The following is a 144,179-nucleotide window of genomic DNA, read 5'->3' as shown; positions in this document are numbered from 1 at the left end:
ACTGAGCCATGTGGAATGCCACTGGAAACAGATTTCCATTTGCAAAAGCACCCATTGCCCATTACCCTTTGTTTCTGGCACTGAGCCAATTTTAGATCCAACTCGCCACCTTCTCCTGTATCCCATGAGATCTCACTTTTCTGAACAGTCTGCCATGTGTAACCTTGTCAAATGCCTTACTGAAATTCATGTAGATAACATCCACTACACTACCTTCATCAATCTTCCTTGTTACTTCCTCAAAAAATTCTATTAAGTTAGTAAGACACGATCTTCCCCTAACAAAACCATGCTGACTATCCCTGATCAATCCATGCCTTTCTAAGTGACAGTTCATCCTGTCTCAGAATTGTTTCCAATAATTTTCCCACCACCAGCGTAAGACTGACCAGCCAATAATTTTTTGGCCTATCCCTGGCGCAACATTCACAGACCTTCAAGTCTTTGGTATAGCAGCTGTATCTAGTAAGGATTGAAAAATGGTCCTCAGAGCATCTGTTATTTCCTCCCTGGCTTCCTATAATAGCCTGGCATACAGTCCATCCAGCCCTGGTGATTTATTGACCTTCAAGGATGTCAGTTCCTCCAGTACTTCCTCTCTCATTATGCTTATTTTATCTAATATTTCACACTTTCCTCCTTAACGAGAATCCCTCTCCTTAGTGAAGACTGAGACAATGTACTCATTGAGAACTCTGCCCACATCTCCAGCTTCGACACATGAGTTACCATGTACATCTCTGATAGGCTCCCCTTTTCCTTAGTTATTCTCTTGCACTTACTGTACTGGTAAAATATCTTTAGGTTTTCTTTGATTTTGATTTTACCTGCCAATATTTTTTCATAACCTCCCTTTGCTTTTCTAATTTCCTTTTTTACTCCATCCCTGTCCTTTCTATTATTCCTCTAGTCTTTCTACAGTATTAAGCTTTTTTTGACTGTTAAAGGCTTTCTTTTTCTGCTTTATCTTACCCATGCTTCTGGATAATCACCCTTTTTCTTTGTGGGGATGTGTCACCATTTTCCCTTCTAGCAGCTGTATCCAATCCACTTTCACCAGCTCACGTCTCAGCTTTGTAAAATTTGTTTTGCTCCGATTTAGAACATTTACTCCTGTCCTTTTCTTTGTCCTTTTCCATAAGTCTATATTATGGTCACTATCTCCAAAGTTTCCCCCACTGTTACTTCATCCACTTGCCCAGCTTCATTTCCTAAGACTAAATCTAGAATTGCATCCCCACGCATTGGGCTTGTTACATGTTGGATGAAAACGTTCTCTTGAATGCAGTTCAAGAATTTTGTGCCCTCTGTGCCCTTCACACTGTTTGTATCCCAATTGATATCAGGGTAGTTGAAGTCTCCATCTGTGACAGCCCTATTGTTTTTGAACTCAGAAATTTGCCTACATATTTGATCTCCTAACTCCCTTCCACTATTTGGGGGCCTATAGTACAATCCTAGTAATGTGGCTGTCCCTTTTTTATTTCTGAGCTCAACCCATATGGCCTCATTTGATGCTTCATTTAGTTTATCATCCCTCCACACAGCTGTATTTTTTTCTTTAACCAATAATGCTACACACCCACCTTTTTTGTCCCCCTCTCTATCCTACTTGAAAACTCTATATCCAGGAATGTTGAGCTGCCATTTTCACCACTCTTTAAGCTAAGCTTCCATTATAGCGATGATATCATGCTACCATGTATCTATTTGTGCCCTCAGGTCATTGGCTTTATTTTCTATACTCCTTGCATTTACATATACACCTTTTAACCCTGCCAAATTTCTGTGCTGTACACTTTGTATATTTACATGTCCACTATGTACATTTATACAGTAAAAGGTCGCCTAGGAGCTGTCTCCATGTTTGCTTGTGCACAAAGGTCTGTCCAACACTAGACCGATCCCCAGGTGGGGGTCATGTGTTTCCTTACATCACTGCTTGGGTGATACTGGTCTCAGTTCCACATAACCCTATATGTGCTAAACCCATATATTACACCTCCCCTCAGGTGGAGGTGTAAAATTCTTTATCCAATGTATTTCAAGTTATTCTAGTTTACCCCATGTATTTCCAGACCCTTATATTACAGAGAGCAGAGCCCCAAATGATGTTGATTCAGCAACCTTTTTCTTGCCGTGAACTCCAATATAAGTTATTTAGAAATACTAAAAATCCCTGTGTATACGGGAAAACTGGGTTACATCTCCACAAAGCAACATCAACAATTGCTTACTAATTGGTGGATGTACACACCAATCCATGTTCCAGGTGCAATCAATAAAGTAACAGAAGCTTTTAAAAGACACCTTCGTCACTAAGTGACAAACATTGATTACAAAGTGGAATCCCTTACCATATTAAATCTACCTGTAAGTCAAGTGCAGAATTAGTGTCGATTTCTATTGGGCAAGTAAGAATAATTTATGCTCATTTGCACCAGTATAATAACTAAAGCTACAGCCATTATACCAGGTTGAAAAAAAATATTTACTGTACATGGAATTCCAGAGCTTACAACTCAGAAAGCAGATCTCTGCTGACAAAACACCTGGAATTTCCTCACCATGCTATTATATCATAGTGGCCAGGTGCAACTCAAAGTCTTAAACCATCAAGAGCCACATCCACGGTTTATCATGGCAGCCACAACTTTTCGTATTCCTGCTTAAGCATCACGCTATGTCTCACTCCAGTATAGATGTGGCACCTGCAATAACTTTGTTCCATCATAAGTATGAGAATAGCAGTGCCACACCCTGTCATTTTCAAGTGAAATCTGAAAAGAAGTATTGCAATGTTAAGCCAAAAATGAAATGGTGATGGCAAACGCCACACCCACCATCATTAAATGTTGTTGACTGTTTCCTAGTGAGTGAGAAAAACTAATAACCCCATGCAAACCACAATTACATTCACAGATTTGATTCGGTTTCAGCCAGTAAACGAGGTTCCCATCAAATGACAAGAAATGCATCTTTTTCAAATAATAGTATTGCTGGAATCTCAGCACATTTTACTGCCCCCCCACCCCCACGCCATCCATCACTCACCACACACACATCCCTTATTATTCAAACTCTGATCTATGTCTTTGTCACTACGGGCCTTGCTTTCTTCAATGTTTACTTGCTGGCCTCTTGATTCCTGCTTTACTAGAACTCTATCTTGTTCAAAACTCTCCCATTGCTATATTAAGTCTTATATTCCTAAAACCCTTGTCCTCACCAATCTCCATTGCTTCTCTGTTCCCCAGCATATCCACTTTAAAATCCCCATTTTCAAAACTTTCTCCTTAGCTTTGCTTCTTTCTGCTTTAGCAATGTTCTCCAAAGCTACATCTCAACATACATTCTCTGGTCAACTAACTCTGATCCATTATGTGCTTTACCACTTTATTGGTAGTCGTCAGACCACAATGAAATTCTCTTCCTAAATATCTCCACTTTGCTATCTCAATTTCTACCACCAAAATACTCCTCAGTATCCATTTGTTTCATCATCCCTTTACCCACCTTCCCCTGTAAAATGTCTTTGTATGTTTCATTGGGTGATAGGTATATTGAAAATGCAAATTCAGTGTTATTTCAGTAAAAAATGCTAAGAATTCTAATAAAAGTGTAGATTTTAATTCACTACAGCACAATTTTAACAAATAAAAAGAGTACTATAACACCATCTTTGGAGACAAGCACATGAAGAAATCAGATTATAAATAGGGACAGGCTAAAGAAACAGTGTTCCTGTGCTTTCTCTATCAGAGGGAACCATTAACAGAATGTTATGTCAAAGACTGGGGAATAGTGTCAATCCAATGTGCTTGGCCTAAATTAATTTTTAAACCATCATGTTACATGATATAACTCAATCAAACCAAAGATTCAACACCATGGGCACCATATCCAATATTGATTATGTTAATAATTTAGTGGCTTTTTCCTGAAAATTAAAACTTTCTACTGAAAAATACATCGTTTAGATTTGAATCAAATAATTGTCCTGTGGCACACAAATTATTATTTTCTTAGTCCTTGTTGGGGACATGTTGGAGTGAATTAAAATCCACAGAATACTTGGTATTTTTACCAAAATAACAGTGACAATTTGCATTTTTAAAATACCTATCATCTAATGAAATGTACAAAGACACTTTGCAGGGTTGGGAGGGAAGGCAGGTAAAGGGATAATGAGACAAGTGCCTTCTAATTTTTAAAAATCTGTCTGCTGCCAGACCAAGTAAAATGATAATGCATTGGGACTGGAGTCAGAATAAATTTAGGTGTATATTCAGCATATTAAGCTTTAAATACCGCTTGAAATCGGCAGCATACATGAAATCATCAGCCAGAAATCAGCAAGTTAACTCTTCTAATGTAAAATTCAAGGCAAAATGTTGTCAGACTATCTTCATTATACACTTGGCAACACACACTTTGGTATGCTAATAAGCAACAAGGCCTGCAGTCTAGATATTTAATCAGGATGTGAAATGTGTCAAGAGCTCAGAGTCACGTATTCCAAAATTTATCACTTGAGCTTCTCAGATACAAAATTGTTTATGAAAATACTGTTTTTAAAAAGCTGCCCTTTAAAGGAATAAATCTACAGAGAGTTTAAGTGACTAGCAGAGCTAGCCCACGGGCAAATCCTAGTGAAGTCACTGCATTCCTGTAGGTACTTAAAGATAACCAATGTTCTCTTGCACTAATGTTAAGCTTTCATCCCAAAGACCACGTACACCCTTGAAGGGTCAACATAAAGTCACAATCCAGCAATATAATTAGTGCTGATGTGACCTGAGCAAATTTTTAATGTGTGGGTCAGCCTTAACTGGCATTATTATTTTAAAGGTAATAATGATCAATAACTGTGCTAAGCTGTGTTAATCTTTGCAAAGGTACACCAACCAATAAAGTAATTTCAACCGCCTTAATTATCAGACACTTGTTTAAAACTATTAGAATTGTTCACTGTTCAAATGACCAATTCCTGTGGTGTGCTATGCGGATGGAAATTTACAAGCTACCTACAGGAACTTAACAGGAAATTTTAAGAATCACCTGTGACCATTATATGTATCATTGACTTCCAGTAGACATTAATAAAAAAGACTTTGGAATTCTCTGCCTCCAAAGACGTTGGAGGCGGGGTCATTGAATATTTTTAAGGCTGAGGTAGATAGATTCTTGTTAGGCAACGGAATAAAGGTAATCGGAGGTAAATGGAAATGTAGAATTCAAAATGCAAACAGATCATCCATGATCTTATTGAATGGCAGAGCAGGCCCAAGAGGTCGAATAGCCTACTTCTGTTCCTATTCCATATGTTTGTATGTAATACATTTGTGATGTATAAGTTTGCATAGAAAAGGGTTGATTTGTAATCAGAGTGGCTAGTAGAAGCTAATACAAGTTTAAAACATAGGTCACATGTGAATCAGAATAGAAACCTCAGTATTTTAACAGGGTAGTTTGTGTGGCTAGTAGAAGCTAATACATGTTTAAAATATAGGTCAGATGTGTGAACCAGGATAGCAACCTCACTATTTTAATAATGTAAATACAGCCATCAAGGTCAGGATTATAAAGAAACATTCACGAGATGGAAATCAAACTTTGTTACAAACCTTCTTATGCTTTCATTGTAAGAAGTGACATAAGAAGGAAAATGTTACCTGTGCTTATAGCATGCCTTTCACAACCTCAAAACATCCTAAAGCTCTTTACAGACAATGGAGTACGTTGTAGAAAATGCAGCAGCCAATATCACCACAGCAAAGTCCCACAAACAACAATAAGATAATGAGCAGATCATACGTTTTAGTAATGTTGGTTGAGAGATAAATATATGGGATAAATACACTTGAAAGCCTTTGTCCAGTGATTCTCTGATCCTGAACTGCTTCAGCTATTTGCCTTTAATTGCTTAATGTTTCCATTAATCTTGTTAGCATATCTTCACTGCAATTATGACTTCCTTGGCTCCAGAATGCTATTCCTTTCGTGCATTCAAAGATAGACATATAATAGAATCAATATACCTTTATCAGTTTTTTTTTTACTTACTGATATTGCTTCTAAAATCTTTTAGCCCCTGCTCCAGAATAATTTGATCCTGAATGAAAGTTTAATTTTGCCTATACGCATGCCAACATTCTTTTAGTGTGCAGCTCCTTTGAGTTGTTATAATTCAACCACCAACTGTTCTCGAGGAGCCGTTAATACAATTTTAATCATTTTTGACAAAGGCGACTCTTCATTATTTTTAAGAAGAAACTAAGCATGCTAGACCATCATGGAATGGAAACTAGCATGCAATGGGTACAAAATTTGTGCAGAGTGCACCAACCTGCACTCGGTCTGCATCCCAAGCTTAAACAGGTATCATGCCCCTTAAAGATGTAAATTAGGGACTGATTGCCAACTGAAGAAACAATTTAACAAATTGTTATGAAGGGGGCAAGTATTGGACCTGCCCTACTCAGGATTCCAAAATGACTTCCACAGCTGTTAATCAATATAAGTTTTTGAATAAAAGCAAAATACTGCAGATGCTGGAAATCTGAAACAAAAACAGAAAATGCTGGAAAAACCCAGCAGGTCTAACAGCATCTGTGGAGAGAGAGGAAAAAAAAGAGTTAATATTTCTCATCCTTAGGACTCAGAACATTTTCTCTCCACAGGTGCTGTTCAACCTGCTGAGTTTTTCTAGCATTTTCTGTTTAAGTTTTTGAATATTTTGTTTTTCAAGTCTACATCCTATGGAAACTGGAGTGCTCACCCAACTCTCAGAAATCACGATCATAGCACCCTCCAACCCCACCCACTGCTGCTCCAAACCACCCCCCGCCCCTCACTCCGTGGATTTACTTGGGGGCCACTGCATCAATCTTTGGGTGCCTTGTTTCAGGCCCAGACTAATTTCTGCCCTCCATTTTCTCAAATACATTTTACAAAAGATCCCTGGCATAAAAACCACGAGACTATATTTTCCACTTCAGTTGGAAATAGAATTCAGTGCCCTTTTTTCAATGTTACCGATGAGTTACTAACAAACTGATGGGAACTGTTAGTTTTGAAACGTGCTTTTGTTAAATGCAATTTCAGTATTGGGAAGAAAATACACAATTAATCAAGATGCAATGATGAATCTTTAGTACTTTATAAGCAGATAAATGATATAAAGTTCAATACTCTAGTTCCATAAGAAAATTGATAAATTCAGATATACCCACGAAGCTTTGACTGTCATGGCCAACTGTGTTATGGAGAAATGTTGGGACCTTTATGGTGTGAGATAAATCACATGATCAAGAAAGCAAGCATTGGTAGTGAAGGTGAATTCAATGTCAACTATTGAGAGAACCAGGCAGAAGTTACAGAAGACTTGGCATAGCATTAATAAAATGTACAAGAAGCTAATACAAGACTTAGGGCAGAGCTTTTAGGTGAGCAGGCCGGCGCAATCAGCGGGCCCGGGAGCAGCCGGGGAACAGGCCGCTGACCGAGATCGGCCCCTGGCCACAATCTCACACTGGCTGGCCAAAACGCGCGCTGAGAAGCTCAGCACTGCCAGGGTGGGGACGGGAAGAGGGCGAGTGCTGACATCAACGCTAGCACAGGTCAGCACTGACAGGAAGCTTCCTGAAGGCAGGGAGCTGCCTCAGGGAGCTGAAGACTTGAAAAATTGAAAATAAAATTTTGAAAAGCAGAAAAAAAACGTTCAAGCATCCCAATCAGGCACCTGAAAATGTACATGATGAAAATGCTGTCCACTGATTTTTATTTTTATTTTATTTCATCATGGAAACCTCATGCTGCCCTTGGATGAGGCTTCATGAAAAATGTAAAGGCCACCTGGCCGATTCGCCCATCTGCCAACCATAAGGTTGGATGGGCAATGTTAAACTAAAGACAATTGTGCCTTTAACTACCTTAATTGGCCTCTTAATAGTCAGAGTGTGCACCTCCAACTTTTGCGCGCACCCTCCGACCAAAATATTGTGCGATTTCACACTGGATTCGATCAGGCACGCACCCGCCCGATCAGCGTAAAATTCTGCCCTTAGCATTAGTACAAACTTGGAAATAAAAGAAAGGCATTGTTGACGACACATGCAAAAATATTCTGCTCCCACAAAGAAATGTTTGTTAGTAATTATAAAATAACAGGGTCATGTAACTTATATGATAGCAGAAAGAATGTACTGGAGAAAGAAATTTCCAGGCAGCGTATCATATTTAATGTCAAAAGACACTCATGGAATAGGAGAAGCATGAGGGTAGAACAATGGAGTGTTAAGGCATAGAGACAGTTTAAGTAAGTTTTATTTGTATTTGTGGGTGTTAGAAATGAGTTTCAGCTTTAATGTTTAAGTTTGATTTGTATTTCTGTATCTTTGTGTTAAGAAAGGTCAAATCAAGTTTTACTTTCACTTTAAAAAGGTGCCTGCATTTGTAATGAGTTTTACGACTCCTAAAGAGAAATTAAGACACAAGAGTAGCAAAAAAACAGTGCTGTTGCCTGGCAACAAGGATCCAGAGAGGCAGGTCCCTTCCACAGACACACACACACACACAACAAAAGCGCAAGGCAACAATTTGTTTTGGAAGCTGTTTGAGTTCAGTTGATTTTGAAAGTAGCTTCCAGGAAAGACTGGAGCAAAGGGGATAGATAGCCAGTCCCAAGCTAAAGAAAATATACCAAAATCCTGGGGAGTGGAACAGGAGAAAGTCCCAAGAAGATCTTTTGTCAAAGGAAGGACAGGAACCTGGAAAAGGCCCTGTTAAGTGAAGTTAAGAGTGAGGGGCAGAGAGAAAGGCTCCAAGGTTCAGATTTGAAGAGGAAAAAGCCACAGAAAGCAGATTTAAAGCAAGGACAATTGCAAGAGGCAAGAAGGTCCAAAGAGGCAATTGAAAGTCTGTAACTCTTTGCTTCTTTGCTATGGGTATGTGAAGCAGTGGTACTGTTGATGGCTGTGCTGGTGAGAGAGAGTGCATGGAAGACAGCTTGGATGCATGTGATGACCCAGGGAAGAGGAGCATTGGAAGGGGAATTGAAAACCCTGGAGGTGAACCCTTGCAGAAGGTATCTGAGAGAAAGCATTGATTTGGGAGGAGATTTCAAGGCAAGGTCTTGGAGAGTGGAGATTGGAAATCCTCGTGTGAAAGACCGAGTGCAGTGAAACTGGTTAGCTCACAGTGTGACAAGCATCCCTGGGGGAGTTGATGAGAGATCCATAGCAACTGGTTGAGGTGGCATCTGTCACTTGGTTTCAGAGTATGGTGTGTCTGACCATAGGATACTTATTTGTTTACCTGGGCTGTGTACTTACTGTGAACATTAAAGTAACTTTGTAACTTGTGTTATCCTTGAAAATCTGTAAAGTTATGGATGTTGGTGAATGAGTATTCTAAGATAGTTCATCTTTCCTTGTTTAATAAATATTTTATTCTTTTGTTAAAAGTTCATCAGCTGGCTCCTGTGCCTCTGTTCAGTAGCTACTCTCCACGTCTCTAAACAAACAAATAAAAGTTAGGATCTATCGAGCTGGGTTCCACTGTAGGATCAAAGTTGTCCTGAGGTAACCTCAGCTGGAGATCAAAACAGATTTACTTGCAGAGGCTCCCCAACCCCCAAGTTCTGGAATGCAAATTTTGGAAAGCTCCTCAGGTCAACTGTTATATACCATGGTAACCATATCTTCTATGATTTCAGTGTTATACTAAATTAACATGTCTGTGCACACAGAACTTGTGTGCATGCACAATAATGTCTGGAAAACTTATTCTTCAGAAGCTTAACAAATGTCAACAGAAAATCTGTACAGGCAACATCCAGTGACACTCCTCATTCTACCATGCTAGCGACGTCCACAAAAATCTCAACTAGCTTAGTCAGGCAGAACCTAAATTCACGCTAACTCTCCCTGATCAGCTTGTTTAAGTGCTCAGTCACTCTGTGATGATACATCATTAATATAACAGAGGCCCAGATTTTGCAGAGGGTTGAGGGCGAACCATCAGTGATTAGTGTCATTACCCCTCTGAAATTGATCACAGCTTCAGAATCTCAGGCATTTGTGGAAATCCTAAAGTTGCTGTGTGTCACTCAGTGCTGCAACACAGGCTACACGTGGACCCATAAAAAAAAGCCAGCATTCACTGAAATCAGTGAGAACTTAAACTTTCCCACTTCCACATCAGCATTCGAAACCCCTAAAAAGTTATGCCTTGTTCAATCAAGTGCAACTGGGTCATTAGTGTAATAGAGCTATAGTCATTTACAGCAACAGAAATCTGATTGATGAAATTTGACGAAGCATTGACTGGCATTTTTAAGCTTTTTTAAAAAAGTAATCTTTGGTAAGAATGTATTTTTGGAATATTTTAGCTTCTACCTTCACCCAATCTAATTTGCTCTATGCAAGCATGTCTAAAAGTGATTTTATTTTACTGCTTTTTGTTTCCTGGCTGGGTGTTTGTAAAAATCCTTTAATGTAATTGGCCACTTGGACAGCCTAATGAAATCACTCCAGCTCCAAGCTGGAAATTCTCCAGTAGTGAATGCTGCAGTCAGTTGCAATACCGATGCACAATGAAAAAAGTGACTTTCTTGCCAAAGAGATCGCTAGATCTTTGTGAGATTTACTTTGAGGTCAGCAGCAAGTGCCCTGGCTTTTGTACTGACCACAAACTCAGTCAGGCCATTTGGCCCAACTGGTCCATGCCGATGTTCATGCTCCCAACGAGCCACCCCTCTTCCCAATTCAACTAATCCCATCAACACATGCTTTAATTCCTTTCGCCCTCATGTGTTTGCCTAGCTTCCCATTAAACGTATCTGTGCTAGTCACCTCAATTACTTCTTGTGGTAGTGAGTCCCACATTCCCACCAATAACTGGGTGAAAATGTTTCTCGGGAGTTCTCTATTGGATGTATTAGTGACTCTCTCATGTTTATGACCCCTTGTTAGGGTTTCTTCGCAAGGGGATAAATTTCATTACCTTCTTCATAATTGATGTTATTTTAATAAATCTGGAGTTAGCTGTTTTTTTCCCTCATTTGCTCCTTGAATAATGAAGTGACATTAACAGTTTTTCAATTCAAAGGCACACTGCCTGAATCGAGGGGGGTTTGGAAAATTATAAATAATGCATCTGCAATTTCCTCAACTATTTTCTTTATGCCCCACGTCAGAAAACCATCGGTTCCTGGAGATTTGTTGATCTTAAATCCCATTATCTCCATGGCCATACCACTTATATTAAATACAGTATGTTCCTCCAATTGACTTATTTTTCAGGTTACCTTGTCCCCTTCAGACACTTTGAAAGCAGATACAAAGAAATTATTGAATAAATCTGGTAGTTTCTCATTCTTGTTGACATCAGTCTTAAGTGGGCTCATATTCCTTCCTTTAGCACAACTTTCTCAAACATATTTATTAAAAAATCTTTTGCTGTTAGCTTTGATACTCCTTGCATGTTTTATTTGTATTTTGTTTTACACCATATTGCTTTCTTTGTTGTTGTCTATAGCTCTCTGTGCCCTGGATTTCCACTTTTCCTTGCCTTTCTATAAGCATTTTCTTTCAGCTTGATAGTGTCTCTTTCCAATTTAGGTGACCATGGTTGCTTAGTCACCTAATGGCAGTTTACAGCATTTACAGAGTTGGTAGTGTACTGATAATGGACTAGTAATCCAGAGCCCAAGCTAATGTTCTGGGAGCATGGGTTCAAATCTCACCAAATTCAATTAATAAATCAGGAATTAAAAGTAAAAGCAATGATGAGCATGAAAACATTGTCAATTGTCATCATAATCCATTTGGTTCACTACTGTCCTTTAGGGAAGGAAGTCTCATGGCATCAGGTCAAACATGGGCAAGGAAACTTCCTGCTGATTACCACTTACTGCACCACCAACTCCGAACCCAACCCCCTGACCTGATGAATCGGTACCCCTCAATGGTGAAAGATTGGAATTGGAAGAAGGACTGAAAGTGGTAAGGGCACAAAATGTTCCCTGGGTGGGGGACTTCAATGTTCATCACCAAGAATGGCTCGGTAGCACAACCACTGATCAAACTGGCCGAGTCCTAATGGACATAGCTGCTAGAATAGGTCTACTGCAAGTGGTGAGGAAATCAACAAGTGGGAAAAACCGACTTAAACCCATTCTCACCAATCTACTTGTCACAGATGCATCTGTCCATGCCAGTATGAGTAGGAGTGATGACAGTAGAGTCCTTGTGGAGGTGAAGTCCTGTCTTCACATTGAGGATGCACCCCATTGTGTTGTGTGGCATTACCATTGTGCTAAATGGGATAGATTCTGAACAGATCAATCAACTCAGAACTGCACATCCATGAGGTGCTGTGGGCCATCAGCAGCAGAATCGTACTCAACCACAATCTGTAACCTCATGGCCCATCATATCCCCCACTCTACCATTACCATCAAGTCAGAAAATCAAACTTGGTTCAATAAAGAATGCAGGAGGACATGCCAAAGGAGCAGCACCAGACATACCTAAAAATGAGGTGTCAACTTGGCGAAGCTACAACACAACACTTGTGTGCCAAACAGCATAAGCAGCAAGTGATACAGCTAAGTAATTCCACAACCAACGGATGAGAGCTAAGCTCTGCAGTCCTGCCACATCCAGTTGTGAATGGAGGTGAACAATTAAACAACTCACTGGAGGAGGAAACTCTACAAATATCCCCATCCTCAATGACAGGAAGACCAGCACAGCAGAGCAAAAGGTAAGGTTGAAGCATTTGCAACAATCTTCAGCCAGAAGTGCTGAGATTATCCATCTTGGCCTCCTCCGGGGTTCCCCTGCATCACAAATGCCAGTCTCCAGCCAATTCAATTCACTCCCCATGATATCAAGAAGTGGCTGAAGGCAATGGATACTGCAAAGGCTATGGGCCCTGACAATATTCCGGCAATAGTACTGAAAACTTTTGCTCTAAAACTTATCGTGTCCCTCACCAAGCTGTTCCAGTTCAGTTACAACACTGGCATCTACCCGCCTATGTGGAAAATTTCCCAGGTATGCCCTGTACACAAAAAGCAGGACAAATGCAACCCAGCCAATTACCACCCCATTGGCCTACTCTTGATCATCATTAAAGTGATGGAAGCGGTCATTAACAGTGCTATCAAGCAGCAATTGCTTAGCAATAACCTGCTTACTGACACTTAGCTTGGGTTTCACCAAGGTACTCAGCTCCTGACTTCATTACAATCTTGGTTCAAACATAGACAAAAGAACTAAACTCCCAAGGTGAGGTGAGAATGACTGCCCTTGACATCAAGGCAGCATTTGACCGAGTGTGGCATCAAGGAGCCCTAGCAAAACTGGAATCAATGGGAATCAGGGGGAAAACTCTCCATTGGCTGGAGTCATACCTAGCCCAAAGGAAGATGATCAGCTCGAGGACATCACTGCAAGAGTTCCTCAGGGTAGTGTCCCAGGCCCAACCATCTACAGCTGTTTCACCAATGACTTTCCTTCCATCATAAGGTCAGAAATATGGATGTTCAGCACCATTCGCGACTCCTCAGATACTGAAGCAGTCCATGTCCAAATGCAGCAAGGCCTGATTAACATCCAGGCTTGGGCTGACAAGTGGCTAGTAATATTCATGCCACACAAGTACCAAGCAATGGCCATCTCCAATAAGAGAGAACCTAACCATCCCGCCTTGACATTCAATGGCATTACCATCACTGAACCCCACCCCCTGTCAACATCCTGGGGGTTACCATTGACCAAAAACTGAACAGGACTAGCCATATAAATACAGTAGCTATAAGAACAGGTCAGAAGCTAGGAATCCTGCAGTAGGTAACTCACCTCCTGACTCCCCAAAGCCTGTCCACCATCTGCAAGGCACAAGTCAGGACTGTGATGCGATACTCTCCACTTGCCTGGATGAGTGCAGTCCCAACAACACTCAAGAAGCTTGACACCATCCAGGACAAAGCAGCACTCTTGATTGGCACCCCATCCACAAACATTCACTCTCTCCACCAGCGTCACAAAGTGGCAGCGGTGTGTACCATCTACAAGATGCAATGCAGGAACTCACTGAGGCTCCTTAGACAGCATCTTCCAAACCCACGATCACCACCATATAGAAGGGCAAGGGCAGAAGACACATGGGAACACCACCACCTGAAAGTTCCCCTCCAAGCCACTCACCATCTTGACTTGGAGCTATATTTCCAATCCTTCACAATCGCTGGGTCAAAATCCTGGGACACTTCCTAACAGCACTGTGGGTGTATCTATATCACATGGACTGCAGCGGTTCAAAAAGGCAGCTCACCACCATCTTCTCACGGGCAATAAATATTGGCCTTCAGTAGCCAACGTTGCCCACATCCCATGTAAGAATAAAGAAAATATTGGAATGTGGAATGAGGGTCGCACTCTTAACTCCTCACATGCCAAGTTTCTAGCTTTCAGCTATGTGGCAGCATTCAGACAGATCCAAGTGGAGTTCAAATACTTTCCCAGTAGGAGAGTGAGAGTCATCCCAGAGCCACAACTAGTTTCAATATGGCAGATTATTTGCTATTCAGCTTTGGATGGTGTATATATACACAAACACACACACACGGATTAAGGGCAGGGAAAGGGAGGAAATGCATCATTTTTCAAAGAATCTCTTGCAATAAAATAACAAGAATGGGCAAATTATATAAACTTTTTTTTATCTAAACTGATGTAAGTAGAGAAAATGAAAAGGATTTTCTCAATTAATTTTTGATTATCAGGGGGAACATGCAATAAGCATAAAACTGAAATAATTTGAAATCAGAAATATTTTCATGTAATGCCAAAGGATCTCAGGCATGTTAGAAGCAGCAAGTGATTTACCTATCATCTTGTTTCTTTAATCAGTAATTGTTTCATTATAACATTGACAAAAATAGAGTTGGAAATGTAAATGTAAATTGAGATGTTAAAGTAATACTGCAGCATAAAGCTTCACTCTGGGATTACGCTCATTAACCTTTTTATAAGCAAGTACCCCCTTCTTTTAATAGCTAGTTAAGATGTTTACAATTTTTTTTAAACTCCCTGTAGTTGTTGGTGTTCCAATTTGGGCTAAAATTTTCATAGTATTTATATGATTGGGTGAAAAAAAACTTAGAAATGCTTCATTCAGCCCAATTTCCTGACTCTTAGTAACTTTTTATCACTTTTAGTGGAGCAATGAGAGTGCACTTTAGGGTTCAAGTTGAACAAAAAGACATCATCTATCTCTGTTAAAATAGTCACAATCAAGAAACTTACTGGGCAGAATTTTACGACAGCAGGATTTTACGTTCCCGCCAAAGCCAATGAGGTTTAGAATGTCTCACCACATTTTACTGCCCCATCCCCGCCAAAACGGGACCGTAAAATTCTGCCCACTATCTTTCAACACTTTTTATTGATGCTGGCTTGACTCGGCTGGCAGCATTATCCTTCTAAGTCAGGCGATTGTGGGTTCAAGATTTGAGGATATAATCTAGGCTCACACTTTAGTACAGTACTGCAGTGTAGTAGTGCTGCATTGTTGGAGGTGTCAGCCTTCGGTTTAAACCAAAGCTCCTGGTACTAGTTGAAGAAAAGCATGGCTCTCCTTTTATCACCATTTCTCCCTCAGTCACCATCAGCAAAAGCCTTAACTCATCTTATTGCTGCTTGATGGGATCTTAGCATGCACAAATTGATTTCTGTTTGTACCCACCAAACAAGAGTACAACAAACATCAAAGTAGTTCAGTGTATGCATGCACTTTTGGAACGTTATTGAAGACATGGTAAGCAGCTATGTAAATGGAAGTCTTTTTTTAAAAAATGGTGTAGTGTAACTTGGAATGCAAATTACCCCAACAATTTTCCCTCCATGTACGGAACTCACGGTCTTAGGTCTGCTGTAATAACTATTACATGGAGGGAAAAATTCAATTAGACCTTATTTTGGTCGTTGGGTTTGTGATGAGTAATTACCCTGCGTTGCGTCCCATTGAGGCAGCTAGCATGCAAACCTTGTGTTGCCTGCTCATCTACATGATTGTAGCATGTGGCCAAGCCTAAAACAAGCTGCTGACTGGCCATATTCTCAGCAAGGGGGCCCAAGTGTGTTTGCGGCTAGCACAGCTACCCTGCATCTGTTAAATGGGAGCTGCATTCGTGCTTCAGTTACATAGATGGATTGGGGAAGCTGGGGCTGTACTCATTGGAGAAGAGAAGGTTAAGAGATTGATTGAGGCAAAATCATGCAGAGTGGGTAGGGAGAAATTATTCCCGTTGGAGGAGAGATTGAGAACCAGAGGACACTGATTTAAGGCGATTGGAGAAAGAAGGAATGGCAACATGAGGAAAAACTTCTTTTCTCACCAAGTGGTTAGGATCTGGAAAGCATTCCCTGGGAGTGTGGTGGAGGCAGATGCAATTGTGGCTCTCAAAAGAGAAATGGATCATTATCTGAAGAGGAAGAATTTGCAAGGCTATGAGGAAAGGATTGGATATGATTCTACAGTGCTTGAACAGTCACAAGAAGGCTTTGGTAGAGTACAACAACTAGAGTAAGAGACCAGACAGAGGGCTGCCAGGTTTTCGAATGCAGTGCTGGAGGCCTTAGTGATAAAGGTCAAAAGGAGGAGAGATGCATGCTTTCACAGGGGCCCAGGAGACCTGCAAAGCCTTTAAGGAGGGGATGGGAGCAGCTAAAAAAGGTCAATATCCAGAGTCTAACCCTGAGGACCTAGTTGCAGTACCAGAAAATGTTCAATGATCTTCCTGGGTAGTCAAGGTCAGAGAATATGGGTTGAATTTAATGTTTCTGATGCAAGTCCCACCCAATGCTTGGAGAGCGGGTGGGAAAGCCACATTGCTTCAGCAGGGGAGGCCTGACAAAATTACACACCTGTCAGGCACTGGTTACTGTTGGATCTTCTCTGGGGTTTAGGATATGAAGTGGAAAACCAACTATTGAGAGTTGCCAGCCAATCAATTAGCAGCTCTACATTACAGGTAGTACCACCGTGAGCAGCGGCTGCTGCCGGTAATACAGTGAGGCCGTCACCAGAGATCATTGTGGGATCCCTGGAAGTAAGTGGGGTGGATTGGGGGTCATGGATGGGGGTTAGGTGGATGGGGGTAAGAGGTCCAATGCAAAAGGTAGGGAGGTGGCTGTCAACAGGCAACCGTCTTCAAAATGCCGGGCCCCCTGTGCCCCCCTCCCCCCCCAACAAGGCCGGTGGTAAACCTGACCAGATTTGCTGGGGGGCCTTCAGGAGACACAAGTAACAAACGAGAGTTTGGGAGAATCCCTGAACCACGACTAAATCCCGGTGGATTCAGGGACACCTTTAACTCACTCAATAATGAACCTAATAAGCCAGCAGGTAGGTTAGTGAGGGTCTGTTTTCCCACCAGCAGGAATAGGCCCCACAGCCTCTCACCATTAAATGGGTCCAACTTCTACCTAGGCCACTCCAGCAGGTTCCATTAAATCACGGCCTACACCTTCAAAAGACATTTCCTATCCACTGCACCTTCATACTGCTCGATGCACCACACCCTCAACACTTACCTGTGAGCAATCAAGACTTATTTCTTGGTGACTGCCCTCTTCCCCACAAGTGAAAACATTCTCTCTCTGTCCACTCTATCAAAACCTTTGATAATTTTAAAGGCCTCTATGTTCGGTCACCCCTCGGCATGCTTTTTTCAAATGAAAGAGACACAGCCTGTCAACCCTTTCCTGATATGTATAGCCACATATTTCTGGTATCATATTTGTAAATCTTCTCTGCACCCTCTCTAGCACCTCTACATACTTCTTATAATGTGGTAACCAGCAGTATTGCAAGTGTGGTCTAATCAAGGTTCAATACAGGTTTAGTGTAACTTGCCTGCTTTTTAATTATGTCCCTCAAGAAATAAAGCCTAGTGCTCATATTTTTTATGCTAACCTGTTGCGCAACTTTCGGTAATTGCTGTATTTGTACTTTGAGGTCACTTTGTTCCTTTACCCCCTGTAGACTCGCACCTTCCAATTAATAAGTGACCTCCCTCCCTATTCTTCCTACCAAAATGTACTACTCACATTTACCTGTGTTGAACTTCATTTGCCAATTATTTGCCCATTCTACAAGAATTCCCATTCGCTTGCACGATAAGATCATATGTAACTGTAGGGAGCAGCAGAGAACCGGTGGAAGATGGTACGCCTGAATCTCCTGGGTCCTTTGGGGGGGACAATGCTGCAAATTATTGGGCCGGCTGTGGCTGAGGACATTGCACTCAGCATCGCCAAGAATATTCATGTTGATTCTATGGGCAGAATTTTAAGTTCCATGGGCAGGTGGGTGTCCAACTCGTTCGGGCGTAAAATCGCACAAGATGACAGTGGGCAATATTTCTCTCAGGGGGAGCGTCCACCAACAATTAAGAGGGCAATTAAACCCATTAATAGTGCAATTATCACTGATTTTTCATGGCCTGTCCAACCTCACGGTCGGCGGATGGGCAAATGGTCCAGGCGGCCTTTACATTTTTCATCAAACCTCATCCAAGGGCGGGATGAAATCTCCGTTATGAAATAAAATAAAAATATCTATGGACAGCATTTTTATGAGGTATATTTTCTGGTGCTTGATTATGATGTATAGAGTTTTTTTTGCAGCTTTTTAAACCTTTATTTCATCATTTGAATGTCTGCAGCTTCCTGAGGCAGCTGCCTGTCTTCAGGGAGCTCTCTCACAGCGCTCACCCGTGCCCACAGTGATGTCATCACCCGCCCTCTTCTTGCCCCCACCCTGGCAGCGCTGAGCTTTTCAGTGCACGTTTCATGCCAGCCAACCGTTAATTGACCAGGTAGTGTGAAATCACAGTCAGGATTGATCACAGTTGGTGGTGCGTTTCCCAGCCACTCCCGGGCCTGCTGATCACACACATCCACGAAAGGCAAAATTCGGGCCCATGTTCCTCAATGCTCTGTCTTAAATCCCACCTCACCCTCATCCTGCTATCTGACCTGAAGGGCAAGCTGCAGATGGTGTGACCATCGACCTCTTGCTTTCCATCAGTTCCCCCCTTCCCTCACCCCAACCCTCCAATTCTGCATTTTTGCATTTGCATTATGAAGGATGAGAACTACATCAGACCTCAGATGAAAAGAAGCACCATCGCTTGATCTGACAATCACAACTACCCAGCTCAGATATTGGCACTGAGCATACCTTACAGCATTGTATAGATTTAGGATAAGCACATGGTGAATCACCAGGCACGAGTGACCTGCAGCCAGGACTGGGCTAAAGGAAGTCTATGTGCCAGCTTGCCAGAGGGTGAGGTCACAGACAAGTTCTGCAGCAGAGGACTCAGATGAGGATTTTGATTAAGTGCTACACAAAAGAACACTGATGGGCATTCACACCAAAATGCTTGGCGCATTAGCAGACCTGCTAGGCAGCCTTTTGTCACTATCCAGGAGCATGAGGAGTCCAACACCAACTTGGCAGGGGGTAAAACGAAGAACTTGGAGCCCATCCTTTTTGACATGCAAGTGGTGGCCAACTCCATGACAGCACTTGTGGATGCAGCCATAATGCAGCAACTGCTGGCCCGTGTCTCCGCTTCCAGCACAGGTAGAAGCTACCCAACGTCTCACTGCTGCATTGGATGCTCAGGCTAATGTTATGAGATCCACGCTTGTTGCCTTACAAGCCCAACTTGGTGCCATCAGATCTTCAAATGCTAGTGCTGAAAGGGGCTTGCTGCCCACTGAGCAGGTCAGCAAGCCATCCCTCAACAGATTACCAGGATTGTTGAGGCATCACCCCAGGGAAGTGCCAATGGTTCCTTGGTGCACAACTTGCTGTCCTCCCTCAGGATAACAGCATTCGTGCTCCCAGCACTGCCATCCCACTTGTATCCTTGCCGTTGCCTGACTGCAGCCAGTTCAGACCACTGCCACACATGCTGACATGCTACTGTCTAAAGATGGGACCCTTAAGGCCCAGAACTACTCAAGGTCCCTGCAAGGTCATCTGTGAAAGTCAGCATCCATACTGCAGCCACTGTGGTAGCACTGCAGCCATATGGACTCGATTTTCACAGCCGAAGCATTTACAGCACAGAGAAAGGTCATTTGTTCTAACTGGCCTATGCCAGTGTTTATGATGCCACAAGCATCCTCCCAACTTACTTCATTTAACCCTATCAGCATATCATTCGATTCCTTTCTCCCCACTGTGTTTATCTGGCATTCCTTTATATAAATCGATTTGATTTGCTTCAACTATTCCACACGGTAGCAGGCTCTACATTTGAACCAGTCTCTAGGTATACAAGTTTCTGCTGAATTCCTTAGTGGATCTATTACTGCCTATCTTACATTTATGGCCTTTAGTTTAGGACTCACATAAGTGGAAACATCTTCCCTACATCAACTCTACTGAACCCCTTCATAATTTTAAACTCCTCCATCAGGTCACATCGCAGTCTTTTTCTAGAGAGAAGAGCCCTAGCCTGTTCAGTCCTTTCTGATAGTTATAACCTCTCAGTCCTTGTAAACTCTTATTTTTAAACACCTCCAGGCTATGGGCAGGTACTTTCACTACATGTAGGAAGACACCCATGGGTGACTCCCAGGATATTGCTGCAGGAGTGCCTCAGGGTATATGTTCAACCCCAACCAACTTCAGCTGTTTCATCAATGACCTTCCTTCCATTAGGTCAGAAGTGGGGATGTTTGCTGACGATTGTACAATGTTCAGCACTATTCACAACTGCTTAGCTACTGAAGCAGTCGGTGAAATTTTAGAATTGGAATTCTAATTCAGGTTTTTGCATTTCTCTTTCTTTTTCAAATTCATATTTTTTCCTCTCTCTCTCTCTTTCCAATTCAAGTTGTTTCATTTATAATTGCAGTCAAGCTGACTCAACTGGAGTGCTTTTGGGGTTGCCAATTTCCTCCTCAAGATTCAAGTGCTGAGCCAATACTTCAATGACCTCTGCCTTCTTAAGTCCCTATTTTCAAGTCAAATATAATTTCTCTGCCACAGCCTTCAAAATAACCTTTGTTAGCTGTTGCAAGTCAATGGGCCCTGACAACATCCCAGCAATAATACTGAAGATTTGCGCACAAGGACTAACTGCGCCCCTAGCCAAGCTGTTCCAGTACAGCTACAACAGCGGCATCTACCCAACAATGTGGAAATTTTCCCAGGTATGTCCTGTCCACAAAAACAGGACAAATCCAACTGGCCAAATGCCACCCTATCAGTCTCCTCTCGATCATCAGCAAAGTGATGTAAGGTGTTATCGGTACTGCTATCAAGCAGAACTTACACAGCAATAACCTGCTCGACGATGCTCAGTTTGGGTTCCACCAAAGGCACTCAGTTCCTGACCTTTGGTCCAAACATAGACAAAACATTTGAATTCCAGATGTGAGGCGAGAGTCACTGCACCTGACATCAAGGTAGTATTTGATCAAATGTGGCATTAAGAAACCCTGGCAAAATTGAAGTCAATGGGAATCAGGGGAAAGTCTCTCCACTGATTGGAGACATACCTAGCACAAAGGAGGATGGTTATGGTTGTTGAAAGCCAATTATCTCAGTCCCTCAGGAGATTTCCTCAGGGTAGTGTCCTAGGTTCAACTTTCTTCAAATGCTTCACTAATGACATTCCTTCCATCATAAGATCAGAAATGGGGGTGTTTGCTGATAATTGAACAATATTCAGTGCCATTCACAACTCCTCAGATAGTGAAGCAATTTGTGTTCACACTCAACAAGACCTGGACAACATTCAGGCTTGGGCTGATAAGTGCAAGTTACATTTGCACCACACAAGTGCCAGGTAATGACCATCTCTAACAAGAGAGAATCTAACCATCTTCCCTTGACATTCAATGGTATTACTATTGCTGGATCCCCCATTATCAACTTCCTGGGGGTTACCATTGACCAGAAACTGAACTAGACCAGACATGTAAATACCTATACAAGCAGGTCAGAGACTGGGAATTCTGAGGCGAGTATCACCTCTTGACTCCCCAAAGCCTGTCCACCATCTTCAAGACACAAGTCAGGACTATGATGAAATATTTTCCATTTGCCTGGATGAGTGCATCTCCAACAACACTCAAGAAGCTGAATACCATCCAGGACAAAGCAGCCCACTTGATCAGCACCCCATCCACCAACCTAAACATTCACTCCCTCTACCACCAAAGCACAATGGCAGCAGTTTGTACCATTCACAAGATGCACTGCAGGAACCTATGAAGGCTCCTTTGATAGCATCTTCTAAAAACTCAGCCTCTACCTCCTAGAAGGATAAGGCCAGCAGCTGCATGGAAACACCACCACCTGCAAACCACCCTAACCCCTCCCACAGCTGTACATCATCTAGATTTGGAACTATATCGCTGTTCCTTCACTGATGCTAGATCAAAATCCTGGAACTCCCTTCCTAACAGCACGGTGGATGTACCTACACCACGTGGACTGCAAGAGCACAAGACGACAACTTACCACCACATTCTCAAAGGTAACTAGGGATGGACAACAAATGTTGGCCTTGCCAGCAATTGCTACATGCCAAGAAAGAATTTAAATATAGACAGGCCTTCCCTTTCCTGAGCAATAGAAGTTGCCACGCTGACTTTTCACTGAATACAACCAAAGTAAATGTGAAATCTCATTTGCCTCAACTCTGGAAAATTCCAGTGTACCCATTTAACAGCCTCTGGGTTTCAGTCCCACAAGAGCCCCCAATTTGTTACAATCCCCGTTAGGACCATTAACTTAAAAAATGATTTTTTTTAGCAACTGATGGAAAAAAACTGAAGGGCAAGATGCCACATGTTATGACTGTTAGTTTAACAAACAAATTGAAATCAAGATAAACATTACTTCAAGGCAAGTAAAACATCAAACTGAAAAAGAGCCATTTTCGCATTAACTATTAATGCAATTGAGATACTTCTTACAACCCCTTTCATTATGCACCACACTTCTGGCAGATACGTGGCATTACATAAATGAGTGCCAAGTTATTCCCAGCTTTCCAGTAGGCTCACTGCTCACAGGTTGCAACTTTCAATGTCCTAGAAAGTTGTTCCACTCATCTGGTGTCTGCCAGATCTGACTTCCACCAGCAAGACCCACCTCAGTGAGTTGGGTCTTGTTGCTTAAGTCGCCAATAGTCCCATTCTGTTCCCTGCTTTCAAAGTGACAAACAGATTCTTACCAACAACCTGCTTCCTCTCTGCCTGTATCTCACAAAGGTAGCTGCCCCGCTGCTGTGTCAAGATGTGAAAAGTGTCACTCAATTTTCGATAGGGAAAATCCAAACCATAACCTATGACAACCAGATCACATGGGCCTGTTTCCAGGCAGAAGTTTCATATGACCACCCCCGCCCCCCCAATCTAGAACATTCTGTCGTACCTTAAGTTAAAAGAGACATTTTAAAACACAACCACATTGTAAGTCCCACATTCTAACACCCAGGCCAAAGCAGCCTGATTGAACAGCACCCCAACTGTAACCTCAAACATTCATTCCCTCCACCACAGATGCAGTGGCAGTAGTGTGCACCATACACAAGATCCAGGGTGGCAACTCATCAATGGTCCTTTGACAGCACTTTCCAAACCCTTGACTTCTACCACAGAGAGGGACAAGGGCAGCAGATACAGGAGAATACCACAATCTGCAAGTTCTCCTCCAAGTCACACACCATCCTGACTGAGCATTATATCGTTGTTACTTCATTGGAACTCCTAAACTACACTGTAGGTTACACCTACACTGGATTAACTGCAGCGGTTGAAGATGGCTCGCAATCACCTTCTCAAGGGTAGTTAGGGATGAGCAATAATTGCTGACATTGCCAGTGACACACATCACATGAAAGAATATTTTTCTTTATATGTCTCCCCATTAACAACATTAATTTTGCCTCTGGAAGCAACCTGAAAAGTTCTAACTAATCTCCCTTTTTATCAGAAGCCTTTATATGAATAATTGTACCATTGTTTGAATTTCCCTTTCCCTGTCAAAGGAAGGAACTGCAGACTTGCATTTCTATGGTGCTTTCTGTGACCTCAGGACATTCCAAAGCATCTTAGTATTTTTGAAGCTTAGTCACAGTTCTAATGTAGGTAATGCAGAAGCCAATTTGAACATAGTAAAATCCCATAAACAGAAATGTGATAATGACAGATAATCTGTTTTAACTGATATCACTAAATATTGATCAGGCACAGTACAGAAATTCCCTCTGCACTTCTGCAAATTAATGCCATTGGGTTTCCTCCCAGACAGTCCTGTGCACCTAGGGGTCCCTCGTCAAGAATCTGCACACAGGTGACAGATGCATGAAGTTTGTTAGACGTCTGTGTTGGGACAGCAAGATCTGCAACTGATCATTCCTCCTTAAGATATCCTCTGCTGACCTCAATTAGTGAGGAGAGATAGAAAAAGCCCCCTTTCTCCTGCCTGGGAAACCACACATCGTGGGATCACCATCTTCGTTGTCAAAGAAAGAAAACTTTAAATTTTGCAACTTGGAATATTAGAACACTCACGGACAATCTCAAGAGTGACTGTTCAGAAAGAAGAGCTGCAATCATATCACTTGAGCTATCAAGACTCCAAATTGGCATCAGTGCCCTCAGTAAGAGCCTTCTCCCTGGGAGGGGCAGCTGAAGGAACAGACAAGAAGGATACACCTTCTAGTGGAATGGAAAGGCTGACAGTGATCTCGTGTCCATGGAGTTGGTTTTACCATCCAGAATAAGATCTTGGATGTACTGCCAGAACTCACCAACTATATAAATGAAAGACTCCTGAAAGTTTTAGAGCACAAATCTTCAGTACTATTGCCAAAATATTGTCAGGGCCCATAGCCTTTGCAGTATCCAGTGCCTTCAGCTGTTTCTTGCTACCAAGTGAATTGAATTGGTTGAAGACTGGCATCTGCGATGCTGTGGGCCTCTGGAGGAAGCCAAGATGGATCATCCACTCTGCATTTCTGGCTGAAGATTGCTACAAATGCTTCAGCCTTATCCTTTGCACTGATGTGCTGGGCTCCTCCATCATTGAGCATGGGATTATTTGTGGAGACTCTTTCTCCAGTGCGTTGTTTAATTGTTCATCACCATTCACAACTAAATGTGGCAGGACTGCAGGTCTTAGATCTGGTCCGTTGGTTGAGGGAGGGACTGACAGTGTCTTATGCTAGTGTCTTTCTTGAAGCCAACTCCACAAGCATTCAGGCAAAACTCCTGCAAAATCAACTTTGATGAACTGCAGACTTGTTTCTTCATGGCTGAAAAATGTTTCCCCCATCAGGTCCTGTTGTCCCAACTCTTAAATGGTCAAAGATCCTGGGGAGGGAAAAGAAAATGCTTCAAAGACACTCTGAAGCTTTCCCTGAAGTGTGGCAGCATTGACATTAATGACTGGGAGGAGTTGGCTACCAATCGGAGAATAGTGACAACTCGTCCACCAAAATGCATCACATTGAGTCACATCATGTTAATGATAAGGCAGAGTGAGGCAGAGGAGGAATGAAAAGGAAGAAAATCCTGCACTTCTCATCCCACTACTTTGCGGGATGTCCTGTTCCACGTGTCCAAAGATCTGAGGGTTAAGAATCAGCCTGTTCAGTCACAAAAATCGATGACAGAAACCCACAATACTGAGTAGACATCATCCTCGACTTGTGGGACAGTCAATTACGGCAGTGTAGGATCATCCACAGTAGGTTCAGAGTTCCAGGATTTTGACCCAGCAACAGTGAAGGAACGGCGATATAGTTCCAAGTCAGGATGGTGCCTGGTTTGGAGGGAATTTGATGGTGGTGATGTTCCCATGTGCCTACTACCTATTTTCTTCTGAGTGCTAGTCGAGGTCACGGGTTTGGAAGATGCTGTTGATTGCAACTGTTGTGTCTAAGATGTGAAGAAATGAGGGTTGCTGAGCTCAAGAACGTGTGGGGAAGAAAAGCATGTTGAGTTGTGTATTTCAGGTGATTAGAGACAAGTGGAGGAGGGAAGTAATAAGAGTGGGGCTGCAGGTGTGAAGAGAGTAGTTGAGCTGAGAGTTGTGATCCTTACCTTGTCAATGCTGAGGTCATTGAACTTCTTCTGGTTTTACAGGCATCTGCTAGGAGCCAAACACACAGCATTGACCTCCTCAGCTACCTCTTCCTACTGGTGTTGAAGATATTGCTGGAGGGCCCTTTCTATTTTGGGACATGGGTGAGGCATGATCTTCCTCCTTCTGTTCATCTCCTACAGCAGGACATTCAAAGCAGCAGAGAATCCAAGGGCCTGATCTAGAGGTCTTGTGGCCATTTTTATGTTCTGAAGTATTCTTCCATTATCTTTAAAAAGTGTTGGTTGCCTTGTGGCATCAGATACTCAATTTCTTCCCCAACCCCAAATAGGCACACAACCAATAAGGAGTAGGCTACACAGAGGCATGAAAATATAAGCCTCCACATGAACAGGTGCACACACCCCATTGTCTACCTCCTGCATCCGTTTTCAGGCCACAGGATGTGGAGGGATATACTCAAATTAAAGTTAATACAAGAAAATACTACAGGTGCTGAAAATCTGAAACATAAACAGAAAACCCTGGAAATACCAGCAGGTGAAGCAGCATCTGTGTAGAGAAATAGAATTAGCATTTCAATCCAAAACCCACAAAGATGCAACCCAAAGATAATGATCAGAAGTGAGGGCAACAGAAAATGTATCCCTTAGGAACAGGAGTAGCTCATTTAACCCCACAACATGTCTGCCATTCAGTGAGAGCTGTGACCCAAATTCATATCCTTTGCCCCAGATCCCTAAATACCTATGCTTAACAGAATTTTCAATCAGCGATTTCTAGATTTAACAAATGAGTTGGCATCAATAGCTGTTTGCAGAAGAGAGTTCCAAACTTCTACCATCCTTTACATATAGATATGTTTACTAGCTTCATTCCTGAAAGATCTGGTTCTATGTTTTATGCTTTGTCTCCTCGTTCTAGACTCCCTAACCAACAGCAATAATTCCTCTCTATCAACCCTGTTTTTTCCCCTGGATCAAATCACCCTTTAACCTTCTGAATTCTAGAGAATATAACCCTGGGCCAAGGACACTGGGGCCAATTTTACCAACATCATTGCTGCACAATTGAAATTAATTATTTGAACCAAGGAGTCATCACAAGTTTTTATCGGAATAAGGAACTAGTATGTTTCTTGAAAGAAAAACACTAGTTTAGAAAACAATAACCACAATGAAAAACTCAAAGTAGTTATTTCTTATGTCCTTCAGGTCCAGGACTAAAAAGTGAAACATATCTGAACCTTAATGCAATTGTGAGGCTATAAACAAGAGAAAATATACAGCAATTAACAAACCCAAGAGCAATCCATCTGGAGTATATGCAGGATATGCATTTTGGCAGCTTAAAGACATGCACCATGCAATGAAACTGATTTGTTTCTGGAGTTGTGTAAACAAAACTTCAAAACTGAATTTTCAGTTTTCAGTGATCCTTCTGATTAGGGTGTAAAGCCCATTATGGTCAGCTAATATTTGATGCAGTGGAATCCAAGCTGTTATGCTAATACAGATCAAAGTTGGTAACCCTATTAAAATCAATATCAGTGTTTACCTATCAACACCGAAACCAGGATGATGTCAATAGTGGCACTGGTGAAATGCAGATTTGAATTTTTTAATTAACCATTCTAAATTTTTGCAGAAGCCTTCAGTCATTAAGCTAAGTATTTTTTGTAACTTTATGCCCCATTTGAAAACAAATTACAAAATGTTCAAAATGCTTTCTGACTAAATAAGTTATGGGATTTCTAAGCGGCTGCTCCTGGGGGATGACTGAAACTAGATCCTATTTTGGATATAACAAAGAATTTCATTTTTAATAATTTTTGTTGACCTTTCGTTAAAATATTCTTATGCCCATGAAGGAGAGAAATTTCAAGGCAGTAAAAGTATTTTTCAAAACTTGCTACCTAAATTAATGCTACTGACAGGTAGAAACCCAAGACTCCTTCTATTCTACCTCAATATTTTTTAACTTATTTCAGAAGATGCACTTCCCACACCTAGCACTCTCATGGCCTTTCATCCCATTACCTTTGCTAGATTTAAATTTACATCCTGAAGGTAAAAGGCAATTGGTTCATTAGGCCGCCGAGCTCTCTTGAAAGTATATATATTTAAAATACAAAATTAGAAGTTTATTTTAGAATAATCAATGATAGCGATTTTATGGTCAGTGGCCTTGTCATTATAAGTGACACAGCACAAATGTCTATGGCTTCCTTGAGGGACACATTAGTGAATGGACTAGCAACGTCATTCAGTTACAGCAGCCCATAGACTCTTCTCATGTGACTTTGCACACCACCTTATGATAATCCATTGCATCATGGCATCCTCCACAGACGATATGGAGTGTGTGACAGGGGCAAACAATAGTGTGAGGCATGCAAGGCTGAATTTTAACTCCCAAACACAGATATTAAAATTTTAAACCACGGAAACCTGACCCCACCCACCCATTTTTGGGTTCTACAGAGGTGGGACAAGGATAGGTTGGTAATTCAAATATTTTAATGAGGCTGGCAGCTGGCATTCAAACTGCTTTGTAAGTTTTACAGTGACCAGCCAGGTTACCCAGGCCAAAGGAAACCTAGCAGCTGAATAGTTCACAGCACCCACATATGTATGGGCTGCCAAGACGCACAAAAATGATGACCCTTTACACCTTATCTTACCTATGACTGGTTCTGCACAACATGAATTAGCCAAATGGTTGAATAAGTTGCCACAGCCAGTTCTAAGTGAATTTTCCACAAACAGTAAAGGATTCCTTCACCTTAACAAAGCCTATACAAGAGCCGCATTTCAATAGCAATGCGGTGTCTATGTGCTCATTCAACATTGCTAGCCTATTCACTGTGTCCAAGGAAGCCATTGATATTTGCACTGTGTCACTTACCATGACAATGCCACTGACATTGACTAAATCTGTATTCAATGAACTTATGAATATAGCAAATCGCACAATTGAGTTCAACTTTAACAATACTATGCATCCCCAAACAAATGGTGCTGTCATGGGATCCACACACGGACCAGCTCGTACTAACATTTTTGTTGGTTTCCACTAGAAATGAGTTTGCAATAGAATGACACCTGACCTCCTACCCCTTCCATATATCTCTGATAGGGGCCACACCTAGCCAAGCTGCTCCAATACAGCTCAACACTGGCATCCACCAGGCAATGTGGAAAATTGCTCAGGTACGCCCTGTACAGAAAAAGCAGGACAAATCCAACCCGATCAATTACCACCCCATCAGTCTACTCTCGATCACCAATATAGTGATGGAAGGGGTCATCAACAGTGCTATCAGTTGGCACTTGCTTAGCAATAACCTGTTCACTGATGTTCAGTTTGGGTTATGCCAGGGCTGCAACTCCTGACCTTATTATAGCCTTGGTTCAAAGATGGACAAAAGAGCTGAACTCCAGAGGTGAGGTGAGAGCGACTGCCCTTGACATCAAGGCAGCATTTGACCGAGTGTGGCATCAAGGAGCCCTAGCAAAACTGGAGTCAATGGGAATCAGGGGGCAAACTCATCCCATTGGTTGGAGCCATGCCTAGCAGAAAGGAAGATGGTTGCGGTTGTTGGAGGTCAATCACTGCAGGAGTTCCTCAGGGTAGTTTCCTAGGCCCAACAATCTCCAGCTTCCTTTTGCCATAGGTTCAGAAGTGGGGATGTTCACTGATGATTGCACAATGCTCAGCACCATTCACGACTCCTCAGATACTGAAGCAGTCCATGTCCATGTGCAGCAAAACCTGGACAATATCCAGGTTTGGGCTGACAAGTGGAAAGTAGCATTCACGCCACACAAGTACTGGGCAATGACCATCTCCAGCAAGGCAGAATCTAACCATCGAACCTTGACACTCAGTGGTATTATCATCACTGAAACCCCCATTGGCAACATCCTGGGTGTTATCATTGACCAGAAAATGAACTGGACTAGCCATAGAAATACTGTGGCTATAAAAGCAGGTCAGAGGCTAGGAATCCTGCTGTAATCCACCTCCTCACTCCCCAAAGCCTGCCCACTATCTACAAGGCACAAGGCAGGAGATTGATGGAAAGCTCTCCACTTGCTTGGATGAGTGTGGCTCCAACAACACAAGTTCAACACCATCCAGGACAAAGCAGCCTGCTTGATTGGGACATCTTCCACAGCATTCATTCCCTCCACCACTGACGCACAGTGGTAGCAGCATACATCATCTACAAGATGCATTGCAGAAACTCACCAAGGCTCCATGGACAGCACCTCCCAAAGCCACGACCACTACCATCGAGGTGGACAAGGGCAGCAGACACATGGGAACACCACGATCTGGAAGTTCCCCTCCAAGCCATTCATCATCCTGACTTGGAAATATTTCACCGTTCCTTCACTGTTACTGGATCAAAATCCCTCCCTAACAGCACTGAGTGTACCTACACCACAGGGACTACAGCAGTTCAAGGCGGCAGCTCACCACCACCTTCTCAAGCGCAATTAAGGGTGAGCAATAAATGTTGGCCTAACCAGTGATGCCCATATCTCATAAATTAATAATTAAAAAAAACTAAGTGATCCCTAGCTCTCGAGGGTTTTCTTCTGTCCTCTCTAATCCAGCCTGAGACATTTAGCTCAAATCTGTCTTTCACGGTGACGGTTTTTATTGGTGATTCTCCCTCCAGCCTCATTTTAAATCCTCACAAATAAGGTCTTTTGAATCCGATCACGAGTTCCCACCTAGTGAACCATTTGCAGCTCCTTCTCTCCCAGATCCTGACAGGCTGTCCACGTCTGAGCACTTCAGGGATATGTTAGAAACCCTTTTCCTTTCAAAGCCCATCTCCATGGCAACGTGAATCACATGGGTTTGTATCCAGGTAGAAATGCTCATTAGCCATCCTTGAGACCCCAACTCTCTCTTATCTTGGAAGCAAATGGACAGTTTAAAGCATAACAAAAACAGAATTACCTGGAAAAACTCAGCAGGTCTGGCAGCATTGGCAGAGAAGAAAAGAGTTGACGTTTCGAGTCCTCATGACCCTTCGACAGAACTGGAGTTCGAGTCCAAGAAAGAGTTGAAATATAAGCTGGTTTAAGGTGTGTGTGTGTGTGTGTGTGTGGGGTTGGGGGGGGGGGGGGGGGGGGGGGGGAAGAGAGAGAGAGAGAGAGAGAAAGAAAAGTGGAGGGGGTTGGGGTGGTTGTAGGGACAAACAAGCAGCGATAGAAGTAGATCATCAAAAGATGTCACAAACAACAGAACAAAAGAAAACATAGGTGTTAAAGTTGGTGATATTATCTAAATGAATGTGCTAATTAAGAATGGATGGTAGGGCACTCAAAGTATAGCTCTAGTGGGGGTGGGGAGAGCATAAAAAATTTAAAAATATTTAAAAATAATGGAAATAGGTGGGAAAAGAAAAATCTATATAATTTATTGGAAAAAAACAAAATGAAGGGGGAAACAGAAAGGGGGTGGGGATGGAGGGGGGAGCTCAAGTCACTTTTTTTTCCAGCAAAACAACTTGGGCTTCCCTTTAATCATTAGGCAGACTTCTGAACAGGACACATGACCCCCCCACCCCCCCCAACCACCACTGTCCCTAAGTTAAAGAAAATCCCAAAATATAACCATCGTATGAATCTTATAATTGCAATAATAATGACTTAGGTAATTTTAAAAGTCCATCTGGTAGTTGTTGAATTCAATATTCAGTCCGGAAGGCTGTAAAGTGCCTAGTCGGAAGATGAGGTGTTGTTCCTCCAGTTTGCGTTGGGCTTCACTGGAACAATGCAGCAAGCCAAGGACAGACATGTGGGCAAGAGAGCAGGGTGGAGTGTTAAAATGGCAAGCGACAGGGAGGTTTGGGTCATTCTTGCAGACAGACCGCAAGTGTTCTGCAAAGCGGTCGCCCAGTTTAAGTTTGGTCTCTCCAATGTAGAGAAGACCACATTGGGAGCAACGAATGCAGTAGACTAAGTTGGGGGAAATGCAAGTGAAATGCTGCTTCTCTTGAAAAGTGTGTTTGGGCCCTTGGACAGTGAGGAGAGAGGAAGTGTAGGGGCAGGTGTTGCATCTTTTGCGTGGGCATGGGGTGGTGCCATAGGAGGGGGTTGAGGAGTAGGGGGTGATGGAGGAGTGGACCAGGGTGTCCCGGAGGGAGCGATCCCTACGCATAACTACTTACAACACAACATTCATAACACCTTCATATGATCTTGGAGACCAGCAGTATAACTGTAAACTGTAAACACAAATGTTGCTAACATTGTGAATACCTTACACTTTTTTTTCCAGCAAAACAACTTGGGCTTCCCTTTAATCATTAGGCAGACTTCTGAACAGGACACATGACCCCACCCCCCACCCCCCTGGCCAACCACCACTGTCCCTAAGTTAAAGAAAATCCCAAAATATAACCATCGTATGAATCTTATAATTGCAATAATAATGACTTAGGTAATTTTAAAAGTCCATCTGGTAGTATCTGGAGTTTTATTAATTAGATAACAGTGCATCAAGGAATTTGCCAAAAATATATGGAATACCTCAAGGCCAAGAAGATGATGTCAGAAAAGTCTGCTTTGAGATCTAGTATTTGATTGTAAAATGATCAAACCTGTTTAGATATTTTTACCACCAGTAATTAAAGTATACAAAGGATATTTAGATGGTAAAGTTTTAGAAAATCCATTTATAATTATGTATGGCAAATTACAGAGTAGCTGTTTAAAATTAAAGTGGAGGGGATAAGCAGGAAATTTGGCAGTATTTTGAAAACACTATGGAATTGTGGAATTGACACCCAGACACCAGAAATCCGATGATATAATATGCATTATGCCACATATTAACAATGAGTCGAGAGAATTAGATGCATCGAAATGACGTACATTTTTCATAACACTCCCTGTACAGAAGGCAATGAAATCTAAATGTATTCATACAATCTAAAATTCCTTTCATTAAACAATTTATTTAAATATTCAGATACATGCACACAATTTTAGAAATGCTCATTAGGTCCTTCGTTAACAATTGTGGTAGCCAAACTTTACATTTCACATTGAAGCTCTAATTACAAGTAGTTTAGACATAACAATCTTCAGAGAATATTCCATTTCACTTCAATTTCTTTTCTACATGCTATACAAAGACTATAGCCAATTCTAGAAGAACTGATAGCAGTCATGGCTAGTTTGGGTTTGAAATTAACAGTTAAAAATTTACATTTTAAATACTCAAAAGCCAGCTACCAAACAACAGTTTTGACAAAATATCAAATCAGTAATGTTAACTCTGTTTGTCCCTCCACAGTTGCTGCCAAGCCTGTTAAGTATTTCCAGAAATTTTTGCTTTTTAAGACAAAACAGCAGCTATTGTAATGCCTGTAAAGAACAACATATTTTGCAACTAATTTGTTTTCAGCATACGAAGTTAATCATATTGTTCACACTATAGATTTTGTACAGGCCACAACTGTCATCGATATGCTATAAAAGATGGAAATGCTTTTAAGCTTATACACCTGCTATAATAGTTAAGAATAAACCACTCAGAATAACAGTAATTTACCCATTGTGGTAATTTTTGGAATAAATGTCAGCAGAGCTTTCAAAGAGAAATTTTAATTAAAAACTTACTTTTTTTGAAAAATGTGCAGAGAAACTGACCGTAGTTATCAAAACATGCCATCTAAAGGTACAATATGAAATTACAGTCCTGGCTGTGGAAGGTGTTTGGAAAACTACGTGAGCATAATCTGATGTATTTAATTCCTTTGTGAGCAACTTTGGGACTCTCCAAGCTGATACATGCATTCATATTAAACATTACTAATATTAATTAATAGCTGATTCATACCTGCAATAATTTTGTGGTTTCAGCTTTTGGCATTAAAATATGTAAATATTTCATAAGTAACTGGTTTGTTTTTTCTATAAAGCACACATTGTTTTGTGCATACAAAAAATGGATTTTATGCAGGTAAGCCACCTTAATTGGTTGAGAATCATTTGTATGAATTATTCCTTTAAGAACTGGAAATGCTGTGTAAATTGATGATCTCCCACCCCACTTGTACCAAAAAAAGGACAGAATGAAAGCAAAAGTGTCTCAATTTTTCAGTGGCTCTAAATCTTCGTTAATATGAGAAGTGGGCAATCCAGATATTTTCAATGTTGAGCTAACTCTAGCCAGAGTCCTAGCAGACATCTGACATAATACTTCAGCCCCCAGTCAAACTAAATGAGACACACTATGCCAAAAGAGAAATTCAATAAAAAGGCATTATTCTGTTCCTTGTGTTCTCTAATTTCTTCTAAACATTAAGAGAAGACATTATCAAATTGCCAAAGATCTGGGCTATCAAGATTTTCCTCAGCAATATGGCAAATCTAATGCAATACTCTTATGGCCACTAGAGGTCTATCAAATTTGATGAATGCGCTACAGTAGGGACAAAGGTTATTTGAAGAATGAGCACTTGACTAACTGGCCAGTAACAAATTCTAATGTCTAGGATTGCACAGCACACCATTTTATTTGAGTTTTTTTTTATGTTAGTGATCTATAAGACAATCAGATGAGAGGCACATGGCTAAAACTGTTAACTGGCTCAGTTAGTCTGATTTGTGGAAATAGCCATGTTTTTGTAGTGCAACATATTGACTAAACAATTGATTAGATTCATATGACATGAAGTGCATGATGTCCATCTTCACTTTCTTTAACTAGGCCTCCCAATATAAAACTAGGTCACTAAGTTCCCTTTCCTTTGGAATCAAAAAGTAGAATGGAATTACCTCTTAACAATACAGTGGACTAAGAATATAGATTTAAAATTTTAAAAGTTAAGAACAAAGGAAGGAGAAAAGATGCATGGTCCCAAAAGTACAATCTGTATACTTTATTCATTCCTTCTAAGAAAGGGACACAAAATAACGTTTAAATGTCAAAACAAAATTAAGCAAAGTTCTGTCAAATCTTCTTTACCAGTAATATCAAAGGGTTACCATTTGTTAAATGTGTGCATTACTCAGGGCAATAAGCCTTACATATTAACTGTTATCGACTGGCCCAAATAAAGCCTAATCCTCCAATAAGCAAGGTTGAGTGAAGGAAAATTTAAGCCTCGGAAAATAAACGTACAGATTGTGTTGGCCAACAAGTTTACTAGGCATTGTTTGAAGTCAGGATGTCCAAAGTTTTAGGAAAAAGACACGATCTTCTCATATGGGTGAGGTGCTGCATTTAAAGAGTGACTGTAATCCCCAAGTCAAATGAAATTCCACCACAACTTGGACAGGAATTTTGGATAAGAGCAGAAGTTTCTTTTTAAATCTTCATTCCTTAGCAGAGAGAGTTGCTCAACCACAAAATCGTGGAATACAGATTTACTTGGCTGAGACAAAACCAGCACACAGCAAATCTTCTAGAGTGCCAGTTTCAGATCAAAAACAAACATGGACTCAAAAAGGATACAAGAGCTTATGGAGTGTCAGGTTTAGGTCTCATGTCAAAAACAGCAGCAGCTCTGAGGTGCTATGTAAACTTAAAAGATCAGACAGGAACTGTCATAGTTATCCTTCATCTGGAGGTAAGTAAAGGGCACAAATAGCCACCACATTGCAATGGAGACCAACTTCTTTCTCCCATCAAACAGGCTTTGCAACATAGAAATTTCTGAATTAACTCATTCTAACTAAGGTATCGGAGGGCAAATCTCTTCCATTCTATTACAGGAGACTTTCAGTGGCAGAATCCATGGTGAATTTTCCAGATTAGGAAGATCCAACTGGACAGAGATGTGTAAGCTTGGCAACTATACTACAATCCAATTCTCTAAAGCATAGATTGGCTAAGGAAGGAATGCACATGTAACCCTTTGATGTGGAGCCACTATAAATATTGAAGAACAAGCACAGTGGACAAGTAAAAATGTTGCACTTTATATTTTGAACGGTTGTTAATTAATTAAAACTGCAGACAGTTTCTGGGAGAACATTAATGAGTCAAATATACATGGAATTTTGCAGCACAAAATAAATTATCCCCCTAGTCCCATTACTCTTCCTTTCCTCCAGATCCTTTTAAACGTTCTGAATTAATTATCCACTTCATTTACAAAAATGATTATGGATTCTGCTTCCAGTACTGCATCTGGCAGCACCTTCTACATCCTAACAACCCTGTGCATAACAAAATAATTAATCTCCACTCTTTTGATAGCAATCTTAAATTTGGGCCATGTTGCAACTGACATCCAAGGTTCACAGCCACAGTTCAACTTTTGGAACTGAATCTCCTTTTTAGGTTTTCTAAATTTTGGAACAAAGAAAACTGAGCAAAGCTCTCTCAGTATTCTGAATAAAATAAAACAAAAACTTGTACTTAATTATTCACCTTAACATAGAAAAACATTCCGAAGTGATTCACAGAGGTGTGAACAAAACATTGGGAGGTTGGTGAAAAAGATGGTATATAAAAACAGAAAAAGTCACTTAGGGACAAATTCCAGAGAGTAGGGTCTAGGAATAGCTTAACACATAGGCATGAATATTGGTGCAATGGAGGGGGAGGCAGTGCATGGGAGTCCAGAATTAAAGCAACAGTGTATTTGGGAAAGGAGCAATTTTAGGGCTGGGTAAAACGATGAGGGAGCCAAGGTAGATCAACGTGGAAGGCAGTGCTGGAAGAGTAGGGCTTCATTTGAGAAAGAATAAGGGTGGCAAAGTTTTGGGTGAGCTAAAGTTTACAAAGAGAAGCTTGGCCAATAAAGTATTAAAATAGCCAAATCTCAGATGACAAAAGTGCTTTTTCAGGGTGGTGGGGGCGGCGGTGGTCATCACAATGGAGAAGGTACCTCAGCTAAGGGGTAAAAGAGGATTTGCCAGTTACAATCTTCTTCAGCTTGCAACAGTTATTGCGGGTATAGGTGATGTGACAGGGGCCAAAGGCTAAGGCTTTGAACTTCCCAATGTTTATCCACAGGAAATTACAGTTAGCTGTCAGAGAAACTGACAGCAGAGAGCTGGTGGGGAAGTAGAGCTAAGTGGTGTCAATGCACATGTGGAAGCTGAGGAGGATGTCACCAAAGGGCTGCAGATGAAAGAAAAGGAGGAAGACAAGAATAGATCCTTGTGAGGCAAGTAAGCCTTACCCCTTTCTCCAAGTCTTCTGGTGCTTTCTTGATAGCAAGAAATGCGCTATAAAAATCCTACATCCTTTTGTGGCATGCAATGGGTAAATAACTCATGGCACAATACACAGGAACATCAGAAGCAGCTCCACTAAAGTTGTCATTATTTGTCACGTTCATCTCAACAATGACAGAATCTCACTGACTAGTAAATGCAAGTGTAAAAAACAGATTATATTCCTATAGCGTATTATTGTACCACCTAAATCCCTAATGCACTCCACATATAAATTATTTTGATTTACAGTGACTGCTAGTCAGTAAGAATTAAGTGAGACAAAAGCCATTTGTTTCAAAATCTGAAAGCAAGCCATTTGTATAACACAATTTACCAGAGCTAATTCACACACTACATCTAAATTAAGAAAACTGTAAAGCTGTCATAGGAGGTTCAGGCCAAAATTTGAAATGACTTGTGGCTCTTGCTGCCCACAGGGAAGGTATGGGGAAGTCGGTTATATAAGGCCAGGTAACTAAGGGGTGGAGGGGTGGTGCTTTGAGAGACAGGGAGGAGAAAGATGCTACAACAAGTCAAGTGCTGCCTATATCATTGTTATTCATTACTAAATTCATACCAGCATGCATCAATGTGTTTACAATTTTGTCTTCACATTGAAGATAATGTCATTAAGGTTTACCTTACGTTGTCATACCTCAGTGCCTAAAGTTCTGACCTTTGGAGCATTAGCTTTAGCTAGGGGTTCTTCTGAGATCAGCTTAGTTCAACTTATATTCAAATCTTGAATGGAAGGCTATAATTCTATAGTATTCCTGCCTTCAATGTTTCTTTGTTTGAAAAAAGCTGAATGAGTCATTCAAATTAAACAATTTTAGTAGAACAAGAGGAAATTTTAATTCAGATTCAACAACTTTGAGTTAAGAGTAGACTGTACTGCTCTAACTACTACATGCCCACTGACTCAAGGATGGTAATGAGGATAAATTTCCAGCTGACCTTGCATTACTCCTACTAGTTGCAAGATTCCTGTTGCTAAATGGCGTGGAAAGGAAGTCTAATATGTGGGAAATCAAACATATCATATTAAATAAAACAATTTCAAAAATGTTTATCTATCAGAAAACTCAAGACAATAATGCACTTCAGGTTTGCCTTTCCTTCTCATTTTGAGTTTTCCTCGCCTTGAATAATATTAGATTTGCAGCTATCAGAAGGTTTATAAGTAATATAATAAAAAGTCCTGTCCATTTACCAAATCATATGACAAGACGTGATTCAGATTTAAAAATCTTTTGTCCTGACCATTCAAGAATAATTCAGTTCTGATAACTTCTCTTTTGCCATATACAGATAACAGTATCAGGGAGTTATTGACAATAATATAGAAATAAAGAGAAATACTTCACTACTTTTGTATGTGGGGGTATTTGCAGTTTAATGATGAGGAAGCAATGTTAACAATTTTACCATCAGTGGAAGAATTCTGTAGTTTTCCACCACTAACCATTTCCAACCTTTTACTCCTTATACACAAGAAATACTGCACAGCATGCACGCACCGAAAATAATTACAGCTAATACAACCTTTTGGGAATAATGTAAAATAACATTCTAGAATGTCAAAAAGGAACAATACAAAATGTAAAAATTCTGACCAATTGTTTATAGTACTTCCAGTCAAACTGATGAGCAAAATTCCTTCAGGGAACATTTAAAAGATCTACAAAATAAACTGAGTTTTGTAGCAATTACTGATGTTTATGGCAAAGATGATTAAAACTCGCTTACTTTGAGAAACAGAAAAGCATTCTCCCATAACCTATAATGGCAATGACTTCCAGAATGCTCAATTCTTCTTCCTCCTTTAGTAATTCTGATATTACCACAGCAGAGAACAATAACATCAACAGCAGAGATAGCAAAGGTAACATGTATTTAATAGAGCACTACCTGCAGTAGCTCATAAATACTAAAGCTGTTAAGTTAACTTACATAGAAATGGCATGACAGTGATAAATTGCAACCTCCTCAACCCTCACCCCATTTCCAGACCAACAAAATAACCCATGAAGCAATAACTATGTTTAATAAGCCGAGGCACCTGCTGTAGCTGTTTAATCAAAGGCCTGTATAAACAAATATACTCCTATTAATATAGTGTTACATCTGCGTACAGCAAGAGGAAGTAAATCCATTATACCTGGATAAAACACTCTACATTTTCTTCAAACAAGTGTTTATAGAACTGAGCTTTAAACTTATTATTCAGTGCTTCAACAACCTCCCTGATTGTATTTAATTATGAACATAAATTTTGTAACATATGCAAAACTTGAGTAACATTAGTAGCTTCTGATAGGTTCAGCTCCAGATAATTTGTTAGAGCGTAAATTGTGCAAAAATATTACTGTGTTTAGCTTGGATTAACTCAGCCTCTGTTTTTCAATGAAACACAGTTCAATAATGGCTGCCTTTTAATGAAGTCACAAATATCCCAAATATATTTGTAAATAACTATTTAACAGGGGTTGGAATGCCCTGTATTTAAAGCTTCCAAAGTTCCAAGCAGCCTAAGCTTGAAAAGTCCAGCACATCAAGCTGAGACACTATATTCTGATTTCAGCTGAAGTGACGACCAAGACGAGCTGATCTATAGTCGGACCGTAACTGCACAAAGGCATGAAGGATGTTCTTGTCAAGATTAGTCAGATGCTCTCCAGAACAGACCTGCTTAAGGTTGTCAGGTGCTACTACCAGGAGATTACAGAGTGCATGTAGCGTGTCAAAAAGTTGCAACACCAAGGGAATCTGTAAGGAAAGGGAGAAAGTGCAATTAAATGAGTTGTACTAAGTCTAGAGAGAGCAAATCATATCGTTGCAGGGAAAAGACAGCTTTTATGATCTGAAGAATACAGAAGGCATGTGCCAAATAGAGGAATAGTAGTTTGGGCAAGAAACTTTCCCTCTCCCTGCCCATAAGATATCACCTGGAATTATTTGCTGGGAAATATAAACTTGTATAGATTTGGTGATGATTAAGCATCACTGAGAAATGCTGGCAAGAGTATAATGGAAAATGTATGACACGCAATATTTAAGTTCAGATGAATATAGTAGTGGATCTCTTGTTGAACTGTCATGATAAGTTACAGGATGTTTTTTCTTAAAAAAAAGGGTAAACTATTATAATATGTAACACAGTGTATAATTCTGCTAATGAACTAATAACTGCATTGCATTCTTCAGATTGTTGCTTGGACAGATACAGGTTCAACTGAGATTTACTTTTATTTTTAAAAGTCTCATTATTATGAAGTTAATAGCATCAAAGTTTGGTTGTTTGATCAGGAAACTTGGTACAGAAAAGCCCTGGCCAGTTTCAGGTTTTCATCTATAACAAGTATGGCGTCAGGTGTGTTGATGTACTCTTTTTGAAAGCTGACTTGTGAAAGGCATTACAAAAAAATTTAAATGTTTCAATAATCAAGTTGTAAATATATATTAAGTTGGCTTAAAATACGAAATAGAAGCTGAATTAAAATAAAATGCTTTTTTCAAAGGTAAAAGCAAAGACTTCTACAAATTGGGTGTGGAGGAACAACATCCAACATCTTAATGCTCAAAGATCTCCACATGGTAACATATTCATCAGGCCAACGACTATGCAATTTATAAAGTTAGGCGTTAGGTCAAGGTGGTTTCATATACTGAAGGTCAGGTTTGTTAAGGCAAGCTTAAATGTTTATGAAATAAAAACCAAATTAATGAAAAACATTAAATAGCTTTGTGTTTTGGATTTCATGGCAAGCAGAATAGATTACAAATGAACACAAATAGTTTTACAATAAATAATGGGAACAAATATCGTTTGAATGAAAGACAAAAAACTGCAGATGTTGGAAATCAAAACAAACAGAAAATGGTGGGTGAGTCAGCATCCATTGGTTTTTTAGCTATACCACCCATCATCCAGTCTGGCAATCCTTCAATTCTAAAAATGTCATCTTTGCTTTTAAATCCCTCCATGGCCTTGTCTCTCTCCATCTCTGTAAACATTTCCAGTCCCCCTACAACTCCCCAAAATCTTTGTGGCTCCAATTCTTGCTTCTTACACATTCCTTGTTTTAACTGCTCCACCAATAGCAGTCGTACTTTCAGCTGTCTCATCTCAAACTCCAGAATTCTCTCTCTAAACCTCTCTCTCCTCCTTTAACATGCTCCATAAAACCCCATCTGTCCCGAAATCTCCTTATATGGCTTGTTGTCAAATTATATTTGATCCTGTCAAGCGCCCTGGGACATTTTACTAAGTTTAAGGCACAATATAATGCAACCTGTTGTTAGAAGTTCCATGAAAAAGTTGTACCTTAAATGTTAACTTATTCCCTCCACACATGTTGACTGATTTAGTGCAAATGACCAAAATTTTCTGCTGCTTTATTTGAACAAGAAAACTCAAGCTTGAAACAGAGAAAAACTCAATATTTTCATTCTTTTTCATGGGACATGGGGGTTACTGACTAGACCAGCATTTTTATTGCCCATCACTAATTGCCTTGCGAAGGTAGTGGTAAGCCACTTTCATGAACCACTGCAGTTCATGTGGTGTAGGTACACCGTTGTCCTTCTAGGTGGTAGAGGTACGGGTTTGAAAGGTGCTGTTGAAGGACCCTTGGGAAGTCGCTGCAATGCATTTTGTAGATGGTACACACGACTGCCAATCTGCACTGGTGGTGGAGGCTGTGAATTCAAGTTGGGAAATGGAATGCCAATCAAGTGGGCTGCTTTGTCCTGGATGGTGGTGAGCTTCTTGAGTGTTGTTGGAGCTGCACTCATCCAGGCAAGTGGAGTGTATTCCATCACACTCCTGACTTGTGCCTTGTAGATGGTGGACAGGTTTTTTTTTGGGGGGGGGGGGAAAGAGATATGGGGGTGGAGCTGGAGGAAGTGGTCAGGAGATGAGTTACTCTGCACAAAATTTCCCAGCCTTTGACCTGCTCTTGTAGCCACAGTACTTATATGGCTAGTCCAGTTCAGTTTCTGGTCAGTGGTAACCCACAGGATGTTGATAGTGGGGCACTTCAGCGATGGCAATGACATTGAATGTCAAGGGGCAGTGGTAGGATATTCTCTCATTGAAGATGGTCATTGCCTGGCACTTGTGTGGCATGAATGTTACTTGCCACTCACCAACCCAAGCGTGAATGTTTTCCAGATCTTGCTGGAAATGGACAGGGACTGCTTCAGTATCTGAGGAGTTACCAATGGTTCTGAACATTGTGCAATCATCTGCGAACATCCCCACTTCTGACTTCATGACAGAAGGAACATAACTGATAAGACAGCTGAAGATGGTTGGGCCCAGGACACTATCCTGAGGAACTCCTGCAGTGATGTCCTGAGACTGAGATAATTGACCTCCAACAACCACAAACATACAAAACATATGAATTAGGAGCAGGAATAGGTCACTCGGCCACTCCAGCCTGCTCCGCCATTCAGTAAGATCATGGCTGACCTGCCTGTAACCTCCACTTCACATTCCTGCCTAACGTTTCATCCCTTTGTTTATCAAAAATCTATCTAACTCTGCCTTAAAAATATTCAAAGACTCTGCCTCAACTGCCTTTTGAGGAAGAGAGTTCCAAAGACTCACAACCCTCAGAAAAAAATTCTCATCTTTTTCTTAACCCTTATTTTTAAAAAGTGGTCCCTAGTTCTAGATTCTCCCACAAGAAGAAACATGGTGAGGCAGTGGCATAGTGGTATTGTCACTGGACTAGTACTCCAGAAACCCAGGGTAATGCTATGGGGAACTGGATTCGAATCCCACCATGGCAGATGGTGAAATTTTAATTCAATAAAAATCTGAACAAGGGTAGTTAGGGATGGGCAATAAACACTGGCCGAGCCAGCAGCGCCCACATCCCACGAACGAATAAAAAAATCCTCTTCACATCCATAAAACCATAAGATTTGGGGGCAGAAATTCGACTCGAGTCTGCTCCACCATTCAATCATGGCTGATAAGTTTCTCAACCCCATTCTCCTGCCTTCTCCCCATAACCTTTGATCCCTTTACCAATCAAGAATCTTTCTCAGTCTTAAATACACTCAATGACCTGGCCTCCACAGCTCTCTGTGGCAATGAATTCCATAGATTCACCACTCTCTGGCTAAAGAAGTTTCTCTTCATCTCTGTTCTAAAAGGTCTTCCCTTTACTCTGAGACTGTGCCCTCAGGTCCTAGTCTCTCCTATTAATGGAAACATCTTCCCCACGTCCACTCTATCCAGGCCTATTCTATAAGTTTCAATCAGATCCCTCCTCATCCTTCTTAACTCCATCGTGTATAGACCCAGAGTTCTCAAACATTCCTCATATGTTAAGCCTTTCATTCCTGGGATCATTCTCGTGAACCTCCTCTGGACCCTTTCCAGGACCAGCACATCTTTCCTGAGATACAGGGCCCAAAATTGCTCACAATATTCTAAATGTGGTCTGACTAGAACCTTATAAAGCCTCAGCAGCACATCCCTGCTTTATATTCTAGTCCTCTCGAAATAAATGCCAACATTGCATTTGCCTTCCTAACTACCGACTCAACCTGCAAGTTAACCTTAAGAGAATCCTGGACTAGGACTCCCAAGTCCCTTTGCACTCCAGATTTCTGAATTCTTTCCCCATTTAGAAAATAGTCTATGCCTCTATTCTTCCTACCAAAGCGCATGACCTCACACTTGCCCACATTGTATTCCATCTGCCACTTCTTTGCCCATCCAATCTTTCACAACTCCTCAGAATCATAAAAGCTTCACTTACTCTTCTAAACTCCAGTGGATATAAGCTTAACCTGTCCAACTTTTCCTCATAAGACAACCCGCCCATTCCTGGCATTAGTCTAGCGAACCTTCTCTGAACTGCTTCTAACACATTTACATATTTCCTTAAAAAAGGAGAGCAATACTGTACACTATACTTCAGATGTGGTCTCACCAGTCCCATGTACAATTGAAGCTTAACCTCACTACTTTTCTAATCAATTCCCCTCACAATAAACAATAACATTCTAATAGCTATTCTAATTACTTGCAGATTAGTCTTTTGTGATTCATGCATTAGGATGCCCAGAATCTTCTGAATCTGAGTTCTGCAATCTCTCACCATTTAGACAATAAGCTTTTTTATTTTTCCTGCCAAAATGGACAATTTTACATTTGCCAGAACTTTGCCCAATCACTTAACCTGTCATTTTGTAGCCTCGTTACATCATCTTCACAACTTACTTTGCTACCTATCTTTGTGTTGTCAGCAAATTTAGCAACCATACCTCTGGTCCCTTTATCTAAGTCATTTATCTACATTGTAAAAAGTCGAGACCCCACCACTGACCCCTGTGACACATCACTCGTTAGACCCTGCCAACTAAGAAAAGACCCATTTTTGGTTACCTTCCATTTCCTGTTGGCCAGCTATTTTTCTATCCATGCCAATATATTACTCCTTGCACCATAAGCTTTATTTTCTACAATAACCTTTGATGTGGCACTGTATCAAATGCCTTCTGGAAATCCAAGTACAGTATATCCACTGGTTCCCCTTTATCCACAGCACATGTGATGCCTTCAAAGAACTTCAATAAATTAGTTAAACATGATTTCCCTCTCTCAAAACTACGTTGGCTCTGTCTGATTGCCTTGAACTTTTAAGTGCCCTGCTATAATGTCTTTAATAATAGCTTCTAACATTTTCCCTATGACAGATGTTAAGCTAACTGCCCTGCCTGTAGTTTCCTGCTTTCTGTCTCCCTCCCTTTTAGAATAGAGGAGTTACATTTGCTATTTTCCAATCTAATGGAACCTTCCCAGAATCCAGGTAATTTTGGAAAATTAAAATCATGCATCAACTATCTCACGAGCCATTTCGTTCAAGACCCTAGGATAAAGTCCATCAGGATCTGGGGATTTGTTGGCCCGCAGTGCCAACAATTTGCTCAATACCACTTCTCTGGTGATTGTAATTTTCCTGAGTTCTTCCCTTATTTCTATTTCCTGATTTACAGCTATTGCTGGGATGTTACTTGTATCCTCTATTGTTAAAACCAATACAAAGTACCTGCCCAATTCATCTACCATCTCCTTTTTTTCCATTATTAATTCTCCAGACTCACTTTCTATAGGACCAATGCTCATTTTTAAAACTCTTTTCTTATTTAAAGATCTATAAAATATCACATTATCAAACTTCATATTTCTAGCTAACTTCCTCTCACACTCTAATTTTTCACTCCTTATTAATCTTGTCATTCTTTGCTGTTCTTTATATTCTGTTAATCTGCTGACCTGCCACCCATCTTTATGCAGTAATATGCTTTTTCTTTAGGTTTGATACTGTCTTTAACATTTTGTTAACTACAGATGGTAGGCCATCCCCTTGGAAGTTTCTTTCTCAATGGAATTTATCTATTCTGAAATATCCCTTTAGAAGTCTTCCTTTGTGCTGGTTATGACTCCAACAAGTGGAGAGTTTTCCCCGATTTCCATTGACTTCAGTTTTACTAGGGATCCTTGATGCCACACTCAGTCAAATGCAGCCTTGATGTCAAGAACAGTCACTCTCACCTCCCCTCAAGTTCAACTCTTCTGTCTATGTTTGGACAAAAGCTGTAATAAAGTCAGGAGCTGAGTGGCCCCAGCTAAACTCAAACCAAGCATCAGTGAGCAGCTTATTGTTGAGTAAGTGCTGCATGATAGCACTGTTGATGACACCTTCCATCACTTTGCTAAGATACTACATTCTATCCACTTTCCTGTATGCCTCAGAAACCTGGACAATAAATAAAGATCTGCGGAAGAAAATAGAGGCCTTTGAAACGTGGATGCTAAGACATATGCTTAAAATTCCATGTATAGACCATTAGACAAATGCTTGAAATTGCAACAGCAAAAAGAACTCTAAAAAGTGACATCCAGAAATAATGTCAGTTTTTCTGCCATTTGATCGGAGCTGAAAAGCTAGTGATCTCTTCTATAGGGCAAAGTGGAGGGCAGAAGAAAGGGTCCACCTAGGCATAGCTCAATGACTGACATCACAGGGCTGTTGCATACGGACATACTGGTGGAATTGAGAGGACGGTGCAAGACAGATGAGCATGACATACCATGACAGCAGATCTCCTGGTAGGAGTAGCTACAAGCAGAACAGGACAGGACAATTTGAATAAGTTATGTATCAGGCAAAAGTTTGTAACCTTAGAAAAAAATTAGCCATTAACTTTTCAGCAAATCTATACTTCTTTAGTTACACAGGGTTGCATTTCCCTCTGCTTTATTTACAATGGTTACAAAAATATACTATAATTAGAACAAAATACAAAAAGCACTTAAATTCTTTTGAGTCAATAATTCAAAATCCATACATAATTATCTCTTGTTCTTAGTAAGTCCCTAGCATCAGTCTGATATCTATGGCCATCTGGCAATACAAGTACAGAGCTGCTTCAATTAATTTACTGAAAATGGGGCAGATCTGTCTGATCCTCAATTTTGAATGTGGATTTGCTGAATGTCTGCATGGTTGCATTTAACTACTTTACATAAATGATTTCTTATGATTTTTAAGATACAAGCAAACAGGTGTTTGGATTAAAGGCTTAAGAGCAACCAAAGTTTTAGGTGCTAATGTATATACTCTTAACTACATTGCATTACTCCTGACAAATTAGAAAGGACCCTTACAATTTAACATTATTCAGTAAAAGACAAGGCTGACGACCAAATTATTCAGCAATGAAAATTCGAATAAAATTAATAGAACACACATCGATATAAGTTAATATGGGAAAATTAAGGTATTCCAAAATGGAACACTTAGTTTAGTAGAGTGATGTTTACTATTAAAAGCAGCTTTTCTAATAAATTTGCATGTTGTCGGGAAGAGGGGAATTCTCCTCAAAAGTAAATTGGAAAGATTTAAAGGAGCCATTTTTGAAAATGAAAAGTTATGGTATTATTTGCAACCTAATTTGCATTCAAAATGATAAGAACATTTTATATAATCAGCAAAAAGGCAGTACAAAGCACCAACAATACAAAGCCATGTTGAGACAATAGGTTAATATTGAGTGTATACAACACCTTAAATTCTTTGGCACACTTCCGGTATTCAGCTACATCACAGATAGCCAGCATGCCACCCATTGAACTGTAAGTATACTGCTGAAGGTGCTCATGAATAAGACGATGGAAGCGAACTCCAAATTCTGTCAGAACAGTATCCACATTCTTCCCATCCATCGAATTTCGATTTTTTTCCACTTGCTTTCCAACATAGCCACAGACTTTGACACAAGCCTACTCAAAAAGGTCAAAGTATAACATTAATACAGATTATTATATTCTATTAAGTAACGAAAACTGGACATAGCATTCTATGCTAAATGTATTTGCTTCAAAATCATATGGCAATAAAATATTCAATGCTTTTTTTAAAAATGGGTTTTAAGGGTACTAAATACCAACAGATTAACTTTTAACTTGTAATGATTCTCTTTTACCTGTAGACCCCTAAAGAATCACTAATGAGCCAAATTAAGGTTTAATTTTTAAACCAAAATTTATGCATATCTATATTTCGTTTTTAAGCATTCAGCCTTCAGGGGATAGGTACACAAACACTGGTATATAAAACATTCATCCCAAATTAACAAAGACTCAGGGAGCTGCCTTACAATCAGACTCCTGCAGGGATTTATGGATTTATCGCTTGATGTGTTTCTAAAGCAAATACTCCTATGTAAGCAACAAAATTATTGAACACCCTGGAAAAACATTGTCACTTCTATCTTGGGATCGCTGCATAAATTAGCCTCTGATGTATACGCTGTTATTATTATTGTATGTAGACCAAAAGTAGACATTGCAATCCATTATCCCCAGCTAGTTGAATCAACCAATAATTTTATTATTTATATAATGCATGTGACCTTCAGGGATTGTAACTGTAAAAAGTGCATTGGGTAATGCGCTTAACTAAGCCAGTACGAAATTGTGCATTTTGCAAATTCTAAATGTCCACAATTTGCAAACGAGAGTTCAGACTGTGAACAAGTAATGATTCAAGATTAAGTAATTTGCCTTCCCGCTAGGTGAAAATGGGAAGTAATGGCTACATCAGTTTCAGGAGAGATAAAGTTCTGCAGCAACATGTGGTAAAAATCAAGTAGCTCAAACTAACCACATTAGGGTATGGCATTTAGAAATCTGGGCTTTCTGTGGTTGGTATCAGTGTGATTCATTCAGGGGAATCATGAACGAAATTAATAATATAGAAATTGCAAATTTTCCCAATTTTTCACCCAGGAGATGTCATGCCACCTACCTAAGGATGCATTCTGACTGCAGTGACAGAAATGAAACTAATGCTGTACCTCTACAAGCCAACTACAGCGTGCCACACAAAGGAAAGATAATTTTTTCTGTCAATATTACTGTGGGATACTGAAGCAGGCCGAGGGGACTGTGTGTGTGGACATTTATGTGTGTGTCTAGTTTAATTAAACCGTAGACAGTCAGACTGCAATGTTTGAATCATCAAAAGGGATTAAGTGTAAAACAGGCATTTGAAATGGGGATGGGGTAAGCTAGGATGAAGTCTCAGCAGATACAGTGCAAATGGAATTTGCATTTTTAGATAAGTCGAGAGGTTGCTTGATTTTCAAAGGGACATGATAAGGTGTTTACAACGGTAGGATAAATAAGGCAAAGTTATTAAGTTTATTTTTCCCGGAAGCGCTGGCCATAATGAGAACATGAAAGATTTTCTTATTCTGGGAAAAGTAACTTCCAAAGAAAGGTGGGAACAACGGGATTTGCAGGTCAAAAGGGAGAAAATATATTTAAAGAAAGATGGAATGTTGTATGAGGTGTGGGCACGTGAGATCTTGAAAGGTGCACTGTGTGAAATAGGCCTGTGGGAAAAAGCCTCTAGGTACCCTGGGGAAGTTTGCTGTTCCAGTAACCAAGGTTGTGTTAAAAGCCTTTAGAATTCCATTGTCAAATGAGAGGGAGAGAAGCTGTGAGATACCTCCTTCAGAGCAACAGTGGATGCTTCTGGTAATATTGCTGGATGTTTTACAGAATAAGAATCTATTTGGACTGTTGCCTGAAAGAGGTGTATAGTTAATTAGAAATCTTGTGGGAATGGTTATAAAACTAAATGTATCTGTGTAACTGTAATCTTGTGTGTTTACATTTTCTTTTAGTAAATGTTTTAATTTAATCTTTAAAATCTCTGAAGGTGGTGGTGAACACACTATTTCTGGCTCCAGTGTACAAGCCTTCTCGTAATAACTACAAATTGCAAATTCGTTGTGATAGCAAGGCCAAGTTTCCCTTTGGGATTTGGTCAGCCTGGCAAATACCACCTGCCATATCATATCACACTCTAAACTCCTCCAACCATCCTATACTACAGTCAGCAGCAGGCTTTTGAAAGCTACACGAGAAAAAGCGAGCTAATTCTGTTATAACCACTGCCTCAAGACATGAACAGCAGATATTGTACAAATTATAGGAAAGCTCCACTCCTTAATTCTTGATATAAATTAGCAATAATCTTTCCAGATAGTGCAATTAATATTGTATCCTTAAATGCAAACTATGCAACAAATTTTCGTTAATCCAACATACTGAGTGGGGAGTGTGATCAACACAGCATGACTTATTTGGTTGAGTTTTACCTTAGTCAGATAATCGGGTTTCAAATTCCATTGCAAGAACTGAGTACATAATACTGAGTACATAACTGAGTACAGTTCAACACCATGGGAAAATTACATCTTCTGGATGAGACACTAAAACAAAGCACATTGACATAACTAAGAGATTCTTTGGCACGTTTCAAGAGCAGATGTTTTTCCAATTATTAAAAAGCAGGTTAACTTATTTGTTCTTTGCAGAATCTTCCTGTGTACAAATTGGCTGCCATGTTTTCTTGCATAATTGATTGCACTTCACATTCAATAAATTACTTTTTTTGAAGTGCTTTGGAATGTCCCAAGTTTATAGGAAGTCACTATTCAATGCCAGTTCTCTCTTTCTCACCGTAAAACTCAGAAAGCAAAATAAAAAAACAAAGAGGCAAAAAAAGAGATTCAGATTGAAAGCAGTAGCCATGGAGATAGCTGATTACAGTAATTCCAGCACAGTCATTTGGGAGAATTAAGTGTAACATACAACACCTATATGTGCAATAAAATTCTGAGATGGTTTTCTGGGATATATGCAACGCACATTGTACAGCAGTTTGAGAATACGTACATTAGTATACTGAATTAGTACGTTGTTTTCATCCTCTGGTTTGAAGTCTGTCTTTTTCTGTTCAACACTCAGGATGTGCTTCATATGTCCAATCATGCAATTCAATGTCCTTCACAGAACAAAAAAGTTATTTTTGTGAGCTACTGCACTTGCTTTATTCTATGTCAGTATAGGTCTAGGCAATTTTAAAAATTGCAAAGAAATAATATGGTAATGTTACTGATATGTTGTAAATTTAAATATAAATTCTGTGTAAAAAGGGGTAACTTTTGAAATGTGTATCAATAATATTTGAAAATCTTTAAACTGGTTACTACAGACTTCTACAATAACAAATCATACAATCTTAGCAGAATTATTCTAGAGATGAGATGAATTCTGTGCTAGGCTAGCAGAGTCTGCTCTTGACTATTTTTATTAGTGATCCAGATATAGAGGATAGATATAGATGCTAGGGAGATTGTCTACAAGTTTGCAGATAAAACTAAGATTATGAATGTCAGAACTATATATGATGCTCAAATGTTCAAGGTGGATATTGAGAGATTGGGCTCCTCAGAGGTTGGCAAAGTGCAATGTTATGCATGTAGACTGGGTGAATGCTGCATTCTTCAAGAACAAGCATTAAAGGTGATGGATACCAATTCGCTTTGGACACTTTTCAAGCAAAAGCTGGAGCATTTCTCACTGAGCAGAGATCACTTTGTACAAAACTATGCAGAACTATCAGGGCTAGAATGATGTCCTGGGCTGGTTTTGATTGTCTGAAAGGGTCACAGTGGAATTTCCTGGGTTTGCTTCCCCTAAATTGACCTGGGTTTTTAAAATCTAGTTTTTCACCTCTCCCAGATCTCATGGTTTGGGGTGAGGCAGCAGTGTATGTATTGTGATTCACAAATTAACACAATTAATTGAGTGGAACTGGTTGGATGGACCAGAGCAGTTACCTTCACTATTTTTCAAGCAAGGGCTACTTTAGCAAAAGTCCTGCAGCGAGCGCACCACAATGACTACTGAATTATAATTGCTTACCACTCCAGTAACTTATATGGGCCAAAAAAAATGACACCAACAGCTCAATATTCTATTTCTATGGTGGTTGCTATAGTAATATAACTGTTACTATATAACACACATACCTCGATATGCTTATTGCCACACATTGTACCATGTGATAAAGTCACAATAGCTGCTTGAAATAAAGGTAAAGACTAAGACTGGCTTCTTCCAACAGAGTTTTATTTTTGGTCCATAAAACTCGACAGAGAGCTTGTCTCATCTGTTTTCTCTTTTATACATTTAAATGGGTACTTAGCTGGTTAACTGATAATTACCAATTGAACTCCTTGTGAGTTAACTCTTTCCTTCCCCAACACCATGTGGCCAATGTAAAATGCAAAGAAGGCTGACTTTTGATCGGCTCATAATGCTTTTTTTTAATGTTAAAAAAAATATAGGAATATAATGCTGGATTGGGCTCCAGCTCACCGTGAACCTCTGAGGATAAAGCGGTTCCTGAAAACGGATGGAGTTGGGGAGCCGCATTTAGTGTCAATGGGAGCCACCACTGGTTCAAGGGCCTTGCAATGAGGAACACTGGACTGGAGGGTCTTTTCCTGTCCTTCATGCAAGAGGGTCTTCACTTATACGGAAAGAGAGAGAAGCTGGGATTGTTCTTGGCACAGGGAAAGTTAAGATTTTAATAGGAATGTTCAATTTCAATGATGGGCATTGATAAAGTAAATGAAGAGAAATTGTTTACTGACCCACCTGCCTGTGTAGAGGACACAGATTTCAAACAAATGGAAAAGGCCCAGTGGGAAGAGAAGGTGATCTTTTTAAAAAGAACACTTAGGATTATAAATCTGGAATGCACTACCCGATAAGGTAGTGAAAGCAAACTCAATATTAACTTTCAAAAGGAAAATGGATATATACTTGACAAAGAGAATTTGCAAGGCTATGGAGAAAAAGCAGGGAAGTGCAACTAATTGGATTTCTATTTCCAGCACAGGCACCATGGGCCGAATGATGTCTGTGCAGTAAAATTTTATGATTCTACAACCCTTAAATTTACAAAACAGAGCTATGCCACTGCATCTAATTTAGGTATTGTTAAGGATTCAAAGGTACTCAACATTAGACCTTAATCCAAAAGTATTTTGCTCATATAAAGGGCATTTTCAAAAACCAGCAAGAAACTGGTGGAAATAAAACAAATGCTGAAATAAATGCTCAGTTAACATAATCTGGTCCCTTAATAGAATCAAAGCACTAGAGCGCACTTACTAGTTTACCATTGTGCTTACCCATACAAACATGTAATACACTGTAATCAACCACATTAGTACCAGAGATTTTTCAGATAGTTAGATACTGTAGAACCTTCAAAACCTTAAATTAAAACACATTTACATTCTAAATGAAAACGTACCCAAAATTTCCAATTACCGAAACTTCAGAATCTCCCATTTGGATTAAAAAGCTTTCTACAGTACAAAAAATGAATTTTTATGTGGAGAAAAATGTTTATTGTGTTTAAGGATTAAGCAGCTTAATGATGACACTACACTGTTTAGTGAAAGGCTCTATCTAACAGATGTCTGATGGATGATTAACCAAACGATAATGAGATGCTGTATAGACAGATGAAAAACTGTGGGGTTTAATGACATCCCTGATATGGCATGTTGCAATGAATTTGTATTTACCTGTCAATCCCTGTATCCAGTTTAACTTCCATCTGTTCAATCACTTCCTTCTTCTTCTGCAGGCACTCAGTCAGTTTAGGAGAAGAGCTGCAGGTACAATTACAAATCAAATACTAACTTATTTTACTGTCCAAATTTTGAATGAGCGTAGCCTCTCAAATAGAAGGAAATGCTGTGAGAAGAGCTGTTTTTGCAATTTACATGAAAAAAGATCTTTTTAGGATTTTTGAAGCCAACCAAAATCGATCATTTTCACAATGGAGAATTTGACAATTTACTCCATAAAGATTAGATTAAGATTCTACCAAAGACATGTTTTCAGGGTGAGGTCAGAATCAAAGTTATTGGTTTACAAATAATTAACATTGTAACTGGAATTTAGAATCAAGCTCCTGTTTCCCAGGATGAGGTGCAGAACAGAATTTGTTGGGAAGTTATGCATCATATTACTGCAGTTCAGGTTGCAAAATCTTTTAACAGTCCTACCACATTTTGCTTTCAAATTACATAATCCAAATAGTTGGTAAAGTGATCTCCACTAGAAGTTGTTCATTATTCCTAGAACTTTGTTGCTTATAAGCCTCGAGGGTGCAGTGTGTTCATGACTGTGTAGATACTTCATATGGGGGAGGTGCCCAGGAGAATCAAGATGTGTTACATTTTAAGTTTCATCGTGTTCCATATGATTATTAGAATAATTCAGTTAAAAGCATTCCAGTTAATTAACAAAATTCTCTCACCTTATCAGTGGCATGAGGTGGTCATTAAACTGTTTGTCAAACAAATGAAAAATGGTATTTGCCTGTTGCACAACATCTAAAAAGTAAAGAGGCGCAGTCTTGGAATCTGTAGATGGGATTGCTGAGGGGAAAAAAAAACTTGTTCTCAGCTTTCAGTCATGGATAAAACACCAATTTATGATCAGAACAGAGTTAATTAAATATTATCTATCTGCTTTATTAATTGTCTGGTTCATAGAAGCAGATTAATATAACCAAATTCATAAAAAATACAGGCAACCACAGGCTTCATTAGTCTAATTTCAAACAACTACAAAATAATGAAAAATCAATATGCAGACATCAACATGGTTTTAGAAATGGAAATTCCTACCTCACACATCTTAATTTCTCAGAGTAAGAGGTAATTCAAGTGGAATGGAAAAGCCCTATATAATATGGTTCACCTCACCTTCCAATACGCTTTGGGAAAGTTCCAATCTAAAGGTACTGGTTACACTCAAAGCTGTGGGGATTCAGGGCAAATCTTGGGAACAGCCAGGACATTGGCTGAAGAGTAGAAAAAGGTGGGTTTTTTTTAAACTGTAAAGAGTTATGTTGAATGGTAGGGGGAGGGAATAGGGTACCAAAAAGCAAAAACAGGCATTCAGGTGATGTAAGAATAGAGGTTAGTTGATTGCATGAAAAGTCTTATGTGGTGATGAATGCATGGATAGGAGAGACCCACAGTTCTCATCTTGAAAAAGTTGTATTTGAGATGTGATTTTATAGGGTATGCAAACTATTCAACAGACACAAGGAGTTAAAACCAGAATACTACCTTCAATTTAAAGTCCTAAGTTCCAATTAGTAAAAAGAAAATTTAGGACTCATCAGGAAGCTCATCTTCTTAAAAAGTAATGAACATACTAAATAGACTTACAGATAGAATGTTGAAGTGCAAACCTGGAAATCATTTTAGAAATTGCACTGCATTTGGTGGATAGGAGAGAATTTCTAGACGGATAAACTAATGATCTTACTAATCCATAATTACCTATGGATCTTGTAAATACAGACTTAAACTCTATTAAATTAGATTTACCTTACAGCAGTGCTACTTCAAAATATATACCATAATTTTTTATTTTATAGCACTTTTAACATAGAGAAATGTCCAAAGCCACTAAGGGAAATGGAGTCTGAATCAAAGATGATTAGGAGGGAGGGACCAAATGCCCGTTCAAGGAGATGAGTTTAAGAAAGGAAAAAGAGCTAGACAGGTTTGTTGCAGATGGGGGGAGTTTGAGTGGAACCTAGGCAACTGAAAGCACTCAGGAGTCCACAAGAGGCCAATGTTTGAGGGATGCAGAGATCATGGGAATAGGCATGGGGGAAAAATGACATCCTATATGACTATGGCAGTCATAAACTATTCCCCTGAGTCTTCTCAACCAGTTTGCAGCCTTTGACAAAGTTCATCACACCATTCTCCTCCAATCCCTTGCAGTCATCCAGATGGGTAGGACTGCACTCCCGTTTCTATTCTTATCTATCCAGCCATCAACAAAGAATCACATGCAATGGCTTTCCTTCCTGCTCTTGCACTGTTAACTCTGCCGTTTCCTATTTCTCGTCAACATGCTGCCCCTCAATGACCTCATTTGAAAGCACAGCACCAGTGTTCACAAGTATGCTGAATCTACCTTATCAGTACTTCACTCCCCACCAGCACTGCTTGTCAAATATCCTGTACTGGATGAACAGAAATTTCCTCAAATAAATATTGGCAAGACTCATGTCATTGTCTTCAGGCCCGAAACAAGCTCTGTTCCCTCTCCACTGGCTCCATCTCTCTCCCTGGCATTTATCGGAGGCTGAGCCTTGATATCATATTTGACACAAGGTGACACCATTAACAAGACACCAATTTACACCTCGGTTACATCACCCAATTCTGCCCCACCTCAGTTAATATACTGCTGAAACCGCCATCCATGCCCATTACCTCTAGACTTGGCTATTCTAATGATGTTGCTGATGGGTAACATATAGGTGAGAAATGGAAACAGTCGCAAGGAGAGGTCCTTGGGGAATATGTTCTCTAAATTGGAGGTCATCCAAAAACTTTACTGCCCATGTCCTAACCCTCATCAACTCTTGTTCATCCCTGTGCTCACAGACCTATATTGGCTTCCAATTAAGCAACACCACCTTTATAAAATTCTCATCTTTGCTTTCATGGCCCCGTTCTCCCTATGGCAGGGAAGCCAAATAGTTACTTTGCACGTCTTCAAAGAAGATAAAGAAAAGCTCCCAGAAATACTAGGCGATGAAAGGGCTTGTGAAACTGAGGAACTAAAAGAAATGAGTATTAGTAAAGAGGTAGCACTTGAAACGTTAACTGGATTGAAGGTTGATAAATCCGCTAGACCAGATGAACTTCATCCCAGATTGTTGAAAGAAATGGCTAGAGAGATAATGGATACATTGGTGGTTATCTTTCAATTCTATAGATTCTGGAAAGGTTGTTGCAGATTGGAAAGTTGTAAATGTAACCCCACTATTTAAGAAGAGAGGGAGAGTGAGAACAGAAGACTACAGACCTGTTGTTTGATGTCAGCAGCAGGGAAAATGTTAAAATCTATTATTAAGGATCTGATAACTGGACATTTAGAAAAGAAGGGTAAAATTGGGCAGTTTCAACATGGATTTATGAACGGGAAATCATACTTGACAAACAGTTTTTTTCAGGATATTACTTGTGGCATTGATAAAGGAGAACCAATGTATGTGGTGTATTTGGATTTTTAGAAGGCTTTTGATAAGGCCCCACACAGATCAATAAATAAAATTAGAGTTTATGGGATTGGGGGAAATATACTAGTATGGATTGAGAATTGAATAGCAGACAAAGCAGAGAGTAGGAATAAATGGATTATTCTCAGGATAGCATGCTGTTCCTCATGGGGTACTGCAAGGACTAGTACACTGTCCGCAGCTGTCCACAATCTATATAAATGTGGGGAACAATTGTAATTCCAAATTTGCTGATGACACCAAACTGGGTGGGAATCTAAGTTGTGGGAAGGTGCAAGGGGGCCTCGAGGGGACTTGGACAGGCTAAGGGAATAGGTGAGAACATGGCAGATGGAACATGGTGTGAATAAATGTGTAATTATTCACTTTAGTAGAAAAAACAAAGACAGAATATTTCTTAAATGGTGAGAGGTTGGGAAGTGTGGGTGTTCAAAGGGACCTGGGTGTCCTTGTTCATGAGTCGCTAAAAGTTAGTATGTAGGTGCAGCAAGCAATTAGGAAGGTAAATGGTATGTTGGCCTTCATCGCAAGGGGGTTTGAGTGCAGGAATAAAGATTTCTTGCTGCAGTTGTATAGAGCCTTGATAAGACCACACCTGCAATATTGTGCACAGTTCTGGTCCCCTATCTAAGGGAGGGATATACTTGCCATAGAGGAAATATAATGGAGGTTCACCAGATTAATCTCTGGGATGGCAGGATTGTCATACGAGGAATCAGAGACACTGAGTCTGTATTCCCTAGGTTTCAACTAATGAGGGGTGACCTCATTGCAACTTACAAAATTCTTATAGGGCATGACAGGGTAAATGTAGATGTTTCCCCTGGCTGGTGAGTCTAAAACCAGCGGGCATAATCTCATGATTTGGGGTAGGACATTTAAGACTGAGATGAGGAGGAATTTCTTCACTCAGAGGGCGGTGAATCTTTGGAATTCTCTACTCCAGAGGGCTGTGGAAGCTCAATCATTGAGCATGTTCAGAACAGGAATCAACAGATTTCTGGAGACAAGTGACATCAAGGGATATGGAGATGGCGCATGAAAGTGTGTTGAGGTAGATGATTAGCCATGATCTAATTGAAGAGTGGAGCAGGCTCAATGGGCTGAATGGCCTACTCCTGTTCCTATGTTTCTATATTTCTGTAACCTCCTACTGGTCACTTGCTCATCCTCTGTTTTCGTCATTGTCTGCTGTGCATTCAGTCACCAAGGCCCTAAGCTCTGAAATTCCTTCCTTAAACCTTCCTTTCCTCCTTTAAGACTCTCCTTTAAACATACCTCTTTGACCAAGTTTTTGGTCATTGGCCTAATATCTCTTGTAATTTGGTATCTAATTTTATGTTAACACTCCTATGGAGCCTCTTGGGATACTTAACTATGTGAAAGATTAGCCTAACATCAGCAGTAGGGAAAATGCTAGAGGCTATTATAAAGGATGTGATAACAGGCCACTTAGAAAATATCAATGAAATTAGACATAGCCAACATGGATTTATGAAAGGAAAATCATGTTTAACAAACCTACTAGAGTTTTTTTGAGGACATAACTAGCAAAATAGATAAGGGAGAACCAGTGGAAGTGGTGTATTTGGATTTTCAGAAAGCTTCTGATAAAGTCCCTCATAAGAGGTTAACGTGTGTAAAATTAAAGGACATAGGATTGGGGGTAATATATTGGCATGGTTTGAGAATTGGTTAACAGACAGGAAACAGTAGGAATAAATGGATCTTTTTTGGAGTGGCAGGCAGTGACTAGTGGGGTACTGCAGGGATCAGTGCTTGGGCCCCAGCTTTTCACTATTTGGATCAATGATTTGGATGTGGAAACCAAACGTAATATTTCCAAGTTTGCTGATGGGAATGTGAGTAGTGAGAATGTTAAGAGGTTTCAGGGCAATTTAGACAGGTTGAGAGAGTGGGCAAATACATGGCAGATGCAGTATAATGTGGATAAGTGTGAAGTTATCCGCTTTGGTAGGAAAAACAGAATGGCAAGAGTATTATTTAAATGGTGATAGATTGGGAAATGTTGATGTACAAAGGGACCTAGCTGTCCTTGTACACCAACCGCTCAAACCAAGCATGCAGGTGCAGCAAGCAGTTAAGCTGCCAAATGGCATGTTGGCCTTCATTGCGAGAGGATTCATGTACAGGAGCAAGGATGTCTTACTGCAGCTGTACAGGGCCTTGGTGAGATCACGCCTGGACAAGCGTATGCAGGTTTGGTCTCCTTACTCAAGAATGGATATACTTGTCATAGAGGGAGTGTAGCGAACGTTCACCAGACTGATTCATGGGATGGCAGGATTGTCGTATGAGAGAGATTAGGTCTGCTAGCCCTGTACTCACTGGAGTTTAGAACAATGAGAGGGGAGCTCATTGAAGCATATAACATTCTGACAGGGCTGGACAGACTGGTTGCAGGGATGATGTTTCCTCTGGTTGGGGGATCTAGAACAAGGATCACAGTCTCTGGGTACAGAGTAGACCATTTAGGACTGAGGTGAGGAGAAACTTCTTCACTCAGAGGGTGGTGAACATGCGGAATTCTCTTACCACAGAAGGCTGTGGGGGCCAAGTTATTGAGTATATTTAAGGAGGAAATAGATGGATTTTTAGACTCCAAAGGCATCAAGGGGTATAGAGAGAGAGCGGGAGTATGATGTTGAGATAGAGGATCAGTTGTGATCATATTGAATGGCGGAGCAGGCCTGAAGGGCCGAATGATCTACTCCTGCTCCTATTTTCTATGTTTAACTGGAAGTTGGTGTGGTTGGTTTTTATAGGTTACAAGATGATTTGGAGGCAAGGGTGAGAATTTTAAATTTAAAACTGTCTTGGAACTCGCACCGGTCAGTGAGGATAGGGGTAGTGTAACTCAGTGCAAGATAACATACAAGACTACAGAATTTTGGAGATGTTGATAATTAAGATGGGATATTGGCCAATAGAACATTAGAGCAATTGAGTCTGGAAGTGACAAAGGCATGGATCAGGGTTTTAGTATGATATTGGCTGAAGGAGGGAAGAGGCAGCTGATGTTATGTAGATTAAATTAGGTAATCCTTGTCAGAGATTAGATATGGGTTCAAACAGAATGCAGAGGGTTGCGAACAGCCTAGTTCGGTTCAAGTATGGTCAGGGAGTTGGATGGAGTCAATGGCAAGGGTGCTGAGGCTAAAGGCAATGACTTTGTTCTTCAGTGTTTAGATGGAGGGAAGTATAGGGCTGCACCTCAGACAAGCAGTTTGACAACACAAAGGTTGAGAGATAGCGAACGTTAAGTAGGGTGTTATTAGCATATACATGGATGTTGGTTTCCATGGCTTCAGATGATATCACCAAGGGAGAACATGCAGATGAGCAGAAGGGAACCATGAATAGTGCCAAGGAAACCAAGAGAGAAGGAAGACAAGCCATTATTAGAGATGCTTTAAACAAGTTTAGATAAGTAAGGCCAAGCTAAGAACAGTCTCACACAGCTCAGAATTCAAGAAAGGGCATTGGAGAAAAACCATATGATCAACAGTGCCAAAGGCTGCAGAGAGGTAAGATGTGAAAAGCTCATCAGAGCATACGCCATTCCATCACTTTGGTAGGGCCACTGTATTGCTGTCTGAAGGATGGAAATTTGATTGGAGTGGTTTAAACAAGGAGGTAGAGAAGAAATGGGAGATGACAACACCTTCAAGATTTTGGAGAAGAAAGGACAATTGGAGACGTTACAGCAGTTAGTGAGGGCAGAAGTATCAAAGCTGTTTATCTGATGAGGCAGCAAAGACAATAAACTTGAAAACGAAGTTAGGCAATGCCCAAGGTGATAAATCACTTACAATATCAGCTAAAGTAGGGGCTAGGAAAGGAAGTTAGTTGTTCGTAAATTTAGAGAAAATAAAGAAATCTAACTCATCCATAGAGAAACTTCCATTAATGGAAGGTCCATTACTAGGAATTACCTGCAAGTCCAATTTCTAGAGCATAGTCAATATGCTCAACACACAAATACTCCACGAGAATAGTAAATATTCGAAAAGCATTCTTTGGTAAATCAGAAGAGTCAGAAAGCTATAAAAAAAAATAAGAATTAGTAAAAGTGGGCACTTCTTAATATAATAGTTATATTGAGCTGCCATAAAGAAAAACTTTTTCAGAATAACCTCTTGCAACAGCTTTCAAAATGGAAGGTTGGAAGCCATGAAAAGTGATATTCTACTATTTTTAACCCAATTGAGGAAAACTACCACATAGATCCAATCCCAAAAATTCAGTACAATGTAGTCATTTTTTATAACATTCTTACCCTGTGACATCTCTCAAAGGCCTGCCTGGTCTCCTGCAAAAGATTGACAACCACCTCCTGTGACAGGAAAGTCTCACCATGTGTGTCAATACTTGGCCCCAGTGGTAAGTTGGTACGTTGGCGAATTCGTTCCTTTAGATCCTGAATCCTACAAAATACACATACATTATTATTCCACAAAATCATCCACAATTTACAAGATTTGCAATTGTACTAAATTATAGAAGACAAACATATATAAAAGTATACCATTAGCCAATAAAGTCAAGATTGCGTAATCTTGAGTCACTTATCATTATGCCGATGCCAGGTCTGCAACATTTTGTAATCATCTGTAGTGCATCATTAAAAAAAAAATAGCTTTTATTACGTCTGTAAAGTGAGTTCAGTGCACAAAATTACTGATTCTTGGCCTGTGCAGATTTCCTGCAGGTTATTTAGCCCTCAGCGTGAGAATTATACACAATCTCTGCCAGGGTGCAGCTCTCATGCTCTGTCAGTGTGTAGGGCTCAAAAGCTTTCATTACTTTTATAAGTTTACATGACCACAAAATGTCCTGCTGAAATAGTTTGCTCATAATTATTCCATCTTACAAGTAGGGCTTCCCATTAGGAGAGGTTGTTTCAGTGCAGTATTTTGTCAACCATAGTGGCTGTCATTTTATAATAATGGTGTCACTCAAGCAACAATTAGAAAATCAACAGTGGGGGGATTCTGCTTTGAAATAAGGCAGATATGGAAACTTCAATACCTGAAACAGCTGTTTCTCTAAATTTGAGAACATTGACAGAATTTCTTGAATGGTTCAAGCCTGTGTGAAATAAAAATCTCCCCAGAATTTCAGAACAAATTTTATTGAAGAAAAAAAGTATCCAAAATTGCACAAGAAATCAGGCTTAGCAATCTTCCTAGTCAACTGGGATGGATCAAGAGATGAAAGTGAGGGTAGTGGGTGCCTGGAATTCACTGCCCAAGTTGGTGGGAAAGGCAGAAACTCTAAACTCTTTTAAAAAGTACCTGGATCTGCACCTTACGTGCTGTAAGCTGCAGGGCTATGGGCCGGGTGCAGGAAGGTGGGATTAGAAAGGGCACCTGGGTGTTCTAGGGCTGGCATGAACAAGATGGGCCAAATGGCCTCATCCTGTGCTGTAACTTTTCTATGGTTCTATGATAAGAGAAGTTAATAACTGAACTGAAATTTCATCAACTCCGCTTGCATTGCTTCAAATCTGCCAGCCTCATGAATGATGAATTCATCGTTGATGAAGCTGGTCTTTTCGAGAAGCTTATACTGGTGGGACTCTACTTTTTGAAACAGAAAGTGTGTAGGTGGTAAACAGAAAAATGAATCTGTGATTCTTCTTCCGGGTGCCAATAACGGATGGATCTGAAAAACTACTCCTGTTGTTAACCTAGATGCTACAACCATGTTTGACACTTCTCTCACTTAACATTTCAATCAGCAATCTTGGGTGAAAGAATTTTTTGAGTAGTACACTTAATTTCTAGATAGAAAATTTCAACCACAGGGTTGAATGGGTAACTACTATGTGGATCCCAAAAATCTTTGCCCAACAATTGTGGAACTAATCAATCTTCCATAGATTAACATTTCTAATCTTCAGCAGACAGACGCTGCAGTTACCAAGATTTTCAAGGGTCACTCTGGGAAGTTTGACTAGAAAAGACTAGCTGCTTTAGAGGCTAAGGCTCAGTTTGCTAGATACAATGAATTTTGATGTTTGATGCTGGAATTTGTGACTCAGCACCATTACAAAGTAGTTTTGCTTTTCGTGTATGGCCAGTTAAGAAGAAGAGGTTGGTGCAGTTTGAAGAAATCAAAGCCAACTCTAAGTTGCAGAGCATTTGGGGGAGTCTTCAGCAAGGAGAATCAATCTCTACTAACATTCCTCAGGTTGACTACAATTGCAGTTAATGACTTTGATCATTCAAACCTCCAAAGCTTTGAGCCAACCTAAGCCAGAATTAAATAAAGAAATTAGTGAGGATCAGGAGCTTTTCGAAAAATGATGATCCTATCTTTCAACTCCAGCAGCCTTTCTCAAGATGCTCGCTGACATTCAATATTATACGCAGCGTTCACCTAGCTTAGACTTAGAAATGTTAAAAAATTGAAATTTAATCATGAGCAATTACTTCAAAGATAAACAAAATGAATCTTAAAAAATGAATTATAGTGAAATTAGAATAAAATACTGGTTTAAAAAAATTATCTTGAAATTGTAAATGCCTTCAAAACAGCCTGGAACTGATTGAAAGTTCTTCTAATTTTGCCCAGTCCAACAGAGCTTAACATTCAACAAATTTAATCATAAAATCTCAAAAAATCATATCCCACAAGAATGGCGGGGTAGGTGTTCAGAAAACAGTTCACTACACGGACTTCAAAAAAATACTTTAATAATGCAAAATATGCTTGCATGCTGTTTTAATTGTGATTCTGACAGTGTTTTAAAAGACAACGTTTATCATTTACAGAAATCTTTGATAATGTGCTCGACAGTTCTGAAGTCTGTCTAAAATTAAGTGAAGTAGTTTGAAACAGAGGTGACAAGTTACAATGTTTGCGGATGAATCAAAGTATATATGGGGTAGGTTTACCAAAGGACACTAACGCCTCAAATGTCCAGCCATTTTTCACTGTGACTTTGCAGCACTGCAATTAGTGGCAATTGCATTAAGGAAAGTTAGTGCTTTGTGTGTGCTGAATCAAAACATTAACTTTTCATCTAAAAGGAAGTAACTCTTCCATTCAACAGAATGTAGAGAGGTTAATATGGGGAAACAAACTTCGATGTATACAGCTAATAGAACACACTTGAGCAAACTAGACAACTTAAAAAAAAAATCAGCTACACTAAATTACAAATTAGTTTTTTCACACTTCACTGTACTGCATTTCCAAATGCTTTTTCAAAGCACTGTCCCTTAAATTTAATTATGTAATTGTACAGACATACCAAGCATTACAAAAGGGGGTATAGTGATGGAGTGCACCTGCTGTGCATTCAGGTCATGGTATTTAATTAGATAAATTCATAAATGCTCTTCATGTATAGACAAGCTAAGCTGGTTTCTAGACTCTTCTGTGAAATCCAAATTGGATGTCAGGCCTGAAGCAAACTCAGTCACCAAAATAATCATTAAATTGGCACTGTAAATGGCTGCCTATGATAGATAAGAAACCTTTATTGTATGAATCTGATAAATTGTTTGATTGCGATATAAATGACTTGCGTAATAAGCATATTAACAAAGTGCGAAGAGAGGGATATGGAGATCTTCATAGATTTGCTCCAGAAAGTGTAATATGTAAAACTGAACAATTTTTCAGGAAATATTTTACTTTGCTGAACTGACAGTTACCAACTCAAGCTATAAGGCCCATCGAAAATCATTTTTTAAAGGAGGAAAATGATCATTGATGTGGTAATAAACAATTTCTAGAATGGGCCATCTGGGGGGGGTGGGGGGGAAATGATATGAGGACAGCGAAATGAAATCACCAAACCATTCTTTTGGATTGACCCACTGCATATTGTTTTCACAAGATGAGTATGACCCAGTTTAATCATCATCTGAAATTGTGTTTCACACATCACTCAGTTTTTTGCTACAGGCTTCATAAACTGATTTACACATGATTTATCATTGAAGCAGCTTTGATGAGATCATGTACTACCATTATTTTGCTTCAAAAAACTAGATTACTTTGAATTCAATTATGTTGATAAGGTTAGAAAGATTATCTATTGCAATCTATAACCTTTAGAGTACAACAATTTAAGAAATTTACAGTCTTGAAGTCCAAACCATGTAATATTTTGAGCAAACTAATCTTTGGTTCCAGAATCAGTGATCAATTATGAATATTGTCAGTAAAGATTAGTCACATCCAATGTTCCCTCTAAAGAACGCATATGCACAGCAACTCAGAACGTAACATGCAACAAAATCACAGCAACTTATATTTATATAGCACCTTTAATGTAATAAAATGCCCTAAGGCATTTCAGAGGAACATTCGGAAAGAAAGTATGACACTGAGCCACATAAGGATATATTAGTTCAGATGACAAAAAGTTTGGTCAAAGAAATAGGTTTTAAGGAGTGCTTTAAAAGGATGAAAGTGAGTTAGAGAGACGGACGGGTGTTGGGGGCCTACTCCAGATCTTAGGGCCTAGGCAACTGAAAGCACAGCCACCAATGGTGGAGCAATTAAAATTGGGGATAGACAACAGGCCAGAATTAGAGTGCAGACATTTCAGCAAGTTGGGGGCTGGAGGAAATTAGAGATATGACGGAGTTGGGGGGGGCCATGGAGGATTTGAAAACAAGGCTGAGAATTTTAAAATCAAAACTTTGCTTCGCAAAGATTCAATGTAGGTCAGTGAGCATAGGGGTGATAGACCACTAGAATTTGGTGCGAGTTATGACATAGGCAGCAGAGTTTTGGATGACCTTAAATTTAAGGAGATTAGAATGGGGGAGACCAGCCAGAATTGCATTCAAATAGTCAAGTCCAGAGAAAAAAAATGTCTGAAGTAAAGTTTCAGCAGATGAGCTGAGGCAGAGCAAGGTTGGGTCATGTTACAGAGGTAGAAATAGGCAGTCTTGGTGACAGCATGAACATGCGACTGGAAGCTCACTTCGCAATCGAACGTGACACCAAGGGTGTGAACAGATGGGTTTAACTGTAGGCTTTTGCAAGGGAGAGGGATGGAGTCAGTAGCTTGGGAACGGAGGTTTGGAATGGGGACTGAAAACAATGGTTTCAATCTTCCCAATAGTTAATTGGAAGAAATTTCTGGTCATCCAGTACTGGATGTCAGACAAGCAGTCCAAAAATTTAACAACATTGGAGGTGTTGAGAAAGGTGGTGCTGAGGTAGAGTTGGGGTCATTAGTGTACATGTGAAAACTAACGGTGTGCTTTCAGATGATGTTGCAGAGGGGCAGCATGTAGGCGAGAAATAGGAGGGGGCCAAGGATAAATCCTTTGGGGACACCAGGGATAACTGCATAGGAGTAGGAGGAGAAACCATTGCAAATGATGCTCTGGATTGATTAGATAAGAATGAAACTAGCTGAGAGCAGTCCTACCCAGCTGGATAACAGTGGGGAAGATGCTGGAGCAGGGTTGTGTGGTCAACCATATCTGCAGACAGATCGAGAAGGACGAGAAGAGAAAGTTTACCTTTGTCATTTGTGACTTTGATAAAGTTGTTTTGGTACAGTGCCAGGGACAGAAACCTGTTTGGAAGGATTCAAACTTGTAGCTCTGGGAAAGATGGGAGTGAACTTGGAAGGCGACAATATGTTCAAGGATTTTGGAGAGGAAAGGAACGTTGAAGATGGGACTGTAGTTTGCAATGATTGCAGGGTCAAGGGTTGGATTTTTGAGAAGACCACTCGTAAGTTGTCCTGTTTAAGGCAATGCACAAGAATGGTCACTAAAAATTTAACAGTACTACACACTGAGATGAACTGGCCATATACAATAAAACATTACAGGGAGCGCTGGTCAGTCTCATCAAGAGTTGGTCAGTTATCAAGACTTAATAAGTATTGCCTGGTTTATTTCATCTTTAAAATACCAGTCAAATTATCACCTCATGCACTCAGATCATAACCTCTGTCCTTTTTTTTAGTATGGTAGCTGTTGGTGGCAATTCTGCCTTCCCATTTGTACCTCCTCTGGACAGCTTTTGTTTCTTTAGCTGTCCCATTGCTACCTCTCATTGCCTTTCACTATCATCCCTTTTGTCATTTAATATCTCCTGCCTTCGCTCCATTTGCCCTGCCTGACCTAAAAACATACATCTCTAAGCACTCCAGTTCTAACCAAAGGTCACCATCCTGAAATGTCAGGCTTCTCTCTCCACAGATCATTGCCAGACTTGCCGAGATTTCCAGTGCTTCCTGTTCTTTTCAGAATTCTAGCATCCACACTTGACTCAATTTATGTCAGTGATTTAATTTCAGAGCTGAAGTCTCAATGCCATCTCAAAACTGTTAATCTGTACCCAATCTAAAAGTTAGGGTACCAATAATCAAGGGTATCTGAGGTAAAAATGATGAGAATGTCAGGAAATACCAAAAACCATGATCAATTTCTTAATCATTTGCTTCATTTAAGTAATCCACTTACCCTCCAGAGCCATAAGACCGTTTTTGATGATTTTTGGAATCGTAATAACGTTGTAACACCATACTACTCCTATTTTTCAAGTACCCAGTCTCAATTTCTATATAATTTTCCAGGTATGAAATGAAAATGCCTTTGATCATCTTAGCCAGAAATGTCTGTTTATCAGTGCCAAGGTCGAATTCTGCTAACTTGCTTGCTAAATTTGTGGTCCTGTAGGGCAGAAACAACACAAAAAAAAATTATATTTATTACCTGCTCTCAAACCCCTACCAATGGCATTCAACGAAATGTTAGATAGCATTTTTATATATATTAAACCAAGCTGATTTGACTTTCATGTTTCCCTTCCATTTGTGACATATTTTACCTCAGCTTGACATGTTCTCCAGAGAGCTCAGTTGAGATTTAAATGCATAATTTTTGAATACTGCCATGATTGTATTCCATAATTGAAGGCACAGTATATTAGTGTAGTGCATTGACATGCTGTGCCACTACGCTTCTCTGGGGTAATCTATTAAAAATAAGTCTTGCAAGAGTCTGGTGTTTGGGTTTTGTTCTCCAATGATACATATATCATATACCAAGGAAAGCAGAAGGAAATTCAGGCAAAATGTGCAAGTACAAAAGCAGTTTACTGGCTTTCAAGTTATGAAACAGCAGCTTTAAGTGCAGCCATCAACCTGAATGAAAGGGATTAGTACTCAAATTTCTTAACTGCAGTACAAGTGCTGATGTTGAAATAATTCCCAAACAAGTAGCAGAGGTCATTGCTACAAGACATCCACAGGCAAGGAAGGCTGTTTACCTTAGGTCAGCCATCCAGAAAGACCTACATGTCCCTCACTGCAACATCCAATTATTTCTTAAATAAGTATAAGATTTTTAATTTCTCCATTCTATCTGGAAGTCCATTCTACATAATGGTCACTATGTATGAAGAAAATCTTTGACATCAATTTTCTTCTCACTATTTTGAACCACTGTCCTTTTTCTTCCATGCTTGCAATTTAATTTGAATTAACTTTTCAGCTGTAGTATTGCTGAAAAAAGAGACACATTGTTAAAACTTTTCAGCTTGCACTCATCAGGACAGACAAGAACGTCAAATTTCAAAGGAGCCAACAATTTATGCTCCATGAGAAAAGGCTGCCGATTGGTTAGCAAGTTGACTCTGACTGGTTGAGGCTTTGCCATGGAGAATGCACCAGGGAACCACTGTCCTCCACCCTTTTGTTTAACTCAACAAAGGCACAATGCCTGAACATGTTCCTTATGCCTGCAAAGAGCAAGTCCGTGTATGAAAATATTTAGCTTCTATCAATTGTAAGTGAGCTGATAAGTGAACTGCAAGCCTGACTGATAATCTTAAATTGGTTGTTGGTGTAATTCTTAGCACACTCAAGATTGTTCAGCAAGTGCTGTCCATTCGAGGAATCACATCTTACATTTGACATTATTTTTTGAGTTTTGCAAGCTGGTTGCGTATGGTCAGTACCCTGCCTATTGAGAACCGCCAAAGGGATGTGCCGTTTGATACAATCCACTCATCATTGGGATGAATAGCCTACATACCTGGCATAGCACCAGTTGTGAAATTCCTTCTACATTATGCAGAACATCCTTTTGGCTTGGCAGCAACATCTTGTTAGTGGAAAATACTACTTAACTTGCTACTGCATAGTAGCAGTGTGAAATGGCTAGCTTCATCAGTTGCTTCATGTTTGAGATACCTTACCCTTCCATGGTAATACAAGCTAGACTGGACCCTTTTCAGATCCAAAAATGGAACATTGGGCTCTTTCATGACTATGTAGGATGCACAGCAAACAATGATCTAATCGGGGTGGCCATAAACCTGGAGGATAGCTTTGATGCGCCCTATTTCAGCATCAAACTTGCACAGTGAGCAAATGCTCAGCATTTAGTTCTTCTGTCGGTGGTTCAGTTGGCAGCATTCTTAAGTTCTTCATGTTCTACTCTAGAACTTGAGCACAAAAAAAAATGAAGGCTGCCTGAATACTGATAGAGTGCTGCACTTTGAGGTACTGCCCATTTTGGATGAAACGTTAAACCGACGCACTGTTGGCCCTCTCTGGTGGATGTCGAAGATCCCATGGCATTATTTCAAAGAAGAGCAGGGGAGTTCTCCCTGGTGTCCTAGACAATCAACATCACCAAAAAAGATTATCAGGTAATTATCACATTGCTATTTGTGAGAGCTTGCTTTGCCCATATTGCCTGTGTTCCCTACATTACAGCAATGACTACATTTTAAAACTACTTCAATGGCTGCAGTTATGAAAGGCTCTACATTCATTCTGAAATTGAGTTACTTCCACAATGTAGCCGAGACAACCCTACAAATACAATGGAATACTGTATCATAGAAAATAACAAGATGAGATAAAAAGTATCACTTCATTTAAGGAAAATGTCACTGATCTCAATACAGTATAGCAATCAAACTACTGGCAAAATTGCATTTTAAGCCAAAATGAGGCTTAAATTTTTTGAAAGTTGTTATTCTATTATCCCAAAACAAAGATCAATGTCCATATGAATTCTAATATGCATCATGTTAAGCAATATCTTAATTTGTTGAAGTCAATGGCTGACACTTAAAAACATCTATTTTTGCTGAGCCAGAAATGTTATTTTAAGCACAATACTTGAAACATAAGTATGAGTTTCTTATACTTAAAAAGCTGGTAACATCTTACCTTGTATACAGATCATACAGGTTCTTTAAGTATTGCTCTGCATCAGATCTTTTACATTCTTCTAATCGATCTCGGATGAAACTCTAAACAGATATGCAAAGCACAATCGTTTCCAACTCAACAGAACTTTTGAATTTATAAGCTACTACCAGTGACAACAAACTGACTGCAGCACACAACTCAATCACATCACCAGTATAAGTGCACAGCAAATAATCACCTTTGCAGTGAAAAATTTAACTGCAATTACAAACAGTGGCAAAATGCTTAATATTTTAATTTACATTTGAGAAACAAATTAATTAAATGCCTTACTAAGCAATAGTACTGATGCACCAGGGACAAGTCAGGATAACTAAAGGCTGGCAGTGTGTCACAGAAGTGAATTGGTTTGAACGTCAACAAGATTCCTCAACCAAATTTCTAAATTGCTAAATGTTTACTACTCTTACAATTTAGAGCATTTTTTTTGGAAATACAGGACAAACATACTTATGTTGCAGACACTAAGCATAGCAAGTCAAGACAATGCCATGATATAGGAGCCAGTCTTCGGTCCATGATACAAACTACATTCCGTTGCATCTGACTACATCCTTCTCCCTGACCTTGAGGCTGAAACAGACATTTCGCAACCTTGGCATCCTATTTGACTCTGAGATGAGCTTCTGACCCCACATCTGTGACATCCACTTCTGTAACATTGTTAGTCTGTCTAACTCCCCTCAACTTATCAGCTGCTGAAATCTTCATTCATGCCTTTGTTACCTTTAGACATGACTATTCCCACACACTCCTGGCCAGCTTCCCACCTTCTACCCTTTGTAAACTTCAGATCATCCGAAATTCTGTTACCTGTCCCCTAACTCACTCTGCTGCCCATACCCGAACTCAATCAAAGTCCTGTCCACCCATTATATTTATGCATGTGGACCTACATTGGTTCCCAGTTCGTAATGTCTCAATTTGAACTTTTCTCTATTGTTTTCAAATTCCTCCATGGCCTCGTTGCTCTCCATCTCCGTATGTTCCTTCTGCACTATAGCCCTCCAAGATCTCTTTTACTATCTAATTTTGACCTCTTGCGTTTCCCTGATTTTCTTCATTCCACAATCACCAGCTGCTTTGGCCCCAAGTTCTGGATACCTCTCCCTAAATTTCTTTCTTCTCCTTTAAGGCACTCCTCGAATCCTATCTCTTTAGCCAAGTTGTTGGTTACTTGTCATAATACCTCATTTCTCTGTCAATTTTTTTTTAAATTCACTCCTGTGGAGCACATTGGGATGTTACTACATGAAAGGCATTATATAAACACAAGCCAGTGTTGCAGTATAAAATTTAAGTTGACATAGAAGGTGACTATTTGGAGAGACAAAGATAGGACTGAGGTTCCTTCAGTCAGCAACAAAAATTAAATATTGAATATTTTATCCAAATTAAGCGATGCAATAAACAACTTGCATTTATATAGCATCTTTAGCATAGTAAAACATTCCAATGCACTTCACAGTTGCGTTATTAAACAAAATTTGACACCAAGCCACTTACAGAGATATTAGGACTAGTGACCAAGTGTTTGGTCAAAGGAATAGCTTATAAGGAGTGTCAAAAAAGAGTTGGGGGAGGGGAGGGGGGAGTGCAGAGACCCGAGACAGTTGTAGAGCTGGAAGAGCTTACAGAGATGAGGTGAAATTAGGCTAGAGGGATTTGAGAACAATTATGAGAATTGAAATGGTGGCGCTGGGAGCCAGTATAGGTTGGCAAGCGCAGGTTTGGTGGGTGAACAGGACTTGACTCGAGTTAGAACATGGGCAGAAGGGTTTGGATGACCTCAAGTTTATGCAGGGTGGGAAGTGGGAGATTAGCCAGGAGAACATTTGAGAATCAAAAGCCAAGAGGTAGCAAAACAATGGATGAAGGTTTCCAGTAACAAATGAGCTGAGACAGGGAAGGGGCTGCAGGATGTTATGGGGCTGGAAGTAGGTGTTCTTGATGATGGCACGGATGTGAGGTCAGAAGCTTATCTTTTATAATAAGTATGTTTTCTATCAGGTTGTTGCAGTCAACGGGCCTGAAAAGAATTCTTCTCCTTGGTACAACATCTAAGGCAAAGGCAGGTTCATACATATCAAAAAAAATAAATAACTGGTACGGCTGTTGAGTGTAATGCAGTTGAAGTGGTGTATGTGGATTTTGAAAAGGCATTTTGATAAAGTGTCACACAACAGGCTTGTCAGTAAGATTACAGTTCATGGAAGAGGGACAGTAGCAGCATGGATACAGTGACTGGAAACAGTCGTGGTGAACTGTTTTTCAGACTGGAGAAAGGTGGAATTCCCCAGGGATCAATTTTAGGACTCCTACTTTCTTGATGTATATCAATGAACTAGATTTCAGAGTTGAGGGTACAATTTCAAAACCTACAGATGACAAAACTTGGAAGAACTGTGAACTGTGAGGAGGATAGTGATAAACTTAAAGAATGGAATGGGCAAAGGGTAGCTGAGATTATTGCAGAGAAGTTGTAAAGTGATTCATTTTGATAGGAAGAATGAGGAGAGGCAATGTAAGATGAAGGGTACAATTCTAAAGGGATGCAGGGGTAGAGGGGCCAAGAGTATATGTGCACAAATCTATGAAGGTGGTAGGGTAGGCTGAAAAAGTGGTTAATAAAGCATACAGGATCCTGGGCTTTATAATTAGGGGCACAGGGTACAAAAGCAAGGAAGTTACGATAAACCTACAAGAAACACTAGTTCAGCCTCAAAGTGAGTACTGTGCCCGCTTCTGGGCACCACGCTATAGAAAGAAAATGAAGGCATTAGAGAGGGTGCAGAAAAGATAGACAGGAACAGTTCCAGGGATGAAGAATTTTATTAAGTGTGTAGATTGGAGAATCTGGGGCTGTTCTCCTTGAAGAAGAGACGATTAGGACGAGATTTGATAGAGGTATTCAGAATACTGATGGGTCTGGACAGAGTAGATAGAGAAAAACTGGTCCCATTGGTGGAAGGATAGAAAAGTAGGGGAGACCGATTTAAGGTGAATGGCAAAAAAAGCAATGGCGATATGAGTAAAATCTTTTTTTTTGCAACAAGTGGTTAGGATCTGAAATACACAGCCTGAGTGTGTGGTGAAGGTATATTTAACCAAAGCTTTCAGAAGAAAATTGGGTAATTATTTGGAGAGGAAACAACTGCAGGGCTATGGAGTAAAAGTGGGGGAGTGGGACTTGCTGAGTTGCTCTTGCAGAGAGCTGACACAGGCACCATGGGTCGAATAGCCTCTATCTTTGCTATAATCATTCTTTGCATCAGTTGGGGTATGAGTAGATGGTCGCCCAGCTAGGGTTTTCAATTTAAAATGGTAATGTGTAATAGTAGAACTCTACCTGAAGTTTAATCTCAAAAATGTTTTGTATAAGTTTGGCCATCACATTCTCTGGGCTGCTGAAGACTTCACGAACTTCTCTATTTACTCGTTGGCATAACGTAGCTGTATCTTCAAATAAGTCATTCCTGAAATATGAACCCTACACAGAAAAAAATTTAAATATTACAAATCATGAAATCCAATAGATTAAGATATTACAGTAATATAGTCCAGTTCAAAATACATTTTGCAAATAAAAAAATTTTGAACATTTAACAGAAAGAAATGAAACAACCACACAAAAAGATGGATTATGACAGATTACCTCCTGGCACTGTTTTATATATACATCCACACAGTGAGAATATCCCTAAAAGAGAGAAAATAGATACCATATTTCAAAAGGTATAAATGAAAAATATAGATTAAACTGGAAAGCAAATATTCTATAAAAAATATAATTCTTAGTTTCTTGATTGCAATGGGTTCCTATGAAGAATGGTGAATGTCCCTTCATTACCCATTTAAAGAAATCAATTGCAAGTAAAACATCCATATTTTATTTGCAGGGTCAACTGAGTTATACATCACATGCACATGCACACACGCGCGAAGCTGACATAGATAAAGAAGCATAAAACAGAAAATGGTGGCAACACTCAGATCAGGCAATAAATGCATTTTTCTCTCTCTCCAAAGATGCTGCTTGAGTTGTTGAGTATTTCTAGCATTTTATTTTAATATTTTAGATTTCCAGCATCCACAGTATTTTGCCTTTTATAAATACGAGTAGATGTTTAAGTTGATAGATATGAGAAGCTGACAAGAATGAGATAGGTGTGTGAGACTGAAGCAGATAGGAGATAGAAGAGATTGAAATTAACATGAATGAGACTGAAGTAGAAATGAAAGTGCAAAAGATATAAGATTTAGCAAGTGAAGTAGATGGAACTAAGTAGGCAAGAATTGGAAATCAGTCAGAGGTAAGCAAATAGAATTGAAAGACAAGAGATTAAAATAAGTGAGGAGTATGAAATAGTTGATATTAAATCTGATGAGATAGATACAAACAAATAGATATAAAATCAACACTGAAAGAGATAGCACAGACTGAAACACATTAATAGAAGGTAATCAAAGGGTGAGAGAGACCCTGGAACAAAAAACATAACTTCAGAAGTGAAACATAACAGGAAGAAATTTTAAATTCTTTACCAAGATGACAGTAGCCAAGGATTGTGTCAGAAACAGCAGGACAAGTACTAGATTGTAAACATTCTGAATGATTACTTCCTCCAAGTATTCACAAAGGAAGTGAAAATATGCTCTTCCTAAATAGAGGTAGCCTTTGCAAAATGAATGATGCGATAGACAAGATAAAAAGTCTAAAAAAAATCTCCAGGGGAGATGGTATTTATCACGGCATGGCAAGAAACTAGGAAGGTGATATAGGAGGTATTGATAATCAACATGAGTGAATCACTGAATACTGGCAAGGTTCCAGTACACTGGAAACAGACCTCCATTCTCACCTACAAAAGCTGACAAAACAGGTACCAGCAACTACAAACCCTTTAGCTTTGTTTCACTTTCTGTAAAATAATAGAAAATCAGGAGCACACTCAAGAACTATCTGTACTATAATAAATGAACAGCATTCAACCTTGGCTCAGAAGGGGCGATCCAGCCTGATTAACTTCTTTGACCTCAGAGACATCCAACAGAGACTGTGAAAATCCCTCAAACCTGTGGGGATTCAGGGAAATTTGGGGAATGTAGAAGAAGAATGTAGATTCAGGGCTTGAAAGTGAAGGGAGCTTGCAAATGAGGTGACATGAGACATCTCCAGTGTTGGAGGGCTGAATTGAGAAAAAATCAGATATACTTCAGTTTTCAGTCTTGAAAGAAAGTGTCTCAGAGATGATCTCAGAGGTATAAAGACCAGCTGATGTATACTAAAAGTAAATATGGAAATTATTTCAAGAAAGATGTGTAAATAGTATAGTGGTAAAGGATTAACCTAAATTTACCTATGGTTTATCAGGAAGAGTGTTCAATGCGTGGGCTTAAATCCCAGACACCACGTGAAAGAGGAAGTAAAACTAACCACAGCTATGAGACACTAAAATGTTTTCTCTGATTGCTTTTTCATTCAAATGTTTTGCCTTTCTAACTGAAATGATCTAGGTATGGAAAAAAATCAAAATATTATAAAACATCAAATTATCTTGATTAACTTTACCAACTAAATTGTCTTGTGTGTCTTTTAATGCCTTCATTAAAGTTTTAACTTGGTCTCAACTCTTCCTAAATGTCTAGGCTTAACTTGATATTTTTGCCCGTGACATTCCAAACTGTACTAAAGAGCAAACTAATACAACTTGAGTGATCACAATTGATGAGACTCTAAACAATGAAAAGGGGGGGTGGGGGAAAGAGTAAGAAGAAAGAGAGAGTTGTCATGGATGTGCATAATATGTGATGACCTGAACTGTATCAATTGCAGACTCAAGTGTTATTACAGGTTTCAATTAAGATATTCCAACAGCTACAAAATAGCCTTGAGTTAGCCAAATAAAATGGAGCTTTTGGACTTAGTTCAATTCCAATATATTGTGCAAATTTCTTTAATAATTTCAATTTTCTGTTTCCACGGATTAACTCATAGGACCCAGCTTTAGTAGTACATACAGTTAGACAATCAGTTAACTTAAAATTAATACCTTAAAATGGAGTAAAACCGATGCAACCTCATGCATCCTGGAAATTTCACTTCTCTTCTGTGCATTTGTAAATTCCTGAATCAGCTGGCATTCCAAGTCATGATATTTACCTAGAAAGGTCATAAATCCTCGTTTACTTTGTTTGGTACTTGGGGTCTAAAAATCATTTTTTTTTAAATCATTGAGTAATAAACTCCCAGGTTTTAGATAGGAAAATTTTATATATTTTTAAGATAGCAATATTATTGTACTTATCAAAATGCAAAACTTCCAATCACAATACAGCACAAAGATTTGTAAACTAATCTGTTTTATGACTATTGGACATAATTCAACTTCTCATCAACCTACTGTAGTATTTTACTACAAAAAGTTAACTTCTAGTCTCTACAAAGTTTCAAGGCACACAGGGAGAACATCCAAACTGCATTTTTAAATATGCCAATTTGGGAGAGTTTCCTTACAAGTGACAGAACATAAATATAGTTACAAGAACTCACTTGCAATTTTTGACTTCACTTCTGCAAACCTAGGAGGAATTAAAAAAGAGCCATTAACTTGAGAAATACCCCATAAGAGATCATCTACTTCTATCCTTTAACGTTTATTGGATATTCAATAAAGTGACAACTTTCAACAAACGTCTGATGAACCCTTGAGATATTTTTAGGCAATCATAAATTTAAATTAAAAAGTACAAGACTCAGAAACGATAAATTAACTTTTGGATCCATAACAGATCTCCTTATCCTGAATCAACACTTTTGAAACAAAGACTCATGATCTTACTGGTTAAGCATTTCAGTCTCAATATATCATTGCACTGAACCTTGAAAACCATTTACATGAAACAGGTAAGAGAAAACTTAACTGCTGCATATGGTTACTTTGTTAACATGGCTTATGTTTTTAAATCCTATTTTAATAAGTAATTACTTGTGAATTTCATTCAAATATCTACCAATTAAGCGTTATATAATGAAATACTATTTTGAATGGTTTGTTCACCTGTCAAAGGGCAGTTCTTGAGCAATGAGGTGCAGCTTCTGAATTATATCAGCTGCCTCCTTAATCTGAAGAAAAAAATGTAACATTCAACTATGAAGTAAAATATACTTTTTTTCATCCTTAGCTTCAAAAAAATCAAGAGTTCCAATAGGTAGCACAAATATAAAACTGGCTCGCTAAATTTAAGGATCCATTAGTTTGTACCTCAAAAAGGACATGGTTAGTGAAGAAAACAATCTATGATTATTTTCTCCAACGCGTAATTCAGAGGTTCAAAATAAAACCAAAAGCTTGAAACAGAGCTAAAAACAATCTGCACACAAATAATGAAGGATATTAATGCTTTTCCATTGCAACCTCACTAGGTCCAATTGTCCATTAGAGGGGTTCACAAGCTGAGCATCATAAAAATGTACACTGTTTATAAAAGGTTGAAGGCTAATGGCATTGAGTCAACCATCAGTACTTAATTATTCTTAATTCTTGTGCAGAAACAAATACAACAGTATTTCAGTTTATTTTATGACTTCAAGTACTGTTTTTTCTGTTTGTGAATTAGGAGTCATGTACAACACTGAGTAGCCTTCATGTCATCAACATCACCATTCCTTCACTGACGCTAGATCAAAGTCCTGGAACTCCCTCCCAAATGGCACTGTAGGTATACCTACACCACATGGGGCTGCAACAGTCCAAGGCAGTCGTTCACTACCACCTTCTCAAGGACTATGAGGGATGTGCAATAAATACTGGCCTAGCAGGCAATGCCCACATCTCATGAATTAATAAAAATAAAAAAATCAATATAATGTGCCACATCTTCATGATGCTCAACTTCCTTCTAACTATAAGCTTTGAGTAAATGGAAACAATGAACATTCCAGGGAAGGATTAAGTATAAACAATCCCAATAGTGATGTTCATTGAAAAAGAAATTACAACGGTAATTACATTATAGCAGTGTCTACACTTCAAAAGTACTTCATTGGCTGCAAAGCACACTATTGGGACATCATGAAAGGTGCTACAGAAATGCAAGCTTTTCATTCTATAACACAAAGTGCAGCAAAACTCATAATAGCACTGTGTTGGGGTAAGATTTACTTCCAGATGAAATTGCTTAAATTTGTGATAATAATGCAACCTCATTAAGTCTTAATTGCTCTACTTCCACTATGAAATGATGCTAATTAGACTTTAGGATGCTAAGATCAGTGAAAATTGTATCACCTTAAGCTAGCTCATATTACTACTAAAGGATACTGGAATTATATTAAAATACCAATCAATGTCCCATGATATTACACTTATTGTGTTAAGACCAAGTCCAGTATTCAGGTCATGCAGGTTAGAAAGTGGATAGTTAACTTGACCAGCATGAAGTAGGAGTGTGATGGGGAAAGGGGGAGACAGGAGGAGGAGGGTGGGAGGTTGGGGCAGAAGATAGACACGGTCACACAGAGGGAACAACATAAGATAGTGGTGACAGTGGGACACTAGGCTAGGGCTCTTTTCTTCAGTGGTGAGGGGAATGTGAAGATAAGGAAAAATAATGGTGTGGGAAGAAAGGTTTAGAAGGGAGAAATAGGGTTAGGTGGTATTGGATTAGAACCTATTCCTTTGTCAATGTGAGGAGAATGGTGCATCTGACATCTCTGCTCACATCAGTGATGATGGTGGTGGCAATAGTCAGGGAGAGGGAGTAGCATGATGTCCACTCAAGTATGCATACAATATTTGGTGGGAGGTAATGGGAAGGAAAGTGGGTGCAGTTTCTCAGTTGTGGGATGGAGCTTCTTCATTGAAAGGGGGTGAACAATCACTATGTTTTGTGGGTGGAGGTGATTGAGCATTCTGAGATCTCTGCAGTGAGGACGGTTGAACTCCAGCTCAGTTTGGGGGTAGGGGAATTTTTTCTATGATGGGTATAGGCAGGACTGGTTGAGATACAATCTACGCTCACTGAGGGATGCAGTGTTTCAGCAGCAGCAGTGGAGCAATCATCTCTTTTCAGGGAAGGGAATGCAGATCCATAACTGTTTGGTGGGTGGAGATGGTGGGGCAGAGCTTTCTCATTTAAAGAAAACAAAAGTGAATAACTGCACCATGTGAGTTGGAGGTGAAGGGGGGGGTTGCAAGGAATTCTGTGGCAGGTACGGGGTGAATCTCAAACAGCTCGCTTTATTTATTCAGTTAGACTAGTTCATGCTGTTGAACCATGGATGGGTAGGTACAATTCTACATTTGGTTGCCCCAGATTTTTTAACGTTATGTTCTTCTTTGCTATGGGTGGTCAGTGATACCCCAAGCAAAGTTATTAATCTTCAAACTGTTATTTCTATTTTATCTATTGCCAAGTGATTCCTTCTCCACCAACCTTCCTTAATGAATGAGAGAATGCTTCTTGTGGTTTCATTTGGTTATTTCTTTTGATACAACAGCAGTTGTTTTGCTTTGACTTTCATGACTCTATGAAAATTGATCGAGAGGCATGTGGGTGGATGAGAAGTGCTGCAAACTTTGGGAAATGCGGTACTAAACTTCATTGAGCGTGTTAGCAAGGGGATGGATCAAGCGGTAGACACGTTAGGTGCTTCTCTACTATTGTCATTTAGCCACATAATGTATATACATATACACAAACACAGTATGATTTTATTGGCTAGTAGTTGTGAATTGAAGAGGGTTAAAATAAAGTACCATAAAATTTGACTATTGCTGAAGTACATTATAAATTTAGCCTTCCAAAATTTTTAACTTTCCTTAATGCCAATTTATTCCTCATTTATGCTGCGGATACATTTTAATAAAATTCTTCAGCCACACAACCAAATTCAATTAAAAATAACAAATGTTGGGTGAGGGGGTGGTTGAATCTCACTTCTTTATCCATGTGAGTATGATTAAGCCAAGAGCCAAAATTCTTAGCTTCATTAGCAAAATTGGAAAATAAAATGAAAAAAATACCAACAAATGCTTTATCAGCACTCTGCAGGTTACCATTTTTAATTTACATTTCTGAACAATGAAACTGTTAGACTCTTTGAAAAGTTTAAACTCTCGGTGGTTTGAAGTCTGACCGTGCTAAGTCATGGTAGCAGCTTGTAATTAGAGAAGCACTGCTTACTGCTTTGAACCATTTTTATCCTGCTGACAGCACTTACCTTTTCTGGATTTGTAAAAACGTCAGACTTCAGCTCTCCATCCAGAAACTCATTAAAGTATTTCATCAGTTTCTGTGCCTCTACAGCCCGTTGCCTTGGTGTATTTACTCCCTCCAGTTGGTCTCCAAGGTGACAAACCTTCGTTGCTACGTAGCTGATATGTTCATCCAGCTCCTGGAAATGCTGGAAAGCAATCTATAAGCATAGAAGTGAAGCATCAAAATTAATGATACTACTGCAAACATATATTATCCAAATATCGCACTTTAATAGAAGAAACACTAATTATTGATATTTCAGGTTCAATGGTCATGAAGAATGAAATGACCTTTAGAAAAAAGCATAAACAAGAACTCAGTTTTTCTCTTTAAAAATATAAGATCAATCCTACTATCCTTTGACCAAGTCATATTGGGCTGCAGATTTCACCACAGCTTCAGTTAATGCTCTATTAGTTGATAGTTCCATGTTTCAAAGAATGACATCAGTCCTCATCCTAATTTTAACTATATCACCTACTCCAAAAATGTTGCTCAGGAAGTTGATTTCAAATTGGTCATCTTTGCCTACAAATCCAAACATAGCCAAATGCTACTTATTCCTATTGCTGCAACCTTCACCATACACTCTTCCAATTCTGGTCTCTGTGTGTTGCAAACCATCCCACCATTGGCATAGCCTTCAGCTGTTGCACCTCTCAAATTTGGAATTCTATGTGTCATCTTGGTTCAATTGGTCTGAGTTACAAGACCATGAATCTTTGTTCTGCTCTGCTTCAGTACATAACCTCGACTAGTGTTTCCAAGCAGGGAATACTGCATTGTTATTAGTATATTCATATGAGAGGTTTGATCAAGATCCCATTTACCTGGTCAGGGTGGCAACCAAGATTCTGTCCCACACTCAGAGCAGTGAGTTCCCCTTTAACCTGACTCACTACCACCAAAAACAGATTAATGAATCATCTATTTAATTTTCTGTCCATGAAACATTGTGCGCAAAATTGGCTGGTGCACTCTTTCACACAATAATAGTGACTACACTTTAATACAATTCATTGAATGTCAAGCATTAAGGAACATCTTGAAGACATAGTAAATGCAAGTTTCCTTACTTTGCACCATCTCTCTTTACTGATAAAAGTCTCAAAACCTTACTGTTCAACCAGCCTGTCACCTTCTTATGAACATACAAATTAGAAGCAAGAGGAGTAGGCCACTCGGCCCCTCGAGCCTGCTCCGCCATGGCTGATCTGATTGCAACATTAACTCCACATTCCCACCTGCCCCTAATAGCGTTTCACCCCTTTGCTTAATAAGAATCTATCTAGCACATCCCTTAAAAATTTTCAAAGACTCTGCTTCCACCGCCTTTTGAGGAAGAGATTCCAAAGACTCACCACCCTCAGAAAAAAATTCTCCTCCTCCCTGCTCTAAATGGGCGAGTCCTTATTTTTAAAGTTGTGACCCCAGTTCTAGATTCTCCCACATCCACCCTGTCAAGACCCTTCGGGATCTTATATGTTTCTAGTCGCCTCTTACTCTTCTAAACTCCAGAGGATAGAAGCCTAGCCAGCCCAACCTTGCCTCATGGCAAACTGCCCATTCCAGGTATTAGTCTAGTAAACCTTCTACGAAATGCTTCCAACGCATTTACATCCTTCCTTAAATAAGGAGACCAATACTGTACAAAATACTCCAGATGCGGTCTCCCCAGTGACCTGTATAACTAAAGCATAATCTCTCTACTTTTGCATTCAATTCCCCTTGCAATAAACAATAACATTCTATTAGCTTTCCTAATTACTTGCTGTACCTGCATACTAACCTTTTGTGATTTGTGCGCTAGGACACTGTCATGAAGCTATTAATGTACATAACATTATTGGAAATTTTTTTTTATAAATAGTGGTTTAATCTGTGGGTGTGTCTTAATTGGATTAAAGATGGCTAGTCTAAGGTGCTTTGATGTATACTAGTTCTGAGATGTAAGAGAGGTAGAGTGCATTTGCATTTTGTTGAATAAAGCATTCAAGAAGGGGAGTGAATTCTGGTGCCTAGCTAGCAGAGACCAAGCAATATGTTTATATTACTAATAAAATTGGTACTATGAAAGGGGTTGTATTGTTAGAAGAGGTGGTGTTCTAAGTGGTTGGTGATTCAATGAGAATTTAATGAGCTGTGTTGGGTATAACAGAGCAGTTTTGTGTGTGCAGTGCAGAGACAATGTAAGATCTAAGCAGCTGTAAGCCTTCAACTGTCTCCACAGGAACCAAAGTGAAAGGAACCTCATTTTGAATTTGTAAGATGAAAATGCTTTGCCTGGTGTCTGCTTAAAGTCTATAGGTTGCTGTTGCCTTAGTGGAGGTTAGTTTGGGAATTTGTTTAAAAGTTATAAAAGTTGTAATTTGTAGCCATGTGAATATATTTAACTTGTGTAAATTAATAAATGTCTCGTGTATTTTGATGTAAAACCTCACGAGAACTAATGGTCTAATTCCTGAATTCAGAGCTGCATCTCAAACACACAAAAATATAAATATAGATTATGACAGTTGTTTAAATTTTCCCTCTGAGATTTTTAAATAACTCAGTTTTACCAACTGCTGGGTCATAACAGATACCCAAGTCCCTCTGAATCTGTATTCTGCAATCTATCATTTAGATAATATGCTTGTTAAAAAAATTCTTCCTGCCAAAATGGACAATTTCACATTTTTCCACATTATACTCCATTTGCCAGATCTTTGCCCGCTCACTTAACCTATCTGTATCCTGAAAAAGAGACATGTCGGAGCTTTCCATCTTGTACTCATCAGGACACTTCACAAGAGTACGAATATAAGGGGAAAATATACTGTATGTGAAGAGAGTGCTGATGGGTTGGCAAGTGGACTCTGATTGGTAGAGGTGTTGCCATGGAAAATGCACCAGTAATGGTTACTGCCAGTTAACTGCCAAGCACCGTTTGAAATTTAAACCAGGAAGCTTTATCCTGATTGGTCAAGCATTGCCCTGAGGAATGAGTCAGCAAATGGCCGTCACTTGCTTTGTTTAGCTGAAACATGGCGCAGTGTGTGTACATGTTCTTTCTGTCTGCAAAGAACAGGATCCTGTGTATTAATCTACGTAGCTTCCAATACACGTAAAGGCGCCACACTGCGAGTCCCACTGACAATCTTAGATTGGTTGTCAGCGTTAATTCTTAGCACACTGAGGATTATTTAGCAAATGTTGTTCAATCACAGAATTACATCTAGTGTTGGACAGTGTTTTGAATTTTGCAAGCATGGGCTGGTTGAGTACAGTCTGTACCCTGCCTGTTGCAAACAGCAGCTGGGACATGATGTTTGATACAATCTGCCAGTCTTTGGGATGTACAGTTTCAACATGTCTCTTCTTTCAGCAATACTCAAGTTCTGTAATACCAAACGACTATCTATATCCTTTTGTAGCCTCTGTATGTCCTCTTCACAGCTTACCTTCCTACCTATCTTGGTATCATCAAAGTTAGCAACCATACCTTCTGTCCCTTCACCCAACTCATTTATATAAATTGTGCCACATCTTGCAAACCAGAAAATGACCCATTTACAATTGTTAGCTAGCCAATCTTCCATCCATGCCAATATGTTATCCCCCACACCATGAGCTTTAATTTTCCACAATAACCTTTGATGTGGAACCTTATCAAGTGCCTTCTTAAAATCTAAGTACAGCACATCTGCCGGTTTCCCTTTACCTACAGCACATGTTACTTCCTCAAAGAATCTAACAAATTGGTTACAAATGATTTCCCGTTCACAAAACCATGTTGACTCTGCCTGATTACCTTGAATTTATCCAAGTGCCCTGCTATAACACTTTTAATAATGCCTTCCAACATTTTCCCCATGACAGATGTTGAGTTAAATGGCCTATAGTTTCCTGCTTTCTGTCTTCCTCCCTTCTTGAATAAAGAAGTTACATTTGCTATTTTCCAATCTAATGGAGTCTTACCTGAATCTAGTGAATTTTGGAAAATTAAAACCAACACATCAATTATCTCACTAGCTACTTCTTTTAAGTCCCTGAGATGAAATCCCATCAGGACCCAGGGACTTGTCAACCTACAGTTCCAACAATTTGCCAAGTGCCACTTCCCTGATGATTGTAATTTTTCGTTCCACCTCTCTTCCAATTCTTGATTTACAGCTATTTCTGGGATGTTACTTGTATCCTCTATAGCGAAGACCAATGCTAAATACAGGAAAACATGAAGGATGCAGAGTGTCTAATCCCAACATATCGCTCCCAGGACAGTCTGCATCCTTCATGTTTTCCTGCTCTGTTCACCTTCCGGACTCCTGGTAGTTGGAGCTTCCTCTGGGCTGCCAGATTCTGATCCTTCATTTATAGCTTCCTTATACTTAGACATCTCGGATATTCACATATTGATGACGCCTGAAAGATCTTTAATTTCCCTCATAATATCTCCCAATCTCTTATTAGAGTTAATTATCTCCTGCTTTTCATTTAGCATCACACAAGTATACGTGTATGTGATTTCTCCTTCCCCTTAAAATGTTGTTCATCTATAAGGTGTTCCAATTCTGACAAAGGCCCGTACCTAAAACTTATTTTCTTTTCACCCATACTGACTGACTAAATTTTTCCAGCATTTTATTTTTAAGATTTTTTCCCCATATTTGAATATAAAATGAAGATCATCTGTAATTAAAGTTTCAGCAGTACAATCCAAAAACAATACTGCAGACTTCAAGGACTTCAACACATTCACATTTTCAGTCACAATTGCATTCATTTCATTTCCATAGGCAATCCAGGAATTAAGAGTTGGTATGGAATAAACTAAGTTGAAATATAACCTAACAGAGTTTTGCAGTCAGCTGTGAAGCAACAGCACTCACTGCTGACCTTTAATAGAGATGCTCATAAATATGGGGTGAAATCTGCGACAAGGATTTCATCTTTCCCAGCATTAATTTGAATCTGGCACCAAATCAAGGGGAGCTCCAGACATCCAGCAGTGATGTCATCAAACAGAGCAGGCAGTAATCACATTGAGGTATTCTCAGACAACAAACCAGGAAGTAAAATGCACCTTCAATTATGTACATTTTACAGAGAGTGAAATGAACAACTGGGGCATATATATTAGAATTTGCAACATTAAGCTTTTAAAAATATGAAAATATACAATCATCAGAATGGAGAAAGTTAGCATCACACACTGCTAGCATTAATATTGTTTTCCAGGGCCAGAAAGTCTCTTCAGCAGAAGTTATTACTTGGTACAGTGTTAAACTCTTCAGGGGTTTTTAACACGATATTATGGTGTCAAAGTGGAAGTTGTCAGGTGAATGATTTCTAACTGATTGCAGTCTTCAAGGACTTCAACAACACACCCTCTCAAAAAGTATAGAATTACTGACAGCAAATTGTGTGGAATTCCACATTTGACTGCACTTGTCGACTCAGAGTTGCTGTGGTTACAGAGGAGCAATGATGGTGAACGCTGGCACTTTCGTTAGTACAACTGGAAAATCCATTATTTTAATGCTACATGAAGTTGAAAAAACATTTGCCTAGCATCATCTGAACAAAAACAAAACTTATCTTGAAAAAGTGAGGTTCCACTTTTCAAGATTTTCAAGCATGCAAGATCAGATGGCCTTCAAATGACCAAGCTGTGCCTAAACCATCTTAAGATATCAAAGAACTTTCTTCCCCTGATAAGTAATGTGGTTTGAAATGCACTGGGCAAAATAGATAATTGTTGAACATTTCTCTGGCTCAACCACAGCTCAGTAGGAACCTACATTGTCATTAACTCTTCAATAAATATTAATTTGTTTTCTAGTTTAACCTTCCAATACTCTTAGTTATATTTGCAGCATTGAACACCAATTGAAAAACACCAATTGAAAAACCCCAATTCAAAGTATCTTCGTTGCTACAAACATTCCCCTTCTCAACCCGCTTCTCTACTTGCATTGTTTTTTCTACCTCTGCTCATATGAATATTCAACATTCAAAAATAAAAATAGAAAATGTTGGAAACATTCAGCAGGTCAGGCAACATCATTGAGAACTGATGAGTTGACATTTCAGGTGTGGACCCTTCAAAAAAAAACTGGAACCACTCACACTGCTCCACACTGACAACAGACAATTGAGGTGAAAAGATTTTTGATTTCTCAGGGAATCACAAGATATGGGGAGTGAGCAGGAAGGTGAAGTTGAGGCAGAAGATAAGCCATGATCATAGGAAGTGGTGGAACAGGCTCAAGGGGCCATATGATTTATTCCTGCTCCCATATCTTCTGTTGTTAGCCAAATAGAAAAAAACAGGTGGAACTCAGTGGTAACTATCATTTCCTATCAGCCTGAGCATAAAATTACATACAGGCCACAGCATAGAAACAAGTCATTTGGCCAAACTGGTCTATGCTGCCATTAATGCTACATACAAGCCACCTCCTGTTCATCCAACTCTACCAACAGTGTCTTTCACTTCTTCCCTTTCTAAAGTTACACATATTTCAGTTATAAAACAAATTCAATTGAAAAGTACAGCAAATTGCAAGAAAGTACAACTCATACAACTGTTAAATGATAAGATTTCTCAAATGCACGAAAAAGGACTCAAGTGTCAAGACAGTCAATTTTAACTATCATCTGTGTTTTGGAAGCCTTAATATCAATCCAATTTAACAGCATTTTGTAAATCTGCAAAGAAATAAAGGGATCTTGAATGCAATAGGAATTTTTGCATTAATCTTATGCTAAACAGCAGGCATCTGGAATCCTTGGTTTGAACCTCCATCAAAATTCCATGCTTGTATTTTCAAATAAAGTTCATGTTCTGTTGCCATGAAACAATTCAATTGAAAGTGCAAGATAATTTTGATCAAAACTGGTCAGAAATCAAACTTGAAAAATGCTAATTAGCAAAACTATCCAGAGTTGACAAGGAATACAATTCAATGCATTATGGCTTACATTTTTCAATGAAGAAATGAGAGTGCAGCATTAATTGTTGCTCAGTCTGCTCAGGACCACTGTACAGTTTTCTTTAGATTAATATATTTGAATGCTACAGGGCCCATCCTACTGGCTAGCTGATTCAACGTGGTTTAGTGAGCTAATTCTGGGTAGATTTCCCTGACCCAAGGCAATTTATCATTAACTTAAACTGCAACTCCAATACCTAATCCTCAAAATGCACATAACCTTAAAACCAGACCTGCCCACTCTCAGCATTACTCATCCTTTTGAGTGCACAATATGTCCTTAAGCTTAACCAACTGCATTTAAAATATTTTTTAAAAAACATAAACAGCTCCATAAACTTCAATTAGTTTATTCCCAATAAAAATTCATTGGAAAGTATGGATAAACAGAGGTATCTAGGAGTTCAAATACATAATTCTTTGAAACTACAGGTAGATAATGCCATCAAAAAGACAGAAAGCATTTTTAATTGGGGAACAGTGCAAAAAGGCAAGAATTTGTACAAGCAATGGTTAGGGCACAGTTAGAGTACTGTGTAGAGTTTTGAAAACTCCATTCGAAACAACAGTAAAATTATCGATGGATGATACCAAAAAATTTGTTATAAGGAGAACTGAGATACTGGGGCCATTTCCATAAGTGTAAAGTCATCTAAGAAGGGTTTCAATAGAGATTTTTAAAATTATGGGTTTTGATAGAGCAAATAGGAAAAGATGAGGAGTCAGTGGAAAGGGATCAATTAAAATTGTCATTAAAAAACGAGGAGAGATTAGCAGAAATTTCTTAGCCCAGGAGAGTTACTGGAGCATGGATTGCTTTGCTGCAGGGAGTAGTTGAAGCAGATACTCTTGTGCTTATTAAGGGAAAAATAGATAAACAAAGCAGAGGAATATAGAGGGCTAGCGAGAACAGGAATTTAAATTTGGATTGCTCAACAAAGTGCTGACACATACATGATGAGTCAAGTAGCCTTGATAACGTAAGTTCCATGGAGATAAGAGTCACAGTCAGCATAGTTGAAGGTCCAATGCACCAGCAGCATCAAACTTAAGTCATAGACCTTTCACACATATACTAGCCAGTGTCTCAATTCCCTCAACATTTTCCTTGAACTAAAGTGTATTCAATTTCAGTGAAAATGCTCATATCCAAAAATCCCTCGTGAAGGAATCAATATTTTTTGCCTTGTTTTTGTAAGTTAGCATCTGTGGGGGTGACATTTGGTTGACCAGAGATTGTAACATTTAAGGTGCATAATGTATTCAGCTTGGATATATTAGACACTGCCTAAGAACAGGAGCTGAACCCTGTTGAGAGATATTAATATGTCACACCATTCAATTCAAGGGGCAGAGTGAATAGCAGCCTGCAGGGAGCAAGCGAAGAGGAGAGTAGGCTCCTTGCAGCTTAAGTACTGCCATTAACTCCATACTGTTGAGGGAGCTAAGGTTCAAAAAAGCCGGGGGAACAGTGATAGGATAGCTGACAGCTGGGGCAAAAGAAATCCTGAATAGTGGGGTTCTGTTCAGAGCAGCTAGAGAGTTGGAATCATGCTATCAGCTACATGCTGGGTGCAACCTTATGAATCCAGTGGGATGCGGTCTCAGAAGAGACTGAATAACTGGGGGCAAGCAGTTGTTGGGACAGACTGAGCTGAAGCTGCTGTGGAGGGAAATCAAAAGCTAGATTCTCAAAAGAGAGCAGCTGAAATCCCTTGTGAGGAAGGCAGACTTTGAAGAATTTTTGTGACTCGCTAATGTCTGGGTGGATTGCTGAGGAAATTCGTGGAATTTGACTTTGTTGCGTCTGCCATTCGATGTGTAGTTTGTGGTGTCTGACCACAGTTTGTTAATTTATATTTACCTCTTGTTGATTCTCGATGTTGAGTATAAGATGGATAGTGTTGATTGTTTGCTTCATTGACTTTTGTACAGTAAAATTTCTTCTATTTGTTTAAAACTGTGGAACGTTGTGGCTCTATTCTCTAAGTAATTAGGATTTCAAATTTTGTCTACTTAACAAAAAAAAATTACTGGTCCATAATTGGATCATAATAAAATTTAGGGTTCTCGTCTGGGGTCGATGCAAAATTTGGGGGTTTAGTCTGGGATCATAATACCCCATTTCTTTTACTCCAGTCTAGCTAGGAAGGACTTTGCAGTCAACTATGACATAACAATTGGTATATCACTGTATAATAAAATTGTCACAAAAGATGGTATCGTCGGAGATGACTTTCATGTTAATATACCAAAAGAGAGACTTGGCAAATCCATAAGGTAAGGAGCCCAAAATTATGGCACAGATTGACAAATGGAACACTGATTACAGCAATATCGCCACCGTGGAATAATGCTCAATATATACTTCCTCACCGTTATAATGATGGTTCTCTCACCAAATGCTACAGGACAAGTCTGGCAGCTATGTCCTTCAGGACCTTCAGTGATACACACTGAAGTCCCCCATCCTGAGTGTATTGTGCCCATGTACCCTCTATGGTCCTTATAAATGCACACTGGCACCAAGCATACCTAAAAATGAACTGCCAACCTCCTGAAGCTACAACACAGGACTACATGCATGGTAAACAGCAGATTACTCAATGTTAAGCAATCCCACAACCAACCAATTTGCCAGATCCAATTGTGCATGGAGGTGGACAATTAAAAAACTGGCGGAGTCTTCATAAACATTCTCACCCTCAATGATGACAAGAGACCAGCACGTCACTGCAAAAGACAATGCTGAAGCATTTACAACCATTTTCAGCCAGAAGTACCCAGTGGATACTTGTCCTGAGGCCCTCACCATCACAGAGGCAAGTCAATTCACTTCACTCCTCTTGATACAAAGAAATGCTGAGCACACTTCATATAGTGAATGCTATGGGCCCTGACAACATTCTGATTGTGATACTGAAGACTTATACTCCAGAACTAGCCGGACCCCTAGCCAAGTTGTTCCAGTACAGTTAAACACACTTATTTACCCATAAAAGTGGAATTTGTCCAACTATGCCCTGACCACGAACAGCTGGACAAATCCCATCTAACCAATTAGCACCATCTCAAGAGTCTATTCTCAAACATCCATGATGAAAGGTGTTGTTGGTAGTGCTATCAAACAGCATTTAGTCACTAATAACCTGGTCACAAATTGCTCAGCTTGGGTTTCACCAGGTCAACACAGCTCCAAGCCTCATTACAGCCCTGGCCCAAACATGGACAAAAGAGCTGAACTCAAAGAGGTGAAGTGGTTGATTGCCTTTGACTTCAAGGCAGCATCTGACCAACTGTGGCATCAAGCAGCCCTATTGACCTTGAAGTCAATCAGGGGTAAAACTCTACTGGTTGGAATTATACCTAGCACAAAGGAATGGTAGTAGTTCTCATAGGTCAATCAGCTCTGCACCAGGACATTGGTGTAAAAGGTTCTCAGGGCAGTAACAAGGCCCAACTGTCTTCAGCTGTTCCATCAATGACTTTTCCCTCCATAAGGTCAAAAGATGGGGTGTTCTGTAAGATTATCATGGGTTAAATTACAATAATTGTTTTACTGATTCACTTGCTGATATGCTGTTCCAAGAATAGGAGCTTGTTTTTGATAATGTAGTAATGTTATAAAGGTACAATAGCTCAGGTAATTTTAGAAATGCAGTTGTTTGAGTAATTCAATATGCAAATTGCATGTTTGAACAAACTTCTCTGTCCCAACAGGCTGGTAGTCTTAGGAAAGTGCTTAAGAGTAACTGAAACTTTTGAGCCACATCAGCAATTGCTACTGTCTGTGAAAGATTGAAGCACTATGCTATTAAAATTAACAATGGGCAACTGTTGATCAAGACCAAAGAAGACAGGAAAACAGGACAGCTGCAAGACATTGGACAGGGTCAGGAAATGCCTATGTACAACTGAACTCAAGATGTGTAGACTTGCTGGGTAAGTGGGAAACCAGAGTTTAAGCTGATGTGGACAAAAATGGTTGGAATTATTAAATCAGATGACCAGCACTGTGCACAATAAAGAGGGCTGTGAATGGCCAAATATAGAAGGCAAGGAGAAAGCAGCTGGCTTGTGAAGGTGACGTAAATGTTGGCTGGAGCCAAGCTAAAGAACAATGCAATTCATACTACCTTTTCCAGTATCTGACAGGTGATAATGATCTCCTTGAAACTTTAAGTTATGGCTTAAACACAAATGTGTTAATGTGCAGCAATAATGGAAATTTATCTATCATTGGCGTCAGGTCCGAATCTCTTGCAATTCTAACAGTTCGCTAATATTCAGTGTTCAATTCCATTTACAACTCCTCAGATGCTAAAGCAGTCCATGCCCACATCTAGCAAGGCTTTGGCAACATTCAGGCTTGGACTGATAAGTGACAAGTAACAGGCATGCTATGCCACACAAGGGCCAGGCAATGACCATCTCCAACAGGACAAAGTCTAATCACCTCCCCTTGATATTCAACAGCATTACCATCACAAAATGAAGGTGTGCTTTCGCAGGAGAGCAAGTAGGTGATTGGCAGGTGAGTATCCACTGGGTTTGCTTGATTGTCTTTGAAATTGGTCATTTATTTGTAATTGTAAGGTTTTATTAGCATCAGTACGGTTTATAAATAGTAGTAAGTTTTTCTTGAGTAGTAGGGTTTGTTAATTATAAGTAAATTCAGAAAAATAATTTAATTAATTAAGCATAATAGAAGAGCACAAGAGGAGCTGGGAGTTCAAAAAGAGCATGAGAGGAGCCAAGAGTTCAAAAGGAGCTAGCTGTGCCGCTGGTGTTGGGTCTGAGTAGACTAACCAGACTTGGAGAAAATTAAGTGTGAAGTCATAGGGAACTAGAGAGGTGTCCAGGAGATAAAAGAGCAGGAGAGGGAGAGAGCAGCGGTACTTCATAAAGAGGTGCGAGAGGGAAAGGAGACGATGATTGGTGAGTGACATAAGAACATATGAAATAGGGGTGGGCCATTCAGCCCCTCTCGCCTGCCTCGCCATTCAATAAGATCATGGCTGATCTGCCCCAGGCCTCAACTCCTCTTTCATGCAAGCTCCTCATAGCCCCCAATTCCCTGATATTTCAAAAATCTATCTACCTCCTCTTTAAATGCTTTCAGTGATCTAGCCTCCACAACTCTGAGGTAGAGAATTCCAGACATTCACTACCCTTTGAGAGAAGAAATTCCTTTGCATCTCAGTTTTAAATGAGTGACCCCTTATTCTGTAACTACGTCCCCTAGTTTGTGATTCCCCCACCAGTGGAAACATCTTCTCAACATCGACCCTGTCAAGCCCCCTGAATTTTGTATGTTTCAATAAGATCATCCCTCATTCTTCTAAACTCTAATGAATAAAGGCCTAAACTGTTTAGCCGTTCTTGATAAGTCAACCCCTTCATCTCAGGAATCAGCCTAATGAATCCCTTTTGAACTGCCTCCAGGTAAGTAAACACTTTATATAAAGTTTAAGGTACGACAGTGCAGCTTGGCCATGTGGAACGTGCATCTTGCGGAATGTGGGATGTCTACAATAACTACATCTGCAGGAAGTGTCATCAGTTGCAGAAAAGTGGGCTCTGGGTTGCAGAACATGAGCATTGGCTGGAGTCACTGTGGCACATCCGCAAGGCTGAGGATTACGTGGATAGCACGTTCAGAGAGGTGGTCACATTGCAGCTAAGCAGCACACAGGCAGAAAGGGAATGGATGACCGCTAGAGTATCTTAGAGGAACAGGCAGATAGCCTCAGGGGGTTGCTGCACTCTCTCACTTTCTAACCACTTTTCCATTTTGGATAGTGGTGAGCGAGGTGGTTCCTCAGAGGGCTGTAGCAAGGGGCAAGTTCTTGGCACCACGGGCAGCTCAGCTGCACAGGAGGGGAGGAGGAAGAATGGAAGTGTTATAGTAGTAGGGGATTCCATTGTTAGGGGAGCAGACAGGTGTTTTTGCGGCCATAGACATGACTCAAGGATGGTATGTTGCCTCCCTGGTGCCAGGATCATGGATGTCACAGAGCAGCTGCAGGACATCCTTCTGGAGGAAGGCAAGCAGCCAGAGATCATGATCCACACTGGAGTCAATGACATAGGTAGAAAAATGGATGAGGTCATGAAAGCAGATTTTAGGCAGTTAGGAAGGGATTTGAAAAGCAGGGCCTCAAGAGTAGTAAATCTCAGGATTATTCCCAGTGAGCATAAGAACAGGAAAACTAAGCAGTTCAATACGTGGCTGGAAAAATGGAGGGCTTTAGATTTCTGAGGCATTGGAATTGGTTCCGGGGCAGGTGGGACCTGTACGAGGAGGACAGGTTACACCTTAACAGGACTGGGACTAATGACCTCGTGGGGAGGGTTTAAATTAGATTGGCAGGGGGATGGGAAGCTGAAGGAAAATTCAGAGTGCAGAGAAGAAAAACTGGCAGTGGGAAGTATTGGAAGTATCATTACAGTACCAGAGAGAGGATGTTCCAGAGGGGTCAAGGACACAATATCTGGCTGGAGGAAGGAATGAAAAAGGTGCAATAACATTGACTGGCGTAGTATATAAAGACTAACTAGTGGAAGTGATGTGGAGAAATAAATTTGCAAAGAAATTACAGAGAAGAACAAGAATTATAGAGTAATCAAAATGGGAGATTTCAATTATCGAAATATAGACTGGGATAGGAATAGTACAAAACTACAAGAGGGGTGTGAGTTCCTGGAATGTGTTCAAGATCATTTTCTACAGCAGTATGTTTCCGGTGCAATGAGGGGACATGCACTTTTGAACCTGGTTCTGGGGAATGACTTGGCCCCAAACGGATCAAATATCATTGGGAGACACTCTAGGGAACAGTGGCCATTGTTTCATAAGGTTTAGGTTAATCATGGAAAATGACAGGGAACAATCAAAAGGAGGGCTAATTAACTGGGGGAAAGCCAACTTCAATAGGATGAGAATGCAGCTGAGCCAAGCGAGTTGGAATCAAATATTGGCAGAAAAGACGGTGGCTGAACAGTGGACCACTTTCAAAGAAAAAGTACAGCAAGCAATGTCAAGATATATTCCTTTGAAGGGGAAAGGTAGGACATATAAATCCAGAGCGCCCTGGATGACGAGAGAGATAGAAGTAAAGATGAAAAGAAAGAAGTGCGCCTATGACAGATGTCAGGTAGAAAATACAGTGGAGAATCAGGTTGAATATAGAAGGACCAGAGGGGAAGTGAAGAAACTTATAAGAAAAGCAAGGAGAGAGCAGGAAAAAGAGGCTAGCAACAAACATAAAAGGAAATCCCAAGGCCTTCTATAAGCATGTAAATAATAGAAGGGTAGTAAAAGAAAGAGTAGGGCCGATTAGGTAACAAAAAAAATGGGACTTGCACATGGAGGCTAGAGAAATTGTGGAGGTGTTGAACAAGTGCTTTGTGTCTATCTTTACAAAGGAAGAAAATGTTACCCATGCCAAGGTGAAAGAGGCGGCAGCTGGTACACTAGAAGAACTTAAAATTGAGACAAGGGAAGTGTTGGAAATAAATAAGTAAATAGCAGAGCATTTAGAAATGCATAATCTAATCAAGTAGAGTCAACATGGCTTCATGAAGGGGAAATCATGCCTGACAAATTTATTAGAATTCTTTGAGGGGATAACAGGCAGGATAAAGGGGAACTAGTAGATGCAATATATTTGGATTTCCAAAAGGCATTCAATAAGGTACCGCACATAAGGCTACTTAAAAATATAAGAGCCCAAGGTGTGGTGGGGTAGTATATTAGCATGGATAGAGGACTGGCTAACTAATAGAAGACAGAATTGGGATACAGGGGTCATTTTCAGGATGGCAACCTATGTTGAGTGTCACAGGGATCAGTGCCGGGGCCACAATTATTTACAATAAATATTAATGACTTGGATGAGAGAAATTAATGTACTATTGCCAAGTTTGCAGATGACACAAAAATAGGTGGGAAGGCAAGTGGTGAGGATGACAGAGTCTACAGAGGGTTAAGTGAGTTGGCAAAAACGTGGCAAATAGAACATAAATGTGGGAAAGCGTGAAGTTATGCACTTTGGCAGGGAGAACAGAGCAGACTGAAGAAAGTTGTAGCACAGAGGGATTTGAGAGTCCTCATGCATGGGTCCCAAAAAGCTAGCATACAAGTTCAGCAGGTAATAGGGAAGGCATTTGGAATGCTGGCCTTTATTTCAAAAGGAATGGAGTATAAAAACAGGGAAGTCTTGCAAAAACGATACAAGGCATTAGTTAGACCACACCTAGAATACTGTGAACAGTTTTGGTCCCCTTATGTAAGGAAAGATATACTGGCATTGGAAGCAGTCCAGAGAAGGTTCACTAGGTTGATCCCAGGGGTGGAGGGATTTTCTTATGAGGAGAGGTTGAGTCGGTTGAGCCTGAACTCATTGAAGTTTAGAAGAGTAAAAAGCGACCTTATTGAAACATATAAGATTCTTAGCGGGCTTGACAGGGTAGATGCTGAGAGGTTGTTTCCCTTTGTGGGGGAGTCTAGGACCGGAAGGCATAATCTCAGAGTAAGGGGTCACCGATTTAAGACAGAGAAGAGGAGGAGGAATTTCTTCTCTCATAGGGTAGTCAATCTGTGGAATTCTTTACTGCAGAAGGCTGTAGAGGCTGGGTTGTCAAATATGTTCAAGGCTGAGATAGACAGATTTTTAATCAGTAAGGGAATGAGGATTATGGGGAAGAGGCAGGAAAGTGGAGTTGAGGATTATCAACCATTCAATGGCGGAGCAGACTCAATAGGCCAAATGGCCCACTTCTGCTCCTACGTCTTATGGTCTTCTTAAATGCTGGAAGACTGGAGAATATGAATCACTGAAATCTCCATGCTTATCACACTCCACTTCCAGAATATCAACAATACAGTGTGAAAAGAACAATTGGAAGGCAGAATCAACAATATCATAAGGAGCTACAGGACAGTTGAGACTTGCCCACTCATACCACAGCAGAAATCCCGGAAATATCAGATATATCTCATGCTAGCCAAGGCAGCTATGCAGAAGACAGCAAGGTACAATGCCAACAAGTGCTGGCTCAATCTATGCAAAGAAACACAAACTGCGACAATGATAACCTTTGTGCTATGCATGACAGGATCAAAAGAGTATTTGGCCCCATCACCAAAGTTGCTCCTTTGGAGTCCACATGGGGGAGTAAGTACTCACTGACAGAAACAAGCAAATGGCCCGTTGGATAGAGCACTACTCTGACTTATACTAACATGAAACAGATATCTCTGCCTGTGCTTAATGATTTTCTGTAGCTGCTGTCATGTATGAGCTTGATGCAGAACCCTCATTACTTAAGCTTGAAAAGACCACTGACTCTCCAGCAGCAAGGAAAGCACCAGCTGAGCTACTCCAATATGGAAAGCCCCAAGTTGCCATACCTCTACGATCTCCTCCTCTGCTGGACAGAAGGCTCTGCCCCACAATGTATGCATGACACAAAACAATGATCACAATACACAAGAACAAAAGTAACTGAGGGGATTGCAACAACTACCAGGGCATCTACTTTCAGCGTCACTGAGAAGGCCTTTGCCAGAGTTATTCTAATAAGACTCTATCGACTAGCCAACAGATAATACCTGGAAGTACAATGCAGTTTGGGGCATCTTGTGACACAGTGGTTAGCATCCGGCTCTGAGCCAGAAGTTCACCACAGGAGTTGATGGCCAAGGAAAGTGTGTTCATAACACAACCAAACAAGTCGAGTATCATCCTTCAAATCCTTCCAATCAATGTCAGGCAGCAAGAATGAGAGAGATTCCTGATCAACCATGTGATGGAACAAAAGTTGGAGTCTTTACCATCACTGCAAAGCTCCAGACTACAATGCAGATGTAAAAAGTGCATGTTACCACAGCAACCCAGACTCAGTCATCTGTCACATAGCACCACAATGTGGCTTCAGAGCAGGCAGATCCATGGTAGACATAATCTTGTCCTTCTGTAAGCTTCAAGAGAAGTGCGGAGGCTGCAAACACCACTCTACCTTGCTTTTGTGGATCTCACAGGGAGCACCAAGATCGAAAGACAAAATGAAGTGCAGAATGTCCTGATCAGAGATCTTTTGTATGCTGATGATGCTGCATTAACTGCCCAGACACAATATCAGCTCTAAAAGCTCATGGATCATGTGACCTCATTCTTCCTCACCATCAGTGTCAAGAAAACTGTAGTTATGGACAGGGTCTCATGTCTCCACCTGTGATCAGACTTAAAAAAAACACACTACTGGAAGCAGTAAACAAATTCTGCTACCTTGGATCTATGGTGACAGACAACCTCTTAGAAAGGCAGCCACCAACTTTGGTTAACAAAACAGGCATGAAAAACAAACCGGACCCGCAGGACCAAGATGCTTAACTACAAGGCCTGTATCCTCAGCACATTGCTATATGGCAGTGAACCCTAGACAACTTACATCCACCAAGTAAAAATGCTCAATAACTCCACCTCCAGTTTTCACAATCCCTCCTTGGCATCACATGGAAAGACAACTTCACCAATGATGCAGTCCTTTCTGGGGCAAACATGCCAAGAATACTAGCACTAATTAAGTAAAGGAGGCTTTGCTGGCTGCAACCAAGGCTAAGCTATACGGAAGGTAGCCTGTGCCAAGAGACCAGCAGGGAGTCCAAAGCTCTGATTCAAGGATGCTCGCAAAAGAAACATGAAAGTCCTCAGCATTAACCATGAAAAATAGGAAACTCTAGCTGACAACTGATGCAAATGGCAACACCAGCTGTGGGCAGGTATTCACCACGATGACTACATGCGGCTTTAGAAGCTCCAAAACAGACCCCAGCAAACAAGCTGTCAGCAGAGATCACCACCCAGCACCGGCAGGGGACAACTTCACATGTGGCACTTGTGGCAGACTTTGCCTTTCCAGAATCAGCTCGTTCAGTCATCAAAAGAAGTGATGATCTCATTTGACCTTGCTAAAGTTCTGAGGCTGCATTCACATCATCTCTCACAAATGGAAGGATGTCAATCTATCTCAGCTGCAGCCTGTTATGCCAACTGATTTCTTTTTAAAACTTTTAAGATAGAGTTAGAGTGGAGTCAGTTGCCCTCCCATGTCCAGATATCATTTTTTCAGATTAGCTCTAATAATGGAAATATAACATTCTCTTCAACTTCTGACCGGCTGCTGCTCATTGCAAGCTTTGCACCTTTCCAGCTGTTCCCTGGCATTTAATATACATTGGAACCATTTACAAGAATCTTTCCAACTTGTCAAATATTTTATGATTATTGCTTCCTGCTGTGCTTTTGTTACCATCATCTACATTGACAGCAATGGCGTCAGAAAGCAGATATCTCATATGAATTGAAGGTGTGGGGGTTGAAATTGTAGGCAGAAATAAGCTTTGGCAATTACTTTAGGCACTTGGGAAAACAGCCCACCAAAACTAGAACAAGTGACTGTAACAAGTAGAGTTATAATGAAAACAATACTGCTTACAACTTCTTTATTACACAAGTTCAATAAGCAAGAAGAATTTAAAACAAAGTATTGCTCTATACCAACTTTTGTTGTTGGTGGCAAATATTGCTACATTCGACAAATAATTACAATATTTTGACTGCATTAGCATTACCTATTCTGTTTCAGGTACATTTACAGCAGTCTTATGTGCGAAGTACAAGTTTTGAAATCTAAACCTCTAACAGTCTGCTTGGTTTAAATGCAGTGTACCTGAAAATACAGCATTTTTAATTCAACACAATACTCCGGAGATACTCTACTGACCTGATTGCTCTTCTGTAATTCTTGAACCTTTTTAGCAAACTCCTTAGCTTCTTTCTGGCACTGCTGTTCCAGTTTCTCCACCCTCCTTTGGATACGTTCATCAAGCATCTTCAGCTCCTCAATATGATTCATGAATTCTTCCAAAAGCCTGTTGTATAAAATCATCCAATATGTTTAAATACCAGTTTCACACCACCAAATCAACAATCACTGCCCCTCTCCACATCTTTATAACCTTGTTGTGGACAAATGCATCAACATCATAGCCTTGGCTAAAAGTTGGCTCAGGGGTGGCAAAACTGTGTCCCCCACTGAAACTGTCCTGCCTGGCAACACTATCCATGACCTGCCCCAACTATACAAGAGAATTGGCAGATCAGTCAATATCACCAAATCCTAGATCCTGCCACCACATTCCCCCGCTGCAACCTGATCATTTCTCCTTTAAAAATCCTAATTATTTAATGCTCTCCAAACTGCATTCCAAATTCCCCTATCCCTTAGACCATTTCCCTTATTTTCTCCTTGAACTTCTGACACTGTCCACCTTCAATACATTGAGTCACCCAGTGAAATATGTTTCTAAGGACAGATAGATTAAACCTTATTAATCTCACTTTGGGAAGATGAGGGATTGGAAAGAAAAAGCAGAAAGTCCACAGTACTGCAGTAGCCATTCAAAACACAAATGTAATGATCAATGGGCTACCCAGTAGGAACACCTGTGCAGATACTAAAGTGAGTTGTCATTCTCAGTTTGCAGGAGCACAGTTCAGTTACTATCCTACTACAATGGGGCCTAGAAAAGATCTAGAAAATGATGTCTCTAACATACATATGCTGCAGCCCTGGGAAAACGTCTATACCCTTCATCCAGAGCATTCTCTGGTATCTCCCAGCCATAGATAAGTGTGTGGATTTGGCATTCGAGACAGCTCACAAGAGGCAGCCCACCATGTACACTGATTCACAGCAGTGCACATCTTTATAGACATGTGGGAAGACTTTTTCTTATTCTTTCTGAGATATGGGCATCACAGTCAAGGCTGCCCATCAATAATGGCCCTCAAGGTGGTGGTGAGCCACCTTCTTGAGTCGCTGCAGTCCATGTGGTGTAGGTACACCCACAGTGCTCTTAGGGGGTGGGTTTCAGGATTTTGATCCAGAGACAGTGAAGGGACGGCGATATATTTCCAAGTGTATAGCTCAGAGGGGAATTTGCAGTCGATGGTATTCCCATGTATCTTCTGCCCTTGTCCTTCTAGGTGGCAGAGGTTGTGGGTTTGGAAGGTGCTGTTGAAGGAGGCTTGGTAAGTTGTTGCAGTACATCTTGTATATTGTACACACTGCTACTACTGTGCATCGGTGGTGGAGGAAGTGAATGTTTAAGTTACTAGATGGTGTTTGATCATGCAGGCTGCTGTCCTGGATGGAGTTGAACTTCTTGAATGGTGTTTGAGCTGCACTCACCCAGGCAAATGGAGAGTATTCCATCACACTCCTGACTTGTGCCTTGTAGATGGTGGACAGGCTTTGGAGAAACAGGAAGTGAGTTTCGCACCACAAAATTCCCAGCATCTGACCTTTTCTTGTAAACACAGTATTTATATGGCTAGTCCAGTTCAATTTCTGGTCAATGATACCCCAGGATGTTGATAGTGGGGATTCAATGATGGTAATGTCATTGAATGTCAAGGGGGGATGGTTGGACTCTCTCTTGCTGGGGATGATCACTACTTGGCACTCGTGCAACGAGAATGTTACCTGCCACCTGTCAACCCAAGCCTGGACATTGTCCAGATCTTGCTGCATACAAAAACAGACTATTTCACTATCTGAGAAGTTGTGAATGTACAATGTTCAGTGCCAATCATCAGTGAACATCCTCACTTCTGACCTTATGATGGAGAGAAGGTCATTGATGAAGCAGCTGAAGATAGTAGGGCCTAAGACACTATCCTAAGGAACTCCTGCAGTGATGTCCTGGAGCTGAAATGATTGACCAACAACCAAAACCATCTTCCTTTGTACTAGACATGACCCCAACCAGGAGAGTTGGCACCCTGATTCCCATAGATTCCAGCTTTGCTAGGGCTCCTTGATGTCGCACTCAGTCAAACACTGCCTTGATGTCAAGGGCAGTCATTCTCACCTCACCGCTTGAGTTCAGATTTTTTGTCAATGAAATCAACAGCTCTACCTCACTGCAAAGCACCCAATTTACCCCAGGGGTACAAACAAGAGGAATACGGAAAGAAAGGTGGAGAGAGTAGAAGCTATAGTATTCATCACACAGAACTATATTTCTCCTCAATAAACTATAAAATGCTGGCCAGAATCTTAGCTTCCAGTGCACATGCATTAATTTGCAGGCTTGGCCACACAGTCCAAACAAGCCATCTCTTGAAGGACAGCCAGGTGGTTATTCAATGTCACAGTAATAACACCTACCTTGGTATTCTCCTTGGCTGCAGAATAGAAATTTAACAAAAACAACTAGAAATTCCTCTTCAGGAAAGAATGGGCTTTGGTGACAAATTTAGGAAGTAGATTACAGGCCCACATTCACATTCCATATGAACAGTTCATGTCAATGTTCTCAGCTCTCCTCTATTATTACTATAGTACAGGCCCAGGCAAGATTATCCCCATCTCAATTTTGTTAGCCCTGGCCACAGAATGTCCAACAAGTGAACCAAGTCAACTCTTGGTTATACTCAACCACACTAAAATAGAAGGTATGCCCTCTAACAAGATGTTTTGCACAAGAAAGAGACTCCTTACTCTGATCAAGACGTCCTTTAGATCCTCAATGTACACGTACATTGGAATTTGCCATCTGTACAAAAGGAATTCTCTCCTTTGCAACCCACCCCCTCCCCAGCATAAATATTGATCGAACTAGATGAAACCTTCCTCAATTACTCTGTCATGCAAACACAAAGAGCATTGTTTCTTCTCTCCTCTACCTATTTCAGATACTGCTTGCCAAGGTACTAGCCTAACTATTCTGGCCTTTGAGGGGGCAAAAGATCACAGGTATGCTTAAAACAGATTTATTCAACTGCATTTAATTGGCAATTCAATTCAGTGAACCTACATGTAGCCTCCTCAGTGAACCTACCTGAAGTCTCCCAGAGATTTAGTTTAGCCAGATAACTTCCACAATTGAAAATATAAAAAATTGTACAATGTAGTTTATATTGAAATTATAATCTACTTAGTTTGGTGCAACAAAAAAATCTGTTACACTTAAAAAGTGCTGTGGAAGAGTGAGCTAGCTAATAATATTCATGTATTGTACTGATCCTTAAAATTGTTTGGCAGATCAAACTAAAGATAAGTTCTACTATGGTGTAATTTTGCTAGCTTAGAAAGGCAACAAGGACCCCTTGAAGGCACAGGATTCGATCAACAATTTGGGGGTGCAGTGGTAATGTCGTTAGACTAATAATCCAGAGGCCCAGGCCAACGCTCTGGGGACATAGGTTCAAATCCCACCATAGCAGTTGGTAGAATTTAAATTCAATTAATAAAACTGGAATATAAAGCTAATCACGAAACTGTCATAAAATCTGGTTCACTAAAGTCCTTCAGGGAAGGAAATCTGCCATCCTTGCCTGGTCTGGCCTACATGTGACTCCAGATCCACAGCAATGTGGTTGACTCTGAACTGCCTTCTGAAATGGCATAGCAAGACATGCAATTCAAGGGCAATTAGAGATGGGCAACAAATGCTAGCCTTGCCGGCATTACCCACATCCCATGAAAGAATAAAGAAAAGAAAAGCAGCTGACATAATTGGAAAGGTTTCTCTTTTCATCATCTGAGCACACCATAAATTTTATTTAAAAGTTGGTAGTGTTATTGGGATGTACTGAGCGAGAATTCACCTATGAAAGTAGTCTGAAAGACAAATCGAAAATGTACCTATAGTAAGACGAGTAAAAGAAACCCTGAAATGTAAAAAGACCAGGAGGGCACAAGGACACTTCAATTACAATAAGCAGACTTACAGAAGATACTAACTGTTTCAACACAAGAGAAGTCCAAAAACTTTATAGTCCCTTTCAGTAGACTAAACATCTTGGACAAAAGCTACATGGCAGTAGTTTGCTTAGAGAGCCCCACACACACAAAGTTGAGCAAAGAACTGGAGACACTGAGAAAATCTATGCATTTTAAAAGCATTTTAATCACTGATGAGATGGACTCTTTAAAGGTCATCCTTTGCAAACATGCATCACAGCAAACTGCATCTTCATGCTTTTTTCCTGCAGCATTGATCATGGAAGATTTACATCTTCCCAAGAGAATAGGCCAGTAAATAAGCATTAACAATGATGTCTAAATGTCCCTTGTATAACTGTTCTTGCTACTCAATAAGAGATTACACTTTTTGAAAGCCTTTGTCAAAAGAAATTGATAATAATAGCAATAAATGGAGGGCATGTAAGGACACAAAAAATATAGCATACTTTGTGGCCAAATATGCACTGATACATTGAGAAAACCTACTTAAGACATAGGCTTCATAGTCAGTGGAAGACCAATGTCTCATGATATGAAATCATTAGTGTTGCGAGATGGTCCCTTTTAGGTTGGCAAGAATAGAAGTCAAAGTATGTGCAGGTTATTGTTATGAGACAAAAGCCCTTTTGACAACAGTTTTTCTGTCATTAAACAATGTTTTTGTCACTCAGATTTTGTAGATGGCTCCAAGATATATATATATATATATATATATATGTACATACAGACACGACTCATGTAGCTTAATGTCAAAAATTGTGCATGTTAAACAGGCTGCATGAAATAGAGGTGCTAGAGTTTTCTTGTAAATCACAGTATAAAGTCCATTTAACTAAACATTTCAATAAAATGCTTATATGAACTTAAAGTTTTTAATCATACTCCTAGCCCTGTCCACCCAAAGATTGTAATACAGTTAGGCAGAATAGTCTTAGTTTTTTAATGAAACTCAAGTGAGTAATTGTTAACTTATTAACCAAAGCTAGAAATGGAGTGCGGCTTGGACTGTGAACAGCTGGGAATTTGGTAGCGTGGGGACTTGGTGAAGAGGGGAAGGAGGTGCTTCTTTCTTTTTCTATCTTTTCCAGCCTCCAGTATTTGGCTCTCAATTCAGTACAGGGGAAGAAGTCGACTGGTGAGTAACTGGTAAGTTACTCTACTTATAATAAATAGTTTGTACTGTTAAAATAGGGTAACTCAAGCATGTGCATCCTGTACATGTGGGACGTCGTGGATACACCACCTCGGTTGTGGGGAGTCCAGTACATGATGTGCTATCGCCAAATTTGCAGACAATACAAAAATAGGTATATTCAAGGTGGAGAGAGATGGATTTTTAATCAGTAAGAAAATCAAGGGTTATGGGGAAAAGGCAGGAAAGTGGAGGATTATCAAATCAGCCATGATTTCATTGAATGGCAGAGCAGACTCGATGGGCCGAATGGCCTATTTCTGCTCCTACGTCCTATGGTCTTATGTGACCTGGACAAACACATCTGCAGGAAATGTCACCGGCTGCAGAAGCTTGAGCTCCGGGTTTCAGAGCTCGATAAGCAGCTGGAGTCAATGTGGTGCATCTGCGAGGCTGAAGACTATGTGAATAGCACGCATAGGGAGGTGGTCACACTGCAAGCTAGGAGCATGCAGGCAGAGAAGGAATGGGTGACCACCAGGCAGTCTAAGAGAACCATGCAGGTGGCGCAGGAGTCCCTTGAGTCAATCTCACTCACTAAATCGTTTTCCACTTTGGATATTGGTGAGGGTGATGGTTCCTCTGAGGAGTGCAGCAAGAACCAAATCCATAGCACCATGGGTGGCTCAGCTGTACAGGAGGGGAGAAAGAAGAGTGGACGAGCAATAGTGATAGGGAATTCATTAGTTAGGGGAACAGACAGGCATTTCAGCAGCTGTAGACATGGCTCCAGGATGGTATGTTGCCTTCCTGGTGCCAAGATCAAGGATGCCATGATGGGCCTGCATACATTCTTCTGGGGGAGGGTGAACAGCCAGAGGTCATGATGCACAAAGGTACCAACAATATAGGTAAGAGGGATGAGGTACTGAAAGCAAAATTTAGGGAGTTAGGAAGGAAATTAAAAAGCACGACCTCAAGAGCAGTAATCTCAGGATTACTCCCAGTGCTACGTGCTAGTGAGCACAGGAATAGGAGATTTGAGCAATTGAACATGTGGCTGGAGAATTGGTGTAGGATGATTGCATCAGATTTCTGAGGCATTGGGATAAGATCTGGGGTAGGTGGGATCTGTATCAGATGGGCAGTTACACCTTAGCAGGACCAGTACCCACATCCTCATGGAGATTTGCTCGTGCTGTTGGGGACCAGATTGGAAAGGGGGATGGAAACCTGAGAGGAAGCTCAGATTGGAGGCAAGCAAAACTAGTAACAGGAAGCAGAAAAGTAGTGAGCAAAATTAAAAGACAGATGAAGTGAAGGCAAGCATCAAGTAGGATCAAAATGCAGAATAATGTTAAAAAGTCAAAGTTAAGGGCACTCTATCTGAATGCATGTAGCATTCACAACAAGGTAGATAATTTGAAGGTACAATTGGAGTAAATGGTTATGTGTTAATTCCACTACAGAAACGGTGACCAAGACTGGGAACTGAATATTCATGGAGATTCGGAAATTTGAAAGGATAAGCAAAAAGGAAAATGAGGAAGAATAGTGCTGTTGATAAAGGACGAGATCGGTATATTAACGAGAGGGGATCTTAGATCGAAGGATCAAAATGTAGAATCAGTTTGGGTGGAGCTAAGAAACAGTAAGTGATTACGTTGGGCACAATATAAATCAGAAAATTAGAGCTGCATGTAACATGGATAATACACTAATAATGGGCAAACTCAATTTACATACAGATGTATTTACCTATGGGTAAATCTAATTAGCACTAATGCTGTGGAGGATGAATTCCTGTTGTGTACACGAGATGGATCTGGATCAGTACATTGAAGAACCAACTAGGGATCGGGCTATTTTAGATTTAATATTATGTAATGAGAAAGGGCTAATCAATAAACTTTTTATAAAAGAGCCATTAGGAAATAGTGACCACAATATGATAGAATTTTACATTAAGTTTGAAAGTGATGTAGTTCATTCTGAAACTAGAGTCTTAAATCTCAACAAACGAAACTATGAAGGAATGAGGGGCAAGTTGGCTATGGTGGATTAGGAAAATACACTAAAAAAATTTGACAGTAGACAGGCAATGGCTAGTGTTTAAAGTAATATTACGTGGTAAGCAACAAATATACATACATAAGACACGAAAACACAACAGGAAAGGTGAATCAGCCGTAACTAACAAGTTAAAGATTACATTAAATCAAAGGAAGTGGTTTATAAGATTGTCAGAAAAAGTGGTAAGCCCCAGGATTGGGATCAATTTAGAATCTAACAAAGGAGAACCAAGAAACTGATAAAGAAAAGGAAAAGAGAATATGAATGCAAGCTAGTGAGAAACATAAGGACAGACTGTAAAAGCTTTAGTATGTGAAAAAGGGAAGATTAGCAAGGGCAGATATGGCTCCATTACAAGCAGAGACAGGAAAATTTATAATGGAGAATAGGGAAGTGGCAGAGAAACTAAATAATTACTTTATGTCTATCTTTACGGAGGAAGATACAGAAAATCTCCCAGAAATACAAGGGAAGTAAGGGGCTTGTGAAAATGAGGAACGGAAAGAAATTAGCAATAATAAAGAGGTAGTACTCGAAAATTAATTGGATTGAAGGTTGAGAAATCCTCTGGACCTGATAAGCCAAATCAGAGTGTAGAAGGAGGTGGATGGAGACAGTGGATGCACTGGTGGTTATCTTTCAAAATTCTATAAAATCTGGAAAGATTCCTGCAGACTGGAAAGTAGCAAATGTAACCCCACTATTTAAGAAGAGAGGGAGAGAGAAAACAGACCGTTAATTTGATGCCAGTAGTTGGGAAAATGTTAGTATCTATAAAAAGAGATGTGATCCCAGACACTTAGAAAATAATGATATGACTGGGCAGAGTCAATATGGATTTATGAAAGGGAAATCATATTTGACAAACCTGTTAAGTTCTTTTTTAGGATGTCACTTGTAGCATTGATTGAGAAGCAGTGAAAGTGGTGTATTTGGATTTTCAGAAGACTTTTGATAAGGTCCCACACAGGTGGTTAGCAAACAAAATTAGAGTATATGAGATTGGGAATAATATTCTGGTATGGAATGAGAATTGGTGAAAACAGTAGGAATAAATAGGTCCTTCTCAGGATGGCAGGCTGGTACTGGTAGAGTAGCACAAGGATCCATGATAGGTCCACAATCTACATAAATGATTTGGATGTGGGGATCAAATGTAGTAACTCCAAATTTGCTGATGACCAAAGGAGGGGACATAAGTTAAGAGGAGGGTGTTGTTGAAGGAGCCTTGGTGATTTCCTGCAGTGGATCTTGTAGATAGTACACACTGCTGCTACTGTGCGTCAGTAGCAGTGGAGAAAGTGAATGTGGTGCTAATCAAGCAGGCTGCTTTTTCCTGGACGGTGTCAAGCTTCTGAGAGTTGTGGGAGCTGCACTCATCCAGGCAAGTGGGGAGTATTCCATCACACTCCTGACTTGTGCCTCGTAGAAGGTGGACAGGCTTTGGGGAGTCAGGAGGTGAGTTACTCGTCACACAATTCCTAGCCTCTGACCAGATCTTGCAGCCGCAGTATTTATATGGCTAGTCCAGTTCAGCTCCTGGTCAATGAAAACACCCAGGATGTTGCTAGTGGGGGATTCTGTGATGGTAATGCCACTGAACATCAAAGGGCGATGACTGGAATCTCTCTTGTTGGAGATGGTTATTGCCTGACACTTGTGTGGCACAAATGTTACTTGCCACTTGTCAGCCCAAGCCTGAATATTGTCCAGGTCTTGCTACATTTGAACATGGACTGTTTCAGCATCCGAGGTGGCATGAATGGCACTGAACACTGTGCGAACATGCCCACTTCCGACCTTATGACGGAAGGAAGGTCATTGATGAAGCAGCTTAAGATGATTAGGCTGAGGACATTACCCCCGAGCAGCTCCTGCAGTGATGTCCTGGAGCTGAGATGACTGACCAACAACCACAACCATCTTCCTTTGTGATATGTATGACTCCAAACAGCAGAGAATTTTCCCCAACTCCCACTGACTCCAGTTTTGCTAGGGCTCCTTGATGTCAAGAGCAGTCACTCTCATCTCACCATTTTGCGTGTTACCACCCAAAAGGGAGGGTCTCTTCTGAGACAATTTTAAAATTGCACATAACTTATACATGTAACTCAATCAGCAATCATTAAGTGAGGAACCTCGATGGTTGCCTTGTAAGCTGGGGATCAGCCGTACAAAAATAATAATTAAAAACACTACCCACCAAGAATGCATCTTATATACACAACTTTGACTACCAGATGGCAACCAATGATACCAGAAGCACTACGGTGTCAAATATTCCACTGTACATAAACTAAAGCTAGTTCTTCATTCAACAGGAACAAAAAAATCCACTTGACTAGAACGTTACAGACTTCTCTATTTCTCTTAAACTATACTACACAAAGTACACCATTCCTTCAACAGCTTAAAAGTTGGACTAAAAACTTTCATTAAAATGGTGCACCTTTTTGGATCAAAGGCTTCTGATCCACCTTTGGAACCTCCACCTGGTGTCCTCCATGCCAGACGTTCAATGTACTCATCAACATCGAAAGGTTCCTGTTAACAAAATAAAAATCTATGTAACATCAACCACTACAAATGTTTGTTTGATGTGTCAAGCACATTTTATATGCATTAATAAAAGAATTATGGCAAAGCTAATTAGGATAATTCAAGAGTAGACCCAATAAAGTCTTGGGGCAAAGCATTCGGAGATTTTCCAGTATACAATAGGCATACATTGATACATTAGCCATAATATTGCATTAATGAAAAGTAAGTTATCAAGTTAACAAAAGAAGTTACCTGAATAGCCATCAGTGAATAAATCCTTTTCATACACCAGTAACTTGCATTTATATAGTGCCTTTAATGTAGCACCTTTCATGTAGTAAAATGTCCCAAGGTGCTTCACAGAGTGTTATTAGAACAAAATGTGACCCCAAGCCACATAGAGACATTAGGAGAATGACCATTTTAAAGGAGTAATGAGAGATTGAGGTGCTAACAGGTTTAGAGATTAAATTCCAGAGCTAACATAAACACATATGCATTAGTTAACTCAACGTTTGTAAGCAAGAGCAAGTTACTTTCTATACAATAAATCTTTTGTGCAGGTGAAAATGTCTGCTCTCATGATCTTAGATAAATTATTTGGGTCCTTTTCAAACAAGCATTATACTAATTCAGCATAACAATAGATGCTGCACATGTATCATTTAACCAAAGTACATGCATAATTATTTTGTACACATAGGTTATTTGGTACTTTCATTCAAGTTTAAACTACAAACAAATGAAAGGAAAACAGAACCATGAACAGCAATGCACAATGCGATTTCCAACCAAAGTCTTTATGCTAATGTTGCTGAATCCGAATGAGTCACTGCATTACTTACATAAAATAAACGTTTATAACTTTATTGAAAGTTGACACTTAGAACTCTGGCCCAAATTTTGTGGACCTTACACACAGATTACACCAAAACTTACTGCACTTGAGGCCAATTTGGATGACCGGAACTTCAGCTAGAATTTTCTGCAGGGCTACCCTGGACCATAAAAACTAATGTAAAACATGCACCTCCAATGAAGGTAATAGCTCTTGCCCATCTCCCCCCTTTTTCTGTGTACTTGCTTTGATCCTGTCACAACACTAATTTGCTCCAGTTCTGATGATAGGTCATCAACCTGAAATGTTAATACTGTTTCTCGCCACAGATACAGTCTGAACTGAACATTTCCAGCATTTTCTGTTTGTCTGTTTATGCAGGTGAGAGCTAAAACCGGGCAATTGATTTTTTTTTGGCAGTTGCACACAACTATGAATTTTATCCCTATTTCAACAGAACCTCAAAGTAACAAGCCCAGTATATGTGACATAATTTCACAGCAACAATTCCTTCCCCTAAAGCTGCAATTAAATTCATAGAGGGACAAACTGTAAAAAATTTCAGAACTATTAGAAATTAGCCTGCTTGCCTTTTGGGTGTCAGCGTGGCTTACCCTAGTAAGGTTTAGTTCATGCCACTTGCTAGTACTTGAGCAGATAACCTAGATTTGTGCGCCAATGTAGTACTTAGAAAGAGTTAGTGGCATAAGACAGTAAATGGAGGTCTAACTTATCTCATGATCACTTTATACTATCAACCTGGTGTCAGTTTTTGGAAGATAGCTAGTGCGGAACCACTGCCTCTTTCACCTACGTGTCATTCAATTTTTGAAATTTCTTAGGATGTGAGCCATGCTGGCAAGAACACATTTATTGCTCATCTCGTCGACCTGAGAAGCTGCTGTTAAGCCATGCCCGTAAACCACTGCAGTCCTTCTCATGATGGTGGAAAGAGTTGTAAGTCATTTTGATCTGATACTTCACCTAGAAATTACATGGCTACTAATGGATTGGTGGAATAGACCTCAACATTAAATCATAGGGGCAATCATACTACAGACCCCCAAACAGTCAAAGTTAGAATAGCAAACGTGTAGGCAAATTGCTGAGAAGTGCAGAGACAATAGGGCAGTAACAGTCGGAGATTTCAATTATCCTGGGGAAAAATTCAGTACATGCAGAGGAAAACTTTTTTTGCCAGTACATGGCAAACCCAACAAGAGAGGGACAGTTTTCAACTTGGTTTTAAGGAATGAAGTAGGACAAGTGGAAGGGATATCAACCGGATTGTATTTCAGTGGCAGCAATCATAATGCAGTTAGATTTAAAATGGCTATGGAAAAACAATAAAGACAGACCAAAAGTAAGGTTTTAAATTGGAGAAAGGCCAATTTTACGAAGCTGAGATATGATTTGGCAAAAGTGGACTGGAAACAGCTACTTGGAGGTGAATCAGTGTAAGAGCAGTGGGAGGAGGAAATAAAGATGATTTGGAAATAAATCTGTTCCCAATAAGAAAAAGGGGTGAGACTCCAAAATCTTGATCCAAATACCAAATCCTAATACCAAACACACACCGACCAACTGGATGTAGGAGATCTTAGAGTAAGGTAAGGTAAAAACAGAAGCTTTTGTCAGATGCCAAGAGCCCAATATTTCAGAAAGCCAAGAGCAGTACAGATCCAAAGACATCCTGGACAATTCTGACAAATCAGTAGGGAAATACACCAGTGTCACATCCTCAAACAAAGATTTGAAATGGGAATCACTACAGAAAAGGAGGGAGAAAAGTAGACTAATCATGTTCTATAAAACATGGAATGGACAACTGGGAATTCACAGTAACAAGTACCTGGTGGTCCCCAGCAATAACAAACTATGAGGTAACCATCCACATAAAATATAATGACCATTTGGTTCCAAGACAATCTTTCTTCCCAAGGACAATCCCGCTTTGGAACAAGATGCCAAAGGAAATACTCACAGCCCATCACTTGAAATCTACAAGACCCATCTTTAGATTATTTCCATTTATATGTTTTTCCATGGGGAGATGGTGGTGTAGTGGTAGTGTCGCTGGACTAGTAAGCCAGAGGCCCAGGCTAATGCTCTGGGAATATTGGCTCAAATTCCACCATGGTGGAATTTAAATTCAATTAATAAAATCTGGAATTGAAAGCTAGTCTGAGTAATCACAAAACTATCACTGATCATCATAAAAGCCCATTTGGTTCACTAAGGTCCTTTAGAGATGGAAATCTGCCATCTTTACTTGGTCTAAAAATAAAAACAAAAATCTGCAGATGCTGGAAATCCAAAACAAAAACAGAATTACCTGGAAAAATTCAGCAGGTCTGGCAGCATCGGCGGAGAAGAAAAAAGTTGACATTTCAAGTCCTCATGACCCTTCAACAGAACTGAGTGAAATTAGGAGAGGGGTGAAATATAAGCTGGTTTAAGGTGGGGGGGGGGCTGTGGTTGTAGGGACAAGCAAGCAGTGATAGGAGCAGATAATCAAAAGATGTCACAGACAAAAGAACAAAGAGGTGTTGAAGGTGGTGATATTATTTAAACGAATGTGCTAATTAAGAATGGATGGCAGGACATACAAGGTACAGCTCTAGTGGGGGTGGGATGGAATAAGATTAACCGGGCATAAAAGGTATAGATTTAAAATAATGGAAATAGGTGGGAAACGAAAAATCTATATAAATTATTGGAAAAAACAAAAGGGAGGGGGAAGAAACAGAAATGGGGTGGGGATGGAGGAGAGAGTTCAAGATCTAAAGTTGTTGAATTCAATATTCAGTCCGGAAGGCTGTAAAGTGCCTAGTCGGAAGATGAGGTGCTGTTCCTCCATTTGCGTTGGGCTTCACTGGAACAAGGCAGCAAGCCAAGGACAGACGTGGGCAAGAGAGCAGGGTGGAGTGTTAAAATGGCAAGCGACAGGGAGGTTTGGGTCTTCCCTGCGGACAGATCGCAGGTGTTCTGCAAAGCGGTCGCCCAGTTTGCGTTTGGTCTCTCCAATGTAGAGGAGACCGCATTGGGAGCAACAAATGCAGTAGACTATGTTGGGAGAAATGCAAGTGAAAGGCTGCTTCATTTGAAAGGAATGTTTGGGCCCTTGAACGGTGAGGAGCAGGGAAGTGAAGGGGCAGGTGCTGCATCTTTTGCGTTTGCATGGGGAGGTGCCATAGGTGGGGGCTGAGGAGTAGGGGTGATAGAGGAGTGGACCAGGGTGTCGCAGAGGGAACAATCCCTATGGAATGCCGCCAGGGGAGGTGAAGGGAAGATGTGTTTGGTGGCGGCATCATGCTGGATTGATGGGCCGGACACGGTTGAGGACCCGGTCAACGACCGTGGGTGGAAAACCTTGGTTAAGGAAGGAGGACATGTCAGAGGAACTGTTTTTGAAGGTAGCATCATCAGAACAGATGCGACGGAGGGGAAGGAACTGAGAGAATGGGATGGAGTCCTTACAGGAAGCGGGGTGTGAGGAGCTGTAGTCGACTATATCTCCCGCGCATCCGCCCTCACGCCTTCTTCTCCCTCCCAGAAACATGATAGGGTCCCCCTTGTCCTCACTTATCACCCCACCAGCCTCCACATTCAAAGGATCATCCTCCGCCATTTCCACCAACTCCAGCATGATGCCACCACCAAACACATCTTCCCTAGTTGCATTCTTTGCTCCCAATGCGGTCTCCTCTACATTGGAGAGACCAAACGCAAACTGGGCGACCGCTTTGCAGAACACCTGCGGTCTGTCCGCAAGGAAGACCCCAAACCTCCCTGTCGCTTGCCATTTTAACACTCCACCCTGTTCTCTTGCCCACATGTCTGTCCTTGGCTTGCTGCATTGTTCCAGTGAAGCCCACGCAAACTGGAGGAACAGCACCTCACCTTCCCACTAGGCACTTTACAACCTTCCGGACTGAATATTGAATTCAACAACTTTAGATCTTGAACTCTCTCCTCCATCCCCACCCCATTTCTGTTTCTTCCCCCTCCCTTTTGTTTTTTCCAATAATTTTTATAGATTTTTCTTTTCCCACCTATTTCCATTATTTTAAATCTATACATTTTATGCCCAGTTAGCCTTATTCCACCCAACCCCCACTAGAGCTGTAGCTTGTGTGTCCTGCCATCCATTCTTAATTAGCACATTCGTTTAAATAATATTACCACCTTCAACACCTCTTTGTTCTTTTGTCTGTGACATCTTTTGATTATCTGCTCCTATCACTGCTTGCTTGTCCCTACAACCACACACCCCCCCCCACCTTCTCTCCCCCCACCTTAATCCAGCTTATATTTCACCCCTCTCCTAATTTCACTCAGTTCTGTTGAAGGGTCATGAGGACTCGAAATGTCAACTTTTTTCTTCTACGCCGATGCTGCCAGACCTGCTGAGTTCTTCCAGGTAATTCTGTTTTTGTTTTACCTGGTCTAACCTACTTGTGACTCCAGACCCACAACAAAAAGGTTGACTCTTAACTGCCCTCTGCAACAGCCTACTAAGCCATTCAATTTAAGGGCAATTAAGGATGGGTAACAAATGCTGGCTTTGCCAGAGATGCAGACATACCATGAAATAAAGAAAAAATTATCAGCGGGTCCTGCCTGGTTACCTAGCACTACCCATATAAATGTTGGCAGAATATGGATATTAGTCCGCGCCGCCAACACAACTAAAGCAGAAGCAGAACCAGAAAGTGCAGGGGTGAAATTGGGAAGTAAAGAGAGCATGAAAACATACTGGCAAGAAAAATCAAGGGAAACATAAAGACGTTTTATAAATACACAAAGATTAGGGCCAATTTGAAACCAACAAGGTAACTTGACTGTGAAGGCGCAAGACACGGGTCTTGATGGGTCTGGTTATTAATGAACACTTTGTGTCTGCTTCCTCTATGGGGCGAGAGCAATTCACATATTAAAGTTATGGCTGAGTATGAAATATTGGATGGGATAAACAGTGAGGGAGGAAATATTAATCATTCAGCAGCCAGGAAAGTGGATAAACGATCTGGCCCTGATGAAATGTATCACAGGTCAAGAAAAGCAAGGGAAGAAATAGCAGAGGCTCTGACCATCATTTTCCAATCCTCTGGCCACAGCTACGATGCCCTCCTCTGGCTACAGCTACGATGCCCTGAAGACTGGTACAACATTAGCAGCTTTTCCATTGTTTAAAAAGGGAGGAAGGAGCAGCCCAAGTAATTACAGGTAAGTCAGCCTAACTTCAGTGGTGGGCAAATTATTGTAAAAAAAATTGACAGTATAAAACATATTTTAGAAAGGTATGGATTATCAAGGCAGACAGCATGGATTCATTAAGAGTCTTGGGTGATAACATGATCTAATTTTTTGAGGAGGTTGATGAGGATAGCGCATTTGATGTAGTCTACATGGATTTTAAAAAGGCTTTTGAAAAGGTCCCACATGGCAGACTGGTCAGAAAAATTAAAGCTCAGAATCCAAGGGTAGGTGGCAAGTTGTATCCAAAATTGGGTCAGTGGCAGGAAACTAGGGTAATGGTCGTCGCGTGTTTTTGTAACTGGAAGGCTGTTTCTAAGGTGATTCCGCAGGGTTCAGTACTGAGTCCCCTGCTGTTTGTGGTATAGGTTAATGATTTAGACTTGTATGTAGGGGACATGATTAAGAAGTTGGCAGATGATATGAAAATTGGCCTTGTGGTTGATAGGAAGAAAGCTGTAGACTAGAAGATATTAATGGACTGATCCGGTGGGCAGAAAAGTGCCAAGCAGAATTCAATCAACAGCAGTGTGAGGTAATGCACTTACAGGTGGCAAACAAGGCAAGGGAACGCCTTGATAAATGGGAGGACACCAAAATGTAGAAAAACAGAGGGGCCTTAGTATGCATACTTATGGAATGCTAAAGATAGTAGGGCAGGGAAATAACGAGGTTCAAAAGGCATATGAGATACTTCCCTTGTGGCCGAGACAGAGTGTAAGAGCAGGGAAGTTATGTTAGAGCTGTGTAGGACACCAGATAGATCATAATTAGAGTGCTGTGTACAGTTCTGGGCATCTTACAGGATGTGATCACATTAGAAAGGGTACAGAGGAGATTCATGAGAACATTGCCAGGACTGGAGACGTTCAGCTAAGAGCAAAGATTGGATGGGCTACGGAATGAAGCAGAGGAGAGATTTAACTGAGGTGCATAAAATTCTGAGCAGCCTGGACAGAATGGATAGGAAGGATCTTTTTCTGTTGGTAGAGAGGTCAATAGCCAAGGGGCATAGATTTAAAGTAATTGTTAGAAGGATTACAGGGGGGCTGAGTAACTATTTCACCCATAGAATGGTGGGTATCTGGAGCTCACTGCCCGAAGTGGTGGTAAAAACATAAACCTTCATGACATTTAAAAACGCTAAAAAACACCTCATCTGCTTGGGTCTTCAAACACCTGCTATCTAGCCTCCAGATCGCACATTAGGCCTACCAGCTATCTCAAAACCTATTGAACTGGAGTGGAAGCCAGTCCTCCTTGATCCTGAGGGACTGCCTACGAAAGACTTATCCAGGCTATCCACTTAAAAACACTTGGAAATGCGCTTGAAGTGCTGTAACTTATAGGGCTACAGTGGAATTAGGCTGGATACCTTTTCTCAGCCAGCAAAAACACAATGGGCTGAATGGCCTCTTTCTGTGATATAAATGTTTTTGTTTCATGGAATGATACTTTGAGGAGGCCAGTCCATTGTGCCTATGGCAATTCTTCAAAATAACTAATTCATCCCACTCCCCTGCTCTTTCCCCAAAGTCCTGCACATTTTTCCTCAATGAGATTTTGTTTAGGAAATGGAAGAGAACATCAGTCCATCTTTAATTTTAACATAGTTTCTCCCAACCATATTTACACAGTACTTTCCATCTGTGATTGTTCTCAGAAAATCACCTCCCCCCTCCATTTCCACTATTGAAGCAGTCAATACAAGAAACAAGTCTGGCCTACTGTTAATTCATTTAGATTGTTGTGCCAATTATGAAACAAGTAATCTCTACTAAGTATCCCTAATGACAGAGGTTAAAAACTCGTTACCTAAGAATTGGAGGCACAACTCTAAATCCAACTATGCCATGAGACCGCTTGTTGAGAGTTCTCATTTACCATTAGCAAAGAGGGTCTAACAATCTCCCCATGACATTCAATGGCATTACAATCACCGAATCCCATATCATATAATCCTGGGGGTCACCACTGACCAGAAACTGAACTGGGCCAGCCATATAAATACTGTGGCTACATAAGCAGGTCAGGTGCTGGGAATTCTGAACAGAGTAACTTGCTTCCTGATTCTCAAATCCTATCTACCATCTACAAGGCACAAGTGTGATAGAATGCTCTGCACTTGCCTGGATAAGTATTTCATAGGCAGTCCCTCAGGATCAAGGAGCACTTGATTCCACTCCAGTTCAATGGGTTCTGAGATAGCTAGTAGGTCCAATGCACAATCTGCAGACTCTGCCAAATGCTAAACAGGTATTTGAAGGCCCAGGCTGATGAGGAATTTGGAGCTGTGTACACTCTCTCCGAAGCATTAACTTTGCCTCTGCATGCTCCTGACGAAGTTCCTCAATGTGTTCAGTGCCTTCCTGAATAAACCTTCTCCATTTCAGTTGGTCACACTCCAGGGATCCCCATGAGTCAGCAGAGATGTTTGATCTCTCCAGGGATGCGATGAGGACATCCCTAAAGCTTTTCCACTGTTCTCCTGTGAGTCTCCTGCTGTAACCGAGTTCAGGGTTGTGTCAGGCATACGAATGGCATTTGGGGAAGTGGTGGTGTAGTGGTATTGTCACTGGACTGGTAATCCAGAGACCCAGAATAATGTTCTGGGGACCTGGGTTTGAATCCCACCATGGCAGGTGATTGAAATTTGAATTCAATAAAAATCTGGAATTAAAAGTCTAGTGATGACCATAAAACCATTGCCGATTGTTGTAAAAACCCACCTGGTTCACTAATGTCCTTTAGAGAAGGAATCTGCTGTCTTTACCTGGTCTGGCCTACATGTGATTCCAGACCCACAGCAATGTGGTTGACACTTAAATGCCCTCTGAATGAGGGCAATTAGGAATGGGCCTAAATGCTGGCTTAGCCAGCAACGCCCACATTCCATGAACGAATATTTTAAAAAAGTCCGGTCTAACAGAACTGGTTTTGAGTGATTAGCACCACGATGATGGTCATGTTGGCTTCAGAGATGATGCTGCTGTTGGACTGCCTTTCTTGCCACCAGATTTGAGGATCTTGCAAAGGCACCACTGATGGTAGTCCTCCAGTACTTTGAGGCACCTGCTGTAGGTCATCCAAGTTTCCAAAATACATAGGAGCACAGGGATCACTGCTGTCCGGTAAACCGTGAGATCCTGGTCCGCAAATACTCTTTTCCTCAATCGGCTGAAGGCTGAGCTGGCACACTGGAGGCAATGATGAATTTTGTCAGCTATATCTACCTTCGTCGAGGGGAGACTCCTAAGATATGGAATACTCTCCACTTGTCTGGATGAGTGCAGCTCCAACAACACAAGAAGCTCGACACCATCCAGGACAAAGCAACCTGCTTGATTGGCACCCCATCCACCAATGGCACACAGTGGCAGCAGTGAATATCAGCTACAAGATACACTGCAGCAACTCGCCAAGGCTCCTTTGGCAGCACTTGCCAAATTTGCAAACTCTACCACCTAGAAGGGCAAGGGGGACAGATGCATGGAAACGCCACCATCTGCAAGTTCCCCTCCAAGCCACACACCATCTTAACTTGCAACTAAATTAACTGGAAAAACTCAGCAGGTCTGGCAGCATCGGCGGAGAAAAGAATTGACGTTTTGAGTCCTCATGACCCTTCAACAGAACTGAGTGAATATAAGGAGAGGGGTGAAATATAAGCCCTCTCCTTATATTCACTCAATTCTGTTGAAGGGTCTTGAGGACTCGAAACGTCAACTTTTTTCTTCTCCGCCGATGCTGCCAGACCTGCTGAGTTTTTCCAGGTAATTCTGTTTTTGTTTTGGATTTCCAGCATCCGCAGTTTTTTGTTTTTATCTAACTTGGAACTACATTGCCATTCCTTCACTATCGCCAGGTCAAAATCCTAGAACTCCCTACCTAACGGCACTGTGGGTGTTCCTATGCCTGGTGGACTGAAGCAGTTCAAGAAAGCAGGTCACACCACCTTCTCGAAGGCAATTAAGAATAGGCAACAAATGCTGGCTTTACCAGCAATGCTCACTTGGCCTAAATAGCCAAGTGGTTATGGTACTGGGTTTGTAACCCCAAGATCAAGAGTTCAAATCTCACAATGGCAAACTATGAAACAATGTAACTTCATCTGAAACAGATGGAAACGGGTTTGTACTCGAAAGAGTTACCAGTGTGAGTAGTTACAGCCACTTGCAGATACCCAATCCAGGTAATCAAAATTCCAATGTTCACGCACAATGAATATCTAATTCAATGATGATAATTTTTAAAGTACCAATTGGGCTTCCTGGGCACTTTTAATACATTGATTGACAAAGCACATGAGTTCTATAAGTATCATAAAAGTAGGCTGACTGGTTGCAATTATTTAACAGAATATTTATAAAAACTGTGTAAGTGGGTCATTTAGGCTTAGATCAAGATTGCATATATAATAGTCGCATGTACTTCATACTAGATCATCTAACATGATTGGTTTGAGTTGGTATTTGGGGGAAGAAACTGTTGTAAAATAATACAAAAGCTGTAAATCTGAAATTGAAACAGAAAATGCTGGAAAAACTGAGTGGGTCTGGCAGCATCTGTGAAGAGAGAGTTAAAGTTTCAAGTCGTTGACCTTTCATCAGAACTGAAAAAAGTCAGAAGCACCAGGTTCTAAGCAAGGATACAGGCATGAAAAGGGAGGACGGGAGGATAGAACAAATGGAAAGTCTGTGGTAGGGTGGAAGACAGGAGAGATTAAATGACAAAAGGATGATGGTACAAAGCAAAAAGGAGTGAGAGAATTAAATAAATAAAAGAGGTGTAAATGGAAAAATAATTTCTAACAGCTGCCATCCAAAAACAAAACCAGAAAACTCAAAATAAAATGCATAGAGACTGTAGGGTGCCTAGTCAAAAGATGAGGTGCTATTCCTCAAGCTTATGTTGAGCTTCATTGAACATAGGAGGCAGAGGACTGAGAAGTTAGACTGGGAGTGGAGTTGAGAATTAAAATGGCAGTAGCTCAGGGTCAGGCTTGTGAAATGAATGGAGGTGTTACAGTCCTGAAGACCACAACATGAACAGCGAATGCAATACACAAAATTGAAAGTACAAGTAAATCGCTGTTTCATTTAGGGGGATTGTATGAGTCTTGGACAGTGAGGAGGTAGGTGGTCAGGTGTTGCATGTTAATTGTATCAGTTGAAGTTAAGTACATACAGTTGGTGGGTTACTGGAGCACATACAAAGAGACACTTACTAACACAAGAATTGAATGGAGTCTGAAGATACACACCTGTAAATTTTTCTTTCTATGAATAAATCTACTCTGAGTAAAGACCGGTTTTGGTTTCTTCCTTCACCAAGTGGCTATCAGGAATGTAACATTGCTTCTCTTGTGCTTGCATGGGAAGGGGCTGTGGGAAGGGGAGAGGGTATGGAGGGAGATAGTGTTGTAAACCCAGGTATTGCAAATGGGAAAAGTCCCTCTGGTAATAATGAGGGCAATGTATAAAAATACAATTAAGGTTTAATTTTAAAGATGCGACAGCTGTTAATTTTTCTAGTGCAAACACTTTTAGCTGGAGGATGATGAAGTAAATGGGTAACAAATATTAAAGGGAAATGCAATTTTAAAATAAACACTGCACTTCAAGTTGTTACAGAAAGTATATTCATTGACTAACAAATTAGTTTGAGTTCCATATTAGATCAATAGGTACACTGATGGAATTTAAGACTGTTGCCTTTTATTTTGACGATCCTGACACTTCAACACATTAATCATGCATATGAAGAAATCTAATGCATCAGTAATTTTTACAATGTTAAATATTCATTATAAATATTACTACATTTAAGGAGGATTGTAAATCTTAATATTTCATTATATGAAAGCTAATACATACAAGCTGCATTTTGACCAATCAGCCAATGGCCATATATTCAACAATTGTTTTGAACAGACTAACAATTTAGATTTCTTTTGAGGTCTAAAATATTTAGTAAAATGCAGCTGCAAAATACCAACTTTAAAAAGAAATAACAATTAGTTTTTTTTTCCACAAATAGACATGTTCCTGATCCACCCACCCATCTGTATCACTGTTGTATTGAGAAATTACAAAAAAATGTAAAGGTACTTGAGTGGATAATCTAGTATTGCAGTACATCAGCTTAGTTATGAATATTATAACAAGCAAAGCTTCAATTTTTGCCAAGTAACATTGAAGTCATGATGCAGCAGGAGCTGTGAAGACATCACAACAACAAAATGTAACTAAGATAATTTTCCTGGGTGCCAAAATTAAGGGGACACAACATATTTGAAGTTGTATGGAAAAAGTGGCAAGAGCAGGGAACTAGAGTCATACCGAATACTGCTTGAGATTCAAAGATAGACCTAAAGTATGAACTGGGACTAGTTTAGCTGACTTGGGCAGTCAAGGTGCAATGTTAGTCTAAAGAAACAAATTCTCAGGTCAGGCAGTACCTGTGGAGGAAGAAAAAGTCTTAATATTTCAGGTCTGTTCACTTTCATCAGAACTGGAAAAAGTTAGCAATGTAATAGGTTTTGAGCAAGTAAAAGGGAGAGGGTTGGCAAAAGAACAAAAGGAAAGGTCTGTGATAAGGTAGAAGACAGATGAGATGAAATAGTGAAATGATTGATGCTGCAAGGCCAAAGGGAGTAATAATTGGACAAGTAAAGAAACAAAAGATGCATAGAGGAGGTGTGAATGGGAGAAGGGCAAACAATGGCTGCTCAAAAACAAAGAAAGAAAATAAAGATGAAGAAAATACAGTGAAACCAAGACTTGCAAAGTAAAAGGAAACAAGATAGGAGCTGATGTTAAGTTTTTGTCTTTAAAGCAGTGGGACTGTATTGATTAAAAGTACTGCCTACAGTTCTGGGTACCATATAAGGGAGGATATTAAATCTATGCAAATGGTCTGACTATACTGGAAATGAGAAGTTACAGTTATGGGAAAAATATATGAATAACAGTTTGTTTTTCACTGGAATAGAAGGGACCATATAGAGGTTTTCAAAATGATTAGAAGGTTGAGGTGAGACAGTGTAATAATGTTTTCATTATGTGGTGAATCACTAAAAGATGACAGGCTCAGGTTCAGAGGCACGAAATTAAAATAATGTATTTTCATAATCAGTTACTAGTAGTGCTCACATGTTAAATAACTATTCAGAACGTATAACATTTAAAATGAATTAGATACAAACAGGGAGGCAGGATTTGAAGAGATATTCTCAGTTGAGTATGATGGGCCAAATGGCTCAGTTGCAGTAGCTAATTTTGTTGAATTAATCACCGTGCAATGAGTGTCATAGTTTATCACCTCATTGAATATACTGCAACAACCTACAACTAAAACACTAGATCCTTACAATGACAGTAAACAAATTAAAGCCTATTTCCGTGCCTAACACATCTAGATAGTCAGCCATTTTCCCCAACTACCTAATGTACGGAGGCCCGAGCTGAACCAGACCCGGTACCAACATTGACAAAGGAGCTGGAGCGGCAAACACAACCAAACCGCAGCATCCATGATCGGGAACCCACCTCGAAAAGTTCCGCTGTAGCAGCCATTCCGCCCGAACACAGGAGCCGCTCGTTAACTACCGACCCAGCTGCCTACATATTGAGCAGGAATGTGAGGGCGACCCGGAGGACAATGCTGCTGAGTTTTGATGAGGAGCCAGGGGCGTTGGACTCTGCTACCTGCCGCTCCCTCCCCTACCCACTCGGAAGTTCCGCCATCTTCCTACCACCGGAAGTTGCGCAGTGAAACGCCAGACCCGCAGTTTCTGCGCGGCCGGGCACTGCCCTCTGACCCCGCGGGCTGGCTATGAGCAGGCGCTGTTTGCTCTGTCCGGCTGGCGGTTCCTCGGTTTTGGGCGTCTACAGAGCAGCATCTTCTTGAAGAGTAATCCATCTGGACTTGACAGAAATGAGTGTCCGGGCGGTTTGGCTGCTGGGGCTCGAGAAGGGAGAAACGTCAGTGAAGCTGTCGAGGTAACAATGTGAAACTGCGAATCATCACCAGGATCTGTTCCTCGTCTTAATTCCTTCTCCTTAACGGCAGTGGAGACATTCATACAATAATATGTTTTCAGCGAAATATGTTACACAAATAAAGAAGTATAATGTACTAAGTACCCCGTAAAATGCTAACGAGTACTCGAAACGTGATGATCTCAGACGGAAATAGAACTGGAAATGTTAAATTTTGCATATTAACCAGGATTAGGTTGGACTGAAGTAACTTTTTGACAGCCGCTTAATCGGTTTTAGACTTTTGTTTAAAAGCTCTGTTTACCCGCGAGGAGAAAACTTCATTTTAGTTCAGTTTTCTTAACGACTGACATTTCATCTCAAGCGGTGACTACAGAGCTGAGTGACTTTCTGGCAAATTACTGGCCCAAAATGTTGAATCTCGTCAAAACTAGGCGGAGAGTTAAAGTTAGCAGGTAGGGAGATAAACAACAATAACTTGTATTTATATAATTCCTTTAACAGGAAAGCAGCCCAGGTTGATTCAAAGGAGCTTACTTAAGACAAAACTTGACACTGAATTAAATGAACCAATCTAAAAGCTTGGTCAAAAAGGGAGATTTTAAGTAGGAGAGAGAGGATTTCCAGAGGCTAAAACCAAGACAGCTATCACTAGTGGAGTGAATGGGTGTGGAGGATGCACAAGAAGCCAGAAGTGGAGGAACACAGAATTCTTGAAGGAAAACGAAAAGGGGTGTACTTTGCTTTGATAATAACCTGCTTAGTAATATGTGTAAATTACTCAGGCCAATGCAAGTATTGAAATTTCTGTGAGGAACACCTCATGGTGTCAACTTGGATGATGTATGAGGGCCTTTCCTCCAGTACATACCTCCAGTAATTTGTAATAACATAACTATATTTGATTACATAGTGCTATTCAACTGTAACATTCTATTCCAAGTATAAACAGGTTGGAGATTATACCATTAGTACCAAATTACAAATGTACTGGATTAGACTTTGGCCTGACTGGTACTTTTTAATATTGAACCATTCGTGATAAAAGTGTATTTCATTAACTTTAAAACATATGCTATTCTATTTGTTTATAAGACTTAAAATGTAGATGTTAGTTATATAGTATACTGGACAGTGCAATTGAGGTTTTGTACATCGACTTTCAAAATGTGTTTCTTAGCAATTTTGATGCCCATGTGATAAGGGAAGTAGAAGCATGGATTTAAAAAGTCTAAAAATAAAAAAATGTTGTAGTAAATAGAAGTATTTCGATTGGGTGGGAAGCATACAGTGGACTTCCCTAACATTTGTTCTAGGACCACTGCTTTTGATATAACTGGCTTGGACCTGTGGCTACACGGCACACTTTTGACCGTTGCAAATGGCACAAAATTTGGAAATATAATAAACACTGAGGAAGATGGTAACGGACTTCAAGAGATTATAGACAGGAGGATGGAATAGGCGGACACATGGCAAATGAAATTCGATGCAGAAAAGTGTGAGGTACTACATTTTGATAGGAGCAACGTGAAGAGAAGTGTACGCTAACTGGGACAATTGTAATGCGGGGGCAAGAAGAGACCTTGGGGTTTATGTGCACAAACCTTTGAAGGTGGCAGAACAGATTAACAAAGTAGTTAATAAAGCATATGGGATCCTGGGCTTTATAAATAGAGGCATAGAATGTAAAACCTATATGCAACACTAGCTCGGGCCCATTCTGGCACTTATTGTGTCTCATTCTGGCACTTCACTTTAGGAAGGACATTAAGGCTTTGGAGAGGGTACAGTAGAGATTTGGTAGAATGGTTTCAGGGATGAGAGATTACAGTTAAGTGGAAAGACTGGAGATGGGCTGATTCTCCTTTGAGCACAGAAGGCTTAAAAGCAGATTTGATACAGTTTCAAATCATGATGGGTTTAGATAGGAGTAAATAAAAACAAAACTCCCAGTGGTTGAGGGGTTGATAACGAGAGGGTACAGCTTTAAAGTAATTGTCAAAAGAATCAAAGGAAAATGAAGAAAAACATTTTCATGGAATGGGTGATTAGGATTTGAAGTGGACTGCCTGATAGGTAGTGGATACAGATTCAATAGTAACCTTCAAAAAGTAATTGGATCAGTATTTGAAGGAGAAAGAATTGCTGAGAAATGGGGAAAGAGTGGGCAAGTGGGGCTAGCTGCAAGAGCCAGCCTCAGTGGGCCAAATGGCTTCCTGTGCTGTACTATTCTATGATTCAATTGGCTAATAAGAAAACAATTTGCATTAATACAGCACCTTTCATGAGCTTAGGATATCCCAAGGCACTTCACAAGCTACTTGGCTCAGTTGATACTGCCACCTATTTATCATTCATCATACCTAAAGTACACAAAATAGACTGACACCAGTACAGTACTGAGGAAGTGCTGCATTGATACAAATGCTTTCTTTGGATGACACCTTAAGCTAAGATCTTATCAATATGCAGATAGAAATACTGAAGAAGCAACAACACTATTCGAGGAAGAGCAGGAGACTCTTTCCAAAATTCTTTGTCAACCAAAAAGGGATTGACTAGACTTAATTTCATTGCTGTTTTGGGGATCTTGCTGTGTGGGAAATGGCTGCTGCATTGGATTAACAACACCAACACATTACAAAATTATTGTTTTGGTACATTTGTATGAGACACGATAAGGTAGTATCTAAATGCAAGTACTTTTGTCAGTTTTTTATAAAGTAAATTAAACGTTATTCTATTTTCAATAAAAAGCAACATGGAAATTTAAAGTACACAGTGTTCACTACCTTTTCAAATAGTATAAACTATTGCGTGTGTGAAATCTGGACATTTTAGTCAGTTTGTCACCTACATACTGGCAATACTGCTAGTTTCAAGCCGGTAAAAGACGTGCAATGGTGTATTGATATTAAACCTAGTAAAGTCAATGTGATAGGGATAGGGGACAGTAAATAGACACAGAAAAATTAAAATCATATTGAATTTGCAAGTTTTGTTATTGCACTTTTAAAATGCCTCTTTTGTGTTCATATTTTACCTATTATTTGCATTTTGTATAATTTCATCAGGCACGGAAAGCACTGCTTTAAACAAACTGCTCATAAATAAATTAATCTTTGCTCTTTGTTATTAAAAAAAAATACCTTTTTTTCTAGACGATATCCAACAGTTGAAAAAAGAGCTCGAATTTTTAATGGGAAAAGCTATACAGAGGTACCAGAAGACAGGATCTTCCTAAATGCGCTATTAGCTGAGCTCAGTATGACTGATCTAGACAAGAACTTTGTGGAACACAGAGACGGCTGTTGCAGAATAAATAGGACATCTGTTTATGAAATTGCAATCGGAGATGGTGCTCTTTGGCCTGTCCTTGTAATGACACAAAATGCAATCCTCTATGCTTGTCTTCCTTTAGTTGAACAATCTTTGACTCCCCACCCTTCGTTAATATCTCTACGTGGAATTTCTCCTGCATTTGCATTACTAACAGGGTTAATGACCTTTTTAAACATGGCACAAAGAAATGAATCAGAAATTGCTACCAAAGTGGCACAGCTCCCTGCGCTGTTGATGCATGCTTGTCCACTGGGGACTCCAACAGATACTGACTTTGGATTGATGCAGACCCTCTCTGGCAGCCTTGTTCTTCAGAATGCAATCTCTTCAACACAGGCACAAAAGCAACCAGCTTGGAAGCCTGGTGTATACAAAGGGAAACCACAGGTTAATGTATGTGTCACTGAACAGATTCAATCCATGCAGTATGACAAGAAAGATGTCATTGACGTATGGCAGGAGTATGGAACTGTCACATGTAAGGTGAGGTTCATGTACAGTAAGCTGTTTTTAGAAATCACATTTCCAACTGAAATGAGGGAAGCTGTGTTGTATCTTAAAAGCATTTGCATTTTTAATATGGAAACTCCATAGATTTTTTTTACATTTACATTCTTCATTTATTTAGTGAAATCACTTTTGTTATAGCTGAAAACTTCAATAAATTTCTCTTGCTGAATTCTAACTACTCACAGATAAAAGAAAGAATGTGTATAAAGTTACAGCTGCATGCTTAGTTTCGTGAATGAAATTTCCTTTATTTATTGGTACCCTTTTTATAATAACCAGGACACTCAAAAATGGGATAGTTCTGGCTGATGACATCTCTTTCACTCAGCACACATGCCCGTAACATGAGAGAATCTTTTTCCATGGTGGCACTCTTGCTTTAGAGTGAGAGTATTATTGGTTCAAGCCCCACCCAAGGACATAAACCCATAATTTAAGATGATACCAATGGATTGCTGCATTGTCAGAGACGCTGTCTTTTCGAAGAGATGATAACCTGAGGTTTGGTCCACCCATACGATTGTGTACAAGATTTCATGATTCTATATGTAAATCAGGGTTGCAGGGAAGGGGTGACCATGATGTCCGAACCAAAATTTGTGTCTCAACCAAAACCAGCAGATGAACTAAACATTTATATGATTGCTGTTCACAGGTGTGCATACTGGCTGTTGTGCTTTTATCAGCCGTAGCTACACTTGAAAAATATTTCATAGGCTGTAAGCACTATATAAATGCCCTTTTCTTTCTATCTGTATATTGTCTTTATTAGGCCTTGGAAGTATTTACTGCCAAGTACTCAGCCATGTTTGCTTTCTTTTATTAAAAAAAGATTGATTCTAATTTTCTTCATGCTTTTGTTTCTAACGTGCTCTATTTGTTCCAATTTAGTGTGATCTGGAAGGAATAATGCCAACTGTTACAGTAAGTCTGAACCTACCCATCAATGGGTCCCCTCTCCAGGATATCCTTGTGCATCCGTGTGTCAGTGCAGTTGATGCCACTATTCTTACTTTTAACAGTGTTGATGATATGGATGATTCACTGTTCAATGGACCATATAAATTTCCTTTCACACCACCATTAGATGTATTTAAACTCTGCTACTATACCTCCCAGGTAAGAATATATTGTCTTGATTGAATTTAAAACAGAAACCTGCAATGAATTTAGTGACATATCTTTGTAAAAAAATTATTTAAATAAAATGTAATTTTCAGTAAAATGGAATTGAAATTAGTTTGCTTTGGATTGTCAGTTTTTAGCTTTCATTCATGTTGTTCTCGGGTATCAGCCTTGGCTCAGTAGTAGCATTCTCCCCTCTAAGCCGGAGTGCCATGGATTCAAGGCTATGCATCATGAGCACAAACTGAACTATCTATTGCACTGATGTTTGTAGGTCTTACTGCGTATAGGCTACTTTATTACAGAGACCATACTTCAAAAATATTTAATTGGCTATGAAACATTTCTGGGCATCCTGAGGACAAAAAGGACACTATATAAATTCACTATTCAATTAAAATATTTTAAAATAAAAATATTAATTGGCTGTGAAGCATTTTTGGATATCCTGAGGACAAAGAGGACACCATATAAATTTAAGTCTTTTCTTTATTCATTTTAATTTTCTCCCTCAACTAATTATTATAAATTTGCAGACACCCTCAGTGAGTTACATTTTGGTGTCAATTATTTATCTTTGTATTTTTTTTTGTGTTTTTGATTGGGCTGACTTTTCTTAAATGAACCTTGTTACAGAATAGTATGTGTGGGTTTATTGATTTGGACCAAAATTTAGTTTATGTTTCCCAGAAGCTATTAGCTGTCATTGGCAAGCCTTGATGCAGCCAAAGGCTGTTTGTTAAATCTGGATCCTCTCCATTGTCCATTCCTTTCCACCTCACCACCCATGCTACCCCCTTACTCCTTCCATCCCAAATTATAAGCTACCAAACTGTCCAAAGGAAGAGAAGGTTGCTTGCTTCTTAATTATTTCATAAAAGATGGGACTACGATGTTGCTTCCACACCTGAGGAGAAAAGCTCCAGTTCTCTTTGTTGTTACTGTTACATCCATGTACCATGCCACAGACAATTTGGATATTTCCAATAATTTAAATCTGATTTTTCCTTATTGCTGGAATCAGGTTTTGATTGAAATACAATTTTCATCTAGACCTGTACGTGATACTTTCTTAAATGCATTCTGAGAGTTGCAACTCTTGCAACCCTACACAGAAGTTGCTACAGTGGAAAGAAAAAGCTGTGTGAAAACAATCTGTAAATTGCAAACCACATGATGTGGCTCTCGCCCCAGAGCTGTGCAATTAGTATGCTGCATTTTGTGGCATGTGAAACTCCCAGAATATTTGGTGTCAATGAAATATTCTTGTCTATAAAAAGTAATTTTTCTCATCAATATTTGAAAATATAACTATTTATTCAAAGAATAATAACTATACAACCCCCATAGCAATTGTTCAGCATCAGTATTTGTCAGTTGTTATTTGTCTACTTTAGTCTTCACTAACCTTAGCTCTATTGATGATAGGAAAGCTCTGAAATAAACCAAAAGTTCTTTTGATACTAAAATCTTGAAAACAATTTTTTGTGGTAATACTGAAGGCGTTGAGATTATCACAATATATTGCACAAGAAAGTAACTCAGAATTACTGGCATATTTTAAAAGATTGTTTTCGGTAATCATATCTTTTCGTTCAGATTTACTGCATTCAAGTTGACATGAATTTTCAGAATCTTTCCAATTAACAAAAAAACATTCCAATTTGATTTGAGCAGAAACAACAAACTGTCATTCGTTGTTATACTAAATAGTCCTCAGAATGAATGCAGTTAACTTTAATTTAGCGGTTAAAGAACAGTTATATTGACCCATCAGTTTGTTTGCAGGTGCCAATCCCTCCGATTCTTGGTTCCTATCAAATGAAGGAAGAAGAACAACATTTAAAGATTGCAGTTAATTTGAAACTACATGAAAGTGTCAAAAATGGATTTGAATATTGTGAAGCTCACATTCCCTTTTTCAACAGGTAAAGCGGGTGACAGTTTCAGAAATGCTTTATGCTGTGCCAATGTTTCCAATATATTAAGGGAAAAGATAGGGTAGATAGAGAAAAGACTATTTTCACTGGACCAGTGAACCGGGACCAGGGAACATAGTCCTAAAAATTAGAGCTAGACATTTCAGGAATGAAATTAGGCAACACTTCAACACAAGGGATGGTGGAAGTTTGGAACTCTCTCCGGAAAACAGCAATTGATGCTAGATTCATTGATTGTATTAAATCTAAGATTGATTGCATTTTTGTTAACCGTAGATGATATGGGATATGGGACAAAGGTGTTTATATTGTTTTATGGGATGTGGCCATCACTGGCAAGGCCGGCATGTGCTACCCCTCCCTAATTGCCTCTGAGAACGTGGTGATGAACTGCCTTCTTGAACCACTGGAGTCCATGTGGTGTAGGTACACCAACAGTGCTGTTAGGAAAGGAATTCCAGGACTTGGATGCAGAGACAGTGAAGGAACAGTTATATAGTTCCAAGTAAACTCTAGAGTTTAAAAGAATGAGAGATGATCTCATTGAAACCTGCAAAGTTCTGAAGGGGCTTGATTGTTTCCAATGGTCAGGGAATCTAAAGCACAGTGGCATGGTCTCAGGACAAGGGGCCAATCATTCAGGACTGAGATGAGAAATTTCTTTACTCAGAGGGTTGTGAATCTTTGGAATTCTCTACCCCAGATGGTTGTGAATGCTCCATCATTGAGTACTTTTAAGGTTGCAATATACAGACTTCTGGTCTGTCAGGGAATTAAGGGATATGGGGAGCGGGTGGGAAAATGGGGCAAAATTTTCGTGCGCACGCCCGATGCGCTCAAGCATAAAATATCACGCAATGATGTCGGGCGAGCGTCCCAACATCATTGTGCGCTCGCACAATATTTCCATTGGTGGGCACGCGCTAAAGTCGGAAACACACCCGCCCTCAATTAAGAGGACTGTTAAGCCCATAACGGCACAATTAATTGGGATTTTATGATGCCCATCAAACCTTGCAATTGGCGAGTGGGCGAATTGGCCGGGAGGCCTTTGCATTTTTCAGGAAACCTCATCCAAGAACAAGATGAGGTTTCCGTCATTAAATTTAAAAAAATAAAAATGGTTGGACAGAATTTTCATGTTGCATATATTGAAGTGACTTTCTGATCTGTGGGCATTTTTTCCCGGTTTTTAAAATCTTTGTTTTTCGTATTTAAATTCTTCAGTTCCCTGAGGCAGCTCTCTGCCTTCAGGGAGCTTTAATTCCCTGCTCCCCCGCGCTCATGCTGACTTCAGCGCTGAGCATTTCAGCGCTCACTTCATGCTGGCTGGCCGTTATTTGACCAACCAGCGTGAAATCGTGGTCAGCAGTCTGTTTCCCAACCAGTTCTGGACCCACCAATTGTGCCCAACTGCCAAGCTGAAAATTCAGGCCATGGAGTTGAAGCCCAAGATCAACCATGATTGCATTGAATGGCAGAGCAGACTGGAAAGGCCGTGTGGTCTACGCCTCCTAATATTTCTTATGTTGTTAGGATGATGTGTGACTGGGAGGGGAATTTGCAGGTGCTGGTGTTCCCATGTGTCTTCTGCCCTTATCCTGCTGTATGGTAGCGGTCATGTGTTTGGAAGATGCTATCAAAGGAGGCTTGGAAAGTTGCTGCAGTGCAGCTTTTATATGGTACACACTGCTGCTGCTGTGATGGAAATGGTGAATGTTTAAGTTGGTGGATGGGATGCTGTTCAAACAGGCTGTTTTCTCCTGGATGATGTACAACTTCTTGAGTGTTGTTGGAATCGCACTCATCCAGGCAAGTGGAGAGTACATGGAGTTAGGTCGCAAATCAGCCATGACCTCATTGAATGGTGGAACAGGCTCAAGGGGCTAAATGGACTTATACATTTCCTATGTTCCGTTGAGAGGCTCATGTTGAAAATGAGTGCAAATAACCAGAAAAAAACTTGAGGCAGGATTTTTCAGTCGGCGTGTGGGGCCAGGACCAGGCCCGACACACTGCATAAAATGATGCACGATGATGTCGCAGTCCCACGATGTTTTGTTCAGTGGGCACACACCGGAGTCGGCTGCACATCTGATATGTAAACAGCCTATTGAGGCCTTTAAGGAACTGATTAAGATCATTATTAGCGCTGCCCGTCCAACTTTAAGGTTGGCAGGCAGGCGAAAAGGCCAAGCGGCCTTCGTGTTTTTTAGGAAACCTCATCCACGAGCGGGATGAGGTTTCGTAAAGCTTTTATTAATTAAATGAAAACTTTTTCATAAATATAAAATCGTCCCATCTCATGTGACACAGTCACATGAGGGGACATGTTTGATTAAATTTTTAAATCTTTTATTCATTCCTTACAATAGCAATTCAATCTCCCTGAGACAACTTTGGGAGATTGAATTCTGTGCCTCAGGGAGAGTGAAGCGCTCTTTTGCACGTATGTGCAAAAGAGTGCTGGCCCCAACTCTCTCTCCTCCCCCAGCCCACACAGGTAGCGCTGAGCGCTACGGCTCACATCTTACGCTAGGCGGGCCTTAAATGGCCCACCTGCATAAAATGGTGCAGAGGCGATCGCGAGTGCTGATCAGCTCCGCAACCGCCCACTCCCACTGAGCCTGCCCACCACCTGAAAACTTCAGGCCATGGAGTGCTGGCAAATTGTAAGCAGTGTGGTAAACTGCTGAGAAGAGTATGGTACCTACTAGTTCAGTTGTTTGGTGGCACTTTGTTGTGATTTCTGGTAAAGATAGAAAACTGGTGAAGATAAAGGCTGAGTGGCCTTTATATGAGATAAGATGTGGGCAGTGGAGCTCTGAATGAGTTGGATTTTGTGAAAGACGAAGTTTAGGAAGTCCGGTATGGATGATTTTGCAAAAGTGGAGTCCAATCTCAAGTGGCACTGGTGCAATTGCAAAAATATAAACTACCAGTGAGGCATTTGCGCTTAAATATTATTGCATTCGGATATTCAATTGCTAGTGAAGAGATCTTTGTTGCTCTGTAGTCATGTTCTGAAATTACAACTGTGATATAAATCTCATTGTAATAGAATTTCATCTGTTGCACAATGCATGGTCTTCTGAATCTGTTTCCTTGGTGAATTGCGTATGAACATTGTGAATTTTCTTTTCCGTATATAAAAGGACAGGCTATACAGACTGTTTATTCAAGGGATTTTCTTTGGTAATTTAAATAGGTAGTTAGAACCACTGCAAACAAGCCTGATATTTAGAGATACCAGTTAGATGAGCAATATTGATTCACATCCAAACTGTTAAATAGTTTTAATAACTATTTTAATAACTATTTTTACACTTTAAATAAATGTTTATTCCATTACTACAAAAATACCTGGAGCCACTTTTCAAATGTGACCATTTTTTAATTCTATCTATTGCCCTTTACACATAGAATGGTATGTTTCATTTTGCTGGACATGATTTTTAAAAAATATTACTAGGTTCCCTTTTCCAAAAATATTCCACTCTGTTATCACTAATTTTCAATAGTAGTTACATTTTCTTTACTTAATTACTGAAAAGAATAGTAATGTTTTTGGCCAATTGTAGTCCACCTTCCAGTTGTGTGCATTGACCCTGTGCTCCAAATTTAATTGACCTTTTTGACAGCATGTAGAATGTTTAACATCGTTCATATAAATTCCAATTCATTAAAGACAGAATTAAGTCAGCAGAACATTTGCCCACATGAAAAATAACACATGGTTTCTGTTTACAATCTTAGAATTCTGGTACCTATTATGGAATAGTTGCAAAAGTGAAAAGATCAAAAAATGTAGTTCACTTGGACATGCATTGAAAACCAAATAAGAGCTCAGTCTGCCAAAAACCTTCCCAAGGTGGCTGCTACTATTTATGTCCACATTGAATTAAATACTTTTTTAAAGACAAAATTGCAAAATTTCACTTCATGAAAGGAAATCAAGATTTTCTAATTCAAAAAGTTGCCTACTATAACATTATGATCTTTTTATAACAATATTGCGCAGTTATTAGCAAAAGATGCAATGTTATTTATAATTTGGATTGTAGAAAGCAGCTTAATAATGTGCCACTGCACCTAATTAGCTCCAGTGTCTAATCATTGGAACATCAACAAAGCTCAAGTAAATTCAGAGCAATGGGGTTATTCAGGATAAACATACTGGACTTTATTTTGTTTAGTTATTTTAATTTTGTTATATTGGCCTAGTTCTCTCTGATTTACTCAGTGCCATATTTGTTACTAAGTTTAAACATATTATTCCTGAATGAAGACAAAAGAAAACAAATTCTTTGAAGTAAAGAAACAGATATGAATTCCATGTGCTTCAAAATGTGTCTGGTTATGTTAATCTCTTTTTCTTAACAGGGGTCCAATAGTACACACTGAATGTAAGGTGAGCCACGGGCAGCTGGAGGTGTCACGGGAAAAAAGCTTACTGGTTTGGGTCATTGGTTAGTTTGTTGACTGTTCTATCTCAATTAAACTTGATTCAAGAAACAAAATTTCTTTTGTGAAGTAACAAAACATAATCTTTCATGAAACTTTTTTAAAAAAAATTAGTCTTCACTATAAAAAAATTAACCTTGCATTGAATTACATAGATCAGTGAACATATTGTTAAATTGACCAGCATTAAAACTACTAGCTCTTATTAAACAAAATCAGTGTCATCAATGACATTATTTGTAATAGCTCATGTGACACAGAGAAACTTAACTCCCATCTGATTTTCCCACGATGATTGCAGCAATTCCAACTTTACTAATAAATGAAAAGTTCTTTGTATAACCCTATAATTTATATACCATAAATTTATGCCCAAATCTATAAAGCATTCAGTTGTATGTCATTCACTCAATATGTTTTAGTGGTCCAGCAGTGGAGCAAAAATTATTAAAATACAGGGGATGCCTTACTGTTCATTTCCAGCATGCTGACGACTTCAAATTTGCCTGTACTCTATAGTATGTGGAACTATTTGGCTGTGCTCAGCAATGTCATCAATGTCACTATTAAATTACAGATTTATTATTCACAAGATGTCTGCTTGTTGACACAGAGAGAAGATTATTTGTGAGGGTGGAATGAAATAAATTGTCCAAACATAAATGGAGTTGTATACTCAGGATGGCTGAGCATTTCATGTGATCTTAGCAATATTTTATTTTATGGTAGGAGGAGGAGAATTGTATCTTTGGATCTTCCCATTAAATGACACAACAGCAGATTAACTCACAAAAACATCAAAAATGGCTTTAACTCCTTCTGTTTGTGTACTTCATCAATTAGAATAATTATGTTCTACATGTTGGTATACGTTCACTATATAAGTAGTTGAATATTAATAATATTTTTTAATTAAGCCAATTTATTTTGCTTTTCATTTTAAAAGTTTGGAATTTTTTATCTGATTTTAGAGATTTATAATTTGACTGGTTTCAAGTATATTTCTAATGTTTGATTAATAAAGATTACTACAATAATTTAGAGGTTAACCTACATATTCATTGCGCAGTGATTTTTCTAACCACTCAACTTCTTATTTCACATTGCTGATTTCTTCCCCCTATTGAGCAATTTCCTAATTATGGAACAGCAAACCCTTTGGGAAGTTGAAGCTTCTTTGTTCTTTATTGACCTGTAAAGTTATTGGAAAGCCTTAAAATGGAATTGTTTTAGCACTTTGTATAGAAATGTTCAAACCAAGTAGATGATGTTACAATGAAAATTAATTTTAAGAATTAGTTGTATTGATGAATCAGTAGAGTATTTTCTATAATAACAATACGCTGAATATTAGAAAATATTTCAATGCATTTAGCTTTATGAATATATTGCAAATACTGTTTGCTTTATTTGTTTTTAGGTCAGAAATTCCCTAAGTCTTTGGAAGTATCTTTAACTGGTATAATAATGTTCCCTGCGTTTGGTGTAGCAAACCATTCAGTGCAGCCAACTGATCCATTTTGCACTGGGCTTACTGCATACGTTAAGGTATGTAGATTGGTGCTTTACTGTTAAAGTTGATTACCTCAACTTGTCATGTGAAGAAATTAAAACTTAAAATGTGTTTTAAATGAACTTAGATTGCGCAAATATATCTTGCAATTGGGTAATGTTTTTATGTGCCCTTTTTAGTTAAACAAGATGCTTTACTGATAATTGCGCAATTGCTGCAGCACTTTGTAATAGGTGAATATGAAAAGATTCATAGTAGGGAACATTGGCCATAACTAGTAAATACATTGAACACCCATTTAGTTAGTTCAGGTGGTGATTGCAGCTGCTTTTTAAAGCACACTGTGCTATAAAAACCTACAGCGCCAACAATGCAGTAATCAAAATTCACTTGTAAATATCTTTGGTAATCAAAACTGTATGTACCCCTTAATCTTTGCTCATGACACGCCAACAATTTCAGGCCGGTCCAGTTTCCTGAATTCAAAATTACATAAATAATGTTCAATTTAAACTTTGAATAATGTACAAACTAAGTACTGCCATTAGCTAGATTATCAAAATAAATTTTTAAATGGTGATCAAAATTCCTAACATTGAACATTGCTTTAATTTCCATATAAATGTTAGTTGCTGTAAGTTCTGACTAGGTATAGTTATTTACTGAAATGTAATTACACATTGTTGTAGACAGATGTAAGTAGAATAGTAATATCTAATACTTATCGGGTGACCTTGAGAATAGGGAGGTATGTATGTAACAGGGATGGCATATTGGACACTTGGACATAATCATTTAATTATCTCTGGTTTTGAAAATTTAACTTACAAAATGTTTATTCCCTATTTTAGCACAATCTTTGACAACAGAACTTAGTCTCTTATTAGATATGATAACAAAGGAAGTGTAAGTGGGTAATTTACAATAGGAATTAATGTATTTAAAAGGTCGTTTAAAATATTTAGTAGCATTTGCACCAACTTTCAAAAACCTTAGAACAGAACTCGCTGTTCAAATAATTTGAACAAGATCAAATTACACAATAATCACTTTAAACATTGCGAGTTCAAAGTAAACCTCTAATTAAGCAAACTATAACTACACAAACTTTGGCAGAACAAGGTCTTTGAACAGAGTAATGAGTTAAAGGATTTTTTTTTATCCAGGAAAATACAGATTTTTTCTCCATAATACATTTTTTCAAAAAGATTTTGTAGGCAAATTCTAAACCTGTGCAGAGCACAAGGTACAACTTTATGTAAAGAGCTGGTTAAAAGTGCCATTCCATTCAAGTTCCTAGAAATGCGGGGGTGGGAGGATTGTCTAGGTGGGGTAGTTGTGGTGACTAACTTTAAGGCTGGCTTAGTATTAGGAAACAAGGTATATTCTTATTAGCTGAATCTGATGATTGTTTAACAAAATCTTCTTGAAATGAGATACCAAAATGTAATTCATGTCTTTCAACAAGAGGTGGTAACTTAAATTCTTCGTTTTTAGCAACTATAAATAGAAAAGGCATGTAACTTGGAGAAGAGATAATTCTCTTATCCTACAGTTTGTTGAGTACACTGTACACTGTTGAACAGCTGATTTGGTGATATCCCAGCTACAAAGGTATTTAGATTTCAGCTCTTTCGAGAAAAAATTCACTGGCAATTGAGAGTAGATAGCAGGCTAAATAGTGGAAGGTTTTCAAAGTAGACATTGTCAGGATAATAAAACCCGAGTAAACTCATTTTGCCCTGAAGCTATTAGTTAATCTTTTACTTCCTTGCTTCTATTTTATCATCCCAGCTTTACTTTCGAATCCCAGATTATACTTTGACTGGTTGCTATGTGGACCAACATTCTGTACAAGTGTACTCGTCAGCAAAACCCAGAATCATCACATGTAAGGTTCAATTATTTTCTAGTATTTTAACATGAATATTTTTAATTGTCTACTAGCCAGATTAGATTTTACCTGCAGGGGTCAGTCTTGCCTGCTTTTATGTAACTGAAAACAGTGTACTCTGGTACGGTGAGGAGAATATTGGCATGTCCATTTGTCAAGTTGTATTTATGGCACAAGACTTACAATTGCCTGATAAACTAAGTCCTATTCAACTCAAAAATTGCTGCAAGATTTAATCATTACCTAATTAATATGGTAGGCAGAATTATTAATTCTTACTTTTCCCCCCTCAGCCCAATTTGTAAGTTTTTTTTTTTAGCTTCTTTACTGTCCCTGTATCATATACCATTGTCGTATCCCTCAATTCGAGGATGACGTCCACTCAGGGTCATGAGTTTCTGCCATGGGCCTTCATGTGACTGAAAAAGTTGATTCTTGACCCACAGATCTTTGAGCAGGTGGGTAGGACATCCCATGAGCTATTGGGATCGGGAGTGCAAGATTTGCTTCATTTTTCATTTTCTGGTGCCACTCTGCCTCATCATTGAGACATTGTGACTCAAAGTGTGAAAGACAAGTTGTCTCCATCTTGATCGATTATTAACAAACTCCTCCAGTTATTAATATCGATGCTGTTGCACTTCAAGGAGAGCTTCAGGATGTCTTTGAAATCTTTTTCTTTTGGTCCTCCCCTGGAACATTGGTCATTTGAGCTGAGGAAACAGGACTTGGTGGGGGAGGTGCTTTTTGGCCATTTGGACACAGTGTCCAGTCCTTCGAAGTTGATTTTGCAGAAGTTTTGCCTGACTGCTTGTGGAGCCGGCTTCAAGAAAGACACCTAGTGTCTGTTCAACGGTCCCCAAATTGAATTTGGTGGATGCTATGGATTGCTGATGGAATATCTCTAGCACTCTTATGTGTCACTGATACATAGCCTATGTCTCACTGCAGTACAGGAGAATGGTGACGACAACTACCCTGTACATGAGGACTTCTGTTGACTTGCAGAGATCTTTGTTGTAAACACTTAACTGTCTTAGTTTGTAGAAGCCTGAGCTGGCATAACTGATCTTATGTTGGATCTCCTTATTAATGGTGATCTTTTGAGAGAGATAGTTGCCAAGTTATAGGAAGTACTCAACATATTCCAGAATGGGAGTTGGAATATTTGGCTGACCAGGTTTGGGTTGATATGAGTTTTCTTTTGGCATCATTGAAGGACAAGCCAAGTTTCTTGAATGCAGAATTGAAAAGATTGCGGGTGGCTTTGGCAGAGTGAATAACGACACTGCAGTCATCTGTAAACTATAGTTCATGCATGTCTATGGTGATCAGTTTAATTTTGGCATGGAGGTGACTGAGGTTAAAGATTTTTCCATCTAGGCAGTCTTTAATACTGATACCAGAAGGTATTTGATCTTTAATGAGGTGAATATTCACGATCAGGTGGACTATAAATAGTATGGGGGCTATTACACTGCCTTGCTTGACCCTGGTCCAGATTTTGAAGCCATCTGTCTTAGATCTCCCACTCAAGACAGTTGCAGCTCAAATGCAGCATAGGCTGGAAGCCAGCTGCCTAATTATCCCTTTGTTATCATTTATAATATCTTGGCCAAAAGGACTGTAAGATAGCTGACTTCATCATTTTTCAATGGTGCTTTTGAGCTAGTCACTGAGGGGGCAGCTCCATATCCAGGTGGAATGTAGACTGACACATGTAACCTACCAATTCATTGTAACTTCATAAATTATTAGCTTTTTAATAATGTCATATTTCTGTAGAGTAGTAATTACTTTTGTCAAATGTTTATAATTGCTTTGGTCAATCTGTGTGTTAGTCCTGAGTTCAACATTCCATTGAAATACTACCAACTTTTCTCTGTTAATGGAGTATCTTTTTTGTTTTTCTAGCCAAGGAACTACTTTCTTCCGAGTACTACATCTGGAACTCCAAAGGTGATGCACCTGTGGTCAGCAGGCCATTAATTCCCTAATTCAATTGGGAGTAAACTTATGGACCAAATGTTTCAAAACAAAGATCATTCGTTTGATTATACAATTCTTTAAAAAATTGTTCTAGTTAAATATTCAGTTGTGTTTCAGAAGGTGATCTTTTTAAATAAAATGAATGTTTATCATAGTCTCATGGTAAAGTTTGATTATATGATGTACCAATGATAAATATTGTAAATCTGATTAATAAAACATGATGAAAAACTTGACTGAGAGAAACACTATACCTGTATTTATTACAAACATGATGGGCTGTAAAATTCTGAAGATTTCTCTCCTGCACTGATCTCTCAGGTATACTTGACTACTTACTGGGACAGTTCCACAGGTGCCCTCTATCATCTTACTCAAGTGACCATTATTAATGTCAGTGTCAGAAGCTAATTCACTGCATCCTCAACATCACATACGCATATAGCCAACAGATTTGTTAAAAGATGGTCAGGACCAGAAACTTTAATGGATTTTGTATTCTTCTTCTCCTGACCCCACCTCCCTGCCAATCGTGGTGCCAGTATTCTCATCTCAGCAGGGATCAGGTAATACAGACCATGGAGTGAACCTGGAGCTTTCCTGGTTACTATGTCTCAGCTAATCATTGGATAAAGTGAGACTTTTCTGGTTTATTTGATGCAGCTAATCATTGATAACATCACTAAGCCATTTGGAAAGCTGGACTACTTATGTTTAATTATAATCATGATCATTACTATTTATATTCTTTGTTTCAACTGTAAACCACAAGAAGTCCAAGAAGAATTTACACAAAGTAAGTTTTCAGTACTCATTTTTTTAAAAACAATTTAAGATTGTATTTCTGCTATCAAAGTAAACCATTAGAATGTTACAATTTTTAAGTCAAGTAGTTCATATATAATAGTGTAAATCTACACTCTAATAAAAATGTGTAACCTGAATAACTCGCCGTTCCCTTCACTGTTGCTGGGTCAAAATTCTTGAACTCCCTCCCTAACAGTGCTGTGGGTATACCTACACCACGTGGACTGCAGAGGTTCAAGAAGGCAGCTCATTACCACCTTTTCAAGGACAATTAGGGATGGGCAATAAACACTGGCCTAGCCAGTGATGCCCACATCCCATGAATCAATAAAAAAAATTGTTAAAAGCAGGTATTTGGGTGCTGCATTGTATGAAAATAGAATGCATCAAATGTTTTCACCAAGGAGCAGAAGATTGCTGAACCTGCAGCCTAGCAGACCGTATACTAGATTCATGGTTGTCTAGTGTTTGAACAATCCAGTCGTTTCAAAAACAACATCACCCTGTACCAGAATTGCAAATCATTGGGAAAATAGTATCAAAACTGTCATAAAAGCAAAAAAACTGAATGCTGGAAATCCAAAACAAAAATAAATTACCTGGAAAAACTCAGCAGGTCTGACAGCATCTGCGGAGAGGAAAACAGTTAATGTTTCGAGATCATATAACTCTTCATCAGAACTAAGGAAAAATAGGTGAAATATAAGCTGGTTTAAGGGGGAGTGGGACAAGTAGAGCTGGATAGAGGGCCAGTGATAGGTGGAGATAATCAAAAGATGTCATAGACAAAAGGACAAAGAGGTGTTGACGGTGGTGATATTAGCTAAGAAATGTGTTAATAGGTGGCATTAAGGGCAGAAAGCAGGACGAGCAAGGTACAGATAGCCCTAGTGGGGGTGGGGTGGGGGGAAGGGATTGAAATAGGCTAAAAGGTAGAGATAAAACAATGGATGGAAATACATTTAAAATTAATGGAAATAAGTAGGAAAAGAAAAATCTATATAAAATATTGCAAGAAAAGGGGATCGGAAAGAGATTGGGGATGGAGGAGAGAGTTCATGATCTAAAATTGTTGAACACAATATTCAGTCCGGAAGGCTGTAGAGTGCCTAGTCGAAAGATGAGGTGCTATTCCTCCAGTTTGCGTTGAGCTTCACTCTGCTTCAAAACTGTCACCTTGTTTTATTTTTCACTTTTTCAAATGTCTTCTCCCAATGCACTCATTTCAAACACAAGCTTATTTCTGAACTCTACAAATGTGATTCCATAGCAAACTTCCACGAGTTGTGCAAGAACGTGTCAAAAGTACTTGCATACCACTTTTTTTCCCTCCCTGTGGCAAAGCTCCAAGTTTCCACTCACTAGCTGCTTGATAGCACAGATGAGACTGGAAACTCATTTTGTGAAGAATTCTAAGTATGAACCCATACCCCAACACTGACATAGAGGAAAGTTATTTCTGCAAATATCCAATCCAAATGAACAACATTGAACACATCACAAGAGATTAATTCATATTTGAATGACTTAAAAGTTTTCTTCATCCACATAATCAACTACCAAAATAGGCAAGAAACACACACTTTCCCAATGTCAACACGTAGTGACATTTAAAATCATGTCCAACAAATAATTGAGGGTCAAATTTCAACAATGATATTTTATTACTTCCTTACTCTCATGACAACTGAAAGAAGAGGAGCACTTGGGGCGGGGGGGGGAAGAAAAATCTTGCAGAGTTAAGCTCTACCTCATTAGTGATGCATGTTTACAAAATGGCCAACAAATTTCCCCCTTCCTCCGCCATGACTAAGTGATCATTGCACAGTTTGATTCTGAGTTGGCATCTTAAGAATAGTTACTTGGACAGTGTATTGTAAAGACAGGGAACAACCATTGATGAGTGAACATTCGTGAGTCAGTCAATTACTGCCAGTATAAGCGGTACTTATTACCAGCTGTCGATGACTTGATCATAATCTTGAGATGAAGGGTGAAGAGAATGCACCACCTCAATATTTTTCTTCCAATTGTTGTACTGATTTCATGATATCCTCTCAAGTTTTAAAAAAGCAATATATGAAATATATATGTGCACAATTCCAAAAAGACTATGCTTCACCAAATTTGTCTTCAAATTAATATCCTTACCAACAAATGATATGCATTTTGCCCAAAATATTTAAAGTCGACATTTCAGTATTCCAATATCATTCACCTATGTGAGCAAAACAATTTTAAAGCCTTTTGTAACTATATACAAATGCTCTCAATTCTGTGCACAATTTGAAAGGGAATTACTTTTTCTAAATCTGCATTTCCGTATGATTACATTCTGTAGCACTGGCCTAATGTAAATGAAACAGAATATTCCTTTAAATTGGCAGTGTTCAGTGCTTTTTGCATTGGTTAAAAATGGCAAACTATATTGACATTATTGGTAATATAGGTATCTAATAACTATACTCCAGCCTTTTATTAAGGATTGGATTCAGAGCGGAATGAAAGCCAGATGAGTTCTCTGCTAATTTATTTTTGAAATACTCCCTCCATAATTGTCACGCCTCCAGTTTGGGGAAAAATGTGAACAAATGGGAAGGCCGATGCCATCTGCAGGTTTAGTTTTCCCTCCATCAGGCCTCTAAGGAGACAAAGGAGGCAGGAGTGAAGCCCATACTTTTTACCTTTTGTGGTCAGCTGATCCCACTGAGTTGCTTTTGGTCATGTCTGGAAATCTACTACTTCAGAAAGATTTTTTGAAGGCAGAGTCTGTTTCCAGTTTGGTAGGTGACCTGTTTTGTGTTTTCAGTGTGTCTGGGAACTCCTTAGTGTAATTAGTGACCTTTGAACTCTGAAGCTAATCCTGAGCTGTTTTGTATTCCTTACTCATCTTTAAGGCTGGTCTTCTCTCTTTTTCAGTATCCGTTGCCACAATTAAAGAAGAAACAGCTGCATTTCAAAGGGATTCCGATTCTAGAAGCTTAATCGTGATTGACAAGGCCTTCTTATTCTAGGCAATAAGAAAACTCTGGGAGTCCTTTCTTCTGCTGAAACTTCAATCATTTTCAAAAATTATCTCATTTGGATTTCATTCTATTCCTTTTATAACTATTCTGCTATACAATTTTACAAAGTTGAAAGATGCTTAGTATTAGCAGTATATATGAAATGCATTCATCCCAAGATTGGTGCCAGACCTATATTGTTGATGGGGAGGAAGCTAAAATCCATTTAGCTTCACAACACGGTTATAAAACATTGTGCAAATCCTGCAGACGGTCTTCTGTCACAACACTTTTATCTGTGTACATAAAAGTAGCTTGCAGCATGGTATTCTATAAGCTAAAATGTCCAGGAAGTGTGCACATTAAAGCTACTGTTTTAAGTATTTTCACGGCTTTTTGTACAGGAGACGGCATTTTAAAAGATACTTTGTCATGTTGAGAAGTTGTAAGCAGATTAGTAAATGAATTCTGGAGCATAGCCTTGTTTTTCTCAACTGTACCTACTCAGTAATTATATTTAAAGGGATCAGGTTTGTGGAGAGCAGTTGC

At 39.7% G+C, this 144,179-nt stretch overlaps 2 protein-coding genes across 3 annotated transcripts; one reads left to right on the top strand and one right to left on the bottom strand.

The window, feature by feature from the left end:
- Window positions 1–38,739: 38,739 nt before the first annotated feature.
- On the bottom strand, window positions 38,740–122,809 carry exoc5 (exocyst complex component 5). Its single transcript, XM_041214880.1, has 18 exons — window positions 122,586–122,809; window positions 108,847–108,941; window positions 99,161–99,308; window positions 80,356–80,550; window positions 77,192–77,256; window positions 76,684–76,712; window positions 76,184–76,293; window positions 73,786–73,830; window positions 73,480–73,620; window positions 70,089–70,171; window positions 67,366–67,575; window positions 61,194–61,341; window positions 60,850–60,958; window positions 54,095–54,215; window positions 53,355–53,441; window positions 50,644–50,752; window positions 47,461–47,676; window positions 38,740–40,133 (listed from the first exon to the last, which is right to left on the bottom strand). Exons 1-18 carry the CDS (start codon window positions 122,610–122,612, stop codon window positions 39,945–39,947), a joined length of 2,127 nt encoding a protein of 708 aa, XP_041070814.1. The 5' UTR covers window positions 122,613–122,809; the 3' UTR covers window positions 38,740–39,944.
- A 24-nt stretch (window positions 122,810–122,833) lies between these two features.
- On the top strand, window positions 122,834–140,054 carry ap5m1 (adaptor related protein complex 5 subunit mu 1). Of its 2 annotated transcripts, XM_041214881.1 has the most exons (8): window positions 122,838–123,038; window positions 126,203–126,866; window positions 127,785–128,012; window positions 129,807–129,946; window positions 134,342–134,427; window positions 135,843–135,970; window positions 137,730–137,826; window positions 139,744–140,054. In XM_041214881.1, exons 1-8 carry the CDS (start codon window positions 122,974–122,976, stop codon window positions 139,824–139,826), a joined length of 1,491 nt encoding a protein of 496 aa, XP_041070815.1. In that variant the 5' UTR covers window positions 122,838–122,973; the 3' UTR covers window positions 139,827–140,054. The 2 variants fall into 2 exon arrangements, with proteins under 2 accessions (XP_041070816.1, XP_041070815.1); XM_041214882.1 differs by lacking the exon at window positions 137,730–137,826 and having other exon boundaries at window positions 122,834–123,038.
- The last annotated feature ends 4,125 nt before the right edge of the window (window positions 140,055–144,179 follow it).

The sequence above is a fragment of the Carcharodon carcharias genome, chromosome 20, assembly GCF_017639515.1.
Source record: "Carcharodon carcharias isolate sCarCar2 chromosome 20, sCarCar2.pri, whole genome shotgun sequence".
In the NCBI taxonomy this organism is placed as follows: Eukaryota; Metazoa; Chordata; class Chondrichthyes; order Lamniformes; family Lamnidae; genus Carcharodon; species Carcharodon carcharias.
Note: the sequence above shows the minus strand (reverse complement) of the source record. Positions and strands in the feature narration are given on the sequence as shown.

Bases quoted from the DNA above. Each gene is read 5' to 3' on its own strand.
- exoc5 (XM_041214880.1), bottom strand. From the start codon at position 122,612: ATGGCTGCTACAGCGGAACTTTTCGAG. The intron at 108,942-122,585 runs GTGGGTTCCCGA...TTTTGTTAACAG, and splicing joins CTACAGCGGAACTTTTCGAG to GAACCTTTCGATGTTGATGA. The intron at 76,294-76,683 runs GTGAGTTCTTGT...TGACCTTTCTAG, and splicing joins AGTGAAGTCAAAAATTGCAA to GTAAATATCATGACTTGGAA.
- ap5m1 (XM_041214881.1), top strand. From the start codon at position 122,974: ATGAGTGTCCGGGCGGTTTGGCTGCTGGGGCTCGAGAAGGGAGAAACG. The intron at 129,947-134,341 runs GTAAAGCGGGTG...TTTTCTTAACAG, and splicing joins CACATTCCCTTTTTCAACAG to GGGTCCAATAGTACACACTG. The intron at 137,827-139,743 runs GTAAGGTTCAAT...TTGTTTTTCTAG, and splicing joins AAAACCCAGAATCATCACAT to CCAAGGAACTACTTTCTTCC.